We start from the raw sequence: 144179 nt of genomic DNA on the forward strand, positions 1-144179 counted from the left end.
TAATTATTCTAGATGGGTTTAAGGCCTCACCTACAGAAATCCATAGTACAATACTGCAATATCAGCATACATGTTGCTGGGTGTAATACTCATGATATGACATGATCTTTCCAAATTAATGAATGAAAAGCTATACCAACACATTTATCAACAGATTTTGGTTTACATTTGAGTGAAGAATAGACCACATACAATTTAAAACAGGAGATTTACATGTCAGAGTTACTGCTGAATACTCCTGATTGCAGCAACAGGATTTCTCGGTTGCTTAGTTTGGCACAACCACTGAATGAAAATCATGATTCTCAAAACACAATTCTCAAAAGTTCATTTTCTCACACTGGTTAATGTGTTTCTTGTTACTTCGATACATAATTCAGATGTACCGTATATATAAAACTATCTTCAAATTGACCCAATAATGCATTGAGTTACTGTCAGATACGTGCATCAACATCCTCTCTGTGTAAATCTTCACAAGCAAAATATTAAACGAAACTGTAATAACCTCCAACCAAAAAAATGTTCATACCATAAAAAAATTTGATAACAGATACATATTGAAATATCAATTATTGACATGTTCATCCTCACATTTTAGTGCAACTCTCCACACGTCAAATGTAGTTTACAGAAGCAATTTCTCAGCTATCATTTCTGACACACATTTCCACTCCAGGGGGTGAAACTGAGTTTGAGGTAGGTGCCATAGCAACTGAAAATGGACCAGGCAGATATCAAAGAGTCTAGTTTGGTCAGAGAGAGGAGCACTGAGGAATATACAGAGGGAGGACAGAGACGACGTCACAGAAGATACAAGTAGGGGAAGGTTTTCTTGCTGTAATCATTCTTCTTGTTCATACTGGCTGTGATGGAGGACAAAATCCACAGTCTTGTATTCCAAATATTGTACTGTATTCCAAAGTTTATCTGAAGCTTATATGAGACTCCAACTGTACCGATATCTTCCAAAGTTAACGTCTTTTTAGTGCAACATTCCCTCTTTGTGTTTGCCTGTTGAGCTGCAGTGGGATAGTAAAAAAAAGAAGGTGTTTTGTAACTGTAACTCTGGAAAATATCCACTTGATTGGACTAACTCGGACAACTGAAGCACCATATTAGCTTCAGTTAAACTTTTGAATACATTTTCTGCACAGAACAAGGACTGTTGACTTTGTCCCCCTTCACTTATACTGAAAGCGCATTAGGAAGGGAGCTTTGAAAGGCCATTATGAACAGGAGGGATGAATACAGTATGAAAAACATGTTTTAATGTAGATATGGGCACCTGGCTATTATTTTAAGGCAGACTTGACAAATTGTGAACATATTCTTTAATGTTTAAAGAAGTGCAACGGTGTTTCAGAAATAAATTGAGAAAAACTGTTGAATTCAGTTGCTCCGGATGCATCTTTTTCACATACGTATCTGTTTGTTAAGGCAATCATTGACAATGTTTGTACACATTTCATTTATGCACAGTAATAAAGCCAATCCAACCATAAAGCATTTTGCCATTGCATGTTTATGTGCAATATTAGAAGAATTTATTGCTAAAATCACCACAATTATCATCATTATCATGTATAGCTTTTATAGGGTGACTTCATAATGACATTTTGTGCAGTCTACAATATGCAGAGAGACAATTTCAACACTTTTCCAACAGGTTTGACAGAAAACTGACCTGATATTACTCAATAACTCTAAAATATGTAGGGCAATATCTTGTTTTACACATTGGTGTAGGTCTGTGAACTAACCTCTTGTTTGTACAGCCAGTTCATCCATTTCTGAGCATCAGAACATCAGCAACACTGAACCTGTTGACTCACTGGATCGAGGTTACGCACATTGCCTGTGACTCAACGGAAAAGGTGAGTGAAACGAATGGTGTTTACAAGCAGGCCAGCATGTTGCAGATAGATCTCATCAGGAACACAAAGAAACAACAGGTAGCAGGAACAAGTCATACAGTGTCTTTGAAAGGTGTAAAACAGTTGTGTCAAACACCTGCAGTGCTTCTGAATGGCTGTTTTTGCTGCTTCTGTAAAGACTCAGATGTATAAAGATTTTAATTTGCCTTAAAAACGGCCAAATTAGTGATTATTTCTTTGATTTAATTCCAGTGCTTTAAGGGACTGACTGAACAGCAAAAAGGTCCTTTTTATTCACTTATCTGAGCTGGGTAATCAATATTTAGTTCAATATGAGCCTGTGGGTTGAGAATGTGACGGGCATGAATATGAGGGAGCATCACTGACAAATTATTTGCTTCAAACAATCTGTTCATTTTAACAGCACTCCAAGTATGAAGCTTTGATTAGCGTGTATGAGTCCAGATGAAAGCAGCACAAATTCCCAGTAATCTCTGCGGGAAATTGATTATCATTATTTATTCCAAATCAATATGTGAACAACCAGAGAAGCAGAGAGCAGTGTTTGCAGTGCTCCATTCCTCTAATCCTCTCAGATAATGGGTCAGTGCAGGTTATTAAACAGGATCTCACTGTGAAACTCTTACTCTCTTTGTGTATCCTGAGGCTAACCCATTCAGATCTGCATTTATGTTCAGCATACACATTTACTCATCGATCCTCATTTTCTGAATACCATGCAATACACTTGTCCTGAATATTTATGTGGGAGGATACTGGTAATGTTCGATTACTGCAAGATGAACAGAGCATCTTGCAGTAATCAAACATTAATAGTAAACTAAGAGTGCCCCCTTCAGTCTGAGACCTAACACTGCACTTATCCTGAAGTTAAAAGAACAACTCATCACTGTAATAAATGTAAACGTTAATTGGGTGGGCCTATTGAAAAATATGGAGAAAGATTCATATATCTTTTCATTACAGTTAACTTCCTCGTTACCTTAGTGAAATCCTTTCTCCTGTTTCATTAGAACAGATCATCTAAATGGATAATGTTCAGTATCCCTGTCAGCTCTGAACTTGGTAAAACTGCATTTTTATATCATGCACCGAGCTTAGAAAAATCTACAACACAAACTTCATCAGGCATTCAAGCATCACATTAAAAAAAATGTTTTATGAGGAATGTAATTGTTTCAAATAGCCATTTTATCTCGCTCATACTTCTCAGATCCTGTTTTGTTGTATTGTGTTGGAGGCAACTGTTGTAAATGAATGTTTTTATGTAACTCTGTGACACCTACTGTATATAAATCCGACAAAGCAGCACATAAGCAGTGCTGTGCTGTATGTAGAATATTATTTTCATTCATCACTGTCATTTTAACAGGTAACGTATAAACAAATTTAGTCTGAGCACACTTTTAAATGAAGGTTGGGTCAATTATACGCCAAACTCAAACGCTGGTTTATTGCATGTATTTATTGTCCAGGTACCTTTAATTGGTAACCATGCTAGTTAGTGAACAGAAACAGGTCCAGGGTACTGAATGTGCTGACTGGGCTGCTGGATGATAACAATTGAAATTGTACATATTTACATAGAAAATGCGGAATAGTGACAAACATTAAACAAGAAAGACTTTGCAAAGAAAAAAAAAAAAGAGTCTAAACAAAAAAAAAATATAAAGCTAGTTCCTGGTAATTATGTCCCCGCATCTGTTTAGTAATAAAGGCACTCTGATGTTTATTATATACATTTCATTGATCTTAAATAAGAGAAGTTCACTTCAGGGGCTTTCACAGTAAAAATCATAATAGATTTGATACCCTATGGTATATTTCAAAAGAAATAAACATTATAACTCAAGATGACACATATATAGTATTTAACTTGATGATCATGTACTCAAACATGTATAATTTAACAGATAAGACAATGGAGGCAATTGTATTAAATATATTAAAATTATACTGATTCAATTTAGGCATCTAAAAAACAGCATTTAAAAAAAATTCACTGGGTTTCTATGCAAAAACATATACGATACAGCACTCTGAATTCAAGGTCCACTCATCTTTCTGCCTATTATTCAATATAATATAATATAACAAAGGCTTTTATTATACCATATTCCTCACTATGGACTTCAACACAAAAGACAGAAAAAAACATGGTGGCCTTGAATCTTAAAGGTGCAGTGTGTAGTATTTAATAGCATCTAGCAGAACGGCCTTGGCAGATATGGAATATAATATTCATAAGTATGTTTTAATTAGTGTATAATCACCTGAAACTAAGAATCGTTGTATTTTCGTTACCTCAGAATGAGCCCTTTATATCTACATAAGGAGCAGGTCCTCTTCCACAGAGCCCACCATGTTTCTACAGTAGCCCAGAACGGACAAACCAAAAACTGGCTCCAGGACCTTGCAATCTGCGACCTCACTGCTGCTAGATGCCATTAAATCCTGAACACTGCACCTTTAATATCATGTAGCTTTTCTGGCTGACTCCATTGTTTTCAGGTTTATTTTGTGTGCTATTTGAGTGCAAGAGAGTCACTTACATTGCCAAATAGAGGAGCCAGCAAATTTAAATTGACTGACACTTTTCAGGATTGCATTAATAACATTTTAAAGTCCTGTGAGTTGTAGGAACTGTTCCATCCAAATGTTGATATTTTCATACTTGTGTGCTGCATCCTGAAACTACCACCTTGTCCACTGCAGAAAACATTTTAACATAAAATTTGTATAACAATGATATCAAATAATGCTGCCACAATATGAGGACGAGTATAAATGTAAAGGGGTAATTTACGAGCGTACCTACTTATTTTTTCTCTTTGGTGTAACGTGATCTATCAAAAGTAGATCATTCACACTGAATAACTCATTCCTGCCAGTCACAATATGTAGCTGTGATAAGAACAGAGAAGGCTACAGAATAGAGATCAGTTCTTGGTGCCTCCTCTTCTTAACTTATCACTCAACTATGCAGTGTTAAAGGATTTAGGACAGTAAGTCTTGGGGATCACAGAAACAATCCAATGTGAATGAACTTTGAAGCTTGTAATGATGTAAACATGATAGCGGCATTTTAATTGTCTATTAGCCCTCTTTATATAAAATCTATGTGGTTACATAACTTCAGGAGAATCTAATTAGGCTGAACCCTTTCCTGCACTGACTGTAAAATGGTAAAGCACTTACAGTATGTTTAAAAATGACTACATGTGACCTTCACCTTTGATAGCGTCCTGATGACATTCACTGGCCCTTTTCATTCAAATGCTGTGATATGACCTCTTTGCAAAGAAAGAACAACCATGAGTGTGCAAGTCTACAGATAGGAAAACTGCTCTAACCTGAGCGCCCTGTATGATGAACAACACTGACCTCTTATGCAGAAAGCAGTGCTTGACTTAAGATACTGAACCCAAACAGTGTTTTTCAGTGTAAAACTGGAAATTATTGAAAGAAAAGTAAGAGACATTTAAAAAAAAAAAAAAAAATTTGGGCACTGACTATTTTAAATAATGTGCCATTTTTCATTAACAATCAGGATTAATCACCAGAATTGATTTAGAGTAGCCTCAAAACAACTGAAATTTCAGCCTTATTAATTAACTGAAGCATCATCTAAACAAACACACAGTTTGTTGATTAGGGCGACACAATTTAAACCAACTTGCATAGACACTCAACTTGCGATATCCAATCATATAATTCTGACAGTATTATTGCACCATCTACAGTGTTGGTCCAAGGCAATCGTCTTAAAACTTCAACTGGGTTGGGTAAAAAATAAATTAGGAGAAGACTGTACGTAAACATAGCCATTGGCTACATTTGAGTATACGCTCAGTGACCAGAAATAAAAAAACAATATGTAGTAATGCAATCCAATAAAACAGCACTGTGATTAAAAAAATAATAAAAAAAACTACTCTGTGTCACGACTTTTTTTTTGAGACTTGAGGGGATCTGACTCAGAATTATGGTAATTTTTACGCCTGCAGTTTGTGGTGATGTTGTATTAGATTACATTATACTTAAACTGTTTCTAGAATTTTGTGTTTTGAGATAAATACACCACCAACACAAACTACAAGCCTTAAAAAAAACAAAAAAAAAACACCATACATTTGAGCAGCGTCAAAAAATGACCACAAGCTCCTTACAAGTATTTCAAGTATTTCTGAGCTGTTGTAGTGGATTGCAGTAGACAATATTTCTATTTTTCTGGTCATTCAGTGTTTTAGAAAATAATGTCACAGTCTACATTGAGACATAGTCAGTGGTATATAATACAATGAAAGTGCAGCCTGACTGAATGCCACAAAATTAAGTACTGGTAAGTGAAATATTGAAAGCACTTTAAAAAAGCAGACAACAGAGTCCCAAAGGGCTCTTACATTAAACAAGTAAAAAAACAAACAAAAATCAGCCCTGTAAAGGATTTTGATCGTCTTCAACAGAGGCAACACTCCTGCTTCAATAGAATTGAAAATTAGCATTTTAAATACTTAAATAGATATAAAATTTTGTTATCTTTTAACACAAACTGTACACATCTGGTACCAATACATATAAAAATTACAAGTGTGGTTACTTTAGAATGATGCATCATATCAAAAATATGTAGCTTTAGTAGCACTTTTGTTCTTCATTTATCTAGTAAATTTTACAATGCTACATTACACTCCAGAGTGAGTGAGGTCTTTTCTTCTAGTCCGACGTCACTGCAGCGGTGTCAAACACACCAGAAGGCCTCTCGAGCCTCAAAAGTCACGAGTCACTGCTTTGCTTTTCCACTTTTCTTCTCTGCTCTCAATCCTGAAAAACACTTCCTCTTCACCATCCAGTTGCTCCATTATACGCTGACTTCTCTACTCCTTCCTCTTCAACATGCACTTCAATCAATCTTTTCAACTTTCCCGATAATCTTCTCCTCGAAGATGGGCAAAATGGCGTCATCTTCACGAACCTCTTCAAACACCACCCCACAGTCAAACTCATCGCTTACCTTCTTGAAATAATACCTACAGAAGCAGAGAAGAAAGTTCATTTTTCCAAATTTGACAGTTGGTGACCTTCACATAAACTGTGCCCAGCAGCAAAACTTTAACATTTGTAACACCCTTAATAGTCCAATAGGATATAGTTTTTATTCAGCTAAGCATGCAATTTGCTCAACATGCCTCTAAATTGAGTCAAAGTTGGATCAGTGATGTAGGAGTTGTGGCCTTTTAGAGTTAGGAATTCTAAAATTGAATTGCATCTAATGCAAAAAACAACAAATGTGTCATAAATGTATTAAAAACTGTGGCTTATAACATTTTATATGTTGTTTTTTGGCCTATCAGAGCATATGGACGATACAACTTTAAGTTATAAAGCTGGGTTTGTTTAAATTCTGATATTCAGATGTTATATTAGACATCAAACACTACAATAAATCTCACCTGTAATTTCCTTTCTTTGTTAGCAGTTCTTTAAACTGGCCCAGAGTGACAACCCTCCCTTTGACAGATGTCCGGTATGGAATCGGCTCTCCACAGAAGTAATACGCCACAACAATGTTTTCACATGGCTGCTTTTTAGTGGCTTTGTGTCTGCAAATGGAAAAGACAAAACCTTTTTTTAGAAATTTTGAACTTTTACCATCATTTATGTCCACACTTTTATGCTTGGGAGGACAAAGAATAAAAAAAAACAGTTCATATTTCCCAGGTACTCTAGAGTTTGCAAGGACTAATGACTAATCTAAATTAAAAGCATACTTGCAAGTGCCACGAGATGGCACATGGTGGGTTAGTGTTAAGAGTGAGCTCAATTGTATAACTGTATACTAATATCAAATGTCAAATTTCACAGTGCTTTACAAAAACAATGACAATGACAACACCAATAAAGTTATAAAAATGAGGCTAGCGTCTGTGTGTATCTGTGATATGAGCAACACCAGACAAACATCAGGAAAGGCTACAGACAAGACAAATAAGACTGGAGGGAAGGAAACATAAAGGGAGGAGGAATGTGTGAACCATGGAAGGGAGCTTGTAAACTGTATTTTAAAACATAGTCCATCATCTTGGACTGATAAACTGAGATCATTCAGTAGAACTTGGCAAGTGAAGAGATTAACTATACTGGCTGATGTTCTCTTGTTTTCTGGTTCATATGCTGACTTTAACTGCTGAGTTTTTAATAGGTTGGACGTTTCTGAGTTGTGGATTATGACAAACCAGTGAATGGACAGCATTGCCTTTCAATAATTAGTTCTAGAAAGAAACAATACTGCTGCTATCTATAGCTCCAAACAAAAAAGTTCTGTGCTTTTATTATTAGTAACAGGAACATTGTTCCTCAGAACCCCAGCAAAATACAGGAAAACCCATAAATATCTACAGGGCTGGATACAACCAAAAGGGAGTCATGAACTGGCCCTTTAAGATACTAAATGGGCTTGTTTAAACTTCAAGACTTCCTCTGCCTGGGAGAGACCTTATATGATTATTCTACTGTACCACTGATGGCTGAGTGTGCCATGATGCCCAATGAGATCATGTTATCCAAAGTGGACTCAACTGTTTTCAGCCTTTGAACCAACTTGTGACCACATAACTGCTTTTATTTTTGTCACAGAAAGGAAAACAAATTAGCAGTGACATTACTGAATGTTCAATAGGCTAGTTGAATCACTACAAGTCTCAGATATACAGTAAATGTAAATGTCCTTATTTTTTAAGACCATTATTTTTCAGAACAGGAAAGTAAGTAACGTCAAAAAGGAGACATTAATCAACACATTACTTTGTGTGTTCATTTACACAATATTACTTCCATCTGTCCTCAACATGCAGGAGGTGGCCAATTTTACTTTTTTTACTAACATTCTCATGAAAGGGTATTATGGCAGATATTCAGAATGATACAGTTCTCGAGACAATATAAGTTACTTTGTTCCTTGTTTTTAGAGTCTCTAATATTGGTGTAGATCAATATATGATGACAAACTTAAATAAAAATGTATTGTTTTAAAATGTTTTAGTTAGTTTACTGGTATTTTTGGATGGAACTGCAACTCAGATTAAAATGTCTTTGTTTGACAACTTCTATCCTTAATTCTCTTTTTAAGTGAAAGTAAATGAGTGTAAAACTCACAAGACCACCCTAGTGTTCTTCCAAAACAAACATCCTTCATCTTAAATTTCAATTCTTCAGCTGACAGTTTGGAGTTTGCATCTTGTAGGTCCAGAGAGGTTCCTTCATACATTTCTAGCAGTTAGTAATAGACTGTAGTAGGCTGTGTGTAGTAGACTGCTGTGATCTGAGCACATATCAAGTACTGATCCCTCTTCACAGGTCTGAGCAGCAGCTTCACACAGTGGCAGCACCACATAATCTGTCTTTCATCTGCCTTTTACACAGTTCCTCTGCTTTCCTCCATCTGCCCATCTGAGAGGGCAGTCAAACATCAAACAGAAACATGTTTCTGACAAAACATCAAAAACTGACTCTTTCCCCAGCACATCAGCTTTTCTGCCTCCACAAGAACACAGTAAAACACACACTTCTACTTCCTGTGTGATCCTCTCTCTGGTCTCCACGGGAAATAACCAGCAAGGGATCTGATATGTTTTCCTCCATCAAGTCAGATCATAGTTATTTACAACAGGGAGGGAAAGTAATACAGTTTATATCAAGGCCACTGAAACATTTCTCATTGGCTGCCATTAAGAGGAGACTCTTATGATCAAAGACGGCTCTGCTCAGTTTGACCACTGTTCTAAAATCAGCAGATAACATTTTTAACTCCAAGTAACCATAGTAACAAAACATGTTTCATTCTACGTCAGCAGTAAAAATAGGATGTGTCTGATCACCCCCTAATTACTTATTTGTCCTGCACTATATGGCTGCAGCTAACCATTATTTTCACTATCACTTCATCTGTTGATTATTTTCTCAAAGAATCAATTAGTTGTTTGGTCTATAAAATGTCAGAAAATGGTGAAAAATGCAACCTCTAAAATCTTGTTTTGTCTCGATCAACAGTCTGCAACCCAAAGATATTCAGTTTATTGTCATAGAAGAGTAAAGAAACCAGAAAATATTCATATTTAATAAGCTGGATGAGAGCATTTTAGTATTTTCTATTAAAAAAATACTCAAAACAATTTATCAATTATCAAAGTAGTTGGCAATTAACTTTCTGTTGATCGACTAATCAATTAATCGACTAATTGTTGTAGCTCTAAAAACTAACCTCACCATGAGTTAAACTGCTCACACAAACTTTGAAACTGAATGATGATTAAAAACAAGTCGGTTTCTATTGATACTACTGATATTTTCTTTAATCTGTATGCCTTGTAGTGCATTATTGCTGACTCAATACCCACCTGGCTTAACATGCAACATGATGCCATGGACTAGCTACCATCTAATGACCGCTAGGGAACATATGTGCTGGTTGAGTCTTATCCTCTCATTAATGAATACTGGAAAGACTAGACTAGGTATTCAAACAAACACAAGGATTCAGTGTGGAGCACTTCATGATGGTGTTAACATATAGCACTTAAGAGTTCCATTAATTAGGGACATAAATTGCTCATTATTGATTGCTAAGTGCTCTAACGTTTCATTTAGTGGCTCTACAAACACACACAGTCCTGGGTCAATGTGAACTACCAGTGATGAGAATGGGAGGTGAAGTGACCTGTGAATAATTTGGAAATAGTGGGAAAAGTTACTGGGAACAGGACTGGTAGGACACAGTGGACATACTCGGGCTCGGAGAGCTCGCTGTCAGAAACGGCGGGCACCACGCTGAGCGGAGGGAACAGTGCAGGCCTGACTGCGGTGCGACCCCTCTGGATCACCTCCATCACATACCTGAGGGACCGAACAACCCCAGCAGTTAGACACAGACGGGCCTTAAGAAGCACAAAGGCTAGAGAACAAAAGAGTAACTGTTTCATTTTGACTAAAGAAAAAAAAAGGATAGATCCGGCTTCTTCCCTTGTGGATCAAGTTTAACAGATTCTGCTGAAAAATTGAGCTGATTAGATAAATATGACAATGTTGACATGTTTATTCACTTACCTCTGTTTGGGTTGTAAAGTTCCAGACTTAATTTGCTCCTCCTCAAGCCGCCGGCAAACCTCCTCCAGCTGGATGAGGGGACTGGGAGCTGGGTTGGGGGGCATCGTGGGATCCTGGATGAACGGATGAGAAGGCTGCACGTTGTTCCGCAGCTGAGCGCTGACGCACGGGTGCACCGACCCTGATCGCTCTGCTGAGCTGAGACGGGATCCCTCATGGCCTGCAATCTTCTTGGACCCAGTGGTACTTCTAAAAATGTGAAGTTGTTACTTTTTGAGTATCAGCAATGAAACAAACCAAAGCAAGAGTACAGAAACAAGAATAAATAAAAGTGGCTTTTATGTCCCTTTTTAGTCACTGCTTATTTGTACAGTAAATTATCATTCTATCCTAAATAAACAAAACGACTGAACTGGAAGAGGAAATCAGCTGTCATCACTGACCCGTATGGGCTCTTCTTATGCCGAACCATTTCTTTCTGTCCTTCCATCAGCCACAAAAGGATCTTCTGTTTTTTCTCCATCTCTTCTGCTGGCCCTGGCATGTCATAAGGCCGCACTTCTTCACCTTTCTTAAATGCTCTTTTACACTGTGTACCACCTTTGCTTCTGTAAAATGGAAGAAAACAATTTGTAAGAAGAGGAAAAAAAGCATTTTATGTGCATTATTGACAAAAAACAACTACTGCATGGATATGCTGCATACCCATAACTCGGATGCTCCATGGGGTTGGATCCCATGCCATCAGCGTAGGTGCGAGACTTTGATCCGTAATGACTTGTCTCCATGCCCCAGGGGAAGCTGCCATGCACACGCATGGCTCCCTCAGCCTCCACCTGCTCTTTAGGCTTCCCAACACCTGCGTGGTGGATGTGGTGGACATGTTTGTGGTGATACAGGTGGCTGGTCTCTCCCTTGAGACCGTGCCTGGATGGATGTTTACCCTGACTAGAGGGTAGCGCCATTCCAAGTCCCGTCCCTTTGCCCCCTGGGAAACCGTCTGGTGAGCGTGACTTGGGAGAATGGCGGCCTGTCCCTGGTGACTGGCAGCCTGGAGTCTTCATGACGCGCTGGACGTGGTCGTCCAGGATGCTCTCAGGGTTCTCCTCATGGGCATCTTTCAGAAAAGGACCACTGTAGGTGCTGTCAGCATAGGTGGAGTTGTAATTCTGCAGATAAGCACCAGAGGGGAACCTGTGACTGGACAATGATGTGGCTGTGGACATGCTGACTTCATCACCTTCTTCTTCCTTTTGGAGAAAAATACACACACATACAAAAATTACCATATAGAGCAAACAAAAATGGAATTAAAATCTGCCTTATACAAATATGGTATGACTGTATATATATTATGAAGATATGATAGGTCCAATTCTTACTAAGCCATATAAAATTTGTGAATAAGCATTTTATTCATTTATCAGCTAATTTCCTAATACACTATAGACACAACTGATGATATTAAATAAGGTTGCTTATGTTGCACTCATTTCAACCTGCAGATGGCAGATTTTCACCATATACTAATGTGTATCTTCGTATTCTTACTGCAGAGGTTTTAACACCAACCAAAAATACAACAGTATCAGTCAGATTTTGAGGGGTTTTTTTTATCCATGCACAGATCACATTTGTGTTCTTCCTTGTACTGACAAGTGCAACGACTACAGCCTCCGCTCAGAGAGAAAGACAAAGTCATGCTCTGACAGAGGCTACTCCAGGGGGAAACATGGGGTGGGGTGCTGCAGGCATTCGTAATAGGGTTTGATAAGAAGGCGCTGTAGGGAGGGTAGAGATGAAATATAACACAGCAGTGGCTGCCCTTAGTGGATGGAGGATATTCAATCATCGAACACTGCTAATACTCAAGTCATAATCCCTATGGCACGAGAATCTTATAGCAGCATTACTGCACAAACCGCTCCCATATCCATAGCATTCTCTCCCTGTTTTAATGTACATAAAACAAAACAGTGGAAGTTGAACAACATGCTTTTACAGGATGAGAAATTTCCTGTAAAAAACAGTCTGGGAGGCTTTTAAAGCCACATGTAGAAGGTGGTGTATTAGTTATGGCATTGCAAAGCAAAAAGAAAGAAACCAAAGGAAAAATAAGTTAATGTTGGAACTGAAAAACCTAGAAATCCAATGTATGAGACATCCTAGCAATCAGAAATTAAAAGATTCAGTGTTACTCACTAAAATGGAGCTACAAGCAATTCTACATGAGGAAACCTCATCTGCATTATTTAGACTCAGGAAAAAGTATTCTGAATCTGCTGATTAAGCTGACCTAATGCTAGCACTTAGATTGAAACAAATGGAGAGTAACTCTTCAATATCCGCCAGATATGATCGCAGCGGATTTCAAGAATACTATTCAAAGTTGTATGAATGTAAACACAACCTAAATATGGTAGATGACTTTCTCAATAATGCAGCCCTCCTACAGCTGAAAGACAATGCAAAGGCTTACTGAGAGACAGATGTCCAGGAAATGAAGGTTAAGGCAACCATTTAAGTTCTCACTGCTGGTAAAACACCAGGATGGTTATAGATATCTATAAATGTTTCCAGGACGTCCTGTCTCCAATTCTGACCTTATTATACAAAGATATTATTGCCACTCAGTCCATGCCTAGTAGTATTAAAACAGCTGTTATTTTCCTGTTACCAAAACCAAGTAAAGACTATTTACAAATGGGCCATTTCCGTCCCCTCAGCTTGTTAAAGTAGACAAGATAAATCATGTAGATGCAGGTAGCTGGAGCAGAAGAACATCATGTTTTCCTTGCTTCCTTCTGGTATCAAAAGCCCTTTAATTCTGTTCTCATGCAAAGCGGTTAAAGCACTACATAAACATCTTAAAATCAGTGGTTTATCCATGCCCTCTTGTCCCATATGGAAGAACTCATTATTTACAGCTGGTGGTGAACCTCTTTCTAATGACATATGGCAGAATAAAAGTATTGCTGAGCTGGGTCAGTTACTACATGGAGATAAAGAATTTTAATGAACTTGAGATAAATTTTGGTTTAAATAATTTTAACTTCTTCCAATATTTGCATCTGATTTCTATTCTGTGCAATTACACACTTAAAAACAAAACTCTTGGCATCCATAAAAGCACAGTGAGAGAAAGATGTTGGTGTACCTCTCACAGCAGATCAGTGGGAAGCTACACTATGTTGTTCAAACTATCTGAAACTAAATGATTTTGTTTAAGTCATATATTCCCCACACAAACTGAAGAAAATGAGCTGTAATGTTTCAGATATGTGCTGGAATGGCTGTGGGGTGATTGGCACTTTTATGCATCTACTGTGGCACTGCCCAGAGGTAAGACCATTTTTGGTAAACATTACATTTATAATAACATCCAGCAGAGACTAGGAGTCCCTGTTTTGTTTTCTTATTATTTTTTAATGTTTTTACTTATGTACACACATATGTGGTACTTATAAACCAGCATACATGATGCAGGTTGCTTGTCCACAAGGTCGTGATGTTAATCATATGGGCTGATGTTGGTGTATAGCACCCTGAATAGATTTGTGTTTATATAGAGTTTTTTGATATCCCTATTCTGAACCCAGGTGGTGGGAGGTAATCATCAGGACACAAGGGGTTTGATGGTTTCCTTCCCACCCCCTAAGATATGAAAATGTATTTGTTTTATTGTTAACATGCTTTCAAATGGATTTACAATAGGTATTCTGCACTCTCTGCCCCAAGCCTGGTCTCGATGAAGGGAAGCTGGGCAACTGACCTGATGTTAGGTAGCCGGTGAGATGCTACAGAACCAGACCATTACCATTGTCTTTTTGTTTGAAATCTTTGTGTGTGTGTGTGTGTGTGTGTGTGTGTTAATGTGTTATATTCTGCCCTGTCAGTGTTTCTGTATATTGTTTTTGTTGTATTATAAATCTGGAAGAAAAATCTAGGGAAGCTGGGACCTGTTATTGTGTAGCTGGTGAGATTCATATTGCCTGCTTCACAGAACCAGGCCATTACCACTGTCTGTTATATATCTTTGTGTATGTGTGTGTGTGTGTGTGTTGTTTTTGTTGTATTATAAATCTGGAAAATAAAAAAAAATCTATCTGGAAAAAAAGAAACACATTTGGCAGAGACAGAACAAAGATATATAGTGGAAAGACAACAGTGGAGGTTTCGCTTTCATTCTTTAGCCAGCTAAAGCTTTTTTTTTTTGTCAGTATGTTAATAATTAAATAAACCTGCACTTGCGAGCATGTGAGCCAAACTGAGTTTCTTATTTGCCCTGCGCTCTCCATCTATTTGCCACAACTGCATCAAAGAAGCATGAAAGACTTTTATCAGCCTGTTCCTCCATAAACTTTCCTGTGCCCGACTACCTTCTTAATATTCACAATACCGTTAAAAGACGCCTCATGCAGCCAAATAATTTGTGGCAAGTTCTCAATAGTAATGTGTCTTTGTATCTCTGCACCAGATCCAGATATCTTTATTAGCTGAGCCCACTGGAAGTTATTCATAAAACCATGACATCTTCATTTGGGCACATTTTCCCACTGGCGCCCACTGCTCCATCTGAAAATGAAACTCCCAACAGTAGACGCTTCATGGGAATAATATTTGATGCTCTACAGGTCAGCTTAGGAGATGGATAGGGATTTACTGATGACAGAGCAGCTCATTTATACAATACTACGCCTTCTCCTTGACGTAGACAAGGATGGTGTACACCATGCTTGCGTGCTCCATTATCTCGTTTACACCAAATACAAATTCAATTCCATGGCCATCCTGCTGACATGTCTTTTTGCCATGAATTTACTTTTGTGAATAGCTAAAAGGTTCATTGTCCCAAAGAAGTGAAGCCATATTTTCATTCTTAGGTTGTGTGACAGAGCAGTGGCAACAAATTAAGTGACTCACATGACTCACATCCTCATAAAATCACGTTGTGGACCCTTCCCTCACAGCAATAAAAAATATTACATCCATTTTTAACCAGATGGTAGCTTTTTAAATCTAATTTTATGCTACAACGACTCTTAATGCATATATCATTGTTAATACCACTGATAATCTTGTTGAAAAGCTAAAACCAAAAGTTCACATTTCTTTTTCTAGATGCACAGACCATCACTACATGAAGGCAGTCGTTTCATGCTTGCCTCCATGTTTAATAAAGGAAACCTCGAGCTGTGTGGTGGCAGCTTCTCTCCAAACAGGGCCAAACCACAGAAACTGTCTGTCTTGAGACTCAATACTTGGCTCTGTGTACTGAGGGAGATTTCATTTGTGGCAGCAGCAACCATTTCATCACCGTTCAAGTGACATCAAACAGGCGGCACACTGTTCCAGGCTTACAAGTGGCCGAGCGCGCAGGTGTTTCATCTGATTCATCGACCAAGCCAGATTCGCTGACAGGACAAGGATGCAATTCTCCAAACAATTCATAATCAGTTTTATTCCTCACTTAAATGGCTGGCCTCATTAATTTCATTAAGGCCAGACGGATTTAAGTCTCCTTTGTTACCGAAAACTTTAAGCCCAACGGCCAGGCACACATCTCGTTTGCTGGCTCAGGACCGAGCTTTGTTGGGTCTCTCTTGTGAGGGCCTCACACACGCTTAATGATACTCCTCAACTAACAGACTGCTTTTCCACATAAAACCATCCATGGACATCATTTATTCATTCATTCAGTCAGTTATCAAATTAAATCAGAGTGGAAATAAATCAGCAGATATTTAGATTTGGAGAGCACAAATTTAAAAATAAACAAGAACATCTTCACTCCAAACAGCTGAAAACAGAAGCCTTCCACATATTTTGTCCTTCAGATGTCAGGATTTTAATACAAGATTCAAGTATAAACATTGAAACATTTAGTCAATTAATCAATTAACCAATTGAAATGTCAAGATTTGCTGCTTTTCTTTGTTAGATATGACAGCAAACTGAATATGTTTGAGTTTTTGGACCGCTCTGGGGAAAATTCTCACAATTTTCTAATGATATAATCGTTAACATCATGACTTAAATGTATAACTTTATTGAGTAAAGCAGTTCTCTTGATAAACCCTAATAAAATCTGAGAGCCTTTCCTTCCCTGCACTGCCTCCACTATATCACGTTAGAGGTGATTTAGACTACACACAGTGCTTCCCAGTGTGAACTCTGCAACAATTCCTGAAAGACGCTACTTACGCACATGTGCTAAACCAAATTAACAAAACAGTGGACCCGGTTATGCTTTAGACAGTGAGAGCTGGTTCAGAAAACGCAGTGAACATACCAGTCGTACTCTCTTCAGTCGCTCCTCTAGTTTCTCCTGAGCCTCTCTCTCCCTCACCACCCCCTCCAGTCTGCTGATCAGCTCTGCAGCAAACCTTTCCGGTTCCACGTGTATGTCCTTCGGAATCCGGTTTGTGCGCTGTAGGGGGGGAGGGAGAAGAGAAATGTCACACGGTAAGTGCTTCTGGTGCATTGCTGTAACCACCAAACGGGCTGTTTTACCCTCCTGACCCCTTACATCCCGTCAGAGACCGTATGAAAGGACTAAAACATATGCAGGAAACATTAAACTAAACTGTGTTGAGTGTTAAACTTTCAAGGGGATTATAAATTTAAACGAACCACTGAGTACTAGTGAAATTTACCTTTTCTTATATAGTGATGATATAGTGATGCATTTCCATTTTCCCACTCAAAATAATGAAGACTACATATATGCTTAATCATTGCTATATACTTCTTACTTCATTGCAGTATACTTCTTAATAAGGACATTAGCGACATCTCTTATCTCTCCTGCTAGCACAAGTTATTGTACTGCAATGATGTCAACTCCTGGTTTGAAACCAGTTTTTTTTTAAAAAAAGGTTAGAAAACAAAGTGCCTTTTAAAAAATTACCTTCAAGCCCTGTCAATTTTCTTAATGCCAATGAAGTGAAGTCATGATGAATTTGTTGGGGCAGGGAAACGTGATAGTTGTGCTTCGGGGATTTGTGCTCTACTATACAGTCGCTCCATGCATCCTAATAGGACGCTACATGTGGAGTTTTAATTTGACTCTTTACTCCGAGGCCTAATTAGGGCCAGGGTTTTCCTACCAAGAGACAGCCTAAGCTGCAGAGGGAGGCATCAGGCTGTCACAGGGGAGGATTCATGTCTGCTAGGCTTCAGCACACACAGCTTAGGAAAGCATCAAGCTGCATTTAGACAGCCTTCTCTTTCACCATCAGCTATTCTTATACCCCATCACAGGGCCTGCGACACAGCAGAGCTTAAATATGCACATCTCCAATGGTAGGAGCGCAGAAAAATAAGGCAGAGACAGACAGTTAAAAAGAGAGAGGTACAGAGACAGAAACTGAGAGGGAAGGGAAATAACCCATGAATAACTCACTGGAATATGAGGTAGTGGCACTCGCCCATTTGCTTTGGCACTTTCGTGCATCTCCCGGCGATGCTGTTTGTGGTATCTGTGAGGTGGAACTCCATCTCTGGAATTAACAACAAAGACATTTTCATAAAACATCCTCATGAATAAACAACACAGGCAGCTTTGAAGTTGAAAGCTTTTCACTACATTTTTGCCCAAAAGACGAACATGTAGTAAGTCTTGATTCATCGTTGCAGCAGGACAGGTATTCTCATAGGCTTACTGTGTCCGTCCTGCACCACAAGTGGTCTGGCAGATTACAGTTACATGTTAATGCATCCATGAGTCGGTAAATCCATGTGGTATTGGTCATGCTGGGTTTTACACTCTCCTGTGCTGGAAGCTCTGGACCAATTAGCTGATAACAGCCTCTAATCCATTCAGCTTCAAACACATTTTTGTCCAGTTGTGCAAGCTTTGAAGTTTCTTTGGCATAATTCCCCGGTGCCATCTCTGCACCTAGAAAACATTATTTTTCTAATCTTCTTTCACCAACACATGCCTGGTCTGCACAAATAAGAGGGTCTGCTCACAAGTTATCCCAGATGGTTAAAAAAAAAAATCTTGCCTTTGGTCTCATTCTTGTGGACCTAGTTATCTGTGAAAGAAGACAACTTGTTCACCTTGAATTAAGATCTGCCACTATAAAGAATCATTTTGGAAACATTTCAAACCAGTTCTTGTGTCACGTTTGCAAAAAAGGGTCAGTAGGTTTTGCATTTGCGTACATTGAATCAGACATGGTTTAATGTCTGCTACCAGTGAGCTTTTAAGATTCCTAATTAGCATTTTGAGATCAATAGTTTTTACTGGTTTGGCTAATGAGCAGATGGGAGTTTAGTTGCTGCTCTTGTTGTTAGGTTCGAACACAGGGTAAATGGGCAAGAAGTGTAATTTTGAAGCCAATTAAACCTTAATTTCTGTCTTCCAGCATTGCCAACTCGTATAATATGCCTTCCTTTTAAATAACGACTGGGAGTACTTCTTCGCACTGGGATGATTGAACTCTAGTGTTTAAGACAGCCTGGCATAGCCTTTACCTTTATGTCCTAGTGTGCCAACTTTGTGCAAATTATGAAATGTTTGTGTATGTGAGATGAGAGAATACATACACACTGCTGTCGGTAAGGGAAAGTGTCTCTGCGTCGCTGGACATACTCTGCTGCTCGCTATCGTTGGCACTGGTGGCAGGAGCCATAGCATAACCGGTGTTAACATAGTACGGGTTGATGGGCTCCCGGCACGGCGCATGCCTGGAAAAATACAAAAATACAGGAAATGCTGAGAAAAAGAAGCAAATGCTGCAGAATTTACTTACCAAAACAGACAATAAACATGCATGTGTTCATGTTATTTTATGATGAATGTTTCGATACATCAATAGAAAATCTTTCCAAAAGCTGAAGGTTTCTCTGTTGACAGCTGAAGTCAGGGAATTTAACTAAAGATATGCAAAGGTTCAGCAATATATGAGAAGACTATTGTTTTTGTTACATAACTTGAGAAATAATATGCAAATATCTTCCATTCCTACTCATCTGGTTTGGTTAGATGAGAAAATTGATGCTCCAAATGAATTGGATTCTATACAACACACTGAAAAGCCATGAAAACTACAGTACCGTGTATGAAGCAGAAATATAATATGCAACTTCCTATGGATGAGTCTTAAAACCACCAATATTCTTGGGCATGTGTTGTTTACTTCCAGTTCAAGCCTTTCTGAACACACCAAATTCAATACCAGAGTGTAAAACATATGAGTATTACTGACAGTCTTATCCTGATGCACATTCTTCAAAAGGGCGTCCACAGAAAGACAGGGAGCCTTCATTTGACACCATTTACATTCTCAGTCATTGACTTTGCTGAGCATACTTCTTACAGGGCTTCGTACACATGAATTATAGATGTAAGGCATCATCTCTTTATTCAAATTGGAATTCCCTGAAGCATTTATCCCATGCTTTCCCCCTGTTCGGAATGCAGAAGCACCCGAGTTTAAAACGAAACCTTTGTGACCAACTGATTTTCATTTGCATCTTCATTCAACAACAGTGAATAATTAGAATCAGAATCAGATTCATTCGCCAAGTACGTTAACACACACAGGGAATTTGGTTCCGGCTGTCAGTGTCTCTCAAGCAATAAACAGACGATGTACATATTATTTACAGACAATACAAGCAAAATACAGATTATATAGAAGACACATAAAGTGCAAGTGTGCGTGGTATTGCAAACAACAATAATGTATATCACGTACTGTATGGGAATGAAATATGTAGCAGGTTGGTGAAGAGCTGGGACGAATAAAAAGCGCAGTCTACAGGAAATAAGCTTTGAGTTTGTGGTTATACTTGCCAACATTTCTGATTACAAGAAACAAAAGGAAGGACAAGGGAAAGAAGGAAATGTTAATATAATTCAATCTGTCATTTGATGCAAGCTGGATGAAATGATTCCTGCAACATTCCCTAACCTCCCCCCACCCCCACCTCACAGCTGCCCAGCCATTTTGGAAATATTAATTTCTCATAACCACTAATAAATGATAACAATGGGGCAGAGGAGTTTCAGTAGTCATGTAAAATCACTGGACCTTCATTTAAGAAATGTTTCAATCCTGGATTTTTTCTGATCTGGTACTTCATCATGTTGTTTCCTGTTTCACATATCTTTTAATTTTGCATTATATCACACTTGGAAACAAAAAAAAATCTTTGTTTCTCATTAACAAGAGAGCCTAACTACATCTGCTTTGCGGGCAGGAGAGCCATATTTATATAATTGATACATTATCAACAATAGTTGTCAATTAATTTTCTGTCTCATTGATTAAGCATCAGTTTGAATAATACATGCTTTTGTTTCCTTCTTTTAAGAGCACAAACACACAGAAATTATTTATCTTACAAATATTCAGCTTATGATTACTTAAAAAGTATTCAAGAATGTGAATATCACGTCTGCATATCAAGCGACCCTGTACAAGGCCTCGCACCAAGGCTGGGAAACCCTGAAATAATCCTTCTAGGACATATTGAACACATTCAACATGCTCACATTCTGTATTTTGTTGTCCACATCTGATTTGGTGTAATTTGTTCAACCCAAATGTATACAGACACATTTCTTATGATATAGCTGCAGTTTATCAAACATGACTTGCATATTTGAGAGAAACTTGCTGTGGTGTCCTCAGTTGCCCTCAATGTGATCCCAACTCCTATTCTGCATGTCATTCTACAGCGTACCTGCCTGCTCTCATGTTAACTGTTTAAAAAATACGAAAAGGCCAAAAATACCATTTAAAAAAGAAAGTAAATCTATTTCCCCTTTCTAAAAAAAACAGACAGACTGAAAAAGAACACTGGCTTTAGAGAAGATCATGCTGATTTGAGAGAAACATGGATCAATAACACTGTTGTTTCATCCATATCGCTGCTCGTCTCAACTTTACTGTAGCATGCAGATTGTTAGGGCACTCGCACGATCAACTCAAAAAGGCAGCAACAACTTTCATTAAAATTACAAAAGCTGTGAAGTCTCGCCTTTGAAGTGCATGTCTTACTTGACTGAGAACAAAACTGAGCCGTTCACATTTCAAAGTTCTCACCAAACATTAATGAATGTATAGGTCATTCTCTTTCAAGTCATCCCAATTTCTTAAAGTGTGATCTGAAAGACTATTTAATGTCTTTTGTTTCCCCCCCCCCCCCGTCTCTGAAGAGATCAGACACAACTGATGTAAAATTTAGTTTCACAAAAAACCCAACGGGTAATGCTAAAAGGCTATTTAAAAATGAAGCGTTTCTTTCTGTAATTCCAGCCAAATGCTTGATTGCTGAAATAATGATGTGGAAATACGCTCAAAACAGCATTCCACTCATCTCTAATTACAACTCATTACATATAGGAGTGTTTTTGTTGCTTTTATATACACTATCAAGATTTGCACATGCACATGACTGAAGCCTTTTTATCTTTTTCTCATATGTTTTATATCTGGAGATTTCAAGCAAATATCTATTTCTAACAAAATCACTTCATGTTTCTTAAACATTCTTCTTAAAATGACTTGTACAAACTATAACTTGTTTCATTTTTGCTTCTTGCAGATATCAACCAGAAAAGCTGCATGTCAACACAGGAGAATATAATGAGATACAATGAGACTTAACTATACAAAAAGTAGGTCAAAGGCAGGTCTGATTCTAGTTCAGTCTTTACATTTTAACCAGTCAAACTGTAGTCAGGATTTGTTCTGTCTCCACTGCCTGGCGCTACACTGTGTTCAGTGTTTTAGTTGCAGAAAGGGGTTTTATTTGGAAGGTATTGTTTGTCTGTCAGCTGATGTGAATTCCTGTCCCTCCTAATGTCACTGCTGCTGCAGCAGCAGAGGTCATATATGGGAACATTTCTCTAGTGGCTGGCAATAACATTGTCTAAATGCTTTTTTTTTTAAATGCCAACATTATTATAAACCAAATAATGTCTGCAACATATAAACATACTTTCTCTTTCACCCTTTGATAGATGAGACCTAACATGTTGTTACTGGATGTTTCTTACTCCATGCTTTGTTGAACATGTGACTTATTATATATAATAAGCTTAGCTGTGGTGATGAACAATTACTTATGGTTTCTTTTCATCTTTTATTGTCACACTGCTGTTTGGCAAAACACTTTTCCTGTAAGCAGCATGTACCTAACAGTTTCAATTTTTTAACATGATTTTAATTCCTTATGCCAGAAGACAACAACATGCACATCCTTTCCTCTAATATCTAAAAGCCTTGTAGAAACCATCACTCTCTCTTCTTTCTGTCGTCCTACTAGCTGCTGTATACTAGACAGATTCAAAGCCCGACATATAACTCAAATGCAACACAACAGTCCAAAGTGATATCCAGTAAAATCAGCAATACAACAAAGTCTTGTTTTCCATCATACAACCTAACTCTCACTACTGCGGGGCCTTAATTTACTGGACTCAAGCTATAAATAATATCCACTGTATTATGTGTGGAGCATTCATGGCATTAAGGAAAACTTTACCAGCAACCTTTGTTATCAAAGGTCAGCATAAAAATCAAGGGTAGATTTGCCATGAACGCTCTTTTAAAGAAACAATTTGCTTCATTCATACTGTAACATGAACTCATAGCTGAGAACTGTGCAGTTTTTTTTGCTCTTTGCTTATTATTATGTCCCTTAAAACTATCTACATTTTCATCACATGGTACAAGTTGCACATCCAAAGCTTGTTAAGAGAATTATAAATTATGGAAATATAAAATCAGGACAACACCATGATGAATTATTGTGTTACTCAGTATGAAAGTTATCAATTTACACACATCACATAATACTCTACACAATCTATGGAGATAAAATTACTTTAACATTTTAAAACTAGCACGTCTGTTCAACTGGTTAATCGTCTGTTTGAGTTTCAACTTCACATTTACTGAAGTGCAAATGAAGAAAAACTGAATAATTTTGTATGTGCGTGATGATATGTAGCTAGACTGATGGGTAAGACTACTGTTTGTTGCATTTAGTTAAAGAGTACAATCAAAACAATTCCCAAAGAGATTCATTGAAGTGAATGCAGGAGAAAAAGTGTATATTTAGACCAAAGTATTAGTATGAATGCAAAATACATGGCGGTTGCAATGTAAATATCAGACTGAATTGTTTTCAAATCTTTCTTTCCTGAGAGAAAAAAAAGAAGGGCATGTTCGGACCAAACAATGTTTCTCTTTAAAATAGTCTGTCATGTCAAAATCAGCAGAAGTGTAAATCATGCAGAGCAGCGACATTCGATTAAAAAGAAGAACAACTGGATCTGCAAGAGTCATAGACGCAAACTGCAGACAACTCAGTCACAGGAGAAGAAAGAGTCAAAACACAGGAAATACATGAGTCATTCAGTTGAGTATTCTGATGAAGATAAACTGAATCAAAAACAAACAAATGAATGCACTAATTATGCACCTACAGGCATAAAACTGCCTAAAACGTTTCTCAGCATCAGTCAGCTGGTATCAGCAGATTTTGCATTGCAGAGGTTATAACAACATCTGGCTAAATCTACTTTGACCTCCCACACTGAAGATGAAAAGCATTTCAAAAGCACACGGGCAACTGTTTTAAATGCTGCTTTTGCACAAACATCACTGGAAAACACAGTCACCCGTTTTACTGCAGCAAAAAAAAAAAAAAAAAGTAAAAGAATAAAATAAAAGTTGCTTATTCTTTCAAAGAAATCACAAACTTTCAACTATTGACAGGATGAGCCATAGTCACAGGACTAAAATTGTGTATCTGGTTGAATGTACATCAGTTTAGGAATAATTTAAATTAAAACACTGTTTTGGTCTTGTTTATGATGTGTAAGTGTATGGGATATAATATGTTTTTGCCTTCAAAGATGCTCTAGATTTAATAGTGAAACATATTTATGACGTTTACAAAAAAAGAAACTGTTTCTCACATAAATGTAGACTTAATATTATGAAGAAGAAAAGGAAAGCAAGAAGGAGATTACAGTTTTGAGAGTAACTGACTTCAGAAACCTCCTCCTTTAAAAAAAAAAATCATGTTGAGCTCTTTCATCACAAACCCCTGTCCAATGGGAAAACCTGCGTTTCCCACAGTACCTGCACAAGAAACAAAGAATGCTGCTTCAACTTTCTAACAAGTAAAGAAGCTTCTGCAGCCTCTGACACTTCCTCACCATAGGTGCAAGTTCTTAGCAACACTTCACAGACAATCTTTCTCTTATCTGAGCCATCTCTTGTGCAGCACCCAGATTCTTTTTTTTCTAAACTTCAGGCAGCGTTCATGCTGGTGTGGGGTTTCAGGTTTATTTCTAATTCAGCAGTTTGCAGAGAAAAGCTGTGTTAGTAAGAGCTGAAGTGAAGCTTTCTAGATTGCTGGGAGGATTTACCTGTACTCGTGACTGTCCTGGAATCTTGCGCTGCTGGCAACTCGCTGTGGTGCCGTCTCCATTAACAGCTTCTGAGTGAGCCGGTTGCTCGGCGTGGGGTCACACTCGGTCTGCTCCTCTGGCTCTTGGTCACATCTCCATTCCTCATCTTCATTTAAAGTTGGCAAATAACCCGTCAGTCCCTTTCCAGTCCCAGAAACAGAGCTCTGATCACTGTACAGCTTAGGACTCTCTCCTCCTGTACGCGTATGTTCCAAATATATGTCAGACTTAAGGAATAAAGGGTAGGTGTTCTCCTCCATCATAGTCTGTATCTCAGTCTGAGCCTGGTCAAACATTGCAGGATCAATGTGAAGCTTCATGACGCAGTCTTTGATGAAGGACTTAGTGGCTGGTTTGATCTGTCTGGAAACAATCCCATTGTTGTCCAGGATATATTTCTTATAGATAGCTTTTGCCAGTTTTACTTTCTTCTCCTCGTTGCCCTCGTTAGCTTCAAGTTTGCGGAAGCCGCTGCATGCAAACCAGAAGTCCAACATGTCTGCACAGCCCTCCTGCTTGAGGAACGTCCTAAACAGATGGATGCCATCCTGGTCATCCAGGAGGGAGTGTAGAGATTCTGCCCACTTTAAGTAAGGTGGCGTCGGGGAAGCGCTGCCCTCCGGCTCATAACCCAGGTCCAAGTCAGGTCTCCTGGGTGTAGCAACGGATGCCTCACATTTGAGGCTTTCATTCTTTGAGGAAAAGCCAAGGTTGCTGTACTGACGTCCATCACTGCACACCAGCTCACCTTCTTCACCAGGGACTGGAGGTCTGGGAGCATCCTCAGTGAAGCTGCCTCCCAGGTCCACTAAGTAGCCCCCTTTGTTGCTTATGCTCATAGTCCCAGAGCCCACACTGCACAACTATTAGATCCAGACCTCTATTTACGCCACTGCAAAAAAACTCCTGCAAGTAGGAAAAATATATAATGAGACGCAGCTTCATCAAATCATTGAAAAGTAGACTTTTACTGGCCTTTACAGAGCCCTAATATAACATAGTTTAACACTCATTCTTTAATTAATGGCAAAAAAAATCTATGCAGCAAACAACTGACACCAACTACTAGTGAATTCATAGTAACAGATCTTGTGTTGATAAATGGTCAGATGATTATGTGCCATACGCTTGGTTAGCAGAGGACTACTACCTATTTTTAAATTCTGCACTGTTTGCATTTTTATTTGATTTTCATGAAAAACCATGAGGCCGGTTTCCAGCTGAACATTAAAATTGATGCCAATTCTGCATTAAATCCAGAGGATTTGTAAATGAGAGACAAGCTACCGTGACACTCCATAGCCAGAAAGCAGTTCATGGTTAACCTTTACATGGATCACGTTCTGCGCATTTAAATTAATAAACCAATACGCTCGAAAAACTGTGGAAAGTGTGATGAAATCGCACGTTTTAAACTGCCAGAATAAGCTGAAAAAATTTCACACACTTGATCTGTGGACAGATTCTGCATGGTAATTGAAAAGTGAGGTCATTAGGCTTCTAATGTGGTGTGATTGTTTATAATTGTTCAACACTGAGTCACGTTCAGAGTTATGTGGCAGTGTTGTGGTAATCCAGGCCAAGAGTCGTGGCTACAGTGCTGTCTGGCCCTGGAGACAGCCTTCTACTTGGCAGTAGTATGAATATGATGTGGTGTTAATGTAGTGTGTGGTAATATCCTACTGATTTATATGCATAAGCATGTCATCGCATCACCCAGCTATTCTACCTTCATCCAAATCAGTATTAGTGTATCATCGCAGTGATGAATTCACTTGGGGTTTACAGTATGAACTCGATAATTAAGCAGCCTTAAAAAGGGGACATTCAGATGTTGCGTCTAAAAAAAACGTGTGTAAAACGCCAGCCGTGTCGCTGTCATCCTTTTAACCAAGGTGCTTGGGAGGTTGCACTACTGTTGCGCCTGCTGTTACTAAGCAACCAAAACTAACAGAAGAACTAGGAAGTGCATGGAGGCTTGGGGAAGGACCAGGGAAGACATGGAGGGGTTGAGCAACAGAAGGGTACAGATGGAGGACACTTGTACCAATTAGCAGTAAGCCTCACTGACTAAACTAACTTAACAAAGAAAAAAGTCAAAACAAAGATAAATGGATTTCCAGCACCATAAATCCCTCACAGTAGCTTTACTGTTCGATTTGTCTGTGGAGAAGACAAAAAAAAAACCTTGCCATGTCTGGGTGCACCCCATCCTTCAATCCTGAACAAAATACTGATCCTTGGACGGAAAAGGTGAAGTAAGTCCTGTGGAGCTGATTGACTAATTCTTGTCACATGACCTGCAGTGTGCTTGCTGCATTAGAAAAAGTTGAGATTTTTCCATCTCAGTGCGCCACGGATAACTGAAAAAACAGGCACGTTGCAACGAATGCGCCCCGCGACGGCGTCACTTTCGGCCTTGAGTGCGCTTGTCGTGCGTTTCCATCGAAAATATTGAATCTGTGGGCTCAAAAGACGCAACATCTGAACGTCTCTACGTCATCTCTACTGTTAGCTGATTCAGTCAGTACAGAAAAATGATACTTTATTGATCCTTGTGTCATACCCTCTTTATATTTCACTTTCTTCCTGTTATAGTGCAGGGTCAGCTGCAGAACAGCATGCCTAATGATTTTAGGGATTGAATGTCTTGTTCAAGGACACATCCTGGTCCTCATATATTGTCCCTGAGCTTTCTTGCACAGCAAAAACAAAGGAGTGCCTATATCTAGCTTATATTTAAGCAGCAGGGTCCGTAAACATTTTAATGCCAATTTCTGCTATGAAAAAAAGAAAGTTTGTTTTTCTTTGACTGTTAAAATTCACACATTCATGCAGCAAACACTAAAACTTGCAATTATGAAAATTCCTTTACATTTCGTGGAGAGGACAAAACAATGGTGATCAATCAGTACAAGATGTGTAAGAATAAATGGTTCGTTACAAAATTCTACACAGTCTACAATAGTTTACATCATATTTTGAATCTTAAATCACTTCCCTACCCCCGTGCACTTGTTAACATATAATTTTGAATCGCAAGATAATTTTAATTTTAAGAACGCAACACTTCTGTTTATAATTTCATATTGGCTGACAGCTGTGTTGTACACTTACTCCAGCTGTATTCAATATTTCACAAGAAATATTAGTGCTGGTTGCTATCACATTCCCTTCAGGGCACACCCACTCTCTGTCTTGTCCAATACAGATACAAATCATTTTCCTGATTGAACAAAGCCAGTCAAGACAAAAATGGCAACAGTACTTTTTTTTTTTTTTTCCTCTGCACAATCCTGAAGTGTGAGCAGCACGTGCAATGTGCATAAAGCCAGGTGTGCTGGACTGAAAATGATAATATTTTTTTAATACAAGCACATTTCACACCTATGCATTAATTAAAATACTAAAGGACAATAGCAGTCAATCTCGCTACTTGTAAGCACAATGATGATGTATCGGCACGTCAGGTGTTCAGTTAGCGCATTACTATTTAAATGCACGGCTCCGCGGTCACAGGTGTGTGTGTGTGTGTGTGTGTGTGTGGCCTGACGGGAATATACAGAAACATTTCCGCGCTTATTTCAGCAGTCAGAGCCGAATTCGAGAAAATGTCCCTTTTTTCTATAAAACTGTAGTCTGCTTTGAAGTGAGCCTCTCATCACATTCATGTCTTGGCCTCTCCAGAATGAGCAGAACAGCAGCGGCGAGTGGGGGAGGGGAGCCAGAAACAAACTCCGTGTACACACACACACACACACACACATATATACGGAGCCAGGCCTTTCAGCAGCCGACCGACAAGTGCACAACTTTGTCACACTATTCACCTATTAATATCCGCGCTATCTCCGCTAGCAGCTGCTAAGCTGAACGCACAACATGACGACCGCAAACATTTCCCCGACCGCCAGAGGACACAGAGGGAATCCCACACCAATTTCCGAATAGACTTCCAACCAGCAAAGCGATGGCACATATCTCCCGACTACCGCAATCCCAATCTCTGAGCTGTCTGAGGAAAAAAAAAAAAAAAAAAAAAAAAAGTGACATATACTTCACCGGTGGAAATCTTCTTGCCGCTTTGGAGTGCATCGGGCATTTGGGCCGGCACAAGTCACCGCGAACTGTGTCATAGTTGCGAACTGCAGGACTTTAAAAATAACAAAGAAGACAGCCCGCTCTCCACCTCTCCATGGCTGTCTCTCACTGTCTGTGCGGAGCTGAGGCTACACAGCAGATGATGCACAGCGCCTCGCCCGTTCACTACACACATTACCAGTGTTTGGCTTTGCTACATGTGCTTCACTGGGTTTCTCTCTTTCCCTCTAGCTCAAGAATTAACATGCATACAGTATCAAGAAAAAGAGGTTGGAGTATCCACTTCCTTTGAAAAAAAAATATATAATTAACTACAGAAATAAATGTGGCTGATCATTAAAAAAAATATCTGACACCTTACAACCAAAACAAAAAAAAAAAATTAGTATGACTTATTGGCTGGCCTTTCCAAATCCAAACCAATAACCTCTATTGGGGGGAGGAAATCAACCTTCAACTTACTCATCTGAATATATCAGTATGAGTATTCAAGGACCACCTGTGTAAGATTTAGTGGCATCTAGTGGAACAGACTTGACATACATGGAATGTAATATTCATAAGTATGTTTTAATTAGTGTATAATCACCTGAAAATAAGAATTGTTTTGTGCTTTTGTTACCTTAGAATGAGCCCTTTATATCTACATAGGGAGCGGGTCCCCTTCCATGGATGCCACCATGTTGCACCACCATGTTTCTACAGTAGCCCAGAACAGACAAACCAAACACTGGTTCTAGAGAGGGTCTTTTGTGTTTTTTGTGAGTGTCGCTGCCACCTTAGGTTCTCCTATTCCCTTGGAAGGGGAGGGGAGCATGGATGTATAAAAAGAATTGGATACAGGAACAGCACCAGGCTTTGAAGCAAATTTGACATAGCGGCCAATCTGTGTAATTACAACGTCATGTGATGCATACTGGCCCAATTTACTTACATTATGAAAGAGACATTTGTAAATCAGCGGATACATTTTTTTGAGCATCACAACCGCTGCAAAATGACTCGTTTCACTATCAGAATGTGATCCATTCGGTCCAATCACATTTCGAAAGTCTAGAAGAGCCGCACGATTTAATTGTTTTATCCCCATTCATGTTAGCCAGAGGGCTAAACCAGAAGTTAGCCGTCTCAGCCAGCGGAAGTCTCTAGTGAGCATGCTCCATAGAGTGTGTCAGTATGTTTTCATCCAGGTAATTTTTTTACAGCGGGAGGTGACTTTTTTTGGCTTCATGCACCACTGAGCAACTTTCATAGGAATGAACAGGGCCCCATCTCCAATGTTGTATTTAGTTCTCTTTATACATCCATGGAGGAGAGGGGTATTCAGTTTGTTGCAATTTGCAACTTCACCACTAGATGCCACTAAATCTTACACACTGGTCCTTTAAATGTGGATAACAATTAAGTATTTAAGTATAGGCATACTTGTGTGTGTATTATATGCTGTGTGTAAATGATGAATATGTTTGCCCCATAGGTTTACTAATGCAAATTACATTGTTGATCATGTCTGACTTATAGCCCACGTAACATTAAAGGTAGACTCCAGCGATCCTCAATAAACTTTGGGTTGCTTGCAAGTCATATATTAACAAAAACAAAAAAAAAAAGGATTATCAAAAATAGATGCAGCAGAGGCCAAGTGGTCCTGATTTATAATCCCTAATAAACTGGATCCTACAGTTCCCATAATTCAACTCCATAGTGCCTCTCATTTGACTTCTCCTGACTGGTAAATGCTCATGTCTCTGAAAAACCATGCCCCAGTTTGTAATGCAACCTTTCCATTATGAATTTGCAAATTTGTCTCCAAGCCCAATGTTCTTTTTTTCAGACTTTTGAAAGCTCCCACTAGAGCCAGAGAATACAGTACACATCTGTTTCCACAGACTCAGTAGTACTCCTGATAATCAGTACACTGAACTTCATATGTAAAATAGGTGTAGTAACCCTTTGAAGAAGGTTATATCTGTCATGGCTACTAGTGCAAAAACAATACTACAGTTAACCTCTACAGAGCAAGCAAATAAGTGTTCCCCATGTCAGGAGTACTTTCAGATAAAACATTTAAAGTGCATATTTACTACTCTTAATAGAGCAGGTTGGATAGCTACGTGCAATGGAGGCAGAAAGTCTGCAGGTTTTCATTCCAGCAGAAGACTGCACCAGATGACTTAACTGATTAGTTTACATGGGTTACTTCAGTTGAATGTGCTTTAATCAGTTAAATCAGCTTACCATGGCACAAGTTTTACATTTCCTGCTAAACGGTGCATTCAGGCAGCCTTGGTCAACCTGTAAAGTCATAAATGTCCAGTTTTACCACCAAGAATTGGCACTCTAGCAGCTGACAGAAGAGTAAACTTGAGAATGATACCAGAGTTTATGGGTTATGTGTCCATCAACACATGATGGCCAATAGTTCCCCAGTTCAATAGTTAATTTAGCTTCCATGTCTCTATCATTACATGCATAGTGACTGTAAGAACCTACTTATAGTAATTGATATGTCTAGACTACAAATGTGAAAACACTGGATTTCATGTCTGGTTTCTACTATTTACATCTTACAATGGCCTTTTCAATGGTCCAATTCATTTGACATATCTACCAGACACTGGCAAATGGCTGCAATTCATTATCAACTAATCTGCTGATTATTTTTTTATTTGATCAGCTTGCTGTCATACATATAAGATATAAGAGAAGCATCAAATCTTCACATTTTGCTTGAAAAATGACTAAAACTATTAATAAAAATAGTTGCCCTTATACGTAGTTGCAACTAGTACTGCAGCTTTGCAACTAGACATTTAATGCACCACGGTTTCAATTCAACAGAACATTTTGCTACGTTAGATACACTTGATCATGTCATGACTTTATGACTTTACAGTCTAAAGGCGATACCAAACGTAGCAAAAGCGGCTGTCATAAATTTCTATGCTTTCATACCTGGCAATCACTGAGCAGTCACACGGTTTTACTGAGCCTAAGATGAAAGGCTGGTGGAACACCATAAAACAGAAACAAATTTGATTATGTAATTAGATCAAACCATTTGAGAGCACCAGAAAGAACAGGAATGTATGTTTCACACTCCGTCTCATCATATCACCTGAATTGCCTGCTTAGACCTAGAAACCTGTTAAAAGTGTGTGCTATACACAGTGCTTGCAATATGTATGCCAGTAACATAAAAGTTTGAAAAGACTTCAGCTTCCTCAGGGCAAAATTGATTATGGGTAGCTACAATTTAAGCATCCTGAAACTCAGATACAGAGTTTTTTTTCTTTATAGCACCATTTGTCATTTTCCAACATCATTTCAGTCTTTTGATGCTGTCGATCAGCTGTCACGACACAGAAGTCAAACTTTGATTTTCTTCCACTAAGAAATGTTTCAGAGCCTCAGATGAAAATGTGACAGTCTTATAAAATTTATCACATTATCCCCCATGACTTACAGACATGACACAGATTTATTCACACTCCCATGTCGATTTCTAAAAAATTGATTTTACACACTATACAGCCTGATTTAAGAGGAATGTTTGGATATTACAGCCTTTGAACTGAGGACCTGAACCTTTCTCTCTGCCACCAATGTGGTCGACGCCACTACTTGTCTGCAGATAAACTCATCTGTTCATGATTTGTACATACCAGTAACTTACTGCAAAAACACACAAAGCATAAAAGTACTGATGGTTTTAGCAGTTTTACTTCAGGGTGGGTGAAACTGCCTAAAAGTAGCCTATTTTATTGTGAAGAAAAAAATAACCTACAGGTCAAGGAACAGAACATTTAGAAATAGTTCCTACAATATTAATAATTATCCCATTACAACAGGGTTACTACAACTGATGGCACAGCACAAGTTGGGCATGTATTTGATTGGTACTCAGAAAGCAAAGTGTATTATCTGATAAAACAGTCCTTCTCCCAGACTGTGAACATTCATTTTGACTCAAACTGGGTGCCACTATGTCACCATCAACAACCCAGTTGTGTGGTTGCAAATGATAAAGAAGGAAGTTATGTCTTTCCCTGGCAAAGGGGTTGGAAGCTAAGGATAAACCTGCATTGTTCTGCAAAAACAAGAGAAATGTTTTGTCTATCTGTGCTTGTGTGTATGCACATATGCTTGCATTTTTTAAATAGATGGTTCAAATGAAGATAATGAACATATGCTGATCTACAAGTGAATCAGCATGTTTTACCTTGAGTTTGAATGCCTTCCTTGTGCGTCCTCCAGCAGTACGTCCATTTAATGAGGAATCCATTGCGCGGTTATTTAACACGTTGGGCTGCAGTAATGGTAACATCCCTCTCACCCCCATGAAATGGAAAGGCCTGGCAAAAGCAGAATGTCGCCATAATAGTTTGTCTTTTCCATCCATTTGTTCCTAAAACAGAAGAAATATTTTTAATCTTCTTTATACATAGCAGAGAAAAAATCAGGGGATATTAAGAAATATGATTTAATGTTTGTACTGTTTAAGCTGATTCTCATGGGAAAAAAATAGATATTTAAATTAAGATTTATTTAAAAAAAAAAAATGATGTGACCAAAATTGTCTGTAAACTCTATTTCTCTCTCTCTGAAAGTCAACTTTATCTGAGGCTAAAGCTTCATCATGATACCAGTAATACGGGTCGAACTGAGTTTTCATATTATGACCTTCATCTTGATAGTAACCACTGATTACGCAGCATGGTTCCCTCTAATTAGGTTTTCTATCAGTGACTTTCGTAATGACTCACTGACTTGAAGATATTTCCTTTTCCCTATCTTAACATTTTGCAACAGTATGAGACAGCTCAACAGGTTTGTGAACGTTTGTATGTATAAATGTTTCTTGTAAGTTGTAAATCAACCCTGCGTCTAGAGGTTTATAGTGGGATATAAATTTGAAAATCAAGTTCAAATCGTTTTATTACTGATTACAATGGCAATTATAAGTGAAATGGTATCAGTGAACTTCTGAAAGATGTAATTATGTCTCCATTTTAGTCATCTAACTTCCCAACATCAACTATACAACATCTGACCATGTGCTGTTAGAAACACGCAAAAAAATCTAAAAACAATAAAACCTGCTAATGGAGACAAATTGTACTGCTTAATACCACTGCTTTTAACTTACATGTGATATGACCCAACACATGAAGTCTCACTATTCCAAATTTAGAGCTTTGAGAAAGGAATCATCCATTACTTCCACAGTTTTCTGGGCCCACCATTAAGCGTCAGCAGCCAAACTTATTATGATGTAAACTTACACTCAACAGCTGATTTCATTGTCAGTACATAAACCAAAGACCTGGCTTAGCATGGGAGCTACCTGAAGGTCATCCAGACAGGGCCCAGACAGGAAAATCATATACAAGGTTTACACATATAGCCTCTCCATCACATCCCAGCTGTTTTGCTAACTAGGGAAAAGCTGAATCCACACAAGAGTTGTTTTAAATATCAAAGCTAGTGATCAGAAACTGGGATGATTAAATGAAGGACGGCATTGATGAAAACAAAAAACGACCACATGGATGAGTACTGGTGAAGAGGTGGGAGGGAGTCCGTGAAGATGAGCTGTTGTGAATCAAAAGAGATCGACCATGAACACTATAACTGTAAATACAGCCTCAAAACACAAGTATGCACATTACATGGACACAAGCTGTGAACTTGTTTGAATTATCAGTCAAAAGCAGCATCTGATGTTGATAGATTTTGCACACACAGTGGTTCAAAGTTAGATCACTGATGATGTACCCATGTACACCAGAAAACACACATAGCCTAGTGTATATACAAGTTGGTGGAATTACATCTTTATAGCACTCTTTATTCATGTATATGCATATCTTTTATCTCTTCTAATGACTTTCTCTGTCCCTACTGGGCAGCTACTGAATTGCTACTTAAAAGCTGCACCCAATGTTTGTTTTCTTTAGTTTTTTCCAAAATTAGACCAAACTGACTGACGTATTTCCTTTTTTCTTTTTGATCGTTACCCCAGAGGGAATGATATTTTTTTTTTTTTTTTTTTTTTTAAATTAATTTATTTGTCAGGGACGATGCAAAAAAAACATTGTAACAGGTTAAAATAACATGAAACAGATGTATTGAAATAGGATTTCTAGCCAAGGCTAATTTGCGACCCCTGTCCCTGGTTAGGCTTTTCATACATGTCACTGGGAGGCTCAAATTGGTGATATTGTGGACACTGTGCATGACACCTTTTACATCACCAATCTACTAGGATTCTCATATCCTGTACAACTTCTTCATTATAGAAACAACTGTGACCTGAGTATCCTACAGCAGCAAGTAAAAATCTGATACAGTTAGCATACATTTATAACATATACAGTACCAGTCAAAAGTTTGGACACATTTTCTCATTCAAGTGAATGGGAAGGTATAAATAGTGTCATCTAAAAATACTCAATTACAAGTAAATGTCCTGAATTGAAAGTGTTATTTAAGTAAAAGTACAGAAGTATTATCAGCAAAATGTACTAAATATCAAAAGCAAAGTACTCCTTATGCAGACTGTGTTATGTTATTATAGTATATTATATTGTTTGTTTCAATCACTAACAAATGTAGTTTATTGATGTGGAGCCAATTTTAGATACTTTGGGTAGATTAATAGTAATAGCATATATACTGCATCATATTATATTATGTTTAAGTGCACACTTTATATACCACCTTTCACATAAGGTGCATAACACATTTTTTAAAAGAAAAGAGCATCAATTTAAACAACAGTTAAACTAAAAAATCTAGTGGAGTCTGTAGTGGAGTAGAAAGTACAATATTTCCCTCTGAAATGTAGTGGAGTTGAAGAATAAAGTAGCATCAAATGGAAATACTCAAGTAAAGTACAAATACCTCGAAGTTGTAGTTAAGTACCCTACTTGAGTAAATGTACTTAGTTTCTTTCCACCACTGTGTGTATATATATATATGACTGCCAATGTGACAGAAATATAAGAATAACTGAAATAAAATAATTTATGGTCATTTTTGAAAGTGCATTAATCAATTATATAAAGATTTAACTGCGCCATAAAAACTAAAAAACAGAATGGACAGAATTTTCCCCTTGTATCACAATATCAGATGATAATGCATTCTGACTTCCATTGGCACACCATCCAAAAACTACCTCTACAAACATTTTTACAGCGAGCCGCAGTAATGAAAGGTTTCAGTCATGAGCAGAAAACTTGTGACCTGAGGGTTTGCAAACTGAATCCCTTGAACTGGTGGAAACGGCTGGGTGGGGAAGGTGTATGAAAAATAGTCTTCTATTCCTCAGCAACTACAAACAAGACGCCCTTCAGCGACTGGCCCAGTGGAGCTGCTCTGCACATGGAGGAACAATAGAAGATGTTTCTGTTCAGCTCTGAGGTGTAAGGAGTGTATGAACCAGACCTATGTACTACTAAAATCAGCAAATCTTGTGTAAAAACTGTATTTTGTGCCAAAATTGATAAAGAAATGTAGTTGTTAAAAGCCTGCAATTAATCATTATTGTGTTCACTGATTGCTGATACTCATTTCTGATTAGAGAAAAATTGTAATTTACCAGTTTGTAAAAGCTTGTTAAGAGTCACGATGATCATTGCTCTTAAAAAAAGGAGGATTTCAGATGTGTTAAGAATTTATCTGTTAAGAATTAATCTGACATTTAAATATATTTTCACATTCTTGAACATCCTGCTGCACTTAAGTGTTACCAGAGGACAAATTCATGTTTCCCAATTCAGTGCTTTCAGTTGTCTTTTGTTCCACCTGTCAGTGTGGATTTAGACTCCCTTGTAGGCCTTGGCTGAAATAGGCTTATCTCTGCTGAAGACTCTCTGATGAACAAAAGCCCATTAAGACGTTTACGTGAATGCTCCCATTCTAAGAGCACACAATAGAGATTTCTATTTTTCAAACTGGTTGTATTCAGATAATTCACTTAAAGTTAAAAAATTAACAACAAACAAGATATCATGTTTTAAAGCCCTCGAAACTAAAGATTGAAAACATAGACAGGGTTATGTATTAAATCGAGACACTCAAAATCGTTGACATGATTAAAAGAGTTATTTAGATAAGAGGGTTTAAATGAAAGTGTGGCAGGAATATTAAAGGTATTTCATGTTTGTTTTAAGTTTTGAACATTATCCAAAGAGTAATATCAAAAGACTGTCAGAAAATGTATTCTGGAGTCCTGCTGATGTCCTTTGTCCAGGCTGAATATATCATGACTAACAAGCCTTGGAGTGGATTAGGCACAGAGGATTGAGCAATTTGCAGACTTGAGTTTATTTTGCCGGATATTCTAGCTCATAAAGCACCATATTCCCCACAAGAAAGAAAACAATCTTATTAAAAAAAGGCCCATATTTCCTACGGTGACATAATACCAAAGACATAAATCCGTAACCATGTACCAAATGGTGAAAGTACATTGTCAGACATCCGCTGGCTTGAAGAAATTCAAATTAATTTAAGCGTCCAGTCTGTCGTGGTCTTCAGTAGTCTGGTCATGGGATGCACATTCAACGGTCAAATCAAATGATCTGCTTTGCTTTTGATGAGGAGGAGGACACAACAAAACCAGTGTGGCACTGACATGAAAAACGATGACAGACATAATAGACCGATAAACAGTACAATGGAAAGTTACTGGAAACAGCAGTTCTCATCCTCAGAGATTCAAAAGCAGACATCATACCTGCTGGTTTACCTTTCTGTGTGGTTTTCGGTTTTGTTGTGCTGAATCGTAGACTACTCCCACCGCTTTTCTATGGATCGAGTATAGTCCTTCGTAGTCTGCAGTAAAGACTGCCGCCATCTTTAATCACAACAGAGTCCATCTGTCGATGGTTCTTCCCTTTCTACCCTCTCTTCCTCTGTTCCAGTCTCTCTGTTCCAGCCCTCTCTCTGTTTGTTGTGGGGGGTTCTTATTTTCCATCCAACATCAAACCACCATATCGACAGGCTCATGGGCCGCCCAGTAGGGGGGCAGCTTGAACATGCTGCATTGGCTGTTGTCCTTTTCCAAGCCGAACATTTACTGACCACATTTATTTTCCTCAGAATGATAAGGACAGAAAATTATTTCAGCTCTCAGGCCTTTGATTTCAACAAGCCTGGCCTCAAAGCTCCTCCATGATAGTCCCTGAACGTATCTTTTTCCTCAGATGTTCTGACTAATGGGATTTGAAGCGCTCTTTGATTGAGGACACATCTGTACATTTACTTTCACAATTCTGATTTCATGTACAATAAATTCTGAACATTTGAACCGAAAAAACTGTTTTGATAACTTTTCCCCATTTCCAGTTGTTCTATCATATGTAACGTAAAAGGAGCGTTTCCTTTTCAGCAAGAGCTCAGCTGGATTTCTTTGATCACACCACTTGAAACTAAATTTGACCTGAACAGCTTCAGACTACATTTATAAGTATACGCAGAGTCTTTCTGTCTGCTTTCGTCCATCTGATGCGTTTTAAGTGATACCTCCTTTTTGTTCATCCTGGTCCCTTTTTGCGTTTAAATGCTGAATTATAAGACGTATCTTGTTTACTGTCACTGTTTTGTTCCGCCAAACTCTTTCAACGAACAATAAGAGGAGTTGAATTTCAAAATGGTAGATGCTCTCACCTTCCTCTCCTGCTGTGTGGCTCGTCGGATCTTGTTTCTGTGGTCCGCCATGACTGGGCGCAGTCCCCTGCCTGCCACTCTGCAATACTTTCTCATACTCATGAACCTGTTTCGGATTCTTACTAGTGTGTTGCTGAAAGATGAGCATCTTTACTGTATATTGCAGCTTCAGCCGTGCGACCCTATTGGAGGAAACAAGGACCAGATGATTGTCTGCACTATCGTATTGTAGCTATGGTAACAGACCCAACAGACATGAGTGATGTGCACCTAATTGCTTCGTACACATTAAGCTACAGAAAGAAAGAGAAACATAAATTAAACAGTGTTGTGTAAAATCAAATCAGTTTCTTAGAAATGACATATTTCAGCACTCTGGGATTTTCAATCAGCTGCATCACGAGGTGATATTTTATTAAATCTTACAATCATTCGGCTGTATGAAGTTGTGAAAATAGCCCAGTTAATGAGCAGATGAATGCAAAGAAAGGGGGAGAGAGATGGGTGAAAAGAAAATTTGGGGAGAGAGGGGGAGAGATGATATTGCCTTTGTGATGTAGCTTTATCAGCTGCTTACCTTTCAACTGGATTTCACACTCGCATGTCTGGTTGTAGCCAGGGTCAGATCCAGCATACCCTTCTCACAATGACCAATTTTCTCCTCACACTGCACCAGCAAAGACCCGCTGTGTTGGCTGCCACTTGCATTTGCCTGGATTGTGATATATTTAAACACATTTTATTTCTACACCTTGAAATAGAGTAAATACAGTATTTTTACAAAATAGAGCAAGTTGCTCAGTTGCGAGAGAATAGCGGGAGAGAGATCACAAGATATCATAGGATGAACAGCAAGTTTTGAAAGGGATAATCTCTCCAAAAAAATTGTGACTTAAATGATCCCCCCCCCCAAAAAAAAACAAAAACAAAACTGAGTGTATGTTGTGTTATCCAGAAGGATAACATGCGCATAATGTATCCATTATGCATAATTGTACAGTCTCATACATTTTTTAAAATAGTCTATTAACACAGTTTTGTATTTGCTATAATCATTGTTTTCTCTCATTTTCCAGCAAGATCTTAACATAGAAAATGATTGTTTTGCCTGGTGTCCAGTTCATCAGCACTGCATGTTCAGTTCACAGCCTGGTGTAAAGCCTCTTCAATGGTAAGACAGGTGGAAAAGGTCATTTTAATCCTCAATACAGAATAATTTACATCATCATATACACTTTAGAAATACTCAATAAAAGCTGTGACTGAAACTTTAAATTTCAATTGAAAATGCTGACATTTCTTCTTACAAGGTGCCACAACAGAGCACTTTACAACTAAGATAATTATTTCAAATGCAATTATAAATGTATGTAGACAATTCAATGAATCTCTAAGACAGAAATTCATAAAAATGTATCTGATCGAGAGTGATTTCAATTGGACTGTGCAGATGGGCTAGCTGAAGAGCTAATCTAGCAGGCTAGTTTGGATGTGACTGATAATGTCATGTTATGATCTGTGAAACCCAGTGGTCAATGTTCCTTATTAGTTGTGTTGGAATATTTGTAACAATGTACTTTAGTGTTTTAGTATTTTTAGTTTATTTTAGTTTTTTGCTCATAATAGGCCTACATTAAATTACAGCTGACCATTTTGTACTGAAGATTTTTCCATTCATTTTGTCTGCTGTGTCCTCAGCTTAATTAGTGACATCAACAAAGAGGGATATAATAAGGATTTATGCTCCATCCCAGCTTTAAAATGACAGTCTACATGATACCAGTGGCTATTCATGCAGATGCAGGTCCAGATTATAAGGAAACACTGCAATAAAGATGTCTTCATCAGCTTGAAGCTAACTTGACTAAGCTACAATGCTAACAAAAATATAAAGCAGCCAGAAGAGGCTTGCTCTTGCTTGCAAGAGTTTTACTCTTGTTTACATAGCAAAAGAGCAAGCTCTATGCAAAAAAAGGTGTGTCTGTTCGACAAAAAAATAAATATTCTCAGATTTCAGGGCACAGGAGTATTCTGCTGCACAAGCAGCACAGCAAAATACGATGATTTTTCAAGGCAATAAATAATTAAATAGCTTGCTACAGTAATACATCTTATTCTCTCAGGGTATGAGCTGCTTGGTGTTCCCAGCATGAACAAAAATGCACCAGATCATCTCTGTCTGGAACATATTGTATCTTACAGGTTGTGTTATTGCAGCGGTTTATGATAGTAAATAAAAAACAAAGAGCTGCTAAAAATCAATGACATGTGACATTATAAAATAAACTACAAGCACCTCTAGCAATTTAAAATCTCACTCAAGGGTGTTATCCTGTTTTATCATTGATGGTAATTTGCTTTTAAGACAGTTAGTTTAGACATTATATATTATTACATTATCTAGAGTTGTTTGAACCTAGCCATCTACTAAAGCAAGTCTGGACTTTGACAGAAACAGTGTCAAATTTCTAGGTACTCTGAATTAAATCTACGCATGCAGTTTATCCCTGAGAAGCCCTTCTGTTGGTCTGTGTGCTGATATAAGCAGGTCAAGGTGAATACTCCACATCTGTGATTTTCACCACTAACTCATTCCCAATGGAAATGAGTCTTATTCATTTTTCAAACAGCCTCTAGGATATCTGACCCCCCACCCCCCCCCCCCCCCCCCACCACCACTCCCACACCTCCCTCCCAAAAAAAAAAAAAAAAAAATCCCCTCAGGCAGGCATTCATCTTTGATGTTTGGAAAAGAAAGACAGTGAAAAGCTGCAGTCTGGCTTCATGCATATTGTATTGCTTAGGAAAGAACTACAAACAGCCTCATGGTTCTCATAGTTATTAGCTATGCAAGCTCAATCTCTCTGTGTTCAATATGCCAATTCTGAACAAAATATCTTGACAGTTACTGCGCACATTGCCATTGAATTTAGTTGAGATATTGCATTTTTGGTGATTTTGGTGACCCCCTGACCTTTTCTCTACCAAACTCTGGCCCATGCCATGACAGCGTATGCCAGAGTGGTTCTGCAGACTTGAGGACACCTGTGTTTTGTGTTTGATGTCATAAAATATTAAGGTAGGCCTATCTTAATAACTGATTGAAAGTCCGATCTTAATAAAAGCTCCCTTTGTAAAGTTTCTCCATCACGACCAGCCTTTGTTGACAATGTCAACTTTGTGCATGCAACTTGTAACACGTTGGCAGCTTGCAGTGGTTTTTGCAGGGCACATTATGCTTCAAATAGCCTAGGCTTTTAATGACCCACTGGCTTTTTCCTTATAACCAACCTACGACCAAACTTCATATATTTACTTCCACTACTTCTAAACGGTCAAGAATAGCACAATGGTTTGTTATGTTGTTCACCCGTAACTAAACTTTTGTGCTGCTTGTGCATTTAGCTCGGGCTACCTTGATTAGTTTGAACTGGTTTCTTGCCAAATCAGTGCCGGACGTGCAGTTTCACTAATTAGCTTTACAGGAAACGCGACAGCCCTTAACCAAAACAGAAAGTAAAGAGGACTGAAAAGCAGACATTGCGGGCTCACCTATGTTGTGTTTCTTTGTTGTAAACACTGGAAGTAGAAGAGAGACCTCTACTTGTTAAAATCTGCAAATGACTAGACACGTATTTTGTTTTCTCACACGGTAGTTAACAGCCTCCTCTTGTGGCCAAATTACAACAATACATTTCTACTGGTTGTTAATCTCAGCAGCTCACAGTGTTTGTGTCGGTCAGAGGGAGGAAGTCGAGCCTGACCGCATTTAAAAGACAATAGCAAGTGCGCCGTCAAATCTACAGTATATAAATACCGACATGTGGGCTTTGTTAAAGGACAAATTAAATCAGGACGGCAAAGACAGCGCAGGCGCGGTGGCCAAGTGGTAAGGCGTCGGTCTCGTAAACCGAAGATCGCGGGTTCGAACCCCGTCCGTGCCTTTTGAAGTCGAGACTTAGAGCAGCAATGGTTTTAACCAGTGGTTCTCAAAATTCTCACGTCAAAGATCTCTAAACTGACACAAATTAGACCACGGACCCCCACCTGATAAGATTTTCGCTTTTACACGTTTTATTATAGAAAGTGTATGAAACTCATGACCAAAATAGTCACACATTCTGTCATTGTGTTACTTATGGATGGAATTATAGAGAAAATAAGTTATTTCCCTTTTTGCTGGGGACCCCCTGAAACCCCCTCAAGGACCCTTGGGGGTCTCTGGACCCTACCTTGAGAACCACTGGTGTAAACCATAGTATGTGCAGAAGTACAGTAAAGGGAGTCCAGTGATTCTGTGTTAATAAAAACAACACTGTTAATAAATTCATACAAACTGTATTGGAAAGGAAATGTTTCTTTTAAGTAGACTGAGTTTTTACCATGTTAAATTATCCCCTTGGACATTTTCCTTTCATCATTTTAATGTAATTCAGGTTTAACTGGTGACTTTACACACAAGTATGCATTTTTACACTCGATCAGGGTCTTTACGCACTTGACTTCACTGCATATAACAACCCAGTGCAATTTTTTGACACAAAATACAACATAGAGTGTGTCTAATTCAAAATGAATGGAAAAACATAGAAATTGCAGCCTGAAATACAGAATGATAGGGCCTCAAGTGTGTTTCACATTTATCCTCACAGTAAGTTTCAAAATTGCTGTTGCACCTGCGTTTATCTTCAAAGTGGATGTTTGCCTGTCTGACAGCTTGTGTTTTTAGATACTCAGCAAATACACCTGAGCTTGATGAAATGTTACTTTTCACAATATTGCATTAAGTCTCCTGTGCAAAACATGTTTTCACATCACATCATTGAGATGATTTCATCATAATCATGCATACTCAGCTGACAGTGATGTAGCAGACTACTGCAGTTTCCTGGGTAACGCTCCATGTTGCAGCATCAATGATTCGTATCTAGTTCACGCTGCAGTGTATCATCACGTTCCATCTGTTCAAGTGACCCTTTGTAAACCGAGGCGTGATGATAGGAAGAAAACAATTTAAAACCTTTAAACCGCTCCAATCTCCAACTACAATCACAGTGAGAGGAAATGCATTTAACACATAAACCAGTACCTTCCTCACTTCAAATAAGGTCCAGATTGCAAAATTGCAGGTTCTAAAGTTTAATTGTCATGATGGTGAAGAAAAAGACACTGTCCTTCATGACACAATGCAAACAGATAAAATGCAATAAAATCTCCTTTTAGACTTCCTCAGGTGATCATTTTATATTGTGGTTAAGAGCTGTGTGGATGTTTGAGAGGAATTTGCTCTCATATGGTCCACAAGTATTTTTCAAGTGAACACAAAAGAATGGCTCATAAACATCATGCAGTCAAGGCCACTGTGATTGACATCTATTAGTGAGCTGCAGTGCCAGCAGCTTGTTTCCATGGTAACCTGTGTGGGTTTTTTTTTTAAGTGTCAATAATAATATAAAACATTGATCCCATGACCTAAGAAAGTATTAGGAGAAAATATAAGGACTTTATATATTATTGTTTTTTCTTCCCCAAGAGGATTTTCTGCCGCTGAGCTTTTAATGTCAGTAAATAACATTTGCTGACATTATTTTATTAGCTTATACCTTGTCAAAGAGATTCTGGAGACAGTTTAAATTGGATATTTGGTATAAAAGTATACTGTATGTATACCTTCGTAAGCATAATGACGCAATCTCACCTTAGTGGAAATGAGTGTGTCACATAAGCTTTCCTCCAAGATTAGGAAAGCAATTATCAGCGCCCTTCTAAATAGTTTTCACTTTCACAGCTTGTATTTAGATTCCAGATATAGCAACAGCATAAGTGTCTCCATTCTTTCTGTTTTAATGATCCCTCTTCTACTGCTTTTTTCCCTCATATTTTATTAGCACGGGTGGGGGCTGTGTAGTGCAGGCTTTCACGTGTATCCTCATTGAAACGCTCTCACCCTTCCCTGAGCTGGTTAGAAAGGCAGAATAAGAGCTGTCCCTCCCATTTTTAAACAACACACTGCAGGAATTGTGCGGTCCTAGCAAAAACAATATATATCTTGGAGGAAAATTGGAGGTAATTGGCCAGATGGGGTCACTACTGGCAAAAGACACAATTCTTCACCTTTGTCTTCATCCTTAAAAGAAATTTGACACATATTCACGTATTTCTCATCCTGTCTTTAATCCCCTCAGTTCGTTTCTGGTTGCTGAAATATGCCTTTTCTTGAACAACTGATAAAATGCTGTATAATCACACACATGTCCGAATCCTGATAGATGATGCTGACATCATACTGTATACAACGGCTTTGTATATCAGCATTTTGTACATGCCTTTAGCTGTAGGCAAGGATAATAGAGTCGTGTTGTTATTTGTTGTTCTTCTTTACTTTGTCAAATGATCAGTATGTGTGATCATCACTTAGATTATAAAAATCACACATATTCAATATCATATCATTTGTACAATACTTTTAATCTCCTTTCATTTCTCCTCTGCCACCTGCAAATAAAAAGAGTCTTAAAAAAAAAAACACACAAAGGAGAAAACAGGAGGAGGAGGATGACTAAAGAGTCTGCAACATGCAGTATATTGGCAGCATGTCCAAGTCTGCTTTGGGCTCCATTCACATTGATTTTTGTGCTTGCGTAGGCAGTGGTATTCTGAATTCAAAGGAGTTCTTTTTACACAGTAAATGCAAAGCATTGAAACCCATCCAAATCATGTATTCTATTGTATTTTAGTTACTTGTCATTCTATTTTATATAATAAAAAAAAACAGTACATCAGTGGAACAAATTATGCCTGTACATAGCTTAGAAGATCTTATGCTGGTATATGAAGTCATACTTTGTTCTGCACATGGTTGTTTATGTTTGGAGCTGTTTAAGCCAAGACTTCATTGTGTGCTATCTGGCTCTCAGCTGGAGAGACAAACAGTTGATTAAAGAATGCAATTAGCGTGGAACACGTTCTGTCAGCTCACCCGGCAGGGATTAAAGAATGTGCTCATTCGTTGCGGCAACCACGCTGTCATGCATATGTAGGGTAGGGGACCGGCATTTCCTCAAATGCCTGGTTTCTTCGAATGCCATAATGATCCAGAAATGTTAATATGAGGTCAGTTGAGTCATTTTTAACCAGACTTTGCATGTCAGCTACGGCCAAACTCAACTGCTGCTGCTGATAAGTGTGAAATAACACTGGCGAAGTTGTACAGCCAAATCCCACAAGTAAAATATTAATAACCACCTGCAGCTGAAGAGTTTTGACAATGAAGTATTTTAGATGCAGTTCTCAAGGTTCACACAGCTCATCACTAAAACACTGAAAAATCCCATTGATCCTCAGCAAGAGATGAGAGGGAAAGGACAAGTATTCAGGCACTTAGAGGACACAGTCATTGCAAATGCACCACTTTCAACAGTGCACAGGAGGTATCTGTTTTGAGATTCAAAACAGGACCAGGCATTGAGTCTTAACTTTCACAACCTTCCAACCAGCAATGACAGAAAGTCTCATCTTTTGAAGGTGTAGATAGATTCTTAAGGCAACGGTTAAGACTGGTGCAGACACAGACTGTGTGATGATGGTATTTGGCAAGAGTACATAGCACAGGTGAGAGATCATCAACAAAGTCAAGAGCTGAAATCCTTGACACACCACTTCAAGGCAGCAGGAACAGAAGAGAGGAGTGTGCTGCCAGAGTACAGCTCTGAGGAGAAACCTCATCAACCTTCACAGGCAGCGGGGAAAAGAAAGGAGCAGGATGCAGGTTCACAAGACAGCTGGCTGGCCAGAAATGAAACTGAACCACAGTGTGCTCTAAACAAATATTTAGAGATGTACTATTCATCAAAATGTCCTTGAAACTGAAAACCAGACACTAACAACCCAGAAAGAGATGTCAGAGCTATGTAAGTGAATCTTTCAGCATCCAATGAAGACTTTCCCTCTGCAAAACAGCCATGCAACCTTTAACGCATTAGAGATCAAAATGTTTTTGCTTTAGAAACACAGCCAGTGTTACACAATGAGAAAGGTTAAATGAATGAGGGTCTTCTGTTTCTCAGTTTCTGATTTCACTCAAACAGTTGCTGTAGTGACTCAGCCTGTAACTTTAATGCAAACAATTTTAGCACCACAAAAACAAAGCACTCTGCTTTCTACTTACAGTATATTTAGTGTATAAAACATAGTTATAGCAAAGTTAAAAAATACTTTAAATCATACATAATTTGTAGCACACTAGCTCAGCACAGTTTAATGATGGTACAATAAAAATTTATTTCATTTTCATTCAGAGAGATTAGTGTTAGAAGAAAATATACTAACAGAAGTGTGGTACTGGCTGTCTGCCACATGGTGGATGGAGCGTTTGACTTCACTAACTTCGGAGCTCATACCCACTGAAGGTAGAAGGTGAAGGATACAATCGGGCAAGTGTCTGTGGGCCATGACCCAGATACTTGTTTCCAGTCCTGGACTTCGCTGCACCACACCATGCACCACAGCATCATCTCCCATTTCAGTCCACACATGAGCCATGCACTCATTCAACAAAGAAACTGTGTTTCCTCTGTGAACCGATACACAAAGCTCAGGAGTGTAGAAGCTCACCAGAGCAGTAACATCTGGGACACTGTTTTATTTACTATGATTACACCCACGGTGGTAATGGTGTTTAGTGAGTGTCAGAGGGAAATGACGGTTTTTACTTGAACTAATTTAATCTAAAGGAGGTTCCCAAACCTAAAACCAACTGTGGTGGACTAAAATAGAATCATTTTCTACATGTGAAACCACTGTCAGAAAACTGTCTCCTTGTTTCTACTGAACTCAATGCAGAAATTCCTCTAAGTTTTTTAAAAATATATTTAAATGACATCAATGATGATTATTAAGAACAAACTCTGTCATTGTTTAAGTTGTGTAAATGCTTGCTTCACATGCTGTCAGCGTGATTAATGTTTGTGAATATTGCACCATCTACAGGTGAATTTCTATACTTCACACATCAAAGACCAGGCGATGTCTGCCTGGTTTTATGACCTTATTTTTCCTTAGAGGCCTGCCTTGGTTCAAAGGTTGCATTTGTTGTTTTATTTATTTTTTTCTGAGAAAAAAGACAGAGCAAATACTTCACTGCGGACCGGCCAATGAGACCAGCCATACATCACTAACTCACAATGTAACAATATTAAGGGTATATGAGATCACTGAATGGCTATGTATTGACTCAAGTTAATCTGTAGACTCCATGGGAGAGTTCTTTTCAGCACAACAATACTGTGTTATTAAAGCTTTAAAAGGAAATGAACACTTAAGAGATTTCAGGAATAGCACTAACAATGCTGCTGAAACCTTTTATACGTGGGTTTTGGGGGAAAGAAGTATAAAAGCTGTGTCACAGCTGACTTTAAATAGAAAAGCAGGAAAACCTCAGTTTGCCTATTAACTCACTCAAGTTTCCAAATAACTTTTTTTTTTCAAAAAACCCCCGATGAATGAAGAGTAGCCAAAACATTCCCAGAGCACAGGGAGGCAACTTCAGAGTTATAAGGCAGACAACGCCCTCAGCAAATAAAAGTACTGTTGTGAGGACTGAGACCATCTGATGTTTCCCTTGCTGATTAACAATCGACCTTCTGGCTGAGTTTCACCCGAGGAATGCACAAGTTGCCCTTCTATTGTGTGAATCCAGGGCAGATATAATCCCCATTACTACTTTCCAGGCATTCATGGGGCACTTATCAGAAATTAGGTGCTCATTTACTGCAAAGTCTTTTCAGGTTTTAATAGTAGTTTTTGTGTTTTATTGAAACAACATTTGATATAAGGGTATCTGCAAAAATACATCTCATTATGTACTGTCACATTAGGTAAAAGGGCCTGATAATGATAAATTAAACAGCTTTGGATTTGTTTTTTTTTTGTTTTTTTTAATATTTTACATTACTCCTGTTACCATTATTACTGTAATATGTATTTGCAAAAGGCACACAAGACATGCAGATGCATTTATTGTGTCAGTAAATATTACACGTTGGTTGTTGGTAGCCACAGAGGAAATCTGGCCATAAGGCATATTTCCGGATGAAAGGTGCTTTTCTCAAACATTTGGCAGCGTCTCTGTCACACTTGCACAGCAGCTTTTCACATTTGTCCTTCACATCATCTGCAACGAAGAACATAAACGTCTTCTTTCAGTGATAAGCTGAAAAGAGGATTTTCACTAAATATGCATGCTTTTTGTTGTTTCCATCATTAGTGTTTGTTGCAAAATCTTGGTTGTTACTGCTGCAAACAACTCTAGCTTTATTCATTTTCCTTCTGAATCGTTAATTTGGTGCAATTCCTCTAAGAATGAGAGAAATCTGGCTACTGAACTGAAACACACACAAGTAACAAACAGTTAATGCAGATATTGTGAATATATGTAATTTTACATTGATGTATATAAAGAAAATCATAATCAACCCACTGTTTTCAGTGCTTAGGTACACTTTATTAAGGCTGTTCCTATTTATAATTGTAATTACTGTGGATTAAAGGAGGCTTAAAATAACATTAAATACAGGTTATAAGCATCCACTTCTTTCCCTAGAATCAGCTGTCTGCATACTGTTTTCATAGCACCATGGGTACACGCACACATAGCCGGATCTGTGTTTCACTTTTATGTTTACTCCTGAAGGTGTGTTATGCATGTATGCAAAGCATGATATTTAATGTGCTGCCACTAAACACAAAGATCAAAAAGCAAACATATGGATATTACAAACAAGGCTTAAAAATGCAATACCACACTCAGCTGTCTTGTCCTCACATGTCCACTGATACCGGTCTGTTTTGGTTTGGCAGCCGAAACGTTCGGCGACTCCGTAACAGCAGTCATGTCTGTGGCAGCACCTACATACAGAATTAAGACAATTAACAGCATGATAGATGTGTTGTTTTGAAGGCGGCAGCAGTCAGAACTCAATTTAGACCAGACAGGGTCAAGAAAGCGATAGGTGGATAGTCCCAGTGCTGTGGTTGGAGTCTAACCACAGCTATTTTAAAGGCAGGGCAGGATCACCACATGAGTTTACAAAACAGATAGTTAGCAGTTAACTGGTTTGAGGGGGCTTGACGCTTTGTGGTGAAGAAGGAAAAGAAGGAGTCGGCAATTAGGATTTGGGTGTGGAATTTTTGGAGCTCTTTTGAATTGCTGTACCCATTGGACCATGTGAGTCTGCTGAATTTGGGCATCATCCTCTCCTTCCATCCCGTCGCACAGCATTTGTGGTTCAGTCGACTCGTTCACAAACAGAAACACTGTGCACACCAGCAGGATGTAGGATGACTGAGAAGAACCCAAATCATGTGTGCCCACCATGGAGGGCTATAATGCACGCTGAATGATATACTTTGCACCACATAATGTATAGGTGGGTCATATATAGAGTGTCAATTGGGTGTTTACATTTTAGTCTGCATATGTGATATTTTCAGAAAAAAAAGATAAAAGCAGTCTTGACATTGAGTTGTATTTTCTTCTGTCAGCTTTGAGAGGAGTGTGATTAAAGCCCTGGCTGGTGCCTCACCAGTCTGCCTTGTCTCTGGGCCAGCCTTGACCACCCAGTCCGCAGTAGCATCCGTACATCATATAAGCCAAGGCAGATCTCCCTGTGCTGCATTTGATGGCTCCTGCCAGCTCGAGTAGCCCTCTTTTAGTCCGCTGGGACCCGCGTGTCGTCACAGAGGCCACGGCCACTGCAAGAGAAAGAAACCGTGTCATATTCTTCATAAAATTAAACATAAAACCCTGCACAACGACACTGCTCGGCCCTCTGCATGTATGAAGTCCTTTTTTCTAATTGGCTACAGAATCAAAGAAATCTAGAAAGGTACATGCATATTTTTTAGGCTGTTTCTTCACAAGAATATGTGTTTCTGCAGCCCCAGTGAGCCCCTGTACAGCACTCACAGCACTGACCTTACTCTTACTCACAGCTATCATGAATACAAAAAAGATATACTGTGCCAGAACAGCTCAACCAGGTCCAGACTTAGAATAATGGGGAAATATGGAGAGAAATTAGTCCTTACACTGGTGTTGAAAGTGTGTTTCATTATCCACAAATAAAAACAAGATTTAGAAATGTGAGTGATTTCCCAAAACATACAATATCTCATCACCCTTTAAAGTGTTTTTACATGGAATATTTCTGTTATGGCTTTAATTTTGGCAACTTTAAATTCACTCACTGTACAATTCAAGCTTGTAGAGGCTGTTTCCCCTTTCCTGACCCCTAAAGACCAGCTTATTGACTGCCTCTGTCCTAACAATTCATGAAGCAATTTTAATTGTGTTTCTGCAGGTAATTAGTTCAGGACAGGACTATGTTTTTATGACAGTTTCACAAAAACCGAGCCAGCTACAGCTAGGTGGCGAACTTCTTCTTTGTCTGTGTGGTATCAGTGCGAGCGGACTAACAGTGGGTTGTGGTCTCCATGTGCTAGTCCCAGCAAGTAGGAACCATGGAGTGACATCCATGTGGATTCTTCTCTGTAGCGACTAACAAGCCATCTGAGTTTTCCAACATTTGTGGATCAGAGGCTGTGAAAAAGACACACAAATATAATTGTAAATGAATTCACACATGTCAGGTGATCCATGCACACATATTCAAAAATCTGTAAATAAAAGCAAAAATCATTTATATGCACAGGGAGCTTTTCAAAAGTTAGATTAATGACGTTGAAGTTGGAAATATATATTCAGATTAATGACATTTATTCAAGTTGGGAATTTATTTGTAAAATTGTATTACATTTGTTTATGTTTTTTTTGTTTGGTTGGTATTTGTTCGTGGAAAATGCATTTGTTAACATAAACATAAATTACACACAAACTGTCATACGCATGCCGTACTTATTTCTGATTTTTATTTATGGATCAAGAAACATGCATTTGTCACCGTTATGGGGACTAAATTCTCTCTGTACTATCCCATTATTTCAAGTCTGAACCTGGTTGACGTGTTCAGACATTCATGAGGTGTAAGATGTGAGTAAATGTAAAGTCAATCATCTGATTCACTACTGTACAGGTGCTCTGTGTGTTTCAGATGTTTTACATTTGCTCTAATTGGTTGGCATTTGTTTGTGAATTGGAAAATGCATTTGTGAACACCATGAATTACCCGCAAATTGTCATACAGGTTTGTACATCTTGTTCTTATTTGTGGATTATGAAACATGCATTCGTCACCAGTATAGAGATAACATATATTTCTCTAAATAAAGTATAATGCTGTAGTTTCTTTTCATTTGCTCCCTTAGAATAACATTTTGACTGAATTACTGTGCAAATACAAGTGGTTTCCCCTCAAGCCTGTAACCTGCACTGACTCCTTCTGTGTTCTTAGAATAACTTGGATTTTTTTCCCCCCACTAGTCATAGCTCCACTTCAAAGTAAATAATGAACTTACCAGATAGAAGGAAAATTATCCGGTAAAACGCAGTCATGGCATGCAACAGGCGGCTGAACTCCACAGAAAGTGTTGTTCACTTCCACTCGGTGAGCGTATGAGTGGAGAGCTTTTTTTAGATGCTGTTTGAATAATCTCTTGAGCATCACCATTGGCCAGAGGCTAATCCAGTGTTGGTAAACCTGTGCTCCCCCTGGAGGAAACAGCCTGGAGTTTTTTGTGCTTCTTCTCAAGTCTTTGGGACTTGAGTGTTTGTGTGTGTGGATGAATGATGCAAAATTGTGTTTTCTACGAGATATTTGACAACAAACAACAAATGAAAAGACGCAAGATTGTGTCTATCATTTGTTTCATTAATGTATTCGCAGTTTCTTGCCTAAAACTAATATTCATTGTCTTTAAGGTTGAAGCATCACAGAGAAAGAAGGTTCATGACTTTCTTACTGAACTGTACATAACAGGTAAGAAGACAGAAAACTAAAAGACTATAAATGTTTTTGACAAGAGTCATCGCGGATGATGATTTTAATGCTAGATTTTTTAATACATAATAGTCCAAATGTATGTGTATACAAAATAGATATGAAAAATGCATTAAATAGAAAAACATACTTGTTTCAGACTATAAAAAACTGTTTAGCTACACAAATTCCCTTCAGCTGCAGAGCTAATTCATGTCATTCAGCTACTGTAAGCAACACAATATATGGTTCCAGTTCCTCACAACAAATACAGCCAGACTTGATAATTACAGAAAATACACTCTAATAATATAGTTTTTCCTGAGATGTGCTCATGACTCACATCCATCCTCTTCCCCTTGTGAATAAACATGTCAGTGGAGTGAATAGAAAAGGCCCTCTCTCCATAAAACAAACACTCAGGACACACTGTAGCTATCATTATTGTCAGCATGATTTACTGAGCAGCACTCCGCTTGTCTAAGTTTAACAGCAGAGATCATTTAGTTGACAAATTGCAGACCTAATCTGGAAATGGAATACATTGTTTCATATCTTTACTTTTCATCTTTTTATTATGTTTTCGGAGAGTGTATTTTCAGTTGTCACATTGTGGACTTCTTTTTCATTCCTAATGTGTTAATGTCAGGGAATCATAAATCATCAATGTGTCTTTTAAATCATAAAAAGACACACACTGGGTTTTGATAGCAGGGGATACGTTCTTGTTTTGTTTTTTTTTGTTTTTTGGGATGCAATTCTTCAGTGATGCCTCTGCACAATGTGAGATAAGTGCCTCCCCCTGGCAGTTATTATATCTGCCAGGATGACTGCGCTGCATGAGCAGACACATCCCTTGATCCCTGTGTATCTGATTATTTTGAGCTCAACCTTTCCATTGCCACATACCATATAGCCATCCTATCGGGCTAAACACACCTGACTGAAAAATGTAACCTCAATGGAACAATATGAACAGTGAATAAGTATCAAATGTGCAATAAACTGATGTTATCAGAAAGCAAATACCCAGACATAGAATGGTGTTTGCTGGTTTTCTCAACATTAGCATCCTGTAAAGCTGCAGGTGAGATAAGGCATGAATTTGAGACTTCTAAGAAAAGATTCAAGGAAAAGTTTTCAGATTAAGTGAGAAAAACTCAAACTAGAAAACAGGATAAATGACTTTCAGTCTAAGAAAAATGAAGAAGATTATGACAAGATCAAATGTTACTTTCTGATTTTGATTTAAGAAAAAAAAACTGTGCTGGAAAATAAATCTCTTAAGAACACAAACACACATTATAAAAGTGTAAATTGATCCTGTGCTGCTTATATGCAAACCACTGACAGAACTCTGAAAACTATTGTTTTCACTTTGGCATAATGGATTTGACTTTTCACACATTACATAAAAAGCAAAGAAACATTTTTTTTTGGTACCAGAGGATAATTAGTGCTGTGTTAGAGAGATGTTTGAACTTTTTGTTATCAGTCCAGCTGGGAGTCCGTGGATGAACTCTTCCTGAATGAGAATCAGACAGTATCCCCGAATTAATTTAGGGAAAGAAAAAGAAATCAGCAGATGATGAAAAGTAGGAAGATGTTAAGTGGTTGGCTGTCTGCCTCCTCATGCAGATGTTTTTTTATATCTCATCAGGCTTGTTATGGTAAGTTTTATAGAACCCAATGCACAACCAATTTATACATGACAAAATGAAAATGAACAGAAGAAATTACAGATACAGAAATTAAAGAAAAGGAAAAATTGGTTGGACTTGTTCAAGAAATAAGAGACTGTTATAGAAGGGTCGTTGCTTATCCTGCAACTAGTACTACTTTTATAATAGTACAGATATTACAGATGTAACTTGCAAAGTTAGAACTTGTTTTTAGGCTTCATAAATATGCAAATAAAATGAAAATGTAAACTTACACATTGTTAGGAATGAATCGTAAATGCAAGAAACTATCCTCATTTAGCGCATAATTCGACATGTCTTCTTCCAAATAATAATAGCATTTATCTAGATTATAGTTAGTGCGGTAGACTATTCTAAGTGTTTAAAGCATTCCTAAATACCTAAATAGCTGCGTAAGATTCAAGATGACGCCATGGAGCCTGTTTCCTTGTAATTCCAGTTACTCCCATCAAAGACATTTTAATTACTAGCCGTGCTATAATCTAAAACAGTATAACTAAACTCTAGTAAAATAAATAAAAATGTAATAAACAACTAATAAAATTAAAACACTCCCTTATTCTACTTGAGGCCCATCTGGAGACCCTTGGCTGTCCCTGTAGCCTCTGCTTTGTGAATCAACATTTCACATTTACAGGAGGAAACAGGTTTGGTGTGTTGATCTTCATACTACAAGTGTTGCTGGAGTTCTCATTTCTCTAGACTTCTTTCCCTTCTCCGTGCACCTTGGAAGTTGGTGAAGTTGTGCCAGAGACCCTTACTCTGCATCTACAGCAGATCAATTCACAGAGGAAACAAATTCACTGTCAGACGAGAGATTTAAAGGAAGGAGAGCTGAGAGTCAGGGGGATTTTGATGCCTCAGGCTTATGGTCTGAACTGTTATATGCTTTGTAGATTTGGTTGAAGAGAAGTAAACAGGGTGTCTTAGAATGTATAAGTATTATTGTGTATATATATATATATATATATATATATATATATATATATATATATATATATATATATATATATATATATATATATATATATATATATATATATATATATATAAATAAAATATTTATATTGGAATGTATATATTACCAAATGGCATAAAGGACAGACAAGGTGAGATATCCTCAGTATGGATGATCAAGATTGCAATATAAATTAATGTAACTGAGGGGATATCAGTCATCTAGCTGACTTATAATCAGTCACCAAAATCTTATATTCTTATAGAATATAGAGAAATGACTTCCAGCTGTACATGCAACCAGCTGAATGTTAAAAAAAAGTACATTTACTCAAGTACTGCACTTTCAGAGTTTACACCCAAAGCACATGATTAATTTATCAAATATGATGAATTGTTATAAATTAAACCAACCAACAGTAAGTGAAGTTTATAGTAGCTCCACTTCCATCAGTTACTGCATGAAAATGGTGTTTACACAGTAATGCATCAGTAATAATCAACCGATTAACTGATAATGATAAAAACTGATAATAAACTGCCTAATTTATGATAGAATGCTCACATTTGTGCTGCATAATGTCTAATGTTATTTTTGATATGTTTAGTTTAGTTTTTTAGTTACTTACAGAACTTTACTTAAGGAATATTTGAATACAGGACTTTTACTTGTAATTGACTTTTTTTTTTTTAAATGTAAGTATTTGCAATGCTTAATGGTAAAGCATCTGAATACTTCCTCCACCACTGCTTGTCAGTCAGCTTGTACCCACAAAGGTTTAATTCTCATTAGCAAACTATAATGTATAACTGCAGTGATGTAACAAAATAAATCACAAAAACACTTGCATATGTAGTTGTAAATCTCCAAATGTATCAAAATTCTTTCAGCTTTTGTGCTTTTTTAAATTTTATTAGCTTGTTTATTTAAGTACACATGACTCAATGTTTATCCAATTATGATGTATATTACCTAAATCATTATTGGAGTATTGATGCTATCGATTCTTGTTGAAGTTGCATTGTCATTTTGTATGCGATAAGCGGGTACGCCTGCAGGAGGCAGCACTGCGCTGGCGGTAATATGCTGTTCGCTTCATATGAGTGAAGAAGAAGAAGCAAAGGGCGGCCTTCAGCGATACAGCACATTTAGCCAAGTTATTTGAGCTAAAACGATAAAATCACTTTCCCTCCTTTTATATAACCGACGTAGGGATTGTTTGGAATAAAGATCCATTCATGTAAGTACGTACAGCAGCCACTGTTAGATAATGTTTGTGCTGTTTACCGGGTCTCAGCCAGGATCTGAACATCAACAGCTCGCTATTGTTTGCGTTGGGGAACTAGTTTAACTTGGACATGCCTATGCTCGGTTAGGTTCAGACTACTTCCTAGAAACTTAGCCGGGTAACGTCATGTATCTGGTTAGGTCTGTGTGTTTCTTACGCCGCGGTGAACCGCTATGTCCTTCATTTAAGAGTGTATTTGTAGTGTGTAGGCTTCAAATTGCTAGCCTTTGCTAGCAGATGATGATTTGCTAACAAGAAGTCTACTCGGTGGTCCCCGGCCGCGGGTAACACATGTGCGCTAAATGTCATGCGTCCATCATCGGACACTTCCATGTACGAGCTGCGTTGTTTCCCCTTAAAACTTAATTTAAAAGACGTGTTTCTTCTAAGTCGTCCACTGTATTAAAGGAGAAAAGCTTGTTTTTTAATGGAAGCTTCTAACTACGACAATATATCTCCAAAACAAAGTTAATTTTGGCTTTGCAGACCGAAATGGGCGAACTCGCCTAAAGCTAACATCACCACCATCTTCCTGGTGTCATGCTTTAAGATAGACTCTCGTCTGATTATTAACTAGTTTTGAAAGAAATGTGAAGTAAAGCGGTGAAAACATTAAATATGAGCTATGACGAGGCATGTTTGACACTTTGACTTGGCGGTTTTATGTGCTGTGAATGCAATCTTTCATTCAAAACACAATAAATAGGCAACTTCTACCTTTTTATATGTTCCTAAACAAACTATTTAGGCACACCAAAAAGAAAAGGATTAACTTCCGTATCTGCTGTCTGAAACACCTTAATATGTTGGGAGAATAGACGCCATACGCTTTATAAATCATGTCCGATAATGGATACCTTGCTTTCAGATGCTAGGTTAAAACAGTTTCCCTTGGCCAATAAGTGCAACTCTTATTGTCCACACCCTCAGATGTCAAGTTTTCAGTGTAACTTTTAACATATTAAAATGTGAACAACTGTTTTGTTGACCTAATTACCTCGCAAGCTAACCAAAAAAAAATTTCAACCTCAATTTCCGTGTCGTCATCTCTGAATGCGGAAGCTGTAAACACTGAGCGAATCAACTGCCAGGCCACCAGTTGGACAACCTGCTTATTATGATTAATGATACGGAAGGTGTGTTTTTAAGTTGGGGATTTCTGTCTGTCACTATCACCAGTTAATATACTGCATATGGTAATTTCAGGCGCTGACTCCCAGGAGTGGATGTTAAAACACGCAAACATGTCCGGAGCGTGTCAGGACAGAAGGAGCCGCTGGCAGGAGATTCAGAAAAGCCTACAGTTCATCCAGTAAGTGTCATGATGAAGGTCGCCGGGTGTTAAAGTGGGAGGGTCTCCCTCTCAATGGATCCCTGACTAACTGAAATTCACAAATGTAATGCTTGAACTCCTAGTAAGTAAGCACACTTGTGTTAAGTAGGGCTGCAACTAATGATTATTTTGTCATCAATTAATCGGTCCATTATTTTCTTGATTAGTTGATTGGGCCATAAAGCGTCATAAAATAATGAAACGTGTTGATTGCTGTTTCCCAAAGCCCGAGATGACGTCTTTAAATGTTTTCTTTTGTCCCGACCGACAATCCACAACACAAAGATGTTCGATTTACTGTCACAGAGGACTAAAGAAACCAGAAAATTAATTGTCTTTTGCAACGGTGACTCAAAATGATTAATCAATAATCAAAATAGTAGGTGATTAATTTAATAGTTGGCAACTAATTGATAAATTGACTAATGGTTGCGGCTCTAGTGTCAGGTGTGGTAAGTGTCTACTCTGCTACTGACACTATGTTTGACACTTCCCAATGTTGTGGTGGCCACTAGTCTTTCATATCACCATATTATGGAAATATTGTAGATAGCAACTAAAACATCAGCTGGGGTTCTGTTAAGATGAAGATGTTAGTGGGTTTTAATGACAAATCTTGGACACTCCGATAGACTGCATGATGCAAGAATGACGATTTGTTTATAATGTTTTATATTTTCCTGATCTGATCACATCTCTGTATGCATGCATCGAACAGACTCACAGTATGTCCGCATATTGTTTCAGAGCTTTGCCAGGCAGCGCAGTGTTGCATTTCATCTGATCTGACAGGGCCCTTTATTCTTAAAACAAAAGTGATACTTAAAATACTACTGTGCAGTCAGCTTGAAACTATGTGGATGTCATGGAAACGCAAAGTGTAATGCAAACGTAATGAACCATTTTACTTTAGTAAACCGTGAATATTATATGCTGAGATTTACAATACATCATCCTAAACCCTGAAGGCTAATGACACTTGGAATCTGTCATGAAGAGAAGCAGCAGTATTTTAAAGATGATGAAAAGTGGTTTTCCTTATTAAATGCTCTCTCCAGCATGTTGCTGGTGTTACCTGTAAGGTAATGTTCACATATGATGCTGGCAGACCCTGAAAAAGAGTCCATAACCAAAACCTAGTACCCTCAAATTATAATTATATAATTATCAATGTAATTATTGTTATTTTTACTCAAAACTAACATCTATTTACAACAATTATTTAATGCAGCAGTGCATCAGATATTTAATAACTGTTGTGGATATTAGCCTTGCCTGTAACATTGGCTGTATGTGTTATACAAATTATCAAAAATCAGTGTCAGCTGATCAGTATTAATGTCTTTGCTAGATTTTTAGTTATATATATATATATATATATATATATATATATATATATATATATATATATATATATATATATATATATATATATATATATATATATACACACACACACACACACACACATACATTTATTTTATATTTATCCAGATTGGAATTATATTGAGACTAGAGCTGCAACAATTAGTTGAATAATTGATTGGTTGGTCATCAGAAAATTAATCAGTAACTATTTTGATAATTGTTTCAACCATTTTTCAAGCAAAAAATGCCAAAAAATATGATTCCAGCATCTCAAATGTGAGGCTTTTTTCCCCTTTTCATTTATGACAGTTAATTGAATATCATAACATTTTGGGTTTTTAAAGAAGACATCACGGTGGCCTTTTAGACACTGTAAATGCCATATTTTCACCATTTTTTAACACTTGATATACTAAATGATTAATCAACTAATCAAGAAAATGATCAGCAGACTAATTGATAATGAAAGTAATCGTTGGTAGCAGTCCTAGTTGAGACGTCTACAGTATACGCCGCCTTAATTTCCTGCTTTTCATTATCACCTGGTGTAATTCGCCACAGTAACCATGTTGCTTTTGCTGGCTTGTTGGCATTTGACAGCCGGTGCAGTCAGTACCTGCATGCACAGCAACCCACCAAACCACTGACACAACAACACGCACGCTCACCTGCACACCTTCCTGTCTCGCTGCCCTCGCGTCTCCAGTTCAGATTTGTTTTGACAATCGAGAGACCAGTGTTGTTATGACAATATACTGAAGTACTGTAGATAAATGTAGAAGATAATAGATAAATAAAGAGAAGTATCATAGATAAACTTGTGAATCATAATTATTAAAGCAGAACAGTAGATACTAGTTGCCAATATACAAAATGTAGATTTGTGTCAATTTAGAAAACTTGATAATCAGCCTCTTTCACTCAATTGATTTTCATAGATATGTAGAATAAGAGATGATGATGATATCTGAATACCGTTGGACTGTCAACACTCACTCTGTTATGTTTTCGTTCTGCTGGCACTTTGAAGTTTTGTCACTTGAACCTCTTTTTCTTTTTTTATTTTCAGATCAAACCTTCCATTTCCTGGAAGTCAAGAGCAGTATGAGGTATGATATGTAAATGTCGATGTGGGGTTTCCAGCTTCCATTTTGCATCAACACTTTTACTATTTTGAGTTAAACTGATTTTATAGGACATCAAGTCAACCTGCAATTTTCTTTTTTTTTCTCTAAATATAGAGAAAAGGTTGCTTCTCTGTTCATTTACATTTTGTACTGATTCAGTTTCTTTTACCTTTTTTCAGGTGTTCATTAAGGATCTTGTATGGAATCTGTTTGGAGAAGGAAATGACGTATTTAAAGAAGGTGACTGGACAAAATCCATGGAGATGTACACGGAGGCCTTGGGTATCGCTGATTACGCTGTCTCGGAAGACATCAGCGTTCCGACAGCTTTACTGGAAAAGCTGTATGCAAATCGAGCTGCAGCGTACTTAAATATCGGTCCGGTAAGTAAGCTGTGACTCTCTCTCGCTTTTCAGTTTCGCTATGAATCACTTTGAATTCCCTTCCCATGTGTTTCTACTCAAACAGTTTATATATGCACTTGAATAAGAAAAACAAAAGCACAGTCCGAAATACAATGAGCAGGGGGTTTTTCAGTCGTGTAAAAACTTCTGCTGTAAATTCTACATTGGTAAAAGTTGGACTTTGTATCGTCCACTTCATGTTTGAGAGCCCAGTGTTTCATACAGGTTGTGTGTGTGTGTGTGTGTGTGTGTAAGATCTGCTAGAACAGGTGACTTGAGGATTGTTTGCACTGTTTAAAACAAGTTACATTTCCCAAAACACAATTAATTACATTTTAGTGTGAAACAGAGGTGGTAGGTCCTTCAATTTCATTAAATTGGGGGGAAAACAAACTTTATTGTATTCTTCATTGTCCCCTAATCATTACCTCCTTTTGTTGGCACATGTCCTTCACATATTTTGCAATAGCTCAAGGACAGACTGCACTATAATTGGCCAAAAATATTACCAAACCACTGACCTGTGAGGACAATTTACTCTTGAACGGCGTTCTTTGTACACATTTTCTGAATAGTTCGTCATCCCACGTCATTTTTGCGGTTTTTCCTGACAAACCTCTGTGCTGTAGTTACTGCACTGATTTAAATGTGTTTATCTGTAATAGTGAAAATATCCGGTTAAGTAGCTTTCTTCCTTCGAGGGAGTGCATCATTAACTAGCTACGTTTGTTTGTGAGATTTCAGGTTATGTTGAAAGAGTCGCGCTTTTATAAATAGCACATCCACAGTGTAGTACGTCCCCGCTGTGTGGAAGCTGCTCTCAGATGAGTTTGAGGTGATGTTAGTAGCTCCGTGCTGAGGATAATATTATTGTATCTTAATTTGCTAGCAAACTACATCTGATTGCCATCGACAGTTGTCATTTAGATTGATGTTTTATTAGTACAATCAGTGTTAAAGACACACACATTTCTTTTGTTTTAGGTGCTCTGGCTGTGATTTTCTATTTCTCAAAGGATTTAAAACAGTGTTATCTGCTCACTGTGTCTGTGTCTGTTTATTATGAATAAAAATATCACAGCCACCCTTGAAAAACAAACTGCGCCGTGCCCACGCCTTCAAAGTAACTTAATATATCAGCTGTGAGTGCTGGAATGTGCCACTACATCATTTATCACAAATCCACAGCGAGACTTGGATTGTTTACACACCATATAGACTTCATTTTCAGCACTTGACATCATAAAAGTACCAAAAAGAGAATCTTTATACCAGTGTTTGTTTATTTTTGCCATTTCTTACATGAGAGCAGTACTTATTAAGCGGTTGCGGAGGTTGTGCTTGTGGCATCTTAAAGTGCCCACAGTGCCACACTGTGCTCTTCCAGTTTGACAATCTTTCTTAGCCTGAGGGCAGCTAGGTCACATTGATGTTAGTGGGGTGGGGCTGTGTTACTTAATGCTGTCCTTTTTTTTAAAATGAGATTTCATCTTAAAACAGTTAATTTTTACTTTTAGTCATTACTGAAATTAAATGTGACTTCACTTCTTTACTGGATAGAACAGAGAATATCACTAAGTATATTAAAGCAATGCAAATCAATGAACTAAAGATGTTCTTCTCTGTCTCAATAGTTTTATGATGTGTAAAAACTGTTTTTTCCTCATATTTTTCCCACTTTTGTACCCACCGAACTCTATAATACTCCAGCAAATCAGTTGAAAGCTTGTGATCCAGTAAAGAAAATGTCCATTTGTGGAAATTTGATCCTTTCAAAGAACATACAGTTCTCATTCCTGTCACTGTTTGTTGGTATTGAATTGTGTCATATGGCAGCTGTCTTCAGGGAGGCCACACACATACCTGACTTAATCAACATGTCAATTTATCGATGAGTGATGTCTTTGTTCTCTCTGTTCACAACAACACTACAGTTAAGTAGAGCTTTTCTAACTCTTGAACATGTTGTTTTTTTAGGGACTGTATGACCAAGCATTAGAAGACTGTGAAAAGGCTCTCCAGTTGAACGACGGGAACCACAAAGCGCTGTACAGAAAAGCGAAATCCTTGAAAGAGATGGGTAGACATCAAGAGGCCTATGAGGCTGTTGCCAAATGCTCTCTAGCGGTGCCTCAGGTAAGATGGTAACGTCTGTGTTTTTATGTCGATTTATCCAAATGTGCAGGAAAATCTACTCGCTGTCTTTGTCTTGGCAATTTTTTTTTTTTTTTTTTAAGTAAGAAATTAAGCAAATTGAAACGTCCTCCTGGCTGCCAGCACGCCCAGCGGAGCCCTGATGTTTCTGGCGTTTTGCCCGACACTGAGTTCCACAGGCTACATTAAAAGATCAGCTCAGTATTTAAAGACAAGTGATTGTTCGTTTGCTGCCTTTTAGCATGGATTTAAAAAACGGAGGTAGAATTGATGTAGGTGTAAAATTGTCTGGTTCATATTAGAAACTATTGAGTTTTTTTTACTCAGTCTGGTCCTGTTTTATTATATTTCTATTTATTTTTCTTATATAATACACATTTATGTTATAGTTAGGCCTACATTATGATAAGTAAGGCAATATGCTTTACAGTCGAGTACATCAGTGGCCTCACAGCTTTATCACAGTGCATCACTGTCCTGTAGTTTTGTATAATGTTTGTGAAGAGGAGTATCAGTCTGGTTCTGTTGTGGCAGGAACATCTTTCAAGTATTTCATCATGTAGGAGAACTCCAAATCTTTACATGCTGTTTATAAGCAGCAGCACTTTACAGCTGTTGTTCACCTTCAAAAGTTTCACAAAAAACATTTTTAAAATAAAATCCTTGCAGATGGAAACAAAAAAAATATTTGATAGTCATGGAAAGTCTGTCATTTCTGCCAAGTATATCCAAAACTATAAACATATTTGAATAAAAGCATTTTTCTATGATTGTAAAGCATGATAAGAAGATGATTGTGTTTGAATAACTGCTGTGAATTTCTGTTTTTTTTTCCCCTCCAGGATGCCAGTGTCACACAGCTGACTCAGGACCTTGCCAAAATTTTGGGATTGAAAATCCGTAAAGCTTATGTGAGGAGTAAGGTAAGTGTGTCTCAGGAACTACATCGTAGTCACATGACACTTACCCGTGTCACTAAAAAAAAAACAGTTGAAAGCATCACTGAAATTCCTGAGAATTGTCACTGTGGTCATTTTTGAGGAAGTCGCTCTAAACACATCATAGTTTAGTGATCTGATTCATGGCTTTTACAAATGAAGACAGTTTTTGCATATAAACTGAAGTCTGTCCTAACTATATACTAAAAATAAAGTATTAATTTAATTAAATCAATTTTTTGTGTTTTTTTCCCTCTTACAGCCTGCCTTGAATGTTTTGCGAGGATCAAGTTATCAAGATGCATCATCTGATAAGGTAACGACATAACAACTTCCTCCGCTACACAGTATTAAATATATCTGTATGCTGTCTGAAGAAATGCATCATTCAATGAAACTCTCTCTGTGTTCATTCAGTCCTCTCATGGCTCGTCTTCAGTTGAAGATATAGAAATTGGTAAGTTTTATAGCTTTGAGCAGCTTTTTATTTGATCGTTAAAGAGCCGCACGATGAAAATCACTCACCCTGTTTCTCCTCTCGTCTTTTTAGAAGTGCCTCAGTTGACCCAGGATAGCAGCGTTTTGGTTCCTGTCTCAGCTCCGATCCAGGTTCCAGTGGTAGTGCACCCGCCTCTAAACGACGCGGCGGTGGACGAACTCCCTCCCAGCAACAGTATCTTATCTGCGCCCCCGTCTGAGCCTCCAGGCTTCGAGTCTGTCCCCCTGCCCGTGTCTGTACCTACGTCAGTCCCTCTTCCTGTGCCCACTTTTGTAAACGGGTGCAGAACTAGTAAGCCTTGCTTGTTGCTCGAAAGCAGTCAAGATTTTGATGCAGATATCATCGGGGACGACCTCGACGATCTACTGGACCAAGCGGGCCCTGAAGCAGCCATGGTTAGTGAGCGGATATGACCACAGGGTCTCTTTTTATGAATAAAATGTGACAACGTGTCGATACCTGAACGCACATGTGACTTTGCTTGTCTCTTCCTTCAGGTTATACCCACAGTGAAGGGGCCTCTTCCTTTGCCAACCAGTATTGCCTCGGGGAGTTCAATGTCAATTCCATTCCTAATGCCATCTCACATCAACACGTTTCTCCACAGTAGTGCCCAGCAGTGCACGGTAAATCTACCCCCTCTGTATCACAAGTCAGGGTCGAGTGCGTATTTTGGTATGGACACTTTTGACGCTCTCACCCCACCTCTGGACTCCCTGGATAGACTCACCATGACAGACTTTAAACAGACAGGTATGATACTCAGGTTCAACTTATTATTTTAATTATTACTAATGATAATACTCCATCAGAATCAAATTGAATAAACAGGTTAAGTATTGGTTGGCTGATATTTTTTTTCCCTTCTTTCAAAATTCAGATTATGCTCAGAGTCCGTTCATTCCACAGGTAATTACTGTTTATGTTATGAATTATGACAATGACAGTCATTTTAGACATTTTTAACAGGTTTATTTTTCACATTTCATTTAGTTTTTTTTTCCTTTTTTTTCTTTTTTTTTGTCAATACAGCTGAACAACAATGAAAGTCCAATGGGAATGGCTGTGGGTATGCCAGATGTGAAGGGCTCTCCTGCTGCTGTGGATTTAGCAAAAAACCCCTTAGCTGAAACACATGAATTCAAACAAGCGTGCTCACTCTGCTACGTCAAAACTGGTGAGGAATTGCTTTTTCGGTCCTGCGGTGTGGTGGTGGTGGAAGTGGTCTTCTTAAGAATAGGGATGTATGATTTTTTTTTTTTTTTTTCCATTTTCATTTCCATATTGGCAGGGCCTGGAGTGTTGGATTACACACTTCATACTGAAGACCATAAATGCAAAAAGGACGCTTTACTCGGCCGAATCAAACATTCGCCCGACAAAACGTGGAAGCTCATTCGACCCAGACCAACAAAAACCCAATATGTTGGACCTTATTACATATGCAAAGGTAACATTTATAAATATATATATATTTCCTTGCTTCATTTATTCATTCATACAATCGACTCAAAATGAACTATTTTCATTTTTTCCACTGTTTTTTTTACATTTCTAAAATCGATTACGTGGAAATCATAAATGGCTACCTGATTTCCTACTAGTTGAGAGTGAAAATTAAATTTTAAATTTGGTACTCAACCCAATGTGCCTTTGCATCTTTTTGCCCCAGAATGTAAAATAATAAAGATTATTGGTACAGAATGATGTTTTTGCTGTCGTTGCACTAAAAATTCACATCTGGATAATCTTAAAATGTGTTGTTGTTGTTTCAGAGGTGGCTGTAGGAAAAGAGTGCCTGTATCCTGGCCACTGCACATTTGCCTACTGTCAGGAAGAGATTGATGTTTGGACTCTGGAGAGGAAAGGATTTATCTCCAGAGAGCTGCTCTTTGATCCTTTTGGGCCAAACTCCAATGTAAGGTTGACTGTCCCCAAGATCTTACAGGAGCATCATGGGATATTCATGTTTCTCTGTGGAGTGAGTATTTATTTACCTTTTTTTTTTTTTTTTTAAACCACATCTCGTGTGACATCAAGTGTGGTGGTGTGCATTTAATAAATAAGCTGTGTTGTAGATGATGCTTATTGGCAGCACTGTTTTTACTCCACTTTTTTACAAGAAACAATCATCCGCTTTCAGCACTTTCATGACAAAATAGGAAAAATAAGGCAATTAAATATAAAATGTGATGAGTGGAATGTTAAATTTTTGCCATTTTGGGTTTTTTTTTTGCTTCTGTGTAATAATTTATGTTTTCCGGTGCTTAGTAGCAGCTGGCATACAGTTATTAGAGAATTTCAGAGTGATAGTCCTTTTTTATTACCATATTAGATTTGTAATTTATTATTTTTATATTCATTATAATACATATTATTTGATCTGCAGGTGTGCTTTGACCACAAACCCAGAATAATCAGCAAAACCAACAAAGATGATCCGTCGCTTTGCTCTCATCCAGTGACAAAGCATGACTTTGAGGATCATAAGTAAGTCGTTCTACATTTCCTAAGTCTGAAACAATCATTTGTGGTATTACTAGAAAAGAACACTGTATTATGAACACTGCATTTAAATGAGAGTCGAAATAATCTACCAAAGCAAACAAGACCATGTGCAAATATGCGAGGGTTATAATAAGATTAGAGGATGATGGTGAGCATTATAGCACTGTTTGTCTTTTTAGGTGCCTGGTCCACATTTTGAAGGAGAATACAGTCCGTTATTCCAAAATCAGACCCTTGAGTCCTCAGTGCCAGCTTGATCTTTGTCGCCATGAAGTCCGCTACGGCTGCGTGAGAGAGGACGACTGCTTCTACGCCCACAGCCTCATCGAGCTGAAGGTCTGGATGATGCAGCATGAGCTCGGTAAGAATAGTCTTTGAAATATTAAGAGAGCGCAGATGCTAGTGTACCTGAAATATGGTTCTTCTAAAACGTTGTTTTCACAGGATTTATAGGATTTTATTTACTGCAAAGGAGTTCTACTGTATGGCATGTCATGTTGCTTCCTGTTTCAGTGACTATTTAACGTTGCGTGTGTATGATTATGACCAGTTCTATATGTGTTGTATCGGTAATATAAAGCTGAAATGTGACAAATACAAGAAGTGTTATTAATCCCTGGATTAATAAGATTAATGACAGGATTGTATTAGCATTTAGATGAACCTTCACATCAATTATTTATTTATTTAATTTTCCATTTATCTTGCATCATGCAGGTATCACTCATGAAAGTATTGTCCAAGAGGCAAAGAAGTTTTGGAATGCAACAGCTACGTTGCAGGGAGCTCAGGTAAGGTCAACATTTATTAATTTCTTGTAATTCTGAGGTTAATTTTAATACAACTGGCTTTGACTCCATTTAATATGTATTTTCCACTAACAATTTCTTACGTTTTTTTGCATGTGTCATCTATATTTTTGCAGCATTCATATGATGTGCAAGCTTTCTGCTGTTTCGATAGGTGTATTGTTGGCTTTTTTTTTTAGTTGTATCACTGTTGCTGTGGTAACTTTGTGGTAAATCAGAATGTTTTTAACTTGTCCTTCAAATCTCATCAGCAGCTTTCCAGTGCACAAAGAAGGTTTGGGCCTCCAAATCTGAAGATGATGTTTGTTTGTGGCCAGTGCTGGAGAAACGGCCAACTAAGTGAAGCCGACAAGAACAAGAAGTATTGCTCAGCCAAAGCGAGACACACGTAAGTATTTAAAAAAGTCTCTCACGAATCGTGGACGAATCGGGGGGCGAATTGATGAGTGAAACGGTGCAATCAGGTACATCACCACCACCAACTCAGTTTCTGTCTTTCTGTTTCAGGTGGGCAAAAGACAGGCGGGTGGTGCTTGTAAGTTCCCATGAAAGGAGAAAGTGGACAACGGTTAGACCACTTCCAACCAAAAAGCCAATCCCATCTCAGTTTGAGGTACATTTTCTTACCCTACAGTTTGCCCTAAAACCTAAATAACATAAGCTCTCCATGCGTCCGGCGAGGAGCATCACTAAATGTTCTTTTCTTCCCTAGATTTGCATGCATGTGACAGCTGGCAAGAAGTGTCAGTACATTGGGAATTGCACGTTTGCTCACAGTGTAGAAGAAAGAGACCTTTGGACTTACATGAAGGAAAACAACAGTGAGTTTGTCAAGGAGATGGTGTAGAATTTAATCAGTAGAGTTTACTTTAGTATTTGATGCACCACGAGCAAACACTTATTTCATCCCCCTCATTTAGTTCCAGATATGGATCAGCTTTATGAGCAGTGGCTGCAGTCTCAGAAGCCTGGCTGGGGGGAAGAGACCTCGAATAACTCCGTCAGGGAAAACGGCAAACAGATACACATGCCGACAGACTACGCAGAAGAAGTGGTGAGTTGATGAGGCTGGAAATAAGTGATAGAAAGTTTGTTATTAATCTGATCAGTGGAGTTAATTCTGTCAAATTTATTGCTACCAAGACACCAAGTTTTGGTGGATATGTATGTAGTTGTCAGAATGTCGATGCAGTAAAACTATTGGTGCCTTATGGTTAAATTGGTGTGAACATTTTGATAGGATCTTGTTTTAATTTAGTTATTTGCAGATGGATTCAAATAAACAGCGATAAATATGAATTATTTAAGAAACAGTAATTAGTCATTTGTGTAAATGAGACGGCTCTGTGTGTGTGTGTTCGCAGGCTGGCAATCACTGTTGGCTGTGTGGTAAAAACTGCAACAGTGAGAAGCAGTGGCAGCAGCATATCACATCAGAAAAACACAAAGACAGAGTTTTCAACTCTGAGGATGATCAGAACTGCTGGCAGTATCGATTTCCCACAGGCACTTTCAAAGTTTGTGAGAGGTAAGATTATCGGCCGCCAAAAAAATACGTCTCAGGTTACCAATCTGATTCCAGTTGTTTCTCATGGTTGACTTTTTGATCGTGTGTTTTTTTTGACAGGTTCCTCAAAGGAACGTGCACAGAGGATGACTTGTGTAAGCTGGCTCATGGGGAGCAGGAGCTAAAGGAGTGGATGGAGCGCAGGGAATTCCTTTTGATGAAACTTGCCAAAGCCAGAAAAGACCATCTTATAGCACCAAATGACAATGACTTTGGAAAATACAGTTTTCTCCTTAAAGACATTAAATAATTATGTGATGACAATATTCATGTTCACTTGCAAGGAACGCAGTATTCAAACAGTCTTGAGTCAGGTGATCTGTGAGGGCCTCAGATGTCCACAGGAAATAGCCTGATCACAGCATGATTTTAAAGCAGGGGCGTTCAGGACCGGCCCTCTGATTGGTGGCTGGTTTACTCTGATCTGAACTACCGGAGTGTTATTGTTAACAGCAAATATTGGGTGTAAGACACTTGAAGCTTTGCTATGCACCAGGCAGTAGAAAAACTGAAGACGGTGATGAAAATAGCATGTGTAAGCCTTGATCAGAGACGTGTTCAGATACTCACAGCTGACCTAAAAAAAAAAAAAAAAAAATCTTTTTTTTTTCATCAGTTTGTATATGTTAATGACCTTTACCCGTTCAATAAGTTTGAGGTATGGGATACTTAAATTGAGAGTTCAGTTGACATTCTTATTTTAATCTGTCGGCATAGGTCGTTCTCACTTTCCACTTTCCATTTATCTAATAGTGTTACCTGTGTAATGGGCACCACACCAAATAAAAGCTTCTTTTTTTTTAAATACATGTTTTAACTGTTGTGTGTGTGTGTGTGTGTGTTTAATTGCCATTTCTGACACGTCACAGGAAGAAATCTACTTAGATTACATCACTTTTTCATCGTGGGGAAAAAATGTTACTGCAGAAATTGAGAAAAGGAGCAGCTATGTAGTTGGTCCTTGTGTTCCAAAAAAAGTTATTCAATCTCAATTTGCCATTTAGGTAAAAAAGCTCCTGACATGATTTTTTTTTTTAGATTTTTCTTATTGTCAAATGTGCCCAGCCAAAGCAACAGTGAACTGATCCTACTTACAAGTATTGTGTGTGTGTTCTATTGTTGTCCAAAAACTATTAAAAACTCATCAATTAGCTACACTGTTGGATTGGGTGACCTGTAACAATGGTTACTGATAACAGTGATAAGATTGTAACTCTCCAGAGAGCAGTTCCTTCAACAACAGACACCACTGAGCATGTGCAGGAACGCAGTTCCGTCTACACAGCTTTGCTAGCTTGTGCTACATATCACAACCTCATGACTTGTACTGAGACTCTTTGACACATTTATAATGTGGCACAAAGTTGTGAAATGTAGCACAGCAAGCTAGCAAAGCACTGAAACGTCTGCTGAAAGATACATCTTATTATATTTTTATTATATCTTATTGCTGGTATTAGTCTTTGGAGCCATTGTCTTCCAGGTGAAGGAATGTGTCAACCAGTGCAGTGATATAGCTTAATCACATGTTTTTAGTAGTTTTTGGACCACAACTGCGGTCTACAGCACAGAGGAATAAGATATACCAGGATACACACATAAAATGCTTGTTAGTAGGATCTGCACATGAGATTTGTTGACAATAAGAAAAATATAAAAATCAACAGCCATATCCATTAAATTCATTCAAATTTCTAGAAGAGAAAAGTAGGCCAAGAATGTAAACTGAATCTTTATTTATTACTTTATTATTTACACTTAGTGCATCCAAACATCTGTTTTTCTTGTCTGCAAACTTCAGTAGATATTTCCCTTAGCTACTGAACAACTTGTGTGTGTCAGCTCCAGGAGTGTCTCTGAAGGACTCCTCGGAGTAGGGGCCAGTGGAAAAGTCTGTTACGGTTCGTATTTTACAGTGTAAATATTTACAAACATGTCAAAGTCTTCATCGCTCTTGCGTCGTACCTCCTAGTTAGGAGGCTGACATTCAGGAGAATATGCTGTTCAGTCCTGTGAGGTAGTTTCTCAGTTGTCATGAATCACTTGAGTACTGCCTACCCAGCAGGACATATGTGACAGGAGCAGGTCGTCCTGCCACCAGCGAGGCAGCGTTTCCACCAACAGCTCTCTGTATTCAGGCCAGCACCTGCTGCAGGTCCTCCACCTCCAGCTTCCACATCCGCCTGTGAAGTGCGGCGAGCTCAGAGAGGTCTGCCATTTTCACTGCGCGGATGACTGGCTCCGGGGATGTGGCCTGGATGACACCCATCACCATGACATATTTGCCTGTAAAAACAGCAGCAGGTGGTCCATTGTTCAGTGACAATAGATTCCAGGAAACAAGGATGGTGATACGGATGTGGCTGTTTTTCAGAGACAAAGATATTATTCATGTACGTTAATTTTTTTAAATCTTAATTTATCTGCTTCAGCCACACATTTCAATTTTTTTTTTTGAGATTTGTCTGGTAGGTTTTCATGTAAACCAAACAATAATTGTATGAGTGATTGGATGTACTATAGGCTGCTTCAGACACACTAATACACTGTAAATTGCTTGTTTATTAGGTATTTATTTAGCTAAATCAAAAGCAGTCTAATACAACAACCTTGTGATAAATAATGTTCAGTTTTTGTAAAAACTGTTTTAAAGAGGTGTTAATTCAAGTTAATGGTCGTTACACTGAGAAGAGTTTCTAATATTTAGTACAACGTCATTGTTGGTGGACAAAATATTGGGAACACCTGTCAGTGTAACACAATACAACTCAACAGCACCACAAACTACAGCCTCCAAAATGACCATAAAGTTAAATTAATACCTTTAAAATGTTCATTTCAACAAAAAAAGAATCTTTATCACAGTAGGATTTATTGCAGGGTTGTTGTCTTAGACTGCATTAGCTTTTAAAGATCCCCTCCAGACATGTTTTGACATGTATATATATTACTCCGCTTTGAATAATTTGTGTCCGATATGATTTTTCTACAAAAAAGTTAAATTATCTTCTTAAAATCCTTAAAATTACATCTTCTCCTCTTCCCTCATTCAAAATCCCAGAATCTATAAATATGCAAGTATATTTCATTTCAGAAGTTTAACTACTTCACAGTGAAGTAGGAAACATCTTCTGTCATGTTCATTTTCAGTGTTTGTGCACTGGAGGCTTCAAGTTTCCACATCACACTCGTGTAAGTTGAATATTGGATCAGGATTGGCTTCCAAACTATTTTGTGATGTAACAGATTCTGCTTGTAAATGTCTGTTAAAACTGAATTTTCAATGAGCTCAGAGAAACTTTCCACTTTCATCAGATGAATATGAAAACAGCCTTCTAGTGTCAAACTTTCCATATACATCACTCTGCAGAATGAATTCCAACTGTAAAACAAGAAGAAAAACATATTTTTGAGTGGAGGGGGATTTTCAGTGTACCTAACAAACTGGCAACTGAGTGTACACAAGACATGCACCTTTGGTAGTGGTGTAAAAGTATAGATTTTTTTAATTCCAGTGCCAAAAGGAATAAAGTTTCCATTAAAAGTAAAAAGCCTGCATTTATTTATCAAACAACAGCAATGCATCATACTTCAGCTTGTACGTTTGTGTGTAAAATATGAATTTGCAACAGTAGTTACACTATCCATGAGTGATTTAATACCTTAATAGACCTTTCTCACCAGGTGTAACTGACCATGACAGTGTGAACAGAGCCATCAGTAATGTTACAGTATAGTTACACTTGTGTAGGGCTGCACCAAATAATTATTTTCATTATCGTTTCATCTGCCAATTATTCTCTTGATTAATCAATTAATCATTTAGTCACTGAACTGCTAAATAAAGTGAAAAAAGGCAATCACAACAGTGATGTCTGAGTTGTTTTATCAGTCAATAAGATATTACATTTTCTGTCATATATGACAAAAGAAAAAAACAGCAAATCGCAGCATTTGAGAAGCTCGAACAAAAGACCATTTGGCACTTTTGTTTACAAATGTCCGAAATGATTTATTAAATATCAAAATAGTTGCCAATTGATTTTCTTTCGATCGACTAATTGTTGCTCTACACTAGTGTTTTCACCTGCTGCAAGTACAAGATTTGGTGTAGAAAGGCCTTTGTACTTCTTAAGTTCATAGACTAATTTTGTCTTTAGTGTTGCAGATACAACCATTGGTTGAAATGAAATATTGCACAGGGGGTTATGCTGTACTTTGTGTGTGTGTTATTTAATTCAAATTAAATTCATTTAAATTCATCAAGCAGAAACCAACCTCCTGGTTTATTTACCTTGGGACAAACATGGTTTCCCTTTGGGGATGTTGTTAACGCCCTGGACAGCAAAGGTCCCCGTCTCATCCATCAGCAGCACGGTGTCCCGGTCCAGTTGGACTTCCAGGACAGTCCCCTGCATCCACACCAGTGACACCGGCAGTGATCGACCCCTGCCCAGCCTGATGACACACCCATCCCCGCTGTCAGCTGTCCCCCGGCTCTCTGCTGTCCTCAGCTGACCCGAGAGGACCTTAACGGGCGGAGGACGTTTTTTTTCTCCGGTTGTTTTCTCTGTTTTGTACATTACTGGCTGCCGCGGTCATTTAACGATAGTCCACGCTTGGAGTACTCCAATAGTCCGTTTGTAGTTCCCGCGTCCCGCCAACAACAATGCTAAACCGGAAGTTGCGGGAATATCCTTCCGCCGGCAACACCTTCAGTTCCGGCCGCGATAATTTTTTTTCCTAGGACGGCAAAGTCATCGACCGCTCTACTCTGCCTCTGATTGGCTTACCCTGATCGTATTGCCGTTATCCCAACCAATCACATGCCTAAACCTAACAAACTCAACCAACGAGGCAGCGAGTACTAGCCAATCAGAGGCAGAGTAGGGCGGGTCATGACTTCGCCAAAAAACACCACCTCATGTCCTGAGAGTGAATGACCAAACTCCTTACAATTGTGTGTGTGTGTTTTAAATGTTTTTGCTGTACAGCACTTATAAAATAAATACAGGCCAGGGGGACTATTTTTGTTCATTAAAAATAACAAATTGTGAGGATGTTGGACTTTATCTATATAGGCTGTAACATTAAGTCAAAATGGCAAGTTGCAAAATGGAGTTGCAGTCTGGACTTTACATTTTGACCTTTACCTTGGATTTTTGACCTCAATACATTTGTTTGATTAGAATGAAGGGTTTGAAATAATGATGTTGTAAGCTGTAGGGACACCTCATATGCCACAGGAATATTTGTTCCCCTCACAGACACAAAGTCCATGTGTTAAGAAACAGAAACAAATACTGAACTGTATTGTGCTATCAGTCTCTATAGCAATGCTAGATGAAAATGATACTGATGCTCAAAAAGTGGTAGGAAAATTGAGCAGTCATTCCTTTTGATCAACACTTTCATGAAAAACACTAAAATAACTACAAAATGATCAGCCATAATGTACTAGTGTTTTAATATTCATTACTATTTCTTTTCATGTGTTAAAATACAAGACAATATATTCATCATGATTACTTAACCCTGTATGTAATGCAATTCTATTCATATGAATAATCTAGGTACAGGACTTTATCACTTGAAGTGACATAATCCATGAGTAATAAGAGAAATAAGGCTGTGGAACACAAGCCAACACCCAGCTTCATTTCCTCCATTTAGGTGTCCTGCTGAACAAGCACACTGGCAACTGTTTGCCAAAATACATGTGGTATACACTGAAACAAAGCGCAAAAGTACCATAGTCTATAGTCTGAGACCAAAATCAAGCTTTTTGGCCATCATACCAAGAGCTACAATTTCTTTAATATAAGCTAAACACTGAACATTACATCAGGGCAGAAGACTTGTCTAGGTAAGTACAGAGAAATCCTGGAGGAAAACATGCTGCAGTCTGCAAGGAAGCTGCTACTGGGAGATTTATTTTTTTTAATCAAACAAGCAACCCAAAACATAAAGCTGAAACTGGAAAGGAAGGACTTTAACGGCCAAGTACGAGAGTCAATCTAATTCACAATTTGTGGCAGCACCTGAAAACTGCTCTTCACTCACAGTCCCCAAGCAACTTGAAGAGGAACGGTGAGGAACTGCAGTGTCTGGATATGCAAAACTTTTGGTTCCACACAATCTGGATCCAAAACAAAGTTTGAGTGACTTTCACACAACACAGACAGGACAAACAACACTGCTCTAGTTCATTCATTTCATTAAATAAGTTTTATTTCTTTAAGAATAACTGAAGAAAAGTGTTAGCAATTTCTGTACAATTGTTTCATTGTTTTCCCTTGGATTTGCTGAAAACCTTGAATGATCAACAGGGCTGAGAAATGTTATGCTGCCACATAGTGCACTTTTAGCCTAAGAAGAATATGATTAGTCCACAGGTATCCGTCCGTTTCTTTCAAATATATTCCAATTAGTTCCTTAAGCCTCACTGTTGACTCCAGTTTCATTTTTCATTGGCTCCTCCTCTCATTCCCAGTTCATCATTGTCAAAAAAAGAGGCACATTAGAAATACTGCCATTTTCCAAGGACTGTGTCTTTGATTGCATCAACAAACTGTGCAGGCACCCAGTAGACCCAATATTGAGAAGCTTCTGTTGGACCCAACTGAAAAGCCTACAAAAGATTAAAAAAAAAAAAGGGTAGTACATTTTTAAATACAAATCATAACACAGGACATGTAATCTAGAGTATATGCATGATATTTGATTAAACCATTTAAAATGAGAATGAATTATGAAAACACAGATATCTACATAAAAAATATTTGAAATAAATCAATATTCAATAGGCCTGATAGTTACTGTAGATATACTGTGTGTAATATACTGGCTGTCATAAGACCTTTCAATGAAAAAGACAAATTATTTTTGCAGTATATTACAGCCCACTCAATCACTTCCATAGATGTTCTGCAATGCACAAATTAAAGTGATTTTCCTATTCTGTTTACCTTGACTCTCCATCCTTTTAACTTAAATTGTCAATTACACAAGGTCGATCACCAATACCGATGACTGTCTAACAGTTTCAGAAGAAAAACTGCCTGCCCATTGCCGTTTTAAATCATCCTTGTCTCCTCTACCATCTATTCCTCACAGATTTCAACTCTTCAGTGACACAGGAACAAGCTTTACTTAAGTGACTGGCTCAGAGATTTAACATCTGAACATTTGTTAGATACTACACCCCTTTTTCCTATTTTTGGCATCTATCAGAAGTGAAAAGCAACAGCAAGAACAAATATTGCATTTGTTTGTAATCTTTTTAAGAACCTTCATTGTCTGCACTTGTCATTGTGGTATTTAATTCTCCTTATTCTGATTTCACGTACCTCGTCTCCCAACAACAGGATGCTTTGCAGCAGAATTTTGTTTCCATTCCAGAAAACTTCCTATAATTTTATCTCAATTTTTATATTTGTACATTAGAAATATATTAGATTATTTATTTTACATTTATTACTCCTAGAAATTTTAAGATTTAGGTTACTTTTTCACTTTGCTGTAAGTAGGAGCAAGTCACTTGATAAACGAGTCTCATTGCTCTCACTCAGCCCCATTTTTTTACTCTTAAATTGGTTCTTTGGAGCATTTTTAAAGCTGAAATCTTGGAAGTTTGATAAATACAGGCCCAGATGTTAACTTTCATTATGAATATTTTTGCTTCAATGTGCTTGTGGCTGGCTTACATGAAATTCAGTCTAGTAGATTGATATTTATAAGATGAATTCCATGATCAATAGCTAATTTTCTGGATTTAATGCTTCCCATTCATGCAAAACTTTAGGTTAACAGGGTAACCCCAGTTCTCTGATAACCGAGCGAGGTATCTCACTGTAGGAAGCACCTTCAGGCATGACCAATCATGGAAACTCCAATAACACCACGTCTGTCAGGAGACAAATCAATCATCCTGAGATGCCCAGGCCAGCCCCTCCCCCTTTATAAACACCTGTGGCGTCCTGCCTGTCATTCTATGTATGTATATGTATTTCTTCCAAGCACCCCGCACATGCAAGCAGGGCAGTGTTGTGAGATACCTCACTCGATGATCAAAGAACTGGAGTTACCCCAGTAACATTAAGTTCTCTTTCAAACCTTGCTCGGTATCCCACTGTGAGAGATGTGGCCCAGTCCTGCATTGCGTGCTCCGAAGCCCCTAACACCTTGACCCAGAACTGTCAACACCACAAGCCCTCTCCATGGACTAGCACACATTTAGCATGAACCCACACTCAGGACTGGAAGAGCCAGTGAAGGTGCGCTAAAACCGAATAAATTTGTGTGGGGATGCCAAACTAGCAGTGGCACTGATGTCACCCACAGAAATGCCCCTGAACAGAGCCCATGAGGTAGCCATAATCCTGGTGGAGTGACCCTGCTGGGTCTCTGGGGGCTGCAGTCTACAACTCTCATAAGCAAGAATTATAGCTTCCACCACCCAGTGTGACAGGCTCTAGCGACTCAGAGCCCTAAGCAGAGTAGTTTTGAGAGAGAGCAACTTCTAAATTACAACAGTCCAAGGGCTCGAAAGGAAACCCTGAGATTGCTTCCAAAACAGTTGCCAAGTCCCATGACATAAATAAAGGATTGCGCGCAGGCCACAGCCAGCGGGCTCCCTTCACAAACCTCCTTATCAGAGAATGCTGTCCAATTGGCGCATTCCCAAAACCCACATGGCAGGCTGAAATTGTGGCCAAATAAACATTAATGGTGGATAAACCTTTACCATTGTCCAGTAAATCCTGCAGGAAGCATAATACATCCAGAACAGAACTTTGGAACGAAATGATGGCTCTAGCCTCACACCATCTCACAAATACAAGCTAATGATGAATGCGTATTTAGTGCCCTTGTGCTTTGAATACTCTCAATCACCCTCAACAGGACACCTGACTCATTCAACTTACCCTCTCATGTTCCAAGCCCAGAGAGCCAGTTGTTCAGGGTATGGGTGAAAAATCTGTCTGTGCGCCTATGACACCAAGTCTTTGCATAACGGCAGCGGCTATGGCTAGCTGTGAAGGAGCTGCACTTGCTCCGCCATCCACGGTCTGCTGGGCCAATATGGGGCTATCAGAACCAAAGACAGCCGCTGCTCTCTCACTCTGATCAGTATCTGAGCAATGAGGCTGAGTGGGGTGAAATGTGTCTCACTTTCAGCCGTGTGTCCCCTCCCAGTGGTGTGTCTCTGTTTCTTAACGAAAAGAACAGAAGACACTGCATGTCTTCGAGCAATGCACAGATCTACAGACGCTTAGCTGAATCTCTCCCACATCAGGTGAAGCACTTCGGGGTTGATCCTCCACTTGCCGTAGAGAGGATTTCCTCTGGAGAGCAAATCTGCCCCGCTGTTCAATACACAGGGGATGGTGCGCCGTGCTTGCTGCTCCACATTATTACACTCTGGGCCGGTCTGTTTAATTTCAAGGAGCGTGTGCCCTCCTGCTGGTTCATATAGGCCAGACCAAAACATGGCAATTCATCAGGAATGGAAAAATTATTTGAAAGCCAGGATTACAGCAACCCACCCTGTCAGTGAAGCATCCTTTGACACCATTTTCCCCATAATTACCGTTCCTAAGGGGACACCGGTGGCGAACAACCCCCAGGTCTCTCCAATTATGGAGAGACAGGAGACATTCCGGTGAAATCCCCACCATTCAGCCGAGATGACGTCATATGCCCAGATGTAAGGAAGACACCCAGCGTTGGAAATCCCAAATTCTCAACAACCCCTAAGAAACAACAGAAATGACTGAGGCCATCAGCCCTGTCAGGCAGAGGTAGGCTCATAATGAGACCGGGTTACCCCAGAGAAACAGAGTCAGGTGCTGGCAAAATGTCTCCACTCGAAATTGTGACAGAATTCTGAGTGGGAGACAAAATGCTTTTTTGCATGATTGACATGGCCACTCTAGTGAATGTTTGTTATTCCCCCAGACACGCTGCAGTGCATCCCAAAAGCAGCTCTCCACTCCACTAAACATATGCAGCTAGTCTATTTTTGGTGGAAACCACGTCAGGCTGAACAGAGCAGATAAGCTGGGCAGAAAGTCAGACACAGGAACAGCAAAGTGTCTGTTTCGTGACCGTCCGCACCCGCAGCACAATCGCAGCAAAAAGTGGCAGAGTGCGACATCTGTCTTCCGTCCTGTTCTCTGCTGTAAACACATGTAATCTAACTGTTAGTGAGCAGCTGCTGTCATGTCTCCCCGGGTCTCGGTGCTTGTTTTCGGCAGAAACTCTCTGCGTGTCTCTGTCCAGATGGCAAGCGGGTTGCTCAGGTTCTGGTTCTAAGCGGCGGTCGTTCTCTGGCTTGTCCCCGCGTCTGTATGCACCACAGCCCGGCTTTACATGGAGGACAGCCCGCTGGCAGCAGCCTGAAACCCGCCGTCACTAACTCTTAAGTATGGAGAAGAAATTTCGCTCTCCAAAGCCTCTGCTGCTTCCCCCATGACCTCTGAAAACAGTACACAATTGAAAGACGATGGTTTACTGCGAACCCCTGGTAGTGGTTGTAAACACCCAGGGGTGAACTCTGCATGCGCGCCATTCTTCCACTTTGACAGCAAGGCGACCTGGGGGCTTTAGCCTCAAAACTGGAGCAGCTGCGCTCTCTTGTGGAGACAGTCTGCCTCAACTTTTTTGTTTTCTCTTTTACACACTGTGGCCACAGCTTTATTCCTGGCTGCGACAGTGGCTTCTTTAATGAAAAAAACATGTGAAGTCTCAGTGTGAGCTTTGCCTGACACATTCCCAATTCCCCCTTCTGAACTGACCCTGTAGGGTTCTGGGGGCGGGGACAGAGACATGAACTAGGAAGCACCGAGGGAACTTGTGCTTCTCTGTGTCTGTGAATGGGTGGAACATACTGGACCATTGCACAGCACTGACTGGGACACTGGTGTTTTCTTCTCCTCTTGTGGGGAGGAGGAAACTCCCAGTCTGTCCCCGGAAGGCTCAGGGCAGGGATCTCTCTGAGTGCTGACTGCTGAGCCTCTGTTTCCACTAACTACAGTTCCTAAGTTGGCCTCTTCTTCCCCTCCAACGGGCGGGATGAGCAATTCAACCCACCAGCGGCAAAGGCTTTTGTCCCAATGCTTCTGGGGAACTGCACCTCTAGACACATGGAAGATAAGGTCCGTGACGATACATATCTCCTCCCAAATAGCTGAACTTGGGAGAACCCTCATCTAAAAAGTGGCCCATGTCCTGGAACAGCTCAGCCTGATAAACTCTAAGCAGGGTGACCACATTACGGTTTTTCACAGACTGAGCCGCTGACTTGTACATTTTCTGGCACATGAAAGTGGTGATGTGCTCCATCTTTCCCAGGAGAGTGGGCCCAGCCAAGGCGAGGGTGGACTGACAGTTGGGATGGAGATGGTATGCCACCGATTGCTCGACCATTGGAGCAGTTGGACAGTTTGTCCCAGTACTGTTTCATCTCCTTCATGCATGCAGGGACGGCGGCCATGACCTGTTTCACAGAGATCTAACGGGAAGGCAGGATTTTGCCATCATATGGATCACTCTCCTCCCCTTTGTCATCCACAGATTTACTCACCTTGTTCGGGTTGACTTCATAGGGGCAGGGGAAGGCTGTGCCTCCTTGCTGAAGGAGCTGCTGAGCCACGATGTCTGAGCAGGGGGAAGGATGGCATCCCTATCTTGTCGCCAAGATCCAAGTTAATGTGATCCTTGTCCTCTGCTCCACCACTGTGCTTGTCCCTAAATGTCGAGCAGTTGGTTGAACAGAGGGGAACACTCACTCTCACGACACTCTCAAGCAACACTCGGGGATCCTCACCGACATGGTGCAGCAGTGCAGTGAGTCTGTGAGCGATGCCTGTGCATGCTTAACTCCCATACATGCGGTCCACACATGGCTGGGTGGGACTCAACGTCCTTAACTTTGCTGCCACCAACCTTCCCCTTACAAGATTGGTTGCCATAGCTAGCTACAAATTACTGACCGCTAACAGAAATGGGGACACAGCTCACCTCGATGTGCTAGCTTGTCCCGTAAGCGGTAGAAAAAAGAGAAGAATGTGAGAATGACAGGTGGGACACCACCGGCATTTATAAAGAGGGACAGGCTGGCCTGTGCATCTCAAAATGATTGGTCTGTCTCCTGACTGTTGTGGTGATATTGGAGCTTCCATAATTGGTCATGCCTGAAGGCGCTTCCCATAGTGAGATACCGAGCAAGGTTTGAAAGAGAATGCGTAGGTTTAAAATGAGATATAAAAAGCTGTTGGTAATTGTAGTTATAGGACCCTTTTCAGTAAAACATCCAGCTTAAAAAGATATCAGTTTCCAGACGACAGAATTGTCAACTGAGCTTTACATTCTCCTAAACTTTATAATCTCTATATCAATGCTGTTAAATGACACTTGAAAGAGATCTGGATCTCCAATTATTTGTCACAAGACTTCTTTTTCACTGACAGTGAATAACAGCAGAGCCTTTAAACATAAAGGTTAATCTAAGTCTGCTTCTTAGCTATTCTATACACAATTATAATGTAAATGAGTTTGGTCTCTGAGTGTTTGGCATTCTCATAAAACGTAAGTCTGACATGCAGGTAGCGGCAAGAACAGTTACCATCATGCTATAGTCCTCATGGCCTTCAATGGGTTCAGACACTACGTTTTTAATGGAGCCCATTGGGACTTTCTCCGTTCTCTCTGCAGAGGAGAATACACAAAGATGAAGAAAAAGTTATTATCAGTATCTTTGTGTTGCACTGAGCTCGGCAAAATGAGGCCAGCAGCAATAATCTCACCCTTTGTTCCAATCCACAACTGATCCTGCTCCAGTTTGAATGTGAGTCTAACTTTTCCTCCGGACTTGTTATACATTCCGGATAAAGGCACTGTTGGTAATCGTTCCTGTTAGTGAGATGGAGCAGTTAGTCACTATGTCTGGTATTGAAATTACACATTCAATAAACGTATTTCTCTAACAGCAGCACTCAACTGCTTTAGAATTACAAGCCAAACAAAATGAAACTTTGCTCTCACCTTTGTTCCTTTGACAGCTGGCATTACATCATCTGGTTTACCTTTATCCAAAACTTTCCTGTGTTGCTGCAATAATGGGGGTTATAGAAAGGTTTAAAAGTCACAAAACCTTACCGAAAATACTTTACTGTACTGCATGTGCGTGTAATAAATCTTACCTTTTGCCTGCATAAAGGCTCTTTCTTGTTTTCTTCGGCTTTAACTTCCTGCTGAATGACCTCTTTGGGTGTATTCACAGCTAATACATCATTTATTGTAGATCCTACCACCATTATTTTTGCACCATTTGTAATCTTTATTTCACGTAGCGTCTTGTCCTCTGGAAGCAATCCTTTGTACATCACTTTCTGCATTGCAGGTGGAAGACCTATTAAGGTGAAGGAAAACAGTCATTACATTATTAGTCTTTGTCAATCACTCTGAACACTCACAATGATATTTAGTTTAAGGTTTGAACTACTGTGTGCTCTTACCAGTGAGAGAATGGATGCTCTCTTTTAGTTTGGCTCCGGTGCTATCAACAGGAATTTTCAGATCATACTTTATCTTGTTCCAGATAATCTTCAAGTCAACCATCTCCTGCTTTTCGTCTGTGTTGTCTCCATTGCTAATACTAGAGTCCTGAGTTGTGGCGTTTCCCGCATCTGACGGAGATTCTGCGTCACCTTTTTCAACAAGTTCACCTAGTGGTTCAGCTTCTTTTGACTTTGCCTCAGTTTCCATTATAACTTCTTCACTTCCTGTAAGAGCATGAAAACTTTAGATTTATTTCCATTACATAAAATCATATACTGCATCTGCATTCAATGTTGTTAGTTCTCAGAATAGTATATCGCACATTTTACCACATAGATGAAACTGTTCTGAAAGTCGGAGTGTTTGTCTTGCAGAAATGACATATGAACAGTGTATTATATAATGCCATACGAGCGAGCCTGCTATCTGTGTTAATGAAAGTTTTATTTGGTCTTTTTATTTAGTTAACACAGTGAAATATGGCCCAGTTAAATTACTTTTCAGTTTAGTTTTTGAAAGTGAAATTTATTTTAGTCTGTGGCGAATTACAAAAACAATGCAGCGAAAAAATAGAGGGGTGATTAATATCGACTAAACAGCACAACAGAAAACACGTATCGCAACATTAAAGATTTTCTACAGATATAAAAGAAGAAGAAGAAGTAGAAGAAGAAGTAGGCTGAAACTAGAGCTTATTACACCTCTATCAAGAGTAACAACAGACAAAAATGTCAATATTTCTACCACACTAATGGCAACATGCCGTTTTGATGATACATTTTTACATTTATCGATTAAAATATTTTAAAACAAATTTTAAGCTTACAAAGTGTGCTACAGGTTTTTAGTTCTTCACTGTGACTTTTCCATATATTTACCACTTTACCTGAAATACAACGATCTTTCAGTATTTCTTAGCCTTGCCTGAAATTAAGACCACCTCCACAAAAGTTATATAATAAAACTACCACTTTTATGAACTAAAGAGCAGAAGTTTCAATTTCACACAGAAAATGTCATTCATTCAGTGTGTGTGGCTGTTGATTAGACCATCATCTACTAAACTGATAACCAGACAAGGCTGGCAGAAGAGTCAATTCTGGAAACACCTCTGCTAAAAAATTTCCTGGGGGAAACCCAACTCCCCGTTTTTTTTTTTTTTCCTTTTTAAGATAATAAAGATACTGGCTTTCTCTAATTTTAAATATTTGTATACTTTCAGGTTACTATTTATTTCTAACCTTATTTGATGATGATACCAATTTAAAGTCTACCACATCTCTATATTTTAGATCCTTTAACAAACTGTAGGTTAGTTGGTTCTTGATGCAATTCTTATGGCTCTCCTGTAAAGTATAAAAAATGAATTTGTACATGTTTTATGATGTATTTCTCCATACTTTCACACAGTAGTTAATGTATGGATATATACCGTTCTTTCACAGTAAAACGTGTGTGACGAAGTCTAGTTTCGTTTTACTGCTCACGCACTCCGTCTCTTTTGCCCTTTTGGAGGCCTTTCCAACGTTAATTTCTAAACGCAGGCAGCAATGCTTACTTGTGTGTTGGATGAGATAATAAATAGAAAAAAGAGCAAATCAAAACAGAGATGGTTTTCCGACGAAAATGTGTAAGTTAGACACTAGATCTTGTAATATGGTTGGCCTTATAAAACTGGCAACATAACGTACTGCATCATGGCACTTAGTCATTGCCATTCACAACTTCATCATATTTAGTTAGCTCTTTATCAGCTACAGCTCACCAATTCAAACCTAATTCTGGTTAACATTAACCTTAGCTAGACCTCATCAGATCTAAATTTGACTGACGTTAGCAAGCGTTAACGTTAGCTAGCTACAACACTGGTAAATATTTTAGAAATAACGTTACGAATAGACATGAATTTACAATACGTAGCATTAATAGTGTCATATATTAACATATCAGTTGGAAACTCGTGTTATTCCATTAACAGTGTCTAGGCTCAATGCAAAGATATGAAGAAAATATTGCTATATTTTCTCAATACCCACCATCCCGGGTCGCCATGATGATTGTGTACAATCTGTTGTAGGTTGTGGCAAAGAGTTTACAGGGAGCAGGATGAGAGCTGATATTCAGGAAGCAAAAGTCGACCACAACTTATGTCGTGCTCATCTTCGTGTGACAACATAACAAACAAGAAAAAACAATTAGTACATATTTTAAAATGACAGTACGAATATAGCTAGCTAACAGCTACACTTACCGTCACAGCGTTAACACGTTTGTTGTTTCAGTTAGTGAACGGCAAGACAGTGGTAATGCGCATGCCCAAAAGGAATAACTAAAAATAAAGTTGTTTTTGGAAAATTCTGGTTATAATCTGAATAATACGCCAATACGATGACTTTAAATTTAATAAGCGGGGCACAAAATAAGTTTAATGCCCTAATTATTCAACTTTAATTCGAATAATTGAAAATACGAACTATCGATCTTGCCGCATACGGGGATTTTAGCAAAGACGGAAGTGATAAGTAGATAATGCTCTCGCTTCCTAACGCTTCTTTGTTGTTGTGTCAGCAAAGGCAGACACCGAAAGGTGGCACTTTACCCAATGGCTATTGGTCAAGGTTTCTTCTTCTTTTATATTCTTTGACGTTTGAGACTTAAAATAATGCATTATCGCCAACTACTGGATTTTATGAAACACTTCCAACTCTCTCAAACTCACATTAGGACCTAAACCACTTTATGTTTATGTTAAAAATGCCAAACTTTTGAAGATGATCTCCTGCAGCATCATCTTGTGGTACTACCACCCAGCACCATAGCCCATACTTTTACCACTAGTACTACTAGTGTAGTACATGGATCTATGTACGAGCACATCAATTGGAAAATGAACTAAGGCAATACATTTCCTATACATTGAATGAATTGCATTAAATAACTTTGTTCTGAAATGTATCCAAGGATCTTATATACAGGATGAACTATTTCAGATGAGTTACCTGATGGACTCCTATGACCTGAACTTATTCTCTTATATATATAATAAACCTAATAAAGAAACACTACAGATGACAATATTAACTTTTAGTTATGATCTCATCCCTCATACTGATCTTAATCCCCCTTTCCTTTCAAATTCCATCAATTTCAGTGCCTAAATCTGCCCACCTTTTCTTATGTCTAGAGGCTCTGAATATAGGCTACATGTGATTTTTAAATATTGGAGAACTCTACTAAAAGTGCCATAGAAATCGTTTCTTTACATTAGACACTGTGTAAGACACTTAAAGTTGTCAAATCATTGTCAAAAGTACTGTCCCCTGGAAGGCAGCACAGCCTAGATGAGTGTAAATTACCGCAAATTGCACAAGAAGAAGAAGTAAAAGCGGGTGGTCGTGTCCAGATGGTAACCCTAGAATCGCAAAACTCTCGCGATATTTGTTGTGTATTGGGTTCTTCATTGTACAAAATAATTATGTTTTATTATGTGAAAACGCTGCAATTAAGCCTGGTTAGGTTTTTGGCACAAAACAAGACTTGGTTGGAGGTAGTTGGCTAGAGTTAGGGAAAGATGATAGTTTAGGTTGAAATGGTCAATCTCGCGAGATTTCTCGTAAATCTAGGGTTACCGTGTAGAGCGAAGTGGGTGACGACATGTCGAAGTCAGCCAAAAAGGAAGACCGCAATAAAAAAAAAAAAAAAAGCTTTTAATTAAAGTCACAAGTTGTCATGCGTACTTTGTATGATAGGAGGGAAGTGTCCTCATAACAGTGCTGCACTGTTGCTGCCTGTGTCTCATATTCTCCACTACGCCTTTCATATTGCTGCTGTTTGCGCATTAAGCTGTAACTTAACAGTTAGTAAAGTCAACTTTACTGGCGCGACTTTGTGAAAATGGATTTACCTGAGTCTTTTATGAATCCGTATGGAAGTCTTTCCTAGTTTTGTAGTTCAAATTAATCGACAGCAGCGGTAATAGATTACAAATATGTTGCTGTGATCACAAGGAAAACACCATGGCAGACAGAGGGACTTTCAATGTTGTGATTTTGGGTGTGGGGTTTCTGTTTATTTTCACCGCTTTCACCACCTGTGGGAACATTGAAGTAAGTCAACAAACTTTATACTTCACACCTTAAGTTTTTACTCATTCAAACCAGTGCCTCTTTCTGTAAGTTTTTTTTTTCAGGGAGCGTGCAGAGGACGCTGCACTGATTTGACATATTTAATTATTTATTTTTTTAATGGAAGGAACAGATTTCCTGAAACTCTTAACTCTGTAAAACGCATTCAGAAAGATGATATAACCTTATCATGTTTCCACACATCCTATAAATAGGAATAGATGTTGGCAATACAAAATATATAATTCTTATGGATTTGTTGTAGTTCAATTAGTAAATTTATATTTTATATAATTTATATATTTATAATTTATCCCTAAGAACAAAACAAACATAAAACATTTTTTGAAAGTTTAGTTCTGGGCACACAATGTTTCATTTCACAATTTGATGTCTCATGGGTAGTATTTCAAACAGGCCAATCACAGCTGCATGTCAGGCGCATCTCGTGTTTCTAATTTTCTTCATTGGTCAGTGAAATTATCAAACCGGATGAAAGGCTGAGGAGCATAATTATGACACATCCTGTCTAGTCTGACCCTGCTCTTCACTGAGATGTTTTCTTCTTCTTCTTCCTCTTAATTTCAGCAAACTGTAGTGAAAAGCCTGGAGAATGATACTTTCACAGGAAGTGGATACCACAGGTGAGTCATACAGGTTCATTCAGGAAAAAGAAAAGATTCTGTTAATTTTAATGAACAGCTAATATAATAATTATAATTCTCCTCCTCCGTCACAGTCTTGGAATCATCTACGGGATCTTTTCATTCTCAAATTTACTTGCACCAACAGTCGTTGCAGTGATTGGACCAAAAATTACTATGTTTCTGAGTGGCCTACTTTACAGGTAACCATTGTCATGCTAATTACACACAATGTATAGACGACAATGCTGAAACTGAAACACTCATCACTGGTCCACATGCTTTTTGTCTAGTGGTTACATTGCTGTGTTCATCATCCCCTCTACATGGGCCTTTTACTTGACCTCTGTGCTGATCGGCATAGGAGCAGCCAGTAAGTTAATCTCCCATCGTTTATACTGTAACTAACTCACCAGACTTGAACTCTTTTCTACAGCGTTAAAGCTATTTATTACTGGAACTGTTTGCAGCAGCATACACAATATAAAGAAACTTTCAGATATCCTTAGAGGGAGGTAAGTAGTTGAAGATTATATTATTATTGTTGCTGATACTTATCCTATCACAGCAATGAATATTTAGCTCATACTGTGAAAAAAGAAAGCCGTTCTCAAGTTAAAGGCCAAACTCCCTTAATTAGAACAAATTACAGTCATTTAGGACGACTCTTATGGTTCTCGAAACACCTTTGTCCTTTTTCCAAATACTCTCCCTTAAGATGCAGCATCCTAAAATATGAGTTGTAATGTTTAACAGCTTTTTAAAATTCAGAATAGGCAGTTTTCCATTTCTTTGGTCGTCACATGAATCCATGAATTCCATTTACAGAATTACGCATATCAACATTGGAGTGTGTTACAGTGTATTAATAGTAGCCCGAGATAAGTGTGGCACATAAATACTTGGTCTCTGTTGAGTTTTTGCAGCCTTTTGCAAGCTCAGTTTCTTGTATTAAAATTTAAAATAGTGTTTAATCATGCATACAGGGATTATCATGACGTGATGATGCATATAAACAGTATATCCCAAATTAGACCGTAAATGGGTTAGGCACTGTTACTGCAAATAGTATGCAGCACCTTGAGCTTGCTCATAGACGTTAGTGAAAATACTGAGAAAGAATCCCTCTACTGAGCATAAATGAAGAAAAATGATTTGGGCTGTTTTTAATGCAGTGTGATGAATTTTTATCATGCCCCTGGGCTACTGTATGGTTAGATGCATTACTTACCAACACAGAACAGATAATTTTTCACTTCACAAGGGCAATTAAGTGACTGGTTAATTTTTTTTTTTTTATTTTCTTCCTCAAATGACCCCTCTCCCTTACTTCTCTGCAGTGCTCTGGACAGCTCAAGGACAGTTTCTGGTGGAAAACTCTGACGCTTCAACCATCAACAGGAACACGGGGATGTTCTGGGCTCTGTTGCAGTGCAGGTATGCAGCTACTGACACAGTGTGTTATGTCAGACTGCAGTTTTGCAGCCCAGTACTATTAGCTCCATGCATTACTTCATTGAAAATCAAATGTTTCCTTTAAACCACATTGCATTTGAACGATTATAGATTATATGTGATGTAACTATGACCTGTAGTAAATGACATATTCAGTTTTTTATTTGAGATTCAGACATTTTCATATTAATTTGCTTTCTTATATAACTCAGGACTGTGATTAAATAGTCTGCATTGCATTATTCCTTCCCATCATTAAATTCAATGCAGTTCATCACCATGTTTTTTTTTTTTTCACTTGTTCTGTTTGATGCATCTGCCCCAGTTGATCAAAGATATAATTACACTGCAGCAGCCAGAATACCCCCACCCCCCTGTATTCTTAGCTTGAAGGGATATTACTCAATACTTTATATAAAAATGTATTTTATAAATCCTGTTACAAATTGTCATAAGCAGTCAGTATCTCATTAGTTTCTTTGCAGACTCTAAAAACAAAAACACCTCAGTCTCTTAAAACAGGTGCAGGTAAGAGTTTTGGCTTTTTTCATCTCTCGTATTTGGCCCTCTGCTCTTGCACACTGGCTTGGACAACTAATTTGTATTTGTTAAATTATGCAAATTGAATTAGTATAATAATTACATTGGCTGTCATGTGCGCCAAGGCTCACAATAGGGCAATGCTAATCTGACTCCGCAGTGTTGATCCCTGCCACAGTAAACTTATGAATCAGTTCTTCACAGCCTGCAGACATACACACACACACACACACACACACACACACACACACACACACACACAAACACACCGAATGCAGTTAGTTGTCGTTTATGAATAACCCCTGTTATCCCTCACTGAAGCTGTGGGACAAACTAATTGCTCATCTACATTTTTTAGTTTAGGTGATCTGTAATTAAAGACAGAAATAGATCACAGCATTTTACAGGACTGGACTGTTAACCATGAATGGCAAATAAACAGCTTTAAAAAAAATGAAAGAAGTATCCTCAGAGGCAGAAAATGCAGATCGTCGTGTTCATAAAGTCAGTGTCTGATTCAACCCAAAATGAGTCCACCGTCCTTGACTGCCTTTTCAGTCTACCAAACATGATTTCTCAGATGACATCTCAGATAATACTATGTTCCCAGTGTTTGTTTTTTTTTCTTCCATTATTACACTGATTGTCCTAATGGGAGCACTATAATTAAAGGTCAAATTTCTAAACTCCTAAATGCCCAGAGAGGTTTGATACACATGAAATTTGCTGTGCACAACAAAATGCTCTGCAGGCACAGGAGTCTAAAATCTCAGACATGACAGTCATTTTTGCACCTATACAATGTGATGCAGTGCATTGTTTGACAGAAGGTAGTGTATTTTTGTTTGCTATTGTAAGATATATATATATAAAGATATGTAATTTCACACAGAATTTGGACACTCAAATAAAATGTCAGACAATAAATATAGCGTAGAGAGAGGGTAATTAGTCAATTAATTGATTAATGGATGGACAGAAATTTACAGAGAATGTGTACTGAAATGCTGAATCATTGTAAGGCCTTAAAATCCAGATAAAACGGCATTTCAAGAGTATCTGTAGAGAGTACTGTATTCAGTATCGTGACGTATTTCCGAGTGACATAGGATAGACACGTAGGACATAACGTTGGGGGGACTTTGATTTGAACATTGAAAAGTGGGTGTGTCACAATGAATCTCTGTGCCACTAAAAGTTGATGATTGATTGATGGGTGGATGTCATGATATTATTGGTTGAAACTGGTTGGATCAAGCCTAAGTATTCGTCATATTTAGTTTTACAGGAAGAAAACATCATTGTATTTTGATGTAAGAATAGAAAGAAATTGATTTTTTTTTGGTATTTTTTTAGCATATATTGTTAAATAGGTGCACAATATGACTGAGGATGTGATCTAAAAGGGTTAAAAAGGCATTTTTCATTTCATCTTGACTTGAATAAGCATGTAACTTCTATCACACTTAGTGTGGGCCAGACGGATGAACCATAAGGATAAGATGTGGCTTTGCAGGGGCTCATTTCTCATTAGTGTGTGTTGCAAGGACTGGTGCCAGCCGGAGATAACTAAAGGGAGCTGTTTGCGTCAGTTTATAGCCTTGTTGTTCTCAGTGCAGGGGTATAAGACAAGTCTTCTGGTGCTGATCTTTAATCTTTTGTATATACAGCATTGTGTATACAGCATTCGATAACTGCATTCTGTGTGTGTACAGTTGCTTCCTGGGCCCAGAGGCAACTGGGAAGTACTTTCAACTAAGACAACGGAGACTGACCAGGGAGTCTCTGTTTATTATTTGTGTTATCCATCAGAAATTGAATCTGCAACTATTTTGACAATCAAATACTCATTTTAGTCATTTTTAATGCTTTTCTTTGTCCTGTATGATAGTAAACTAAATCTCTTTGGGGTTTGCACTGTTGGTCGGACAAAACAAGACATTCAAAGACGTAATCTTTGGAATTATAATTATACTTTTTTACTATTTTCTGGCATTTTATAGACAAAATTATGAATCAAGAACATAATTGGCAGATTAATCAATAGTAAAAATAATTGTTAGCTGCAGCCCTATGTAATAAGTAGGGAGTGATTTTGGACAATGTATATTAGTTTAACAGTGTGGGGTTAGTTGGATTTTACAGCTCTCTAATTGTCCATCAGGACTAATGGATGAGGGCATGGTGTAGTACATAGTGTTGTCATATGAAAACTATGTGTCACCAAAACATTTGTTGTGAATTAAGAACAGTCTTATTTTAGCCAGAAGACAATGGATTTCTAACATTAATCAATAGGTTTTATGAGCCTACGTGAAGGGAAAGGTTAGGTTACGTAATTCATTTAGTCATAAAACAGCATGAAAGTCACTGGAGATTCAAGGGTTTCCTCCAGCAGCCATGCCATGTTGCGTTTGTATGTGAAAAATGCCATTGTGATTTGTGTTAATGTCATGTTTTTCATTTATTGATTTGATTTACACATTACTTTTCTCATTTACAGCATGCTGTTTGGCAATCTTTACATTTATTTTGATTGGAATGGAAGAACAGAAATATCAGGTAGGGTTAATACTTGAGTAAGCACTGCAATGATTATAATAGCAAAATGTAGCATGATGATGAAAGCACATTATCAAGAGGATTATATGAGTGATTTGTTATTCAGAATATGCTTGAGCTTAATGTTGATAATATATATTGTGTATTTTAATTAACCGGTTTATTTTAATCTTCCTCTCTCAGACGGCAGCAGGAAAAACATTTTCCTGTTCCTGTTGGTCGCCTCAGTATTGGGCACACTCAGCTTCCTGGTGTTGCGAAAAAGCCATCATGAAGAGGAGATGCTCTCTGAAGAGGAGGGGCAGTCCCTGCTCTCAGCCCGAGTGATGTAAATGAATATCCTATACTGTAATTACACAGTTTTCACTGTAGTCTCACAAAATCACTCAAAATCACTCACAGAATATACAGTATAAACATGTATAACCCACTATTGAAAAAGGATGCTGAGAGTATGAACCTTTCATTCAGTTTATCATGTTAAAGGTATACTATACAGGATTTCCTAAAAAAACACAATGTATAGACTCATACAAAAATAATCCCTCTCAGTCATCACCCTCTAGAAGTTTGGAGATGTTTTTATCTGCAGAGACTCTGCCCTCTGCCTGTATTTTCTTATTATTTTGCTGTGTTCGGGACGCTTCTGGGCCTTTGGGCAGTGGGTGTGTAGCCCCCAGCCAACAGTGAGCAGGGTGTGAGGTCGGGACTCATAGCATAGCGACCAGGTTACATCGCTATCTCCGTCTCTCTCTCACCTCTGCTCCACTCTGCTCTTTGTCTCTGTGTCATAGATGTATAAAGAGCAGCATGTCTGTGTGTCTGGTTGACTGAAGGTGGGGCTGAGCTACACACATGCAGAGCAGAGAGTCCACAGCAGACAGGCTGAAACTCTGCACCCACATAAAATCCAGCAATGCGGCACCTTCCTGCAGGGTTGTGCAGAGGTGTGGGTGTGTTTATTTTACAACGTAACTGCTGTGAAACAATCAGAAAATAACATTTTATTTATCTGATTCAGGGCTTTGTTCTCGCCGGCGTGGCTCGCTCTCCTCATTCAGTCTCTCTCTCTCGCACCCATTGGGTCAGGGAGGCCAACTTTGAATGTTGTTTGTTAACAAACACCAACCAACAAATCCTGCATAGTGTACCTTTAAGCTTTAACCAAACAATCTAGGATTTTTTTTTTTTTTTTAAATAAGTCACCTTGGATTTTGTGAAGGTTTGAAAGACAACTATCCACCCCAGCTCTGCAGGAGTTTTAAACCACTCTTGTCCATCACAAAAATTACACTGACCCTTTTGTCCAGATCACTGACAAATTGACAGTCAAGCCTAACCATAACACTTCATACATACATACAGAGGGTGCAATCAGGAACGCTTGGGGCAGCTGGATGGAGACTTTCTTTTCGAGAGTGACAGCAGTTAAATACTGATCTCCTCAGGCACGGCCCTCGGCATCATTTCAGATATAATTAAAATTTTTATTTAATTTAATTTTTATTTTATTAAGCTAAAGAGCTGGTATCAAAGAATACTGAGTCATTAAAATCCCAAACACAAGGATATGTAAAGAACAACACTACACTGAAAATAGGTGAACATATAGAAAAATGTTGTTAGGCTGCTAAGTCTGGACAAAACAGATTCTCTCAGCCTGTTTTTGACTGCATTTTGGTAACAGATTGTGTTTTCTGGACACCTGCTAGATGCAGGTATTTGATCCGTGCTTATTGGCTGAGTTTGAGTGTGTGCATGATTCCAACAGCATAACAAAGAATCCTATGGGGAGACATCATTTACTGTGAAAAACACTGTTTGCGGTCTGGGGGGGATTTTGAGGAATCCTTGTAATCTGTAGCTTAAGTCTCTGTATCTGTAAATTACTTCTCCGGTTCTTTACTTGACGGAAGTTATATCCCTGTTTGTGTCTCTTGTATTTCTGTTGATTTATTTCAGCTTTGTGGGTGTTACAATGAATGTGTTTTCTTTTGTTTAGGTATAAGCACAGAGCAAATACTGCCATGCAAGATGCCAAGTCAGAGTTCAGTAAGTTTTGCTGTTGGAATAACACACCAGAGTTTTTTCTTAAAATAATACATATTCACCCATTTATATGTTGCATCAACATAAATTTACTGTATTCATTATGTATCCATGTAGAATTAATCTACACAAGTTCAAAATGCACATATAGTGTAAATCTACATCATCTGAAAGATGGGTTTCTTCACAGTTGATATAATAGCTTTAGAAAAACACACTAAAGCACTTAGAGAAATGTTCTTTGGCATACTGCAGGTAACCTAGTTCTCCATATTTCATTGTTCTTAGTCTGAAACTAGCAGGCAGTCTCAGGCAGTTAAAAGTAAAAATTGCTTTTATGTGGATACAAATCTTCTAGCGTTACATCAGAGTACACAGAAACTGCCTGTGCAAGTGTATATTTCAGATTATATCTTTGTTTGTCTACTGGAAACTCTGCTGCACTTGCACCTGTCTTCAGTGCAGCCTCAAGTTGTTTGGATGATCAGATTGCTCTTTGTCTCACACGTATCTTGTGTGCTTGTAGACTTGTGTACGCCTGCCTTAAAGATATCGGGTTTATCAAAGTAAACGCTGATTTATGTCAGAAAAGGGGCATCCAGGCATATAGAAACAAACCTAGAGGGATTTCTTCTTTGAAAATCTGAATTTCCCTAACTGGCTGAGTGAAAGTCTCTTTTGGGTGTTTTCCTGCCTGCATTCAAATGACATATAGAGACAGAATATTTTAACATCTTCTACCTTCGCTCAACTTTAATTATCAGAGGAAAACGGGGCTTTATCGTGTGTGTTTTTATCTACTCTCAATCCAGATGTAAAGGGAGCGTATTAGTGCCAGGAATATAATCTTTATTTATAAGCAATTCAAATCAGTCTATTGTGTCCTCTCCTCTTCAGAAACCATACTGCAGCTTCTGAAGGCTAAAACTATGGTGCTTCTGAGTCCCTGCATGGTGTATAGCGGTAAGTCAAAGGGAGAATGCATTCATGTAATACAGTAAGTATCTTGGCCTCCAGTGATGGCTTGCAGCTACAGCATGCCCTCCTTGTTCTCCAGGCCTGGAGCTAGCTTTCTACAGTGGAGTGTATGGAACATGTATCGGAGCCACTACACAGTTTGGAGCAGCAGCTAAAGGCTTGATTGGGATCTCTGGGATTGTGATAGGCATTGGAGAAATCGTAGGTAAGTTTACATTTCCTCTGTCAGAACTTGTTAAGTGTATTTACAGTCACTAAAGTGTTGTGAGGGTCATTGCATTCATACAGGTGTTCTCTCTCACCAGGTGGAGGCTTGTTTGGATTGCTGTGTAAGAACAATCGCTTCAGGCGAACCTCTGTTGTGTTTCTGGGAATGGTTGTCCATTTCGTTGCTTTCTATTTGATCTTCCTTAACATACCTGATGACGCCCCTGTCGTCTTTACAACCACCACCCAGAAAAACCCATTTCTAACTCCAAGGTAGTTAATTTCTCCAATAATTGGTCAGTAAGAAGGAGTTGATCATCAGGACGGGCAATGAACTTGTGTTTTAATAAGAACTATACTTTCTTCCTCAGTGTATCCATTGCCCTGTTGTGTAGTTTCCTGCTTGGACTTGGGGACAGCTGTTTCAACACACAGCTCTACAGCATATTAGGCTGTGTTTATGCAGAACACAGCACGCCTGCTTTTGCCATCTTCAAATTCATCCAGGTAATCCTGAGTTGCCAATTCTCAGACATTGTTTGCAGAGCCGAGCAAAGCTGGGTTAAAATGTTGTCTTGTCAAGTGTGAAATAAATTCACCTGAAGCCCCATTAAAATGAAAACAACAAGGCCCACAGACGCCTCTAAATCTCCCCTCTTTTCCTCAGTCTCCTGTGGTGCAAACACTTTCTCTTACAAGAAATAAACCCTATAAATTATGGCATTTTCTTAACATATTTTATAGATATTAAAATGTGAACATAACAGTGAATTTAGATGCAGCATATAAAAACAAAAACATTAAATAACATTTGCATAACAAACATGTTGCTACAGAGGTCTAATAAACATAACATTCTACGTGGTATTAAGCATTTATATTTTGTATAAATCTAAAATGATTAAAGTGAAATCTGTATCTTTGTTAAATATGTGCACACAGATGGAATTATCTGTAGCACATAGTAAAGATTGTATAAAAGATATTGACAATACAAAGTTATGTGTACATTTTTTTATAGTTGTATTTATGTGGTTGAATTCAAGGTCTTACTTAACTCTTTATACTATGAGTTAATTTGTTTTAAGTGACAGTAAATGCATCATTGGGATCTGTTAGTTTGACTGTGGTAAGAATAACATATGTGAGTGTTATTTCCTGCAGTCCAGGAGTCACTGTTGGGCATCTTTGCTGTCCAGTGATGCGAGAGTAACTTCCTCTTTTAAACAACAAAGTGAAATTGTTATCTGTTGTCAGTCTGTGTTTGCAGCAGTGGCGTTCTTCTACAGTGGTTACCTCCTGCTGATGTGGCAGCTCCTACTGATGGTCATTCTGGGCTTCTCTGGAACACTCTGCTTCTTTGTGGTGGAGAGGATGCAGAACTTTTCTGCAGATCTGCAGGACTATTAGAATGAATGTGTTTGTCTGTCTGTTTTGTGGGACAGACACCTTTTGGGAGTAACTGAAGCTCTCATAAAAAGGAATCCTGCAGCTTTTGTTTCATGAGGGGTGATCTTAAAGTCTCTTTACATAGTAATGCACTGAAAGTCATACACATTTGGATAACATTTACACTCAGAATAGTTTGAACTGATACTACAAATGAAACCAAGTTGCCTGAATAAAACCGTTAAATTGTATGACATGGTTATCAGCATCAAAGCTGTACTGTACCTTGCACATTTTCTATTGTAATTACCCGACACTACCCAGTGACCGTAGTTAATCATTAACATTATTTTTCACTGCACCCCTGCATTGTTCTTACTGTAGAACTGTAAAAATAACCACTCACCTTATCTCATACTTATCTGCAGTGCTTCCAGCTCAGGTTTGTTGAAAATATTTTATGTATCTAAAACTTTTAGTTTATCAGCTGGTCATAGTTTGTCAGAATGACCGACAGTTTGATGGAATATATGAGAGAATATAATGGAGGTCATTATATTTCAGAAAAGTCTTAACTAAATAACGCTTGACAATCATTGTTTCTTAACTTTTTGTAAATTGTGCATATTAATGTAATGTCAGTGTTTAAATCTTTGATAAATAAAGTTTTATGCATTTTGCATTCTCATTGTTCTAGTAAACAGAAGTATTTACTGTCTTCTATAGCAATTTTCAATACACATGTAGCTCGGATGGTGTTAATGTATAACACATTCAAGGCCACTGTTAGCAAGGAAATATCATCATTTGTGAAAATGACTGACAAAATGTTAAAAAAAGGGAATGGATAAATATTCATGTAGAGGACTATTTGGTAAGGACCTGTAAATTAGACATATTGAGAGCTACTTGGTGAGTCAACCACTGGTTTTGACCAGTTTTTGATTGAATTTTATGTTCCTCGACTGAACCCAATTAAGAGAACTGCTTAAAGTCCAGTGAAAATGTTCTTCTTCGTCTCGTTCCTTTAGTTGGATGTTTGAGTTTGACGCTGGAAGGCTGTTTTCACATTCACCTGCTCAAAGTGGAAAGTTTCTCTGTGCTCCCCTTTAATGTGACTTTAAAGCATGTACTTGCAAGCATGATTTGTGACATCACAACAATTCTGGACCCAATTGTGGTCCAGTATACAACTTGCATAAGTGTTATATGGAAATGTGAAGCCTCCAGTGTACATATACTGAGAATGGACTTTACAGTGAAGTAGAGTATTATTCTCATGTCTTCAAACATATCTGGAGGGGATCTTTAAATGCTCCCTTCTGCCTGCAGCTCTGGCACTCGTACATTTGCCTTGAAAATACTTTAAATATAGCACAGCCTTGTTTCAAGAAGCAGGTTTGTGGGAATAATTTGGATAAGTTTGCTGACGAAAACCTAGAAAAGGTCTTTTTACAGCCGTCTGTGCTCCCTTTTTGAAGGTATTCTGGGTTTGACTTGCCATAACTTAACCAATGTAGATCCAGTAGTCACTTAACTGTATCACAAAACAAGATAAATCTACCGGCTTTATCCATGATTTGCCAAAGAACCGTGAGGCTATTAATCAAAAGCGGAGCAGGAGGCGAGGGTCTCCATGGAAGAGAGAGGGTTATAGACCCAGAGGTCCCACATTACTTCACTGGTAATTGAGTATTGATTACTTTATAATGAGAGTAAGCAGTTTTGTGTGATCTTAAGTCAATTGTGCCACTTACTTGACAACAGCAGAGCACTGACGGTCTAAGTGAAGTATACAGCATTTACTCACAGAATTGAATTCTGGCAGTGTTCATAATATTGGTTTAGAGAGATAACCTTGTAAGGAAAGTAACTACATTTAGATAAGTCTATTACCTGAACATGGCATGCTCAATGCATCAGCAATTAGTCCATACCATTTCTCAACTGAAAATCTTAAAGTCATTTAAAAACAAGTTTTTCGCTTTTTATCTGTAACAATGAGGCTGTCTTATCTGCAGCACTGCCACAGAGATTTTAACAAGAAGCAAATATCAACTACTCAGTATTTAATATGCCTTTATCAGCAAACGTTTATCGAATTCAGAGGCACTTAGAGCCAAAAGTGACTTAAATTTCAGTCAAAAAGCTTTTCTACATATGGAAAGATGTGAAAGAGCTCTTATTTTTGCAGCAAATTGCTTGTTTTAGTCACTTTCTTGTGTTTTAAATTGTTATTACATTGTTAGTTCTGTTCAAATTCCTCACTCATCTTTCATAATTTAGGGGGAAATAAGAGGAAAAAAAACCCAGCCCATTTAATGGCCGTCTCTTGAGCTGTTTTATTAAAAACAATCCCACACTACTCCTCTGCTCCTCCTCAGAAGTTGTCTGCCTTGTGCAGCCTATGATTTCCCAAAACACTACTTAAGCTCACTGTGAATTTAAGCTGAAAAGCAGATCAAATGTATACATCAGACCTGATCTACTTCATGTTGTCACATCCTTGTACATTGCATGGCTCTAATTTGCAGTCTTGATTGAAATGAACGTACAGAATACATGACTGGGTTTGTTAAAGGTCTGAAATCTGAAATGAAGTGCTGCAGTCTTTGTAATCAGGCATTTGTGTTTTTTCTGTTCTAGACAAGAGTTTTACTGTCAGGGTACTTAACCAATGAGACAATTTTAATTTCAAATTCTGTCTGTGCCCAGGGAATTAATTCATTTAATTCATTAATTCTCATCTGTGACCTGCATGATTGCCTCAGACTGTCAGTTTAACCAGAGAGTCATGTTTATAACCATATTTCTGTACCTGTAGCTCACTTGTAGCTTATTAAATTTGAAGGCTTGCCTCATTTCCATGAATTATGGAAATCACACATCTGAGGATATTTGTAGGAATAAGGTTGAGAACACAATTAAAGAAGCCAATTTGAAAAAGAAAAACATATCCTATCAAATTAGATGACTAACAACCCTCCGTAAATTATATGCAGGATGAAATGAACACAAACAGTTTTAACTGCTCATTTGTTTGGTTTTTTTTTTTTCCTTGCTGGTAGCTTTACGCACAATAGATGTTGTTGCAATCATCAACAGCACAATTAAACTAATCATTCAGCAGTGTGTGTTCATTGTTCATGGATCAAAGGTTTGTGTGATCAGCGGTTATCCTAACATTTATGAGAATTAGCCCTGCATTAGTTAAGAACACCAAAAGAGAGTGGTGATTGATTTCTCTCTGCAGCAGTAGCACAAAACAAGCAGAACTCAAATGTTATTCTACCAAAATTGTATTTTTAATTATGGATTTGCAATCATGACCACCAGAAGCTGACAGAGAAGCTGAGTTCTAAGGATCGGATATAATGCCAGTGTTGGACAGGAATAAACAGCATGTCTCCAGGCTGTAACACACACTCGAGATACGGAGCCTTGGCAAACTCCGGGAATTGCACCGTGTCTGGATTCTCAACCTCCACCTGCATGGAAGGAGTCAGAAATTGGAAATACTGCATATATTTGCACTCAACAACATGTACTATCTCTATGGACTGTCAATCCCACCTGACTGGTATTGTGAAGGAGCTGTGATTGATGAGGGTAAAGCTTGTCTGTGTCCTCTGGGGAATATAGGCGAATATATTTGCTTCCCACCACCTGATGTACACATGAGAAAATCCCTTGAGTTAAACAAACAGCAATCACGTGACAGATCTTTGACATTAACTGGATTCATAAAACACTTTTATTGTCGTCACCTGTGCCAGGAAGTTCTGTTGAGGGTCCTGGTGGAGAGGAGACACTGTACCTCCAGGCCCAAACCACGCATTTATAGTAATATCGTCTTCGTCCCCCTCACCAAGACAGCAATAATCAGGGAGGCGAATGTCTTCCTTCAGCTCTGGTATCTGAGGCAAAATCAAATGAACAAAATCAAGGGGGTATACTAATGTCTAATGTCACTGACTAAATGTGTCTGGGAACCCCTAGACTAAACTACTGTAATAAACCATCACAGTAAAATGTTGACTTATTTCTTCTCAAAACATTATTAGTTATGTAATTAATGTCATCTGGAAAAATAGATGGGGATCGATGGGGAATAGATTAGGAGTGTTATTATTTTATGAAAGTTACAGTTAATTTGTATATTGTGTAAAATGAAAATAAATGACTGACAGAGTGCTCCTACCCCCCTGATATCATGTGATATTTTAAATTAGGACCCATGACAAACATGAACTCAATAAATATTTACATCTATTAAAACTGCATAGTTGGAATTGGGTGTTTTTGACTAGGTTCCCACAGGACCCCAATACAGTGGTATTTTTAAAAATCACTAATTAAAACAGAAACAGAGAACAATGATATGAAGTCATTAGGAACAAATTAATTGACAAAGTCATGAAAAATTGGAATGATAGAATAAACCACCTGTGAGATATGACAAAAAGTATACCTCCTAATCCTACTAGTCGGTAGCTCTGCTGTGTGTGCAGCACACACACGGTGGGCTCAGCCCTGCACTTGCTGAACCACAGAGAGCAGAGGAGAGTAGTGAGACCATAAACGACAACAAAATGCAGTAGAGACTCTCACCCTGAGCTGCTGCACACACAGCGGAGCAGAGGAGAGACAGTGAACCAGGTAAAGTACTCGAGTTGATGACAACTATGCTCGTTACATTACTGTAAGTGCAATAAAAGCTTTGTGAATAAAAAGCCAATAAGAGTAATTTATTCATGTAATCTGTGAAAAAGATGGACAGACTCCAAATTATGAAAAATACTGTCATAAAGAGTGTGATCTGTGACACAACAAAATAAAATGGTAGAGCATAGTATGAAACAGATGTTTTTCTATCATCACATGATATATATCCTTATATTGTACAGCCCTATGTGCAATTTTATTATGTACTTCAAAATCATATTTCATTGCACTTAATATCCCTTTGGGACAGTTATTCCTAATAATAACTCTACTACACCTATTATATTTTTATTAATGTTCTTAATTCTTATTCAAAATAACAACTTTGACATTTTGAGAAATAAGACTAGTGTTTTTCACTTCTGTGTATAAAGTGAATGTTGATGGTGGGACGGCCCTTGTGTTTACATTTGGATCACACGTAGAGTCTTTAATGGATAGGTTCACAATTTTTCAAGTCAGTCCTAAAACAATAGTCAGGTGTCCATATGGACATTGAAACAGGTCTTGCTTGCTGTAATCATTCTCCTGTTCATACTGACTATTAGAAGATCCTCCCCAGATGCACTTATAATGTGAGCCATGGGTGACAAAATCCACAGTCCCCATTTTGAGCAAAAAATGTATTCAAAAGTTTATAATATAGATAATATAAGGTCATCTGAGTCAGTCAAATAAAGTAGATATCTTCCATAGTTAGTCTTTTTTGGTAAAAGGTCCGTCTTGCGTCTCGACAGACAGTGTTTTCCTGTTCAGCTGCAGTGGAAGTAGAGTAACAGAGAGGAAAAGAGGAAATTTGGTACTAAAAACACTGCAGCTTTGAAAGATATTGACTTGATTTGACTAATTTGGATGGCTGAAGCTTCATATTAGCTTCTGATACATTTTTAATGCCTTTTTGCACACACGGAAGGATTTTCTCCCCCATCATTAACATTGAAAGTACATTATGAAAGGATCTCTAATAGGCCAGCATGAACAGGAGGAATGATTACAGAAAGAAAAACATGTCAATATTCATTTGGACACCTGACTATTGCTTTACGACAGACGTGAAAAACTGTGAACCTATCCTTTTAATGATTCTCAGGGGATAGAGTGCTTCAACAAGAAACTGAACCAAACTATACAGGACAACCTGTGAGAAGGTCCAGGTGAACTGAATGTAAACATGTGAAAACAACAACAAGAACTGCAGAACTTTTGAACTCTGAGCGTCACAGGGCAATAATTCCACTCTTCTTATGACATTGGCAGGTATTTGCATACTGAAGTATCCAGTTCATTCCGCACCTTTCAACAAGTTACAAACAGCTGAAAAAGTCTTCATCAGAGACAGTGTGACACATGACAATACGACTTAGAAAAAGAATCCGTCAGCCTTTGACCCCAAGGAGTTAGCCATAGAAAATGAGGCTATTGGAATACAGGTCGAGGTGCTGAAGGCTCACCTCCAAGGTGCAGAGCGACACATTATCTGCCAGGAGGAAAAGGCTACCGAGTTCTCCAACAGGCCGGAGACAGAGAGAGGTGGAGCGTTTAACCAGCAACCTCCAGGACAAGGGCAGAAAGAAACTCACTGACTAGCTTCAGAAAGAGAGAGCCACCCATCAAGAAAAACTTGAGGCAGAGATGAAGTCTCATGCTGACAGGGTGAGTGAGGACCAGGAGCTGATCGATAAGCTGAAGGCTGAACCGGGGGCCCTCCGTGAAATGACGGAGCAGCAGGTAAAGGACCTGAAAATAAGACTTGAGGAACAGACCTCCACCAGCCTTGAGCTTGCCACTCAGCTCCAGGGTGAGAAAGAGGCAAGCCAGGCCCTCCAGGCAGAAACTGCCAAACTCAAAGAAGAGCTGGAGGAACGGAAGGACAAGATCCTCATTGCTTTACAGACCGTCAAACTGCTGGTAGAGGAGGAAATCTCTGAGGAGAAGGTTCCAGAGAAAAAAAAAAAAAGAAGAAGAGCTGAGTGTGGAAAAGGATGTGCAAAAAAATAGATACATGTAGAAATAAACTGATTAAGGCCTAATCCACATGTACACAGGTATTTTTGAAAACATAGCTTTTTCTATGGGTTTTGGCCTTCTTTCCACATGTAAACTGCATTTTTCTTCTAGAAAACTCCTTCCAGGGTGAAGATTTTCAGAAACTCAATTTTCAGTGTTGATGTGTAGACAAGGAAAACAGAATTTTTGGCTTGTGGCGTCAGAACGTGTGTCATTATCTCCTTTGTTGACATGAGGCGACATTTCGTGCAATGGCGGATGCGGCAAAAATACTGCTGGTTCTAACCTTGCTAACAGGACTTTTTATATGTTCACACATAAATGTGCAGTTATTCTCCAACTATATTGAGGAACAGAGGCGCTACAGAGGTCACTGCTACATTGCTACATTGCTAGTGGCCTACTGGAAATAGTTTTTTTTCAGGCTTCTGATTGGCCAACATGGCTTTAGTATTAGGGTTATATCACTGCCAGTTGGTTTGACATGCTCTTGACAACGCTTCAATTGCGTTTTTGCATTTTTATTTGGACTGAGATTTTTTTTGATTTTTTTTTTTGAACAAAGAGAAGAAAAACCCCATTTTCAAAAATATCCATGTATGTGTGGACTCGGCCTAAAGCTGATTCCTGAAGAATGAGGATGCAGTGGGCAAAAATCTGGATGTGTGATGATTCCCGTTTGGCCTCGTTCTAATCTATCAAACAGCCCAAAATACCCCACGCCAGCTTTTGGCTTGACAAGATGCCCTTTTTGTAAAGTTCAATCCAGACAATGTATTGACTTCTATGGTAAAATCAGGCCTAAAAAGTCAATACTGTTCAAAGTAATACAGTGTGAGGATGACATCTGGGGAAAAAAAAGGAGAATTCCTTTTCTTTATAGTCCGGAAAATATCAGCTGAATAATCAATTTGTAAACAGAGAAAATTAATAGATGATTATTTCTATAATAATTAAGTCATTTAAAAAGTGAAATCCTCAACAGCTGCAAGTAACAGCAAATACTCCTCTACTCTTCAGTAGCATCCTGAAAATATACATATACAGGTTACCTTCTGAACCATACCTGATCAAAAAGCTGGTGCTGTGCAAGATAACCCACACTTTTCACTCCATCCTTTGAGATTTTGAACTGCAGAGATATATACATTAAAATTTAGTGTTAGAAATCACATAGATGTTTTTTTTTTTTTACCTTTCTTTGTACATGTCAACAATGTAAATAAAAGACTTGATGGCAGTGCACTTACTCTATTTATGATATATCGATCAATGAATTCATTGACCGTAAGCAGAGTTTGTGACCATTCCTCATCTGTGTACCTGGATCCCACCTCCACAGGGACAGTCCGGCAACCAGCAACAGACCTCAAGTATTCTATGCTTTGCAGGAGTGAGAAAATGAATGATTTAAACATTACTGTAATACCAACTCACAAATAAAAACCCTGTTCACTCGGATTCTAGCAATGCTCAAAAAAATGTCATATGTGCACTTTTGGATGTCCTCCTCCACTGTCAAGAGCTGAGAGCCAGATGCCAGGAGCCGTATGTCAGATGTTAGAGTAAATAGTCAGCTGTCAAGAGTCAGCAGTGAGAGGGAGGACAGTGAGGGATATTCTTAAATGGAGAGGCAGTTATATCAGACTCTGTTGTCAGACTTTCAATTTATACTCTTCTCCCCACTTACCCACATTTAAGACTGAAACTTACATTACACGTCATAGTGGCTGGTATCAAACAGATATAAATTGTATGTTACATGCCAGTGGTTCTTCAGTACCGGAGTCGTGCAGGTTTTTTTGTCCTCTCAGCTAGATAAGTGCACTCAGCTGGCATCACAAGTGATTACATGGCTAGACTAAACACAAGTAGGGTTTTAGTGTTTAACCATGTTGCAATATTGTGCTTAAAGACAGAATCTACTATTTTTATATCTAAAAAGTATCTAAATTAAAATTGAATCACTGCATATGATTTTAATTACTTTGGTAGAAAGTTTCAGTGCACTACGTTCACAACATAACAATGAAAATGGTAACCAGATACACAGAAGTGTAAACATCTGTCTGGATGAGGTTATTTTGATGACAATAAGAAGTCATATGATGGCAAACAGCAATCTTTAATTTACAGTAGTACACTTAAAAAACAAACCTCCAGGGATGTTCGTTGAGGGCAGGCCAGTGGTCGATGATCCCTTCTAAAATAACTGGTTTGAGGGGGAGCAAGTAGTTTGTATTGAAGCTCTCCAGTGAAGGACATTTTATCCTGGGAACTGCCAACTCTTCTTTGATCACAGGAACACGCGGGCACTCGATCTTTATTCTCTGTTAACGACACCGAAACAACAACGATTTGTCAATTATTTATTCCAAAGAACTTTTTTAAAGGAAAATAACAAGACAAACAAATGACATATTTGATCATACTTTTTTAGTGTGCAATTCCGCATAGATACTTATGGCGTCCAAATATGTTTGGAGCTTCTTAAGTTAAAGAGAAAAAACCCTGAAAAATCCTATCATTACTCTAAAGTCATCTCAATTTTGATGGCAAGTGTTCTGACATTTCAGTATATGTTGCACTTTATCTTCCATGATGTCTGGCTTGCAATGAAAAAAGTTGAGAGGGAAGAGGGAAGAGGGAAAGAGGGAAAGAGGGAAAACTTCAGAAAGGCTTCTTCCGATATGTCCTCATCAGTCAGTTTGTTGAAAACTTTGCATCATAGAGAATCAAATGGAAAATTTCAAGAACATTTTCATTCATTGCTCCATTGAAACTACAGGGAAAAGTGCCTTTCTGTGATGTTGTATGAGCACAACTTTGATGTTGCACTTGGTGGTTACTTAAATGAAACCAGCAGTACAAATCTTTTACGATAATGAGGGATTTCCTCCCTTTAATTATTGTAACTTTGATAATAACAGTGCTTTAACGATTACTTTTAAGCCTCAGGAATTCGAAGAAATCGATGTTGTTGTCGACAATGTAAGTGTTTTAAAAAGACCACTGACCTTGATGTTTGCATGTTCAGTTTCATCCTCCTCTTTTGTGGCTTTCCTGACTTCGCCCTGCAGAATCTGGACCAGAACTTGAAGTATATTATCCATGACGGCTGCACCCATGAGTAACCCCATGTCACAAGTCCTGACGGCCTGCAGAATTCTTTCCTCTGACGGATCTTCGCGACACAGAGCGGCCACTTTGAACAAGCAGCCATAAGAATAAACACGTCTCCAGTCTTTGTCCACATGCCGCCACGTTCCTGTGTTGAGTTTCTCCCATGAAATATCCAAAATGATCTGAGCGTTGAGCATACGACTGGCGGTTGCAGCGTCACCACTGTAAAGCTGCTGCCTGGACCGTTTCAGCACGTCCACCACGCTTGACTCCACTTTGTCACTGAACTGCAGCGGAAACTGTTCCTCATTAGGAGGCAAAACAGCAGAGATTTTTGACCACAGCATGGCCATTGATGAGAGGGTCTTTTATTTATGCTGTAGAAGAGACACTGAAGGTGAGGTGAGGCGGCACTTGCTTAAACCGAAGCCAAAACGTTGAAACAATCAGCTGAATTTAAATGTGCACTGTTTGTAGACTGACTTTAACAATATACTGTGATTTTCAGAGGCAAAGGCTGTAACTTCATCATGGGTTCACTGATGTGTGATGTGATGTGATGATGAATTTGCTAAAACTGGCCATAGTACCCGTTACAAAAAAAAACCATACACAGGACACCTGCTTTTTCCATCACTGACAGCCTCGCTACTGCAGTAAAACGCTTAATTTCCAAATTGGCAACCAAAAAAAGTAGGTGGGGGCATCCTGAGCCACAACTGCCAGTGTGATACATTTTGTCACATGGTATCTGGACTCCATGTTTGAATGCTATGTGTTGACTGAGGTGATGCCAAACTCATTATATTCTGTGCGGTCAAACAAGCTGAAAGGTTCGCAAAAAACAAAACAAACAGAAACTCCAATTATTTAGGATGTCTGGGGAATCAAAATTTTGCTGTCACCTTTTATGAAGGAGAGTCATTAAAAAACAGTTGGGCAGCGTGAACCTTCTCTAAAAGTGCACCTCATCAATTTTTAATTAGAGCAGAGGGAGGTTTTTTTCTTGAAACCCTTAGAAATTAGACTCTGTGCCAGAAATGACCATAAATTCTGCTCTATGCTCATGTGTGCCCCACTGTTCAATCACAGAATAAGCTGCACTGAACAGACCTGATATCAGCTTTGTTGGTGCAAAGGCTGAATTATAATAACTTTAAAATGTCAATATAATACGACACAAAATGGTCTGCTTAAAGGTGCAACTTGCAGATACTTTTAAGCAAATACCTACTACCTTGTTTTTCACTTTAGTGACAATTAATGTCAGATTCCTGGTCAAGTAAAACATCCTAAGCATCTCCACTGTGTTAAGTTTTCAGGGCTAACAATAACCTCAGCTCTAATGTATCAAACAGCGTGAGAAACATTTTGAATATGATAATTAGTGAAAACAGTCCTTTACATCCAGTTAACGAGTTGTGAAATGTAGCAAAATGTGGAAAATAAAGTAAGAAGTGTAAGCTAAAGGCTAATGTCACCGACACGGAAACCAACACATTTTAAACACAGCTAGGTACAGCTAAATTAAATACTTTTAATGCTATATTTACCTTTAATTACGACATTTAAACTGCTTACCCAAGATTATCTGACTGTGTAATAAAAGAAGTCTGAACTAGAGCTGAAGCTGCAGCAACTCAGCTCCGGTGTGGCTGCAAAAACATACCGGAAGGGAACTAAGACATCAGAAAACATGAGTTCCACATTGTGTTTAACGTTTCCAAAACTGCCCAAAATAGCCTCCCACAAGATTTAAAAATACACGAGCTCGTTCGCATTCAAAATTTAAAGCCCCCCTCCACTCAGAAATGTGTTTTTCTTCTTGTTCTTACTGTTGGATGTTTGAGCTTCACTGTGCAGAGTGATGTATTTGCAGAGTTTGACACTAGAAGGTTGTTTTTACATTCATGTGCTGAAAGTGGAAAAATTCTCTCTGTGCTCATTGAAAATCTGATTTTAAAGCGTGGGCCTCCAACCATAATATGTGACATCTGAACTAGTTTGGAAGCCAATCCTGTCCAATATTCAACTTAAACAAGCGAGATGTGGAAATTGGAAGCCTCCAGTGCACATACACTGAAAATGGACTTTACAGTGAAGTAGGAGACATATTGTGTCCAGAAATAAACTTTAGAGATGAAATAAATTTTTATATCCATAGATTCTGTAATTTTTAATGAGGGAGAAGGAGTAGATGCCATTTTAAAATTTCAAAGTGCTAATTATACTTTTTTGGGGGGGGACAGAAATTCCATATCAGACACACATTATTGTTCTAAGCAGAGTATTTTTATATGTCTTAATACATGTCTGGAGGGGATCTTCAAGCAATTTCAAGAATGTCATCTTTGTTGGGTTTAGTTTATTTATATAGCAGAAACTTTGATCTGCATTCACTCTGTGGCCCAGTAGAGGGTAGTGGTTAACCACACCTGCAATCATAGAGCTTGTCAGCCTACAGGTGAGCATGATGTATAAATATGGGTGTGGTTTCCTTTTTTTTTTTTTTTTTAAACATTCAGACCTGACGGAGATTGATGAAGGACGTTGTTATAAAACTTTTGTGGCTTGAAGTAAGTGTGCAAGTGTTACCCCTTTTTTTCATTGATGCTGTTTTCTGGAAGCCTTGCACCTACGTCGTGATGTGCGTGTAATTCCTCTCCTTCAACCAGTAGAGGATAGCAACATCTGCACATGCTCTAACCTGCACTATATCAGACACAACTGAATGACATTTTGTCAAGTTATTGGAACATACTGGTCTGTACTGGGGACCCTCTGCCCAACACACTCCCCTTAACACACACTGCACCATGTGTCATATGTTGCCAGTATACTCTCCTACACACAGTCCACAAATCTCAGTCAATTAAAACAAAATTGTGCATCTGTGACAGCACAGCCTAATTTACATAAACACAAATAAATTATAGATCTGTCTCAACAGGTGAACAACGGAGTCCAGTGATTATGTGGCATTGAGACAATTCTCCCATCATAATAAATGATGGCACAGTTGTTAGAACACAAACATTTGTTTTTCCCTCTTGTCATTGCTCCTTCTACTCAGAAATGTTTTATGTTAATGCAGATATTCCTAGAAGGCTGACTGATACATATCTGCTCACGCAAAGCTAAAACAATAATTGGGTTTGTCTTTTTGATGTCACACAGAGATATTTGAGTTTTTCGTATTCAGTTGCTTTTTTTTTTTTTTTAGGGGGGGAGCCTGAACAAACATGATAGGAACCCTTCGGCAGGGAAGTCGAGAATCTATAAACACACGACACTATTATCAAATGTCAAACACTCTATGAAATTCAAATAATCTCGGTGCAAACCGTGGAGCTGTTCCTTTATGTAAAGCAGATGGAAACAAGAGAGAGGCAGCCTCACATTTCCAGGAATCATGGGGGATTTTAAAATGTTTCATGCATATCTGTTCATTCTCACTGTGTAAACAGCAGAATTCTTGTGGCTTGATCTGTTGTTCACTTACTTGCATGGAGGTGAGAAATTACTGAGGAGGCCAAAACTACAGCATGGTGGTGGGTTTTTTCCCCTCTCTTTTAAGCTTTTGTTGCTTTTGTGGTAAAGGGACTAAAAGAAAAAAGTTAATTACAAATTTAATGTAAAAGAATAAAGGAAAGGACGCTGAGTGGACAAACATTTCAGAGCTGTTTGATAAGCTGAAAGTTGAAAAGACTTTTAACGATCAATTATAATGAAATCTACAATAGAATCGGTTTCAACTTGCACTGCAGCTAAATAAGCCACTTGATAACATAAGTCCCTGTACAACTGTATTGTAAGATAAGAATACAGAGAGCTGGTCTCAGCTGGTCAAACACACTCTGTTCATTATTGTACAGGATGCTGAGGGAGACAAACCTCGCACCATGATGTGAACGCTGTGTTTGTGTATCTCTGCTTGTGTGAGCGGTGGGGGTGGTCCCAGCAGGAGAAGCCGATGTATTATTCAGATGTGTCTGACTCTTTGGTTGTAAGACGGTGTGGGGCTACACTGAAGGTCAGAGGCCCAGCAATGTTATTCCTCCACCTGCTGTCAGCTCTGACTTCATGCACTGGCTGTCCTCTCAAATCTTCATAGGTAGGGGTCAGTGACCTCTCCCAGGAAGAGGGTGATCGCTCTGTCTGTTCCTCCCAGGACCTCGTTAGTTGTTGTCACTCAGAAACATTTAATTTTAAAATGTTGTGTTTTCTACGGTTTTTAAATTGACATCGATTGTTGAATTGTTAGGTGAGAATTCGTCATCACCCCTTTAAAATTTGGTTATTGCATCCTCACCATCGACACTATTTTGTAAATCAAAGGATTTTCAGTCAGATGAGATACCTCTCTCATGTCTGTATGGTAAAAATCAAGCTACCGCCAGCGGCTGGTTAGCTTAGCTTAGTCTAAAAACTAGAAACAGGGTGAAACAGGTAGCCTGGCTCTATCTAATGGTAACAAAATCCATCTACTAGCACATCTAAAGCTCACCAATTAACATTTTATATTTCATTTATTTACAGCTCAGTAAAATAAAACAATGTAGTGCTCCTGCAACCAGTGAGAACCTTAAAACTGATGATTGCATCCTCGACAATTACACTATTTTGTAAATCAAAGGATTTTGGTGAGTTACTAGAAGGTTTTTGAAAAGGAAGTGGCTATTGGTAAGGATTCCTCTGTATCAATAGTCTGTTTATTGTTGGTATGGAATTAATAAGCATGTGAACTGGTGTGGATTGCGCAAGATCACATGATCAAATTCAAATTGTTTCAAACGTTTTTGCTTGCAGGTGATATGTCAATCTTTTCCATGGTTTGGGTTAGAATGGTTAGGTTTTAGGCACAAAAACTACATAGTTAGGGGTTAAGGTGTTCATGTACGTACCAATAAAACAAACTACTATCGACAGCCTGTAGACTATTCACATGGAATCACGTTCTGTGTCAATAGTCGGTAAATTATTGCACCAGTTCCGTAGATGTAGCCGATGCCTTTCTAAAAACATCAGTCCAGTTGAAAACACAGTTTCACTATACAAGGTCTACTGTATCGCTGTTCTGGAGCTTTTGATCATGTCACGTTATGGAGTTGACCAACTGAGAAAATCTGCATTTTTATACCTTTTTTTTTTCTCTATGAAAAATGTTTTATTACTAAAATCTCTCTGAAATAGATAGTTTATATGTTACTGTTCACTATAATGTGCTATGTGCTTGGTTTGCTTTTGATCAAAAGGGAATTGATTGCGTTTCATGAAAGTTCTCTCCAAGTGGATTTTTGTAATTTCATTTACTTTGAAGTAAACCATTTTAATTTTATGCCTCTACTAATAGGACTCTGTCTTGATGCGTTGTTTGGAATCTCGACTATGCCTGAGTTTGTGCAGTAAACAATTAATTTGGTTTGTATTATCATAATTCCCTTTGAACCTGGGCATGTCTCAGCAGCGCTGTAACAAAAACTTGCAGCCGCACAGGGTTTGCCAGCAGCCAAACGGGGCAGCAGGGCAGCATGGACCGTGACTGTCAGCAGCATATTCCCAGAGGCCTGCAAGGGCTGAACTACTGGGACACCACAGGAGGGATGTAATCACCACCATTATGCTCCAGGTGCTGCTGAAATAAAAGATGGAAACAAGCCTCCGGTGGTGTTGCCATGGATCAGAATCCAATTAAACACTGTTTAGCTCGACACAAACTGCCAGTCGTAGCCTGTTGACTCATGAAATTAATGTATTGTCGTGGCACAAAGAAACTGTTGCAACAGAGAGTGCAGCATGACCTGAGGCAGGACCCATTCAAACCAATGCAGCTTTATTCTTGGGTGATGTAAATTTCATTAGGCAATTGAAGTGTCAGAGAGACAACACAACATTGCATCTGTAATTCCAAAGCCAGCGTTTTTGTCACTACTTTTGAAGGTCATCTGTTTGCTTAAGCTTGCACATAAACACATTTCATGTCAATACCCCCAAATGCAGAGTCACATTTATCCCCGAGGTAATTTATACACACATAAAAACTAGTGGAGGTTAAGGGTTGCTACATTCCTGTGAAACCTGGTAATGGATATTTGGAAATACCCTGAAGAGGTAACAAATGAGAGGTGTAAAGTTAAATGTCCTGTGAAATCATGAGGAGATCTGAAACAAGCTGCCTTTACAGCCTCAGGGAGGTTTCCACAGACAATTATCTTGGGCACACCCAGACCGCAGCTGAGTGTGACTACAGGTCCGCGTCACAGGTCTGCTCACTTACAGATGTTGCTGGTAAGTCAGAGGCAGGGATGACGGCGCCGTCCCCTGGGCCACTGCGAAGACATGGGCTCGCCAGCTTGGCGTACCTCCACAGAGCGGTGTTAGTGCTTGCTCGCTCCAAGCAGGTGTTCAGTTCCAGTGACTTAATGTTGGACGCCAGAGTGCAGGCAGTCCGTCAAAACCACTTTGGATCAAATTAATGCAACCAGGTGTGCCACTGCAGTTGGGGCTCAGGTGACACCTGCTACTTCCCTTTAATTAGAGCTCAAACAGCTGTTTCAGGATAGACAGAGGGGGAAAGGGTCCCTGGGTTAGTTTGCTGCCTCAGCCACTGCTTGATACTGGTCACATTTGATTATTGCTGCAAGCTCTGGGTAATGCTGATACATGCATCAATACTTGGCAGAGGGGATATATATGGCTTCACCCTTTAGTAGTGAATACAAAAGTAATAATGACATTAAATGTGTTTGCCTAGTTGAATAATCCTGTTTTCGACTCTCCCTCCGCGGAATATGGTACTTCTGGCCAAAAAGACTCACTTCTGGCAAATATGACTCACTTGCTAAGCAAGGTGAAGATAAAAGTGGAGGCAGTCTTCACCTCTTTATTCTAGTACTGTGAAGAATCTTCCGGGGGCTGCAGGCTCGGAGGGTAGTTTAGGTAGCTTTGATCTTTCTTGGATGCAGTAATAAGCATAGTGCAGATGAAGAGAGAGGGTATCCATCTTGAAATATGATTTCCCTTTGGTTCTATAACAAGGCTAAAAAGAGGTGGGTGGTCAGCTTCAGGGGCACTGCAGGAAATTCTTAGCTCCTGACAAGGTGCAAGTGTGGAGCTCATGCAACAGTGAGATCTGAACAAAGTGCTATATCTCCAAATTCAGGAGGCCCCTGCAGCTGGGGATCCTGAGAGTCATTACCAAAACTGCCCTCCCCCCCCCCACAGTCTGTAAATCTGCACGTCACCAAAGTGCAGGACCTGTATCTATAAACTTGCTTGAGGGCAAGACAGAACAAATCTGCTTGGTCTCTGCATGCATGTCGTTCTGTACCTCTGAGGGAAAAAATGTATCATACTGGTATGATGATTAATCTTTAACTTCATACATATGCAAATATACAGTATATGCATTTTTAATAATATGCCAACAGTATATGCTCATCCAGGGATTTGAATGCACTTGTGTAATTAAAAGAGATCGTTTTGAACACGTGAAAAGATCTCCTTTTAAACAAATAGAAACTTGAATCTTTATCTCTCCAGCTCTGTCCTGGAACTGATAAAAAGGTCAGTATAACATAAGAAGTTCATTTACCAGCAGAGAGCAGCATTGTGGCAGCAAAGTGCTCGCCCATTCCGGTTTAATAATTTAGTATGCAAAGAGGAAACAGAGATAGTCGCGTATCTCATGCTTTCATTGTTGACACTGTTTTGACTCCAAAAGGCTTTTCATCAGGTCAGATTTATGAGTGACATACCCAACATTACAGAGAGAGGCTGTGAAACAGAGATTAAGACTTCAAAACCATGTGAAAAGAGATAAAATAATTATTAGCTTTGTACACTATACACTAACTCACAAAATTTAGTGTGCATAACACTTACAAATATACAGCAGAATGATTACTTCAAGTAAATAAGCAACTGTGTCAGACCCAGATATAAATAATAAATAACAGAGCTTCTTACTGAAAGAGACATTTCTAACAATAAGTTGAAAGCATTCAATCTTATAATCAAAATGTATCTAAAATATAGCTTTGTGTCTTTTTGTCCTATTGCCATACTTGTTAAATTTAAGATTGTATTGAAATTGTTTATACCTATTACAGTTACATAAAACATGTTTCTCTTGTGTTACACAAAGCTCACAAAGGTGACAGAAGACCAGAAAGAATTGAAAATGAACTTGCCACAAAACCACATAACGGTGTATACACCTGAGTCAAGAATGCCTTTTAGCGGTTTGCGAACAAATAAAAGCTGTGTGGGTGTTTGACCTTGGCACATGTTACAAGCTTCAAACTGGGTCAGCAGTCACCTCTACTTGTGAAGAGGAGTCTATTCTTCATTTGTGCACAAGTTGAAGTCTAATGCTGCGGGTGAATGCATTCACAGAGTTGCGTGTCAGTGTATGGGAAGGTAAATGTTCACACTTGTTTGCAGTGGAGGAAGAAGATGGTTCATTTTCGTGGCACCTGTGACTTGCCACTGTTTCTGTCACAAACAACTGCCTCCGTAAATAAGGAGGGAGAGAGGAAGATTTATCGTGGCAGATTCAGCGCCGGAGTCTTGTTTTTTTGTCCCAACAGTCTTGAGCGGACGTATGCAGAGCCCTGCCAAAATGTCATCGCATTGTATTGATTTAGGAAACCTGGAGAGCTGATTGATGTTTTCAACTCTACAGGTAGAATTTCAACAATGAGCGTCCCTGCATGTGTGACATATAAGGAGAAAGTATTTTAATATTCATCATTATCATTCCAAATCTGTCAAAATCGACATCACTCTCTGTAATTAACTCAAAACTCATTACTTTTTTGAGTTAAGGGAAATGGGAGCCAAAACATGAATAAAGCGGAGCAAAGTAATTCAGTCTTTGCCTCTCCAATGAACAAACACACAGATACATCCCTGAACATGCCCAAAGGCTCTTATCACATCCAGCTGTCAAATGGGTGCTGATCCATCATCCAAGTTCTGTGTTCACATTTTGGCACTTTGACTTTGACCTCCTGTCTGGATAAGTCGAATGTTCAATTTTTGTGCTGGAATTTTTAGTGCAGAATTTCCATAGTAAAAAACATTAAAAAAAAAAAATTCTGTCGGAAATACACATTCACATGAAGTATAAGTGTGTGTCCTGACCTTTTATTGTATTGTACAGTTCAGCAAGGGCAGACACAGGTGGTCATTGCCAGTTTTTCCTGCACTTATTTTACACAGCAGACATTTCCTATTACAGATTTTGCTTCTCTCTTTTGCTCCCCATCAAAAATAAATTGTGATCTATTCCCAAGTCCTGCTACCTAAAAAAACAAAGCTGCATTACTGGTAACCTTGGAAACTGCAGCCTTGTTTGAAATAGCTGTGGCACTGGTCCTTCAAATTTCAGATTATCCAACCATCTACAACTTTCATGTATTTGAAGTTGACATAAAATGTGATAAATCCGCTTAGTCTCATCAGATTTATTAGGATACAAGCTTGGTGAACACAAGAAAGAATTGTATTTAACCATGAATAACAAAGTTCCTCTTCTTATTATTTTGCATATTTGAAAGTGGAATCAATAAAACATCTAAATCAACACTTAGAACACAGAGCTGAACTTGCTAAAGGACTGCTGTCCGCCATGAGCCTCTTAAATTTCTTTTGAAATCAAAACCCAACCAATTCATTAGTTTCCTCTATCTAGTTCAGAGCAGATTGGGGAGATTCGTTCTGCCTTGCCTGTGGGCCTTACTGTTTGTTTCATGATAACATGATTTTATTTTTGACATTGAAATTCTGATATGAGAAGTTAATTTATTTCACAACATTTTAAAGCCATGGATTAAAAAAATCACTCTGAATTCAGTAAGACACTGGTGGTCAAGAGAAAATTTTTCTTTCCAAAAGTGTGACTTTGACCGAATTTGCAGCATAGTAAATAGGATTTAGCAGTTCTGCAGTAATCAATAATGTATTTTATGGACTTAATCTGTGGAAACAGTTCAAATGTGAGTGGGAAGACCCTTTGATTCTCTGTCTGGCCACAGAAAACATTTCAAGTTGCCTTTTTTCCCACTCTTCAAACACTGAGATGAATCTTTCACTTGTAGGATGTGAAAGATTTGGCAGTTCACTAACTCCAGGCAAACTTGGCAAGCCTCACTAGTTTGTGTTTCAGCCTTGAAGAGATGAGAATCTCAAACTCAAGCCTCTCCCCTGCTATGCCCCTCTAATCTTGATGCTAATGCTAAGTAAAACATAGAAACATTGTGATTCATAATGCTAATACTGTAGCAGAGTGTTGCCTGTGTGAAATCATGAAAATAATTCAAGCTGTTCACCTCAAGTCGTTTTTCAATTCTGTCACTGACTCTTCTTCCAGAACAGTGAGAGAGAAAAAAGGTTACATATTGTAGAAAGGGAGAGTTACATTTCTTTTTTGATTATAAAGCAGGTCAGGCAGCAACCCATGGGTCTGAAAAATGAAGCCAACACGGAAGTGTCAAAAACTGCAGTTCCTTGAATGGCCAATTGAGGCTGGCTCCAAAAGTGAGTCAATCCCCACAGACCCCCATGTTAAAATGCCCAACTTTACAGCAGAAATAAAAATGTTTACAGCCTGGTAAAAAAAAAAAGGGTTTGGATCTCCATAGCTAATTTCCCTGTTCATGACAACTGTATGGGAGGTGAAGTTTTATATAACTCAGCAGTTTAAATTTTATTAAGGCTTAAAGTTATGCATAATTAAGGGCGTGGCCGCTTTGAGTGACGGTTCGGTTCTGTCACAGGCAGACGTTGGTTAGGTAACGTAACCATGGTGTAACCCCAGATTCACAGAGTATAGCAGTAGCCGTCGCTATTTCAGAGTGTTTTCAGTTTATGAAGGTTAATTGTAACATTTTGTTCAGTGTTTGCTTGCACTAAAAGACCCTCTAAAGAGTTGGATGGTCAGTATTTTGGGTAAGTACATTTTGTTTTAATGGTTTTAAGCCTGTTTTTCGCTAGCGAAAATTAGCATTAGCATTATCACAGTTAACTGTAGACTGTAAATGCACAGTGCTTATCAACTTAGGCAGAGAGCGTTAAGGTCAGCTCCACCATCGTGTCCAAATATGGTCTGGCTCTGAGATTCAAGATGGCAACACTGAAAATGCAAACTTGAGGTTTCAAAACGGGAGTCCACAAACCAGTGGGTGATGTCACGGTGGCTACGTCCATTATTCTTACAGTCTATGGTTTAGGTGCTATATAAATACTGTGAAAGAATCAAAACGCTCAGTCCATGGAAAAATGCACACAGCCCACATTCAGAAACTGTACCTAAAAAAGGTTTAGATGGACTTCCATAACGGTTGTGATGTCACAATGATACGGTCAGCATTTCCCCTAACCATAACCTTAAAGTGGCAGCCCACCCCTCGAACAGGACCCTCGCCCCTCTTGAAAGAAACAAAATATGTTTATTTATGTTATTTACCTAATTTATGTGTACTCGTTTCATTTCAGCTCAGTGTGAGAGTCTCTACTACGTTTTGCTGTCATTTATGGTCGTGCTAGTTTCTCTCGACCCTCCACACACCCACGGAGCAGAGCAGAGGAGAAAGAGACAGCGGAGGAAACGCTGTGCAGTTGTTGGATGTCAGAGAGCAAATTTGTCATTGCGCAGCCTTCAAAAGTTGGATAACATTATCCTCAGCAGTGGCCATTGCAATTTACAGATGAGTTTTACAATGAGCCTTGGTTTTTCCTAGCTACAGTAGGCTATAATCCGTTACCTCTGGTTGGCCTGTGTGTGTGTCACTCAGAAAACAGCCAGCTATTCAGAAGAGAGGGGCAATGCGCAGACACAAAACAGACTGTTTCAGGCTGAGTGAGACAGAGGGGCTGAATCCATGGCTTGTACAGCTGTAACTAGGTGCTTTTTGACCATAAAAGCATGCAAAGGTTTGTAAATAGACCCCAAAAATGAAATATTAAACTGGGAAAGGGGCACTATGGCCTCTTTTTAAGTTTATATTACAGACTATTTCTTTGAATTGCTGTGATAGGAAGATGAAACATGCCTCCACTGTATTCTGCTTGAATCAAAGGTCATTTGGTAATTATTCAGACATGAAACATTAGCATGTGTGGTCACTGTAATCATCATTACTACCTCCATCACCAGCATTATCACGCTAAATTAAATATAACTTTATAATCAGCACAATGTAAAAGCCACAAACCCAACAATAAATGAATGAACTGCAGAGACACACAACCCCCATCCCCAAAAAACATGAAATGAAACTAGTGATATAAATTCTGTATATACATACATATATAACTAACCAACAAAAATGATAAACTGCAATATAAACACATATCCCCTTGAGGATATGTTAAAAAAAAAAAAAAAAAAAAGACCCCACACAGGTTCCGCCTATAATTTTAGCACCAAGTTGCTATTAGGAATCACCCTGAAATACCAGTATGCAATAATATGTTTTTATTTGAATTCCCCTGAGACACTCACAAAATTAAATTTGGACATCCTCCAGCCCTGCTTGATTTGAGCTGGAAGTGATGAGTTCAACTCTAGGAGAAAACATAAACAGAAGAAGCTGGCTTCTTGGAAGAAGAATGATGCAGATTTCACAGATGGTGAAAACAGAAAGCTCATCTACATTATAAGATTTCTCCTCTCAGGGTCTTAAAGTCCTCCTCCACTCAAAATTATGTTTTTCTTCTTGTTCCTACAGTTGGATGTTTTAGCTTCACTATGAGAATGATGTATGTGAAGAGTTTGACCCTTAAAGGCTGTTTTTACATTCATCTGTTTAACACTAGAGATGCCAGAAGTCGCTATAAAACTGCCAACCGGTAAAATTTACCTGTGCGCCTGGTTACCACAATTCCAATACTTAAAATTACACTCTGTCATTGCATTTAGGCACTGTCTTCACAAAGGAATGTCTAAAGTCACAATATGAGTTTGTTCAATCATCACATGTGTTTTGGTCCTGTTGTTTTATAATCTCTTTAAGAACACTTATCTCTTTGCATGGCTGTCAGTATAAATCAGTCTAAAATGACACTGAAAATGGGTATTAGAAGGAAATATTTGCATATTTGGGTGGTGTGATATTATTATACAACGGCATTCATCACATAATGAGATACACATTTAAATTACCAAAGTAGAATAAATACCCCAAATTGACAATTATGGGCCATAATTGATTTAATGTCGCAACAACATTGACATGACAAAGTCAAGCGCACAATTTCACCTGATCAATTATTAATTTAGACATTTCAACATTGTGTGAATAAGAGAACATCACCAAGACATTTGTGTTGTAACACTCTTATTAATATAAAACATAACCTCATCTGGCACCACCTCCTTTTTGGTTAGAATGTATTAGTGCCAGGAGGAAGCACTAACCCTTATTCAATTTAATCAATGAATCAGTCTCATAACCATAAGTTCTTGTCCTGACAGTGACCTCTGTTTCCTGTGCTCAAAGAAAACCACAACCACAGCTTCTTAGGATATATGAAGACATTTATTAATAGCTAAACGTCTTGAGGATACATGATGAAGCATAAGATAATAAATAAAAGAATAATAAGGTCTATAAATGATAATAAAATAAAATAATTAAGAAAATGGTTGAGAAATAGTGGCTTGAAGTGTGTGACTCGAGGCTAATGTATTGCAACAGGGAATGCTAAGGGAAAGCTAATTCAACTTCTCTAAAGAAATTATCTTTTTAATTTTAATGTTATTTGACATCAACCCTTGATCACAAAGCCATGATATGCTTCACTGGTGACGGGTTTTGTTGCTGCAGAGATGTCGTCTTGGCAGGTTTGGGTAAAGTCACAGTGGTGTCATTTTGGGCAGTGCAGCCTGTCTTTGCTGGTGAGTCTCTGTGATATAGTAGTGTTGAAACATTGGTGGAGAGGAGTCAAGTTGTTTCAGGATGCTCTTGAAATAGTTGAAATATTGGTTTAACTCCACATTTCAGAACTGCTCTCAGCAAGCAGGCAGATCCAGTTGAAGCATCGCTTCCTTCCTCAGAGTGGAGTTTAAACTGGGGATTCAAGTGTTTGCTGGCTTCTTGTAATCTTAGTTTAGTTGAAATGCCAAATAAAGTTTAATCTGACTACACTCAAATCTTCAGTGGTGTTAACTTCAAAAATAAAATACTGTACGTAGACATTTGAGACTTAATGTGACAAATAAAACAAAAACAACTGAACTTGTTTTAATAAAAGATTAAAATATGCATATACTTGGTTAAAAAAAAATGAAGAAAAGAGGAGTCTTTATAAGAATTTTCTCATGACGTTTGTGCTCAAAGAAAGATTCCTCTGAGGCCTTACTTATAAGTTTGGATAAAATGGCTAAGTTTTGAGTGTGTTTAATAAGGTTTCACACAGAATTGTTGATGAATATTCAATTCCGTTGTTCTGGACTTTTAAGGTGTGGTTTACTTCGACATGAGATGGCGAATAACTTTCTTACACTGAGGAATTAAGTTTTGAGTTTTAACGCAAACTTCACACTTCTGAGTACTTCATATCATCTTGTATCATATAGTGTAAAACCCTTCAGAAAAACATTTCAACATTATACATTAATTTCCCAATAAGTCAATTCTTCTATCCACATATCAATCATTAACCTTCATATTACCACTTCTCAAGATGTCTAGACATCCAACTTTCATTGATTAAACTTTCTCAAACCATCTACACTGAAATAAAAGTTTAATACCGTAGCGACTGAAATAAAGTTAAGTAACACTTATGCGATTAGATTACTTTCAGAAACATCTTCACATATAAATTCAATATAACCCTTACTTCATAATATCAAAACATTCAATATGACTACTGTTTAAATATACAATAAACTTCAACCATTATATCTTTATATTCCTTTTACTACAAAAAATTCACTCTTTCAATATAACTACTTATGTAATTTAACTATTAAAATATGATTGTCTATGAGGTAGGGATGTGCAGCGAGCCCAGTATTTGTATTTGTATCTGTATTTTGTTGAGACAGCAAAATTATTTGTATTTGTATTTGTATTTGAATAAAAATGGAAACAGGCTTAAAAATCCTGTTTTTGTTTTTATAATGCTTTTAATTTTGGAAAATTAAAGTGTTAAAATAAGTGTTCATGAATAAACTACCTAACGAAGGAGGTCCCCACACTGGATCTTGAACTGGAGTCTCCCAGATCATAGGTGACTGCGCTGACTACTGAGCTAAAACTTTACTCATCATCACATTGCAGACAGACCTATTTATACACCCATAACACAGAGACAGCACACTGTGTAACATGTAGGGAAGAACTTCAAAGGTGATTATTGCTTTGCACTTTTCATTTATTGCCTATTTTTTACAACCCAACTTTGTAGAGAGGAGAAGGGGAACAACAGGTTATGGAGAATTCCTTGGGAGCACTTTGTGTGTGTCAGTAGCTCAGCTTTATCTCTGGGGAACACCCCCAACTCTGGGGATGACGTCCAAAGTAGGAAACGTGTGTCATGTAGCAGGTGGATATGATATAACCTGTGTGCTGGTATTTGACATGTTTTTTTTTTCTTCCCAAAAAGAAATAATTTTAGAAATATTTCTATGAAACAAATATTCGAAAAAAAACCCAAACATTTTTGTGTTTTGCCAAATAACATATTTGTATTCAGGCACACCCCTACCATTAATAGATCAAAAGTTAAACACTTAGGTTATTTTAAACTACAATTGCATAGTTACCAAACATTGAGGGCAATAGTGTCATATGTAGTAGAAATTGTAATAAAATCTAGAATTAATATCTCCTCAACAGATAATCACACAACTATCAAAGTTATACCATTATTTGTATATTTACATGACAAAGAACATTACATAACTTGCATAATGATTACATATTTAATTTACCTGCAATTCAGTTTGGCTCGGATTTACAATTTAGATTTGCAATGAGACTCCACAAATGTGCTCAGGAATGTGAGTTAGATTTTATGACTCTGGTCTGGAAAGATAAGAGGCCCAAAAGAGGGGAGTTTTCTATCCATGTTTACTGAGTTGTTGATCCTTTTTTCTGGTTCAAATGACCCCAGAGGTCATTTATGCTTTTAATTCAGGCCATAATTCAGTTATTGGTCAGAAATGGTTTCTCAGGAGGTCTAATCATTCTACATTTTGTCAGAGTGTTTAAGTTTTAGGGTAATGTCCTGCTAACAGACACCCACTTGCCAAAGAGGTTGTATCGTATTTTCTGGGACCATGTACAGTGTTAAACATAAATGTTAATATTTGATGTACTGCACCAGAGTTAGGTTAAGCTAATTTTCATCTGCAGTCCCTTACAATTAAACATATAACAGCACAATAACAAACTACAAAATACAAATCTACACACGATAGCACATCACATACATCCACAATGTCAACTAGAAATTAATAATGTAAGCTTGTCAAATTAAAAGCAAGATCATTTGCGTTCATGAGAATACCATGAGATGAAATTTAGAGTTAGTGGTTACACAGCTGAGTAGTTTTTAGCAGATTTTTTAATTTGGTTTTGAACATACTGATGGAACTGCAGCTCTTCATATCATCAGGAAGGACATGCCACTGAGTTGTGGCTTTCACAGAGAAAGGAGTGAGACTGTTTTACCCATGAATTATCCATGAATCATCCAAGATATCCTACACCTTGGTACCCATTAAAACCTTTTTTTAATTTATAACATCATAACACAAATATATAAGATTTTTCTCTTGATGTTCCATTCATGAAAACAGTGTAAGGCGACGGGCAAATTAGGATAAATACCCTATAAACAATAAACAGTAACATGGCATAACAAAAATGAATGAATAATCAATTAACTAAAGAGGAGTTTTACATACAATGAATCTTTGTGAGTAGGCTAAATCATCTTCATTTGAACACATCTAATGTCTGAGCAGACATTCAGCATCTTGGTTGTGCATTTTCCATAGACAGCTTTCCTACACCTCAGGCACTTGGTGAAGGTTTTTTTGCAGGTCATTCTCCTCTGCTCCTTTTATAATTTAATAACTTGATACAGTTGTCAGATTGCACACCCCAATGAATGCCGTTGCCTAGCAACTCAGAATGTTTAAACATAAACAAATAAATAAATGCATTTCATATACGGGTACATTTTACCTGGTGGCGGTTATATGCCTTTGTTTTTAATCTGGATTCATCTTCACTATTGTTAACAATAGTTGGTGCTATGTAACATTATTTTAGGAAAAGTCAAAGACTGAGGGACATGAATAACATAGTAATATACAACTGAAAAACCTCCACAGGTAAATTTTACCCCTTGGCAGTTCTAGTGTTAAAGTAGACTGTTTCTCTGTGCTCAATGAATATCTGATTTGAAGGGGTGGGCCTATGAGCAGGATTTTTGACATTGCAAATAGCAAATCCAGTATGCAATTTACACAAGTGTGATGTGGTAATCTGAAGCCTCCTGCACACATCTACTGAGAATGGACTTTTCAGTTGAAGAGGACCTATTATGCTCATTTCAGCTCTAAATTTTTATTTTTAGACTCCACTAGAGTAGCTCTGCATGATTCAAAGTTAAAAAAAACAACTCCTTATTTATCTTATACTGGCCCTTTATTGCAGCCCTGCAATATACACAGTTTCACTTACACTTCATTTTAGCTCCTGTCTCTTTAAGGCCCCCCTCCCGATGAGCCAATCTGTTCTGATTGGCCAGCTTTTCATATCAGAGTTGTGTAACTTTACCATCATTGCAAACCAAAACGTGTTCCTCACTGACTTAGCGGAGCTTCGTTAGCGGCGCAAAAAAACAGTCGAAACAACAACATATGGGGCTATTTTGAGCTATTTGTTCAGCGGATCAGTTAGAAATAATGCAGGGAGGAATAGTACAAGCAGAAACAGTCACAGTGAGATGTTTAATGAAGAGCTGCAGACAACCAGCACACCTCCAACAGGTAAACTACTTATTTTACTTTGCTGTGCTGTGTAATGGCGTCGTGGCTTGGCGTAACTGACGTCAGCTCGGGCTGAAAGTAGAAAAAAACGTTGGAAACCGAACGTTCAGAGCAATCTGAAGCCAGGGCTTTCTGCTCACAGGGATAACTACTACATATGTTTATCTCATTATTTGACACGTCGGCCACTTTTAACATGAACATCCAACATTGTGACGTTATATATATGTCTGAAAATAAGGAAAAGCATAATACGTCCCCTTTAAGTAGGAGACCTCTCATGTCCAGCAGTTAAACTTCAGAAATGAACATATTTCCATATTCATAGAATATGGAATTTTGAATGAGGGAGAGGGAGTAGACGTAATTTTAAGGATTTTAACAAGATAATTGACCTTCTTTTGTGGAAAAGCCATATCAGACACAAATTATTTTTCAAAGTAGAGCATTTTAGATACATCTTAAAACATGTCTGGAGGGGATCTTTAAAGAATAATGTTTTATTTTATTCCTCTTGCTTTAACATGCGTTCCCCACAATTCATTCATAGAACAGATTGAACTTAATCTATTTTTGAATACTGTGTATATCTTCTATTTTAACACGCTAGCTGTCATTTCCTTTTGCCCACCTCTTTCTTCCACCTCCGCCCACATTTACTCTACTCACCAGCCTGTCCATTCTAACATACAGTATCCACCCTACATGAATATTTTTGACACTTCAGATAGTATTTATACCTTGACATAGTGCACTCACTCAGTCCTAAGCACTGATCAGGAGGTATTTCAGCCTCTCCTTCGATTTATAAGCTTTGCATTGTTGCCACACATTTCATTTTTTCCCCAGAGTACAGTACACAGGGGCATGATTACAGTGCTACCTGTGTGATGGAGACATTTCCTCCATGACTTGGGGTTCCTTCAAGCTTTCATTACAACACAACCATACATCTTCCCTGTTTCTTGATGGCATTCGGGGAGTGCAGCAACCATCTGGGGAAGCATACAGACATACAACACTGTATCATTTGTGGCAGCCTATCAACACCAGCCTCACCTTTTTAATTCTGATTTAGAGGGAGAGGCGAGTGTTTGGGCGGAGGTGCTGATGATACAATCCCCTTCACACTGAGCCTGCTGAACAAAAGAGACCATGGAGACCAACTTTCCTCCAAGAGACACATGAATCATCACTGACAAGGCTCCTCCCCCTGTGGTGTTGCCGCCATGAATTATCTACCTCTGTAAAGGCCTTGATCAATTAGTCAATCTCTCAACTGCGGCCCTCAATTAACAAGGTGATTCCCAATGCTACTGCCTCCTAACATGTTGTGCATTACTTGGCGCTGCCAATTAAAGCAGCGCTCCACCACAGCTCTCAAAGCCAATACGGGTAAGTATACTGAGGGATTCATCTATAACCACTCTGCGCCTGTGAAGCTGAAAATGAGGGGGTAGAAAGCATCTCTCCTAGATTGATGTGCTCAGGGATGCTGTTAGAGAATTGATTTTGTTATAAATTCAGAGAGAAGGTGCCAATCACCTGTGTTGGCAGCCAAAAACACCCAGTCTGAACAGAATTTGAAACGAAAGCAGGGCTAAAAGGAGATGTCTGCAGGTTCAAACAGAATACAGATTGGCAGTGGGATGTGTGGGCCCCCAGTGCTCCAGAGCAACATGCCACTACCCTAAGTCCACTCCAATAGACCGTTGCATGTGTCAAGGGGACTCTGGTGCGTGAGGCTTGCTGTAATTGGAGCAATCTGTTCCCTTGGCCTGGAGCTGCTGAGGCTGTTACATGTTTGAAGTCATAACCCTGGCAAGATGTCCTCCATTTCCCACTGCCGGTGAGCCGAGCGGCTTCTCATTCGAGAAGCTCCAACCTCTGCATGCTCTCCACTGCATCTAAACGCCCTTTGACATTTGCACTTCTGAATCACCAGACTGCTGCCATCACGTTTGAATGCTTGGTGTATCCCAATTCCCGTTTCTGTCTGTGAATTAGAAAGATCATTTCAAGGAAGTACAGTAAATGGTGTAGACTTGGAATCCACTTGTGTTTAGTTGCCTTTAAATTTCTTATGCAAACCAACAAGGCATTTTGCACTCTGCCTTACATTATTTTTAAAGTCTACTACACCTGATGTGTAGCTTTCTTAAAGGTTAATATTTGAGCAGTAACTTTGAATTGCTATTGATCCTGCATACATTACTGATAAATCTTTGAAACCTAATACAATCTAATCTGAAAGGGCAGCAAAGACAGAATCTATTTCTGATTTAAACAATATGTGGTGATTATTAATCCAAAATTCACAAAATTAGATTGTCCTTCCAAGAAAATTGAGAGTATTAGTTGTTTCAGCAAATGCCCAAAAATATGGACATAGGAATTATGACTCTTGTCCACTGGGAGCAAAGGAAAAACAGTGTAACTTATTAGAGCGACAAAAAGTCCACAGAGGGAGGAGGTTAGATGGATGGTTTGGGTCAACAAAATGTCAACTTTGACTCAAGAGACAACAGTTTATTTCCCTTTAACAGTCAATGTTGGTATCTTTTAATCATGGCTGTGGTTGCTCCCTAACTGTAATCAATATTGTAACCATTACAACGAAGGTCAGCTAACCTTAACCATGTTGGGTTTGTGCCTGAACATAACCAAATCTTGACCATAGTGTTGTCAGATCCTAAAACAGTTTTATTTCTGCTGACAGAGGTGTTCTGTTCTGGAGGGCATGGACCAATGATGTATTTTGTTGAGGACTTGTACCAAAAATATATTTTTTTAAGGTTTACTTGCACTTTAACTTTCATATTGTATTGATTTTGCGCATACTGTAAAGGAAAATGTGTTTATGTATTGTATAAATATTAAAACAAATGTTTTGTGGTACTTTTATATACTTTCTTCTATTTTTATTGTTTTATTCTATTCTAAAATATTTTAATATTTGTTAATACAGTTTCTGTTTCTGTGTAGTGTGGAGGGAGCTACAACTGCATTACATTGTGTAATCATGTATTGTATAATAAACCTGAACTTTAAATCTTGAAATGTAAACATATATCATAAAGAACAGCATTAGACAGAATGCTATTTTTTCAAACTTCTGTAATATTTGTTTTTTAACATACAAATGAGCCAGATGAACCAGATAATATCCCCATATTTCTGTAAAATAAATTTGGGTGCTGTTACCATGTCTACAAATCAGTCTCCCATTCACTGTCCATGAAAGAGCTCCATAATTTGCCTCTTGATGACAACATGAAAGCTCTTAAGTTAACTCAATAACAAACAGTATATTGGCTACTTCCAGGCTCATCTGCATACTGTAGGTGTTATTTGTCTTCACTTCACTCAGCAAGGCAGTGACAACGTGGTAGAGGACGTGGAGGGAAAATGTCCAGCAGGCCTCAGGTGATCTCTATAGAAGTGCTAACCCATGTAATAGAACAACTGTGTTCTCTCTCAGCTGGAGAGCCCAACACATGAATGGCCACGCAAATCCTCGCATTAATATTGGAGTTGATAGACTCCCATCAAAGCTGCTGGGCCAGATGCATTACATTTCCTGGCTCATTGAAATTGCCCTCCCCCCTCCCTCTTCTTCATTCTTTTTCAAATTAGACATGCCTTGTTGGAAGAGTGTCTTCCTCAGAGGAGAGATGAGGGCTGTAGATCTTTTCCAGAGCCGACTGCTAAAACAATTCCGCTAACACTGTGATACATTTGCCTTTATCTTAAGTGGTTGTGTGTCTTTGAAAAGATGTGAATGTAATTTGAGGTAATGGCTAACTCTGGCACCACTTTGTACTCCTTCAAATAAACAAGCAAGAAAAATCACGTCTAGAGATATTTGTCTTATCTGTGTCTCACTGTTAGTCGCAGTGATACATAGGGTGCCTGATCAATTTAATTTTCTAATTGCATCAAAATGCTCAGCAATTAAACCCTCAATTTGTAATGAGTTGTCATGCTGTGGTGCTGTTCGATGTATAGGAATAGTGTTAACTCCTCCTATGTTCCTACATCCAGAGTGGTTGACATTTGTAGGGCTCCATATGAGGCCATCTCAATCATTTTGAACATGTATCCCCAAGTGACCTGAATTGTGCCTGACAGCCTGCATAATTGAGGGACTCCTGTGGGTCTTATAGGTCCTGATAAAGACAAGTCAGGGAGATTTTTTTCAGTAGCTGCAGATATGTTTTTGATCAAAAATGTACAAGTATGATAAGAATAACAAAATTCAATTAGAGCACTGCTGCTTTGAGCCATACGTCTAGTTTAACTAAGACACCACTGTTCTGCTCATTCTTAATCCATTAAGTCTCCAGCCTGCAATACACTGATGTCACACCAAGACTGCAGCCATAGTAACATTTGGGTGCAACAACAGCTCGATCACCTGATAAAGATGCTTAAAAATCAGGAATTTGACGTCAAACAAGAACAAGATCTGAGTGCTCTAACATGGCAGGCAATGTTCTGTACATCCATCCCAGGGTTATTCAAGTGTGGAATTTGATCAATGCATGAACAATTAAATGAATTAAATTCAACTGTACTGCAGAAACATAAGCAAGGTGAAGAAAATGTGCATTCCTTCTACATGCACTCACAGACTCTTATGTTTACTGTAAAAAAAAACAAACCTGAAAGGGGAAAGAAAACATCTTATATTAACGCTATGAGTATGTAAACACGATGATGCTGTATACAGTGTTGTTCTTTTGTTGATGTTTGAGTATTTTATTGCAGGCCAAGTTAATTATGTTTTCTTTTCCCTCCAATTTCCATAATGAGGATAGCGTAAATTAATATTTTACACCGGCTGTGTTGTCATGACAGAGAATGAAAGTTAAACCATTTTTCGTATTTAGGTTGTTTTGGTATCTGGCAGCATAAAACAACCAGTTTTACCCATATGCACATGATAAACACAGACTGTAAGATACTAAACATAACAGAAGTCAATAAATATTGCATTTCCATACACCAAGCTGCTCTCTCATTTTCTCTCATTTATATTACTCCCAGCTATGCATTGTATTTGGTGACAACAGCATTGATTGCAGAGTGAAACATCAACAGAGGATGTTAGAGGGGCAGGGGCCCAAATTCATAAAAGGCAACTTTTTGCAAATAATTAAATATGCCTGGAATGATTACTTTTGCAATGGATGTTAAAATGTATGTATTTAAAACAAACTCATGACTGAGATTGGTTCATACACTGTTACATGACGGCTAATTAATGATACATGCAAAGAAATTAAGTGTATTTCAGTAAATTCTCCTCACATGTTAACCAGCCCAACTCTTACCTACTGTAGCCCTCTGACTGACATCCTCATGTGCAGAAGCTCAGCTTAATACTGCTGACAAAGATGCACTTCCTCTGGCTGCATGGCTGCCTCTCTTGCCTCCATATCGTCTCTTACCACTTCTCCATAGAAGACGTAATTGCTTCAGTAATAACGGGAAATAAGAAGATGCTGATACTGTATGGCTAAGATACTATCACTATGTGCCAAAAATTAGTTTAATATAATTCACATACCATATTTTAATACTGAGGCTTGAGGCGTGAGACAGTGGTTTATAAAGATTTTAACAGTAAAATTCCTTCATCCCTTCCCTCCCTCCCTCCAAAATTACTGAAAAAAAGTGCTTGAACTTAACTATTTCCTTAAATATATAATGACATTTAGTCAACAGTTAACATTCAACATTCATATAAATGTAGCTGCAACCTGTTGAGCAAACATAATACATAAAATACATCACTGCTGACTATAGTTGATGCAGAACAATTTGACACTAGAAACTCAGATTAACTTAGCTAACATTGAACGTACCTCATTGGCTGCTTGTTACAGGAGGGAGAAAACGTCCTTAACTTTGTTGAATTTATTAAGTGTGTCATATTGTCGTTATCTTATAGCTTGTGAGGGGACAACTTTATAACTAACTTAAACAAGTTGGAGAAACATGTTATGTGACAGTGGGTTTGCACCATTACCACACCGGCGTATGCCTGTGGTAAGTGGAGTCTGCACACCATTTAAAGAGGCAAAAGTGGTGTGTACGCCTACCTTGACGACATGGCTGATACAAATTGTAGAAAATTATTGTAGAAAATTATTCAAAGCACTTTGACTTGTGGAGAGAGCATATTCTCCCAAATATTCCTAATTCATTCAATATTGCATATAATATTACAGTCTTAGCCCTAAATAGCAGAGTACGATACATTTTGCTATTACAACTGAAGGAGTGAATACCATAAAATATACTTAACATACAGCAGAGCAGCCAGCAGGTGATTGCCGGTATTATGTTTTCTCTGGCATCGTTACCTTGTCAAATGATTAATGACACAATAAACCTCGATCGCTCTGACAGATCCATGCTTTGTTTAAGGTGATGCTTCCTCCTGCCGACAAATGTTTCCCCCTCCATCTAAGAGATATGCTCCTCCCTTGCCACTCGCCATCCCTTCTCGCTGGATTGTGCCCCCGCTGCAGGAAAAGGAGCACACTCGATATCTAAACTCGCTTTGCATGGGATGTGCAATGACAATAATAGTCCCCCTGAATGTTAGCTCCATGCTGCTGAGTTCCGTCAATACAATCACTTTACCTTGCAGCAAACTATTAACACTAACATATGCTAAATAAATTCTCTGTCAGCTACTCTCAGAAACAAGATGAGGTACTTAGTATGTTGTTGTGTCACGTTGGATGTGGCAGGAATGATGGGAATTCATTTGTTTAAATAAAAACACCCCAGAAAAAGGGGCAAATTCTCTCTAGGAGGCTAAACGTACAGGTGCTCAAGCCCGCTTTAAGGTCTATCTATGCACCTGCCTAAGACTAGCGCTAATAATACAGCTGTTCAAGAGCCACGCTGTTTGTAAATGTTCATAAGAAGAATCATCCAGCTAATCAGAGCAAAAGATACCAAAGCTGGCATGAAAAGCATGGATAATATGTTAATTATGTTAATAATAATAATCCTTCATCTCATTATTGGTCAATGATATGATATGATACAACTTGATATGATACACACTCAAGATCAGCTCTAATTGGTCTGTCAGAGATTCTGCCCTGCATTAAGCAAGAAGAAAAATTTATTGCAATGCAAAGTTACTTGAAAAAACACTTTAATCAAAAAGTTCACTATGTTTCAAAGTGATTGCTGCAGATAACCTGCTGAGATCATGACATATGTGGTACGTGTCTAGTGCCATAATTTGTTAACCCTTTACCACGCAGACAGCAGATTTTAAAGGAATTTGCAGCTACTCTGCAGCTGTGCTACAATGCTGTCTGATGAACTGATTCTTGGGGAGCGAGAGCTTCATAAATCAATTTCATAAATAGGCATAGTCACACAGATGAATACTTAATCACCACAACACAGGTCAATCAAATTTATGATTAAAGTCTTACCACTAGGGGTCTAGTATGTGGGTGGTCACCTTATGGTAAAGATGACCTGACACAAAGAGGACAACCAGACTGCAGGATGGCCTCATGTTGGGTTGAGAGGTGTGTACAAGTTTGACATTTTTGCATTTACATTTTTATTAACTGTTCCAACTTTGTTTTTTCCCGTCATTTTCTTATCTGTAGCTCCTATTGCACTGCCAGAGAAGGGGGAATCACTCATTGAATTGATTCTTCCGAGGTTTCTTCTTTTTTTTCTTCAGGTTTTTCTTGTCTTAGAGAGTTGGGAATTCTTTAGGAGCTGTTGCTGTTGTGAGCCTGTAAAGCCCATAGAGACATTTTATGTAATATTGGGCTGTACAAATAAACTTGACTTGACTTCACAAGGCTTTTCCTCTAGGTGATCCAGTTTCCTCCTGCAGACCAAAGACATGCAGGTCAGGTTGACTGGAGCCTCTGAATCTCTCACATGTGAATGTGAGTGTGAAAGTGTGTTAACCTGTGATAGACTGCTGACCTGTGTCGGGTGTTTCCCGATAAATTCAGCCTCATTTTGAGCCAGAATAGAAAAAAAAGCAGGTATAGACAACGAATGGATGGATGAATAGTGGGTATGACACTAATTGTTGGTGTCCTCCCACTGTTCTGAACCTGGAGAGATTGCAAGCAGCCATGTTTCATCTAGCAGATGGCCGGACATAATGAATGAAGAATCTGTGAGCTGGAAAACAAACAGATTCATTTGGTTTACAATGAAATGACTGAACAGATCCAGCTCACCAGTTCACTGGTTTGGTTGGTTTTAACTAACATATTCAGTGCTGGTTTGTCTGTCATATGATTTACATAGAAGATTTGTTAGACAGACTGTAGGTAGATTTAGAAGCCGGCATGAACACGGAGAAGCACTTCTGTTTAAATTGCATCTACCTTTTCAGAATCAGGTTGATCAGGTTATTCACTCTTATTTACTATTCCATACATTATCCTGCCTGTCTGATATTCCACTTATTTTACTTTGCTTTACAGTTTAAATACAGAATAAAACCTTTCAGATTAACCAGCCGGCTTCATGTTTGTCTTCAGTTTTACTAGATATTCCCTTTTTTTTCTCCTTTCGTCTGTCTCTCACTGCAAACTTTGAATTCATTTCACGCATTAGGCCTAATTAGCCAATTTCATATTGCTTCTATTTGCCATTTCCTAACTGCGCATTATTATTTTTTAATTTACTGTAGCTTATGTTATTAATTTCAGTTATATATCTTTTTGTCATATGAATCCCTTTGATTTATTTTCATTTTCGTGTGAGGTTAGATGTTTCAATCTAATACAGATATTCATATTGGAATATATTAGATAATTTCCAATTGTGTGTGTATGTATGTATGCGTGAATGTGTACATGTATTTATGTATATGTAGTGAGAGAGGAGAGTGTGTAGGAGAAACAAAGAGTACATGGAGGCTTGCTGCATTCTAATCAAAAAGAAGGTGAATGTGTTTGGTTTTAGACTTCGACTTACCAGATTTACTGACTGTAAGCTCTCATGTATATATGCCTAGAAAAGCTTAGAATTTGGGTGAAATACCAAACAGCAGGAAAGAGGCAGTTAAAAAGCTAAATTGAGAAGGTTGGCCTTTCCAGAATGTACTGTAGATTTAAGGAAACTGAAAGCGGATATATATCTTTAAATATGATCCTTTACATAAATATATCTTGTGAAAGGATGAATCATTGCACTGGCAGTAGAGGCCTGCCCTGAGCACAGGATCAGTCAGGATAAGGAGCTCTCTTTCTGATTCCTGAGGTGTAAAGCTACTCCAATAGCCGCCGTAACTATACCTGCATACTAAAGAGATTCTTTTATTCATCCAAATTACTGTGGAGAGGAATCCAAAAATATCAGTCACACAGCTCAAATTTGCAGTGAGTGATAAGCTAAATGTGCCACCCAAAACATAACTGATTCATCAGTAATCCATTTAACGGGCCAGACAAGATCCAAGGTGGTAGGAGATAGCATGACCAACGAACCCTGATAAGAAATGAGTGCTGACTCTCAACCTTTATCCTTGGCAGAAAAATCCAAATATGCAGACTTGGTCCATTTGAATTTAGCTGGCAACTTAAATAGGAGGGTCTCATATTCAGCCTAAATCCTATTTTTGTTAAACAAATAAAGGTCCAGGACTGATGTTATTATAAGGCAAAAGCACATATCCAAGCTAGAGGAATTCACTTCTTTTGCACATGTGTGTGGCAGCGATAATAAATCTGATTGTTTTAAACGATACTCTTTTCCCTGAGCTCCTCCATGCTGTTAGTGAAGCTTTTAAGTATCTTAAATATAACATGTTTCTTTTATATGTAACATATTATAACTAGCTCATAAAGAGATTCAATAACTGTAAGTAAGTGGCTCTCGTGCTCAACTATATTCAGGTCATGCCTTGTATTTATTAATAAATTAGTAGCTAATAAACATCTCCAGGAGCCAAATATGACCATTAACCATGATGACTTTACACTTAACTTATAGCTGTTGCTGTTTTACTTGTGTTTCTAAGTGCTTTCATGCTCTGCACCTTGAAACGTTGCGTTTGAGAGTTTATAAAAAGAGTTTGTTCACAGCTTTTAATGGGTCCCTGTGAATCAGCAGGCAGCATCTTGTCTTGGTTTTACTTAAAGTTAAGTATCAAAATGTGTGTGATCAGGAATTATGGGGCCACAAAACTTTATTGGCACCAAATTCTAATTTTTAACATTTTACTCATGCCATGTTTTAAACTGCTACTGTAGCATTATTACCAGTTTATTCCAGCTTATTATATTAATACAATGTGTTCCCTTTACTACACCATGTGGGCTCAGTGGGGCACTTTTGTTTTGTTAATGTATAAATATTCTGTTGTTTGCACACTGTTGTTGTGTGACTGCAGATTTCTGCAATTACCTAAGTCGGACTCATTACAATACTTCATTTATTGTCATGAGACTTAAGATAATACAAGGCCGTGAAATAGTAAACACAATTTGTCAAAAAAGGATATGTATGATTCCACAACAGTGCGGCCATGTATTTAAAAGAGCCTGCAAAACAGATACTGATTTCAAAAAGCGAGGCTCCCATATGTGGCTTCAGCTTTGAAAACAACACAGTTTAGAGTATTATTTACAGGTCATGAAGCCTGAACACTGAGCATGAATAATAACAACCGACGCCATCTGGGGAACTTCAAAGTTTCACATTAGCCAGTAATGAACATTAGTGTTATGAAGAGGGTCACTGAGCAAATCTAACTCACACAGAGTATTCCTTCTTTCGATTCACCCTTCGAGGAAGCGGCAAATGCTGCAATAAACCAGTGAGTGAGTATTGGCTTTATAGCGTGTGGATGAAACCGCATCCATTATAAACACTGTGGCTGCAGCTCCACGCCCTGATCTTACACTCCTGTGACCAGAAACCCAGACAAATGTGTAAATTCTTTGCTCATAACATAGGCGTACTTCTGTTTTGACCAAAACAAAACCTGACTAGCACAGTCAGTAGCATGATGGTATAACTATATGTGATAGGTACTCAACCACGAGTCAGCTATAAGCTTTAGGACACTTAATTACAAAAATACAAAGCTTCTGTGGTATGAAACACAAACACAACATGTTTTCTCTTTTTAATTATAGATATCATTTGCTAATACATTTTGCAAATAAAAACCAGTATTTATGAACAGACTACTTTATGGGCTATAACTATAAAGGGTTACATTTTCCTATACTGGCACAGGCCGGCTCTGATGGTGTATTGATTCAGAGTGAGGAGGTGAGAAACAGGAAGAGTCTCTCTTTGTGAATACTGAGCAGCATATTTGGACATAATTTACCCAACTGTAACTCAGAGCGGTTTTTGCTTGAACTTGTTTGCACAGGAACGTTGGTATCATAACTCTGACAGAAGCCTCTTGTGCAGCAGCAGACGTGTGAAAATAGTCTCTGTGTCGTGAGAGCCGAGGAAGAACAAGAACAAACTGGAATGTTTCTAATATGTCGCGTTTGCTCTTCTCTCCTCTCGCTGAGTGCTCTGCAACAACTCAAAACAATGCATTATTTATGTGTGTGTGATTTTTTTTCTCTCTCTCTGTCTCTCTCTCTCTCGATGAAGAAAGACGACTTTATGTTTAAACGCTTGAGGGTAGCGCCATGTCTTTTAACACTTCTTCTTCACACATGCAGATTGTGGAAATGTAACTGAAAATGCAGCTGTAGGTTTAGAAATAATGTTCAAAAATGGCCATTTTCCGAAATAGGATGCATTTCTATAGGCAGTACAGTGTTTGTTAGTTATTTGCTCAATAAAAAATCATTTTAGTTAGTGATTGTTGCCTCAAAAAGAGTGGTAGATCTGTTGATTCACATCACCTGCTTTACTGTAGCAAAACACAGCTCTCTGCTGCTGAAGATGGGAAGTGTTTGCACTGATTTCATCCATCATCCAATCCATCCTCTGAGTGCAACCTGAAGGATGTAGCATCCGTCGTGGTGATTAGTTGGTTGGCAGTGAAGAAATCAAGGCTGCCATGCGAGTTCAAGACCTGGATTTGTCAACAAAATCCTGCTGTCTACCTGTTGATGGCTCTCAGGAGACGATCGAACAAGACGACAAGAAAAAGATAAAGCTGCATTTTGTGTTAATTTTGTGGTTACTTGTGAAAGAGAAGCCCTCCGGAGCACAGAGTCCAGTTATCCTGCAATATTCTGCAGACAGGTAGCAGTAGTTCCATTTGCAACTGGTCCAGGAGGAAGTGTTAGCAACAGTGCAAGATTTACATGCTAATAAGATGGTGAGATTAAAGCAGCACGGTGAATAGGCAGGCGGTAGACCATGAGATCTTCAGTCAGTTAATATTGTCTTTCTCAACCTCTCCACCTTCTTCTGCTGAGTAACTATTATGCCCTTGGTGCCTCAAAAGAGGAAGACTCTAAGACATCTTAGGCTCTACACCCCAGGAGGAGAAAGACATCACAGGTATGACAGCCAGGTGCTGAAGGCCAGATTCTCCAACCAGCATGGTGTGGCTCTCTTTCATCAGAGCGGGGGAGAAACTGCAGCCAACAGGGTCAACTGAGCAGTTAGAGAGAGACACTTCAAAGTGTAGCAGTATTTTCAACTCACATTCCCATCACTGTGTGACCATGCTTAGTCCAAACAATGTGTTGCTGTCTAAAACATCAGGGCGGGTACTTAAAGGTGAGGTGACTGTGTCCTGGGAGACCTGATGAGTAGATGACAAAGTATCAGGGCTTGACGGCACAGCTAGGAGTGATGTACACAATGTGGGCTCATCAAGGAAGGTCACACAGATGTCTGTACACAACACCTGCAGGGTCCTGGCAGGCCTGGATTAACTGAACAGGCAAGCAGGGCACCTCTCCCAAGAGATGTGGACCACCAAGAAGGTGGGGGCATAGGACAGTAGCCCTGGGATCTGTCGCAGGATCATTTGTGAAAGTCTCCTGGGGCATCACAGATGTGCACATACTGCAGCACAGGCAGCAGACAGGATCTTATGATGGCTGTGGATTAAGAGGAGTGATCCATAGATTACACGTTTCCTGGACACATTTCAAGGTCTGATCAATCCCCCATGTGTCTAGTTGAGAGCGACTGCTTTAAAAAGAGCTGATAAATATACTGATCCTCTGATACCATCACTGATTATGTGCTTAACTGGGTGTATGATGAACTGCTGTACACTAAAAATGCAAATATATCAACACATAATTACCAAACCTTAAAGGCAAATAAACAGGAATGACCTAAAATACAAAAAATTAATACTCGACAGGATACACAGATTTTCAGTGGTGGAAGTAACCAAGTACATTTACTCAAGTACTGTACTTAAATACATATTTGAGGTATACTTAAGTATTTACATTACACGCTTCTTTATATTTCTACTCCACTACATTCAAGAAGAAAATATTGCACGTTTACTTACTTTACCACTACGTTCATTTGACAACTGTAGTTACTAGTTACAAAATAAAGCTTTATATATGTAACATACTGTAAGATCAGTTTATAAAATATAATTAATTCTTATAGAAAACTACTCAATAGTATATAAAATAGTTAAAATTAGCTCCTTGACCAACCAAAATAGATATCCTGATAGTATAACATTAACAGGCATCATTTTTCTGCATGAATTACTATTATTTTTGATACTTTAAGTACATTTAACTAATCATATTTAATAACATTTACATTTTAATGTAATTAATTTACTTGTAATGGAGTATTTTACATGGTAGTATTGCGACTTTCACGTACATAAACGATCTGAATACCCCCTCCACACCGCAGATTTTAAATATCCAGTGCAATGAGTCTGAAAGGAAATGTTGAATCTAATTTCCATTCGTCCAAATTCATAATTGGTTGACAGAATTGTAATTATACAGATACAAGTAAACTTTCAAAACCTTTTTTGAGTCTGTTTTGGTTTTAAAAATGTTGTATTTACAAATTTTGTTTACTGAAAAATTTGACAAATGAGATGCTTTAAGTGATGTATGCTACCTTTGATTCTATTCTAACCACCTCTGACTACAATCGCTTATGACAGACTACTCTCCTGAATCAAACATTTATACTTGGCACTTTATTCATTTTACCACCTTTTTTCTTGCAAAATCTATCTTATGTATATTATATGATCTTGGCCACCAGTGCTAATATGATGCGTGGGTGGAGAGGACTACACATTCAGCAGCAAATGTGCTGTAGTCCATCTTCTCTTGAACCACTCAGCTCTGCTGCTGCACGCTGCCAAAGTAACTGGCACCTCGAGCTCTACAGCCTGTGTGTCTTTAAAATAAAAAGCAAGAATCCTCTCACACCTCCTGCACGGCTTAAAGGAAAACAACAGTCGATGGAGATGCCTGGTACAATGAAGTCTACGAACAAATAGATGTTATTCTTGTATTTCGTCCTTGAAAGCAGGATGGAGTTGCGTTCATAGCATTTGTAAGAACAATGGCAGATGCAGCTGAGGAAAACGGATTGACATGACTGAGGTCAGATTCTCTTTCAGCACTTTTGTACTTGAGGTTGAAAACCTACAAGGATTCAAGCAAACATCTATGAAGGCATCAACATGGAGCTCTGCAAGTATTCAGACATTGGCGTCATGAGGCTTTTGGCCCAATTCTCTTCATACTTTGACTGAGAAATGAGACAATGACTGTGCTGTTAAGAGATCTCATTGTCATCTTTGAGCGCTGGAGGGGATTTTCAACCATTTCAAATGAATTGCTAAAGAGCGACAGACACTTTTGTACTTCTGCCAAGAGTATTGCAACCGAATAAGATTGTATCCTGTTATCACTATGTATCATCCTTTCTCATCAATTGTTGTTGCAAACTGTTGGGTAGTAAGAATGGAAATTTGCCAGAATAACAACAGAGTCACACATCAGATGAATTTTAATACCCCTCAAATACATCACAGTCAGACCTTTATAGAAAAGCATGCAGGATATCATCAGTAAAGAAACTGAAGTTGTCGTAAAAGTTGGGGAAGTTGTGACAGTGAAATTTTGTCACAAGAATCAGATGTGTACTGTGGCTACAGAGCAATGACACCAAAAGAAACATTATTAGTTTAAAATACTGTATTCTGGGCCGCACACGACTATCCACACAACAATCAGTCTGGGCTGCCCGCTCTGTCTGTCTGTTTTGTTTGACTAATTCAATCAAGGCACTTTGAGCCAGAGAGACAGCAGGTCTACTGATGCAGAGGCTGAGGTGAATGACAAAAGGGATTTTTACAGAACAGGAAACGAAACGCGCACTAATCTGCAGGGTATTATCTTACACTCCTTGATAATACTGTGACCTAAAGATTCCTGGTGAGTGAGTGTTTGTTATTAATCTGTCTGTGAAATGTGATACGGTCTTGAGCTGACAAAATTTGAAAGGGTGATGTCTCACATCTTTGGACAGTGAGAATAAAACTGATTGGGCCAAGGCAAGCTTTACTACAGATTTAAGGTTAACATTCTTAGACTGAAAGATTTTATCCCAGATGACACTGTTTTGATGAGAGATTTTTTGTTCCTTGATATATTTTTGGGTCTCACTATGAGTGAAAGGACATTTCTCTATATTTGAAAACCTTATGTGTAGATTTTCCATGTGATTATCTTTCGAATAGTTCTGATCACATACATTTTCTTTTAGGAGAAATGAGACACTTCCTTGCTGTTGGTCAGATTTATATGCTACCACTTGGGGGCACACACAGTCAGAAATGTTCAAATCCTACATATAGAGGCTTTAGAAGTGCCAAAATTTAAAGAGACTATTTGACAAAACTTCACTGGTAATGCACTCTGACATTGCTTTGAACTGTCTCTGAGGCCAGTTGACATAAATCTTACAAAATAAACCCAAACACTGAAAAGAGCAGATTATTCTCACCTCATCTTTAACAGTCTGGGACAGCAGCACGGACAATCACGCAAAAAAAACTGCAGTGCATAGTCAATAAATCATCCAAGATTATGACACCACCCTCCCAACGGTTGAATCACTCTATCACAAACGCACAATCAAAAAAGCAAAAAAGATCATTTCTGACCCCTCTCACTCTGCTCACCACCTCTTCCAGCTGATGCCCTCTAGGAGGCGCTACAGGTTCCTGCCCACCAAATTGACAGTTTTCCCCCCACTGAACACGTCTCACTAACCCTGACAGATTTCAGTTTTGTTGTAATCTGTGAATATTGTCTGTTGTGCGAGTCAGGTGTCCAATATGATGCTGATATCTGTCTATTTGATGTTATTGACACTATTTAATTGAGCTTACCCTCCAACCTGTACTGAAAGTGAATTCCACAGACCTTAGTTGTGTGGTCATTAATAAATGATTGATTGATTTTTCTAAAAGTGAAAACATTCTAAATGTCTAATAACGAGACAATAATGGCAGAGTGACAATATAATTACAAGCCACACATTTAACCCTCATTTATGCAGGGTAGATCTGCTGCACACCATTGTTCATATCCAGCGACTCCTATACAATAAAATAGCTCCACACAGTCACACCTGGGAGATTCCATTAGACTGACTCAGTCTTGGGTACAAAGCAGGATAAAGTACTCATTCACTTCCCTGGAAGCCTGCTACTCTAACTTCTCCCTGCTCATTAAGCCACATCTTATCAAGCACATGCTGAGCCAAATAGATATACAGTACAGAATGTATGCACATATGACAGTAAACTAAACTCAGACTCCATGCAGTCACCGCAGTACTAGTTCCCTCAATCATTTTTTTGTCGAGACTGAATCCACATCACAAGCTCGATGTCTTATTGCCGCGGCTTGGATTTATTCTGCAGCTTTTAGCGAAACAGGAAGCGACAGTGTCACTTACCAGGCATCAGGTGGGTTGAAGGCTTGTGTTGATGTTGATGGACAGTCTCACTTTATTTCACCTGCATTAATGTAAAAGGTATGACTGCAGTTCATACACTGACTCAGACTCCGATCCATTAGAGGTAAATCAGGATGCATTAGACCCTTAGATGAAATGTGTGCTCCACTACTTTTTAAATTGCTGTGTTTTTCTCATCCTGCATATTGCGTTTTATAATACAAATCCAGAAACATGTCTGATATACCACTGTGGTCACTCATGCACAGATAGTTATGAGGTAGTTGTGGCCAGTGGTTGTTGTTCAGTATTCTTGATCAAATTAAAACATATCTGTGCTTATATTCATGTGATATTACGAGATTTCTCTTTCTGGCTACATTGTTACAGTCATCACCATCTAGAGCGCCAGTTGCTTTTAATTTATTTATTCTCTGGGATGCACTGACAGGTGAATGAAGAGTCACCCAAAAATGCAGTAAAGGCCGCTGAATTAATAAAGGGCTATGAGCTTTTACCAGAGTTGTAAGAAGAAAAAGGCTGTGTTTACTTTAGCTGGCTTCTCTGCTGGCTTACTGCTGCTCTGACAGAACAAGTAGAGCCTTTACACTCCCATGGTGGCTCCAGTGCATTTTACAGTACATATGTTTCTGCACTGGGCTTGTTTGTTTTGGTGAGACATATGCGTTTTATACTATTGTCGCTGTCAGAAAAAGACTTTGCAGGTGTAAAAGTGAAACACTGAATTATAGAACATTTTCAATACATGCAGTCAGTGATAAAATATTTATTTTCATTTTGTTGTTGTTTTTGTCTGGCAATACCAATATCATTTCACTCCTACTTCACATTCATGACTTACTATTATATTTAAGTATAGTTTAAAGGACAAATTACTATGAGGTGTGAAATAGTGGTATATCAACACTAATCTCTTTATCAAAATAAGACTGCAAATACTGCTTCTTGACATTAAGTGTCACATATTCTGTGTTATTAGCCATACTAGTGTCTGTTGATTCAAATATTTCTAGTTGTGGATTGGATGGATTGCCAAGAATCTGTTGGTACATACGCTCATGTTTCCCTTTAAACGAATTGGATTAACGCCATCATCACATCAAAATTATAATGCAATCTGTTCAATACTTTGGTTTATAACCAATTACCTGCAAAATTAATGACATTCCCATCAACTATAGTTTGTGTTTAGTACAAATTAACAATATTACAACTAATATTTTAGTATAAATGTAATATAAATGATAACCAGTAAGAGTAATAGTCACTATAAACACATTTTTCTTCTTTTACTCGGCTCTTCTCATGGTGTTTCAACCACTAAAATCCCAAACCCTCGCTCGCAATGAAAATCCTACAGAGACACTGACAGACCTTTGAAGTCATCGACAAGGTTTTCACTTTGCAGAGGACAGCCTCTATGTCTCTATGTCACCCCGTCCCCTCCTCTGTGTATTCGTGCTCTCACAGGGTCGGCTCATGGGTATCTCCGCAAGTCAGACCAGCGAACACCCTGTCCACAATGACAGAGAACTGAAAAAAGAAATCATTTTGATGTTGGCAGAGAATAATGCAAACTTAATTACCATGAGCTAATAACTTCAGGCAATCGAGCCAAACTCAGCTCAATGTCTCCTTCTAATTGTGAAGACTGCTAAAACCTTTTCTCTTTCATTTAGGGTGACGCTCAGCCGATGTCCTGGTTCTGTAGCTCGAGACGGTTTAAGCAGGGTGATAAGAGCGCCTTCGATGGCGGTGGCGTGCAGGCTTTTATTTCCTGGTTTGTCTCTTCAATGTGAATAATTACACTGAAATTTGAGCAGACCAAAGATAAAGTGTGTATGGCTAATCCGATCATTTCCAGTAGAGTAGAAATTATGGTTCTTAGATGACACTAAAACAAATGTGGAGTGTGGAGAGTGAAGGCAAGTAGCTCACAGAAATTTCCCAGTTATTTTTTAACACAATGATGTTAACCTTGGCTAAAGTAATTGTGGGTGTGCATGTGGGTGTGCATTCTGCCCAGTCATTTTGATCAAAC

At 38.5% G+C, this 144179-nt stretch overlaps 7 protein-coding genes and 1 non-coding gene across 16 annotated transcripts; 3 read left to right on the plus strand and 5 right to left on the minus strand.

The window, feature by feature from the left end:
• Positions 1 to 3344: 3344 nt before the first annotated feature.
• axin1 (axin 1) lies at positions 3345 to 42964 on the minus strand. Of its 5 annotated transcripts, XM_067616309.1 has the most exons (14): positions 42775 to 42964; positions 39800 to 39934; positions 39223 to 39404; positions 33767 to 33952; positions 25402 to 26349; positions 19554 to 19694; positions 18406 to 18502; positions 17293 to 17430; positions 11706 to 12250; positions 11444 to 11608; positions 11001 to 11249; positions 10683 to 10790; positions 7352 to 7501; positions 3345 to 6928 (listed from the first exon to the last, which is right to left on the minus strand). In XM_067616309.1, the coding sequence occupies exons 5-14, from the start codon at positions 26280 to 26282 to the stop codon at positions 6802 to 6804; spliced, it is 2601 nt and encodes an 866-aa protein (XP_067472410.1). In that variant the 5' UTR covers positions 26283 to 26349; positions 33767 to 33952; positions 39223 to 39404; positions 39800 to 39934; positions 42775 to 42964; the 3' UTR covers positions 3345 to 6801. The 5 variants fall into 5 exon arrangements, with proteins under 5 accessions (XP_067472410.1, XP_067472415.1, XP_067472411.1 ...); XM_067616314.1 differs by lacking the exon at positions 10683 to 10790; XM_067616310.1 differs by lacking the exon at positions 42775 to 42964 and having other exon boundaries at positions 39800 to 40136.
• Positions 42965 to 43094: 130 nt separating this feature from the next.
• On the plus strand, positions 43095 to 43166 carry trnat-cgu (transfer RNA threonine (anticodon CGU)). Its single transcript has one exon. It is a non-coding gene; the product is annotated as a tRNA-Thr (tRNA).
• Positions 43167 to 49136: 5970 nt separating this feature from the next.
• On the minus strand, positions 49137 to 52784 carry pla2g10 (phospholipase A2 group X). The gene is made up of 4 exons (XM_067570363.1): positions 52696 to 52784; positions 50805 to 50973; positions 50021 to 50127; positions 49137 to 49393 (listed from the first exon to the last, which is right to left on the minus strand). The coding sequence occupies exons 1-4, from the start codon at positions 52730 to 52732 to the stop codon at positions 49245 to 49247; spliced, it is 462 nt and encodes a 153-aa protein (XP_067426464.1). The 5' UTR covers positions 52733 to 52784; the 3' UTR covers positions 49137 to 49244.
• A 4117-nt stretch (positions 52785 to 56901) lies between these two features.
• zc3h7a (zinc finger CCCH-type containing 7A) lies at positions 56902 to 70621 on the plus strand. 3 transcript variants are annotated; one of them, XM_067570922.1, is made up of 23 exons: positions 56902 to 57057; positions 58312 to 58417; positions 60876 to 60915; positions 61113 to 61316; positions 63315 to 63473; positions 64334 to 64414; positions 64692 to 64745; positions 64847 to 64886; positions 64980 to 65323; positions 65426 to 65681; positions 65809 to 65837; positions 65961 to 66105; positions 66220 to 66378; positions 66704 to 66909; positions 67318 to 67418; positions 67616 to 67797; positions 68154 to 68227; positions 68497 to 68633; positions 68753 to 68858; positions 68958 to 69066; positions 69166 to 69299; positions 69610 to 69773; positions 69873 to 70621. In XM_067570922.1, the coding sequence occupies exons 2-23, from the start codon at positions 58332 to 58334 to the stop codon at positions 70060 to 70062; spliced, it is 3000 nt and encodes a 999-aa protein (XP_067427023.1). In that variant the 5' UTR covers positions 56902 to 57057; positions 58312 to 58331; the 3' UTR covers positions 70063 to 70621. The 3 variants fall into 3 exon arrangements, with proteins under 3 accessions (XP_067427023.1, XP_067427025.1, XP_067427024.1); XM_067570924.1 differs by having other exon boundaries at positions 68500 to 68633; XM_067570923.1 differs by having other exon boundaries at positions 56910 to 57061.
• Positions 70622 to 71531: 910 nt separating this feature from the next.
• Positions 71532 to 74550, minus strand: rmi2 (RecQ mediated genome instability 2). Its single transcript, XM_067570929.1, has 2 exons — positions 74107 to 74550; positions 71532 to 72098 (listed from the first exon to the last, which is right to left on the minus strand). The coding sequence occupies exons 1-2, from the start codon at positions 74393 to 74395 to the stop codon at positions 71947 to 71949; spliced, it is 441 nt and encodes a 146-aa protein (XP_067427030.1). The 5' UTR covers positions 74396 to 74550; the 3' UTR covers positions 71532 to 71946.
• A 1471-nt stretch (positions 74551 to 76021) lies between these two features.
• Positions 76022 to 85860, minus strand: ubfd1 (ubiquitin family domain containing 1). The gene is made up of 8 exons (XM_067570928.1): positions 85627 to 85860; positions 85412 to 85535; positions 83333 to 83599; positions 83018 to 83226; positions 82860 to 82925; positions 82622 to 82727; positions 82441 to 82523; positions 76022 to 76443 (listed from the first exon to the last, which is right to left on the minus strand). Exons 2-8 carry the CDS (start codon positions 85425 to 85427, stop codon positions 76333 to 76335), a joined length of 858 nt encoding a protein of 285 aa, XP_067427029.1. The 5' UTR covers positions 85428 to 85535; positions 85627 to 85860; the 3' UTR covers positions 76022 to 76332.
• A 1035-nt stretch (positions 85861 to 86895) lies between these two features.
• Positions 86896 to 98011, plus strand: LOC137168377 (UNC93-like protein MFSD11). The gene is made up of 13 exons (XM_067570925.1): positions 86896 to 87481; positions 88088 to 88143; positions 88239 to 88346; positions 88437 to 88516; positions 89484 to 89580; positions 92642 to 92700; positions 92884 to 93028; positions 94703 to 94752; positions 95647 to 95712; positions 95807 to 95932; positions 96033 to 96207; positions 96306 to 96441; positions 97192 to 98011. The coding sequence occupies exons 1-13, from the start codon at positions 87392 to 87394 to the stop codon at positions 97342 to 97344; spliced, it is 1341 nt and encodes a 446-aa protein (XP_067427026.1). The 5' UTR covers positions 86896 to 87391; the 3' UTR covers positions 97345 to 98011.
• Positions 98012 to 100606: 2595 nt separating this feature from the next.
• On the minus strand, positions 100607 to 113592 carry kdm8 (lysine (K)-specific demethylase 8). 3 transcript variants are annotated; one of them, XM_067570315.1, is made up of 8 exons: positions 113456 to 113592; positions 107073 to 107555; positions 106213 to 106385; positions 105306 to 105438; positions 105122 to 105187; positions 101091 to 101240; positions 100897 to 100989; positions 100607 to 100811 (listed from the first exon to the last, which is right to left on the minus strand). In XM_067570315.1, exons 2-8 carry the CDS (start codon positions 107529 to 107531, stop codon positions 100647 to 100649), a joined length of 1239 nt encoding a protein of 412 aa, XP_067426416.1. In that variant the 5' UTR covers positions 107532 to 107555; positions 113456 to 113592; the 3' UTR covers positions 100607 to 100646. The 3 variants fall into 3 exon arrangements, with proteins under 3 accessions (XP_067426416.1, XP_067426415.1, XP_067426414.1); XM_067570314.1 differs by lacking the exon at positions 113456 to 113592 and adding an exon at positions 108760 to 108866; XM_067570313.1 differs by lacking the exon at positions 113456 to 113592 and adding an exon at positions 108732 to 108865.
• Positions 113593 to 144179: the final 30587 nt, after the last annotated feature.

Source organism: Thunnus thynnus, chromosome 17 (assembly GCF_963924715.1).
Source record: "Thunnus thynnus chromosome 17, fThuThy2.1, whole genome shotgun sequence".
Taxonomy (NCBI): Eukaryota; Metazoa; Chordata; class Actinopteri; order Scombriformes; family Scombridae; genus Thunnus; species Thunnus thynnus.

Bases quoted from the DNA above. Each gene is read 5' to 3' on its own strand.
- rmi2 (XM_067570929.1), bottom strand. From the start codon at position 74,395: ATGTACAAAACAGAGAAAACAACCGGAGAAAAAAAACGTCCTCCGCCC. The intron at 72,099-74,106 runs GTAAATAAACCA...CTGTTTTTACAG, and splicing joins GAAACCATGTTTGTCCCAAG to GCAAATATGTCATGGTGATG.
- zc3h7a (XM_067570922.1), top strand. From the start codon at position 58,332: ATGTTAAAACACGCAAACATGTCCGGAGCGTGTCAGGACAGAAGGAGC. The intron at 66,379-66,703 runs GTAACATTTATA...TTGTTGTTTCAG, and splicing joins ACCTTATTACATATGCAAAG to AGGTGGCTGTAGGAAAAGAG. The intron at 69,067-69,165 runs GTGAGTTTGTCA...CCCCTCATTTAG, and splicing joins TTACATGAAGGAAAACAACA to TTCCAGATATGGATCAGCTT.
- pla2g10 (XM_067570363.1), bottom strand. From the start codon at position 52,732: ATGACTGCGTTTTACCGGATAATTTTCCTTCTATCTG. The intron at 50,974-52,695 runs GTAAGTTCATTA...TTTCTCTTGCAG, and splicing joins GATAATTTTCCTTCTATCTG to TGGCCGTGGCCTCTGTGACG. The intron at 50,128-50,804 runs GTGAGGCACCAG...TTCTGTATGTAG, and splicing joins CCCAGAGACAAGGCAGACTG to GTGCTGCCACAGACATGACT.
- kdm8 (XM_067570315.1), bottom strand. From the start codon at position 107,531: ATGGCCATGCTGTGGTCAAAAATCTCTGCTGTTTTGCCTCCTAATGAG. The intron at 105,188-105,305 runs GTAAGTGCACTG...ATATCTCTGCAG, and splicing joins ATCGATATATCATAAATAGA to TTCAAAATCTCAAAGGATGG. The intron at 100,990-101,090 runs GTGACGACAATA...TGTGTACATCAG, and splicing joins AACAGAACTTCCTGGCACAG to GTGGTGGGAAGCAAATATAT.
- ubfd1 (XM_067570928.1), bottom strand. The intron at 82,728-82,859 runs GTGAGAGCAAAG...TCTCACTAACAG, and splicing joins CAGCTGTCAAAGGAACAAAG to GAACGATTACCAACAGTGCC. The intron at 76,444-82,440 runs GTAACTGTTCTT...AATCTTTTGTAG, and splicing joins ATGAGGACTATAGCATGATG to GCTTTTCAGTTGGGTCCAAC.
- LOC137168377 (XM_067570925.1), top strand. From the start codon at position 87,392: ATGGCAGACAGAGGGACTTTCAATGTTGTGATTTTGGGTGTGGGGTTT. The intron at 88,517-89,483 runs GTAAGTTAATCT...ACTTCTCTGCAG, and splicing joins GATCGGCATAGGAGCAGCCA to TGCTCTGGACAGCTCAAGGA. The intron at 95,933-96,032 runs GTAAGTTTACAT...CTCTCTCACCAG, and splicing joins AGGCATTGGAGAAATCGTAG to GTGGAGGCTTGTTTGGATTG.
- axin1 (XM_067616309.1), bottom strand. From the start codon at position 26,282: ATGAGCATAAGCAACAAAGGGGGCTACTTAGTGGACCTGGGAGGCAGC. The intron at 11,609-11,705 runs GTATGCAGCATA...TCCATTTTACAG, and splicing joins ATGGAGCATCCGAGTTATGG to AAGCAAAGGTGGTACACAGT. The intron at 10,791-11,000 runs GTAAGTGAATAA...TCGGTCCCTCAG, and splicing joins ACTTTACAACCCAAACAGAG to GTATGTGATGGAGGTGATCC.